Consider the following 130,356-nt stretch of genomic DNA (forward strand, 5'->3'; position numbering starts at 1 on the left):
AGTGTTGATGAAATCACATTCAGTGTCTGTAACTCTTAAAGTTTAAATCAAAGGAGAAGGATATGCTACCATATTTTTGCAGTTGAACTGAACCCAGGTTTTATGCTTAGTCTGTTTCCTAAATGTCTAAATCATTGCATTAAACCTGAATTTGTCATGTATTTATCCGTTATCAGTCATCACAGTTTGAACCTAAATTTGCCCGTTTTGTCCATGATCTTTAATCCAGAACAGTGGTTTCTTCTGTTGATTCCAGCATGTAGCTCCCAACAGTCAAAAGTGTTACTTCTTCCTATTTGCAAATGCACTTTTTCATTTCAGTGAGTCTTTCAAATATATGCTAGCCAGATTGAGGTCTTTACTTGTTTTTTTTTTCTGATGTACTCTGTCTCATATTTGGCAGCATTTCTACATAAATAGCAGAGCAGATTTCTGCATAGTATAGGTCTTGTGATACTCTACTGTAAATGCTTGACAAAAAGAAGTAGATTTGCTACCCTAGACTGCCAAAGACATTTCCCTGGGTCTTGCTTATGATCTGTATGATGTAGCTTTTATTGCAAGAAAGGATATTAATCTTCACTTGGGTTTTTTTCTGTGTTTGCATTTTTACTTTTTACTTTTCCACTATTCTAGCATAGGTAAACAGTAATCATCTCAAAATGCTCTTCAGATTCACGTGCAGATTTCCTGTATCTTTCTTTGCTGTATCTCTTAAGTATACTTAAGATGGAGTAAGCAACTTCATCACCTTCCTACAGACAGCGCAAATTGTCAATCTAATTTGCTCTTGTATTATTTTCAGTGGGGACTTCATTTGACTAAGAAGTCCTGTGGAACATCTTTTTGTCAGTCCTTTATTTTTGTTCCAGGAGTCACATTACTTCTCAACTTTTATTTTGTGTTACAACTTCTACTGAGTATTATAGATGCTACAGCCCTCAATGACTACACTTAGAATCACATTTCTTCCTATTGACTTCCATTGCATTTCATCTACCTTCTGCTTCTTCTGGAACAGTAAATAATTTTGTGTTTGCAAACATAGCTTGTTTTATACACTAAGTGAGGAGCAATAAGGAAAGAAAATTCCTGTTTGTACATCTAGCCAGTTTCATCATTCACAGATACTCAATTACCACCGTGTTTAAGCAAGCAGAATGTATTCAAGTGGGGCAGGAAAAAAAGAGCTGGTTATCATCAAATGAGGGAGAGAGAAAGCTGCTGCTGTTGTCTTGAGGGAGCTGTCCTGATAGTCTCTGCTTTGCAGGGTGGTAAGAAAATAATAGCTAAGGTCTGAAGTGGCAAGAGTTTTCCTTCTAAATGAAAACAGAGTAACCAAGATTAGCAGCAGTCAACTTTGTCAGCACAGGCTACTCTAGTAATGTATGCTTTAGCATTCAGTAAAATGTGAAATAAGGTTGTGAACTTCACCTGATATTTTAGAAAATTGCAAGTCAGGAAATAGGTGTTTCCTTCATCTTTCTTACATTTTGGTTATTTAGTCAGAGATATTAATGCAGCAAATGAATTTTAACTAAGGTTATTAGCGATTTTCTTTAAGAATTACGATTGCGGAACTTAAAACAGGCTCTTATTTTTGGCCATACAAACTTGTCCCTGAAACTTGAACTGAAACAAAGGAAAGGAGATGGACATTTAACAGTATTTGACTTATATTATTGAACATTGTGGCCTATTGTGGAGAGATCTGAGGCTGTGACTAGCAGTTTTTTATTACAGCAGTGTTTTATTTTAATAAGTGATAGTTGAATAATTTATTAAAACAAATATCTGTTTTAGACCCAAATCAGAAAATGCTTGGATATTTGCAAAATCAAATGCAGTACAAGCCATTGGGGTGATGTCATTTGGTAAGTCAGTTCCTTGTATTTTCAGTCTTCAGACTGACAGAATCAGTATTTTTGGAGTTGGGAATTGTATGTTACTTTTTCCACTTTGATGTTAAGCTGGTTAAGAACAAAAGTAAATGTTGACTTTAAGTCATCATTAGGTGAATCAACGTGTTACAGTTTAAGTCTTTATCCCCATCCATTCTCTATCCTGCTGTAGAGACTGTTGCGATTGTAGCAAAGCAGCTGTGAGTGCAGCTCAAATGTTCAGTTCATAATTCCTATCTTGAGATAACTACAGCAATATGTTTAGTATGATTTGTGTGTGAACTGGTGTGGCTGTGAGCATTCTTCTTTCTCTTAGATAACCTCTGACAGAAAAGCCTTACGCTGGAAGACACAGATTGACTAGAGAGCACGTATTATTTACCACAGTGAAGCTCTCGGATGAATCTCAACTCACACTATCCTCATTCTAAAATCCATTCTCACCTGGTTATCTGGTACACTACTTCATGGAAATGCTGTAGCGGTCTGAGGCCTCCCTCTATCTGCTGCTCCCTAGCAGGTCATAGGAAGTCCAGAGTTGCAAATAGTTCAAAAGCTCTGCAGGGCTCTTGTGCTGAAGAGGAGAATGGGAGAAGGTGCAAGTTGGAATGAACATGTGGATAGGGGAGGCTGGGATGAAATAATGTGGCATGTTAGGATAGCATAATTGGAATCACATCAGGCTGAACAGAAAAGATCAATCTTCACTGAATTAAACAAGTAAATACAAGTTCAAGCCGCTTACCTTTGCTACTACTGACCGCAAGATTAATGTCCTCATGTGGAAGGAAGCGAGCGGGTTCTGTTCTGTATTTCTCCTACCTTGGAATATGAACTCCGCTATTTTTCTTTTTCCATATACCTATGCATAAATTCATGGTTTTGCTTAATTATGATGTATGTTTCAGCATTCATTTGCCACCATAACAGCTTCTTAATCTATGGCTCTCTGGAAGAACCTACTTTAAAGAACTGGTCTCGAATCACACACGTGTCAGTCTCGCTCGCTGTTATTATCAGTGTAGCATTTGCTGCTTGTGGATATATGACTTTTGCAGAGTACACAGAAGGTAAACTGCTCAATGCACTTACTTTGATGTTCATTGCAATCCTTATGTTTTGCTATTCCTGATCTGAATTCTGTTGAGAATATGTTATTAGGTGCAGAAGTGCCAAAGCCATTACGCTTGGAAAGAAACAGCTAGGATAAACCTTCTTTGTAGGTATCTAACAAACAAACTTGTGCATTTTTTTCTGCATGGTAAGAAGTAACAAATTCCCAAGTGTAAGCCTCAGTGGTGAAATTCTGCCTTAGATCCTTCCATAATCCAAAGACTTGTGAGGATTAAACATCCATAATCTATCTGCATGATATTCTTAACAGAGCACGAAGAGCAAAAATTGACTACATTTTTCTATGAGGTGTCTGACGTTTATTTCTATATGTTTTCTTCTACAATTTCTTGCCTGTGTTAATGTAGCATTCCAGCTCTTAGAGATGTTTCCTGTCTTTACAATAGATTTTGGCTGCAATTAATGCCACTATCGCCTCTCTGTGTGTCTGTTTATTACTGTATTAATGCAATGTATATTAGCATAAAATACTAAAACACACTGTATGAGCATTATTTCTCAGATTCTCTTTTATTGATAGTGCTATTTCAAGCTGTAGGAGATGGTTTCTTAGCTTTTTTCCTCCTGGGATAAACTGTGGAATTTAACTGAGAAAAGAGGTGAGGGGTAGGGAACTAGTTCCCTCCTTTCCCCCTGTGCTGTTTATGAAGGAGAATGACTCTACCGTCATAGATGCAACTTTCCAGTCAACTTAAATGCAAACTAATTGAGACATTTCTAGTGTAGAAAGCTCTTGACTGCAGCTGGTTTTTGGCATAAGACTATACTGTGAATAGAGTCCATTTTATTTTTTAGCTGTCCTCTCAAAACTTTCTGATGATGTTTTTTTCTGGAGCACAGCTGATTGCTGTTTCACTACGATTGTGTTCTTGAAAGTAATAAATCATCAAGATAGTGTAATACAAATTAGAGGCAGAAAGATCTGCTAGGTCACTCTCTTAGTTTCTGTTGTCTCAGGAATCATCTTTCCAGGCTCTTCGGTGTAAATACTGACCAAAGTGATTTGATCTCGCTAGCCAGGCTTTTGTTACCTAGTGAATCTTTTTGCATCTGCTACACAGCTTATGTGTGATTAGCCACTCTAAAATGCAATTCTGCAGAGGTATCTTGTTGGTCTTTCTTGTGCAATTATTCTTGTCCTAAGAATAACTTTTTAAAAAGTGGATGTTTGTTTTACCTACAATTTTTTTTAATCTGTTACTGACTTAAATAACAAGCATAACAAATCACTGCAAAGGACTTCTGTGAGAAAGCTAACATGTGATAAACATCACCATGCGTTTATTAGAATATTTTTTAAGATAAATGCTAACTTAAATAAAAACATTGTTACTGTCTGGTCAAGTTGAGAGTTCCTACTGGATGTAATTTGTGACTAACTATAGTTTCTTGATAAGTGTAATGAAAGTAGGTAAGAAAGTCTTAAGTATCAGTAGAATGTTGCTCCAGTAACTTGCAATTAACAATTGTTATTGCAAGTAACAATTTGAAATTGTGGAGTGTCATGCAATTGAAAATAATTGATGTTCTGTTATGCTTCAGGAGATATATTTGAAAACTACTGTAGAGATGACAACCTTGCTACATTTGGAAGATTTTGTTATGGAGTTACTGTAATTCTGACCTTCCCCCTTGAATGCTTTGTGACCAGAGAGGTGAGCTTTTATCACCCCCCTCTAACAATGCTGATACTTGTTCACTGCACTATTAATAGGTAACAGCCGTATTGTGGCTACAGATGATGGGGGATGCGCAAGAAATGCCAGCCTGTCCTTTCCTATTGTATTTAATGGACATGAAGCATTAGACGCGCTTCTTGGATCCTAACATTTTAATACTGCATTATACTTATTATAATATTATTCAGTGTTATACTAATAATCATTTAATGATAAATATCAGGATAACTTCTACTGTGGTCAGTGTGTTTAGAACAGCTGAATTATAGGAGATATCTAGTAGATTTATAGTAGGTAATAGATGTGGTACTTATAGTAGATACTTACTATGCTTGCTAATTTTGCTCTATGGAAGGAAGTCCGTCCATCTAGGAAATGCTTCTTTTCAATAAAGAATGATATTGCAAGTAGTTTAGTTCTTTCACAGAGGAATGAGAAAGAAGTAACTATCCCCTGAAATTATGATTTTGGTAGGACTTTTGTTAATTATTTTTGAAAGAAGATGAAGAGGTTTTCTTGAAGCAAGGTAGGTGAAGTTGAGTCAGGATGTTCCCACCAATTCCTTTAGTTTTCTAAGGTTAGAAGATTTGCAACAAACTGTTAAAGAGCAAAAGTGAAATTTCAAACTTGGTTCTCTTTCAGGTGATTGCTAATGTGTTTTTCCATGGGAACCTGTCAACAATATTCCATATTTTTGTGACAATACTTATCGTTGCGGTGGCGACGGCTATCTCATTAGTATATGACTGCCTCGGAATAGTTTTAGAGCTGAATGTAAGTGAACCTGAATTATCTTATTCTTAATAAATCATTCTTTCCAATAAAGCATACTCTGAAAAATTCACAGCTCTGCTAAAAGTCTGTTTAATTCAGTATGATATTTGATTGGGATTGTCAGAGAAGAAAAGAATAATTTAGTGCTTTAGGTAATTAAAGGAGAAAGGAAATTCAGGAACACAAATTCAATTCACATGAAGAACTTTGATCACAATTTGGAGATAAGGTGAGTAGCTGAGACTATTAAATGTTTTAACACTGCAGTGACAGTCATTAGAATATCCATCCTACCTCATACTGCAGGGTTATATCCAGTGTTTCTTTTTCTAGACCCTTTCTCTGAAGCAGGCAGATTATTCAGTTTTGCTCCATCCCGTTTCCTGTCTCTGTGCTGTCACTACTTCTGGTTCTGTGGGCAGTTTTTGTTTGCTTGATTTTATTTTTACCTCTCCTTTGGCACAAAGAAGTCATTAGGATGTGCTCTAAGATTTGGTAATCTCAATCTATGTGTGTGATTTTAGGAGAGACCTGTTTCACATGCCAAACTTGCCCATGTCTGACAGTGCCTCACAGCAGAGATGAGTTTTACCAAGCAGGCCTCGAAGTGCCTCTTGTCTTAAAAAGCTATATAAAGGTGTTAAGCTTATTTTTGCTGATTGGAGCTGCAGTTTTTTCTACTGAAGTCCTAGACTGTTAGTTAAGAGAATGGACTTATCATATGGAGTCAATTTTTATGGGCAAAAAATGTACCTTGAATCAAAAGAAGTCTTTAAAATGGGTACAAATTTTCCAATCTACTTTTACGACAAAAGTTGTTTGTGTAGGTAGTTTACATTCAATTTCAGGCCAGCTGTTTTTGATAATATGAAGCATATGGGGATCTCATACTTCAGGGTATAAAAATTGGAAAATGGAGAAAACACTTTATTGGCAGCCTTTTTTTTTTCTTTTTAGTAGAAATGTTTTATAGTAAGAATAAATTACGTCTATTTAGGAAACTGCCAGTTAGTCTTTCTGGCATGATCAAATACATGCAGTTCCTATTGCATTGAACTCAAAGAGTTGTAAACAATCATGAAAAGTAAGCATCCCGTGAATGCAGTGCTTCTTCCCAGACAGGCTGAGACAGTACTCAGTAGTCAGTAGTTTGATTTCGATTAGGAGGAGAAATGTAGTAACAGGCATTTCGGGGGTAGCTCATGTGTTGTGGGCTTTTCTGGGGGCAGGGAGGCGTTTGACAATACAGCTGTGTACTTCTTGGGTATAACCCTTGCACTTAAAAGATTGTTCACAGAGTCTTGTTTGCCTCAGTGGAGGAAAAGAATGAGGAAGCAGGCTTTACAAGAGGGGAAAAAAAAGACGTATTTTCCAAACGGGCTCCAGGACCAACAAAATGGCTGTCTTTGGCTGCTCACCCACGATAGCACTATTGATGCCCCTCAGGCCTTGCTTACTTTTTCCTAGCTTTCTGGTGCTAAAACAAAGCACAAGTCACTGTGTGTGTTGTCTGGTAAATCACTAAGGAAACTGCTTGGGAGTGTGCAGAAGTGGAAGGTCTGCAGACCTACATGTACTATTCTTTTACTTGCATGCTGGTTTCCATTTCTTCACATGTTTGAGGCTCATTTTCTAAATGAAAAAGATAGTCGGTGTGTTCATTTATTTTTTTTATGTCTATGCTGATCATTGTTAATAGTTTCTACCATAAAAATATTTTTGAGATTAAAAAGATAGGCAGTAGGGCAGATTCCTACCTCACCAATTGAAACAAAGCAGGATGTTCAAAATTTCTACATCCAAATGCTCTTTTTTTTTGGTGGGGGGCGGGGGGCGCATATAAGCAGTTAAGAAACAGAAAGCAGATAAGCTTTGTGCTTATGTTTGTCAACATCTAAGAGAGTGCTTAAATAGGAGCTGAATTTTTGGTAAGAGAGCTTTCAAAGGCAGCTTTGAAGGCATAGGGAAGTTATCCTGAATTAGGCCATAAGTACAGAAGTATGGTTGATCACAATTCTTTGAACTGCTACATGATGAGTCTTTCCATTTTTATGAATAATAAAAGTAATGCATCTAAACCTCTACATAGAATCATCTTAAATATTTCACAGTTAGAGTATTCCAGAATTACTTCACTTGGACTTGACTTTTACCATTCTTTTGGAGCTCAAACTTCTATAATCCTCATGGCTACCTTAACTTAGAAGTACTTGCAACATAAAATATCATTCTATATTAGCAGTATCATATACTAATATGTAAATGTCCTGAATTATTTCAAATGCATTCATAGATATTTTTGCAAATTATAACTTGGAAAATTTTCTGTCTAGCAACACTGAAAAAGGCTCCTATTCTCCAGCTTTGCTTTTGCTTCAATCTAATTAATTATTTTAAAAAATATGTGGACCCTTGTGTTTTCAGATGGCCTTATACATTCTTACCAGGTTTTTATTATTTCCACAATGCAGGGAGTTCTCAGTGCCACTCCACTCGTCTTCATCATCCCAACAGCCTGTTACCTAAGGCTGTCCAAGGAGCCCTGGAACCATTTGGATAACATCTTATCCTGCCTGCTGCTTGCTGTCGGGGTGCTAGTGATGGCTGTTGGGCTTGTTTTGACTATCTGGCATCCCCAGGAATGTAGCCATGGAAAAGATATGTTCTACTGCATCTCTGGTAATGTTTCTTTTCACAATAGTACACTTCCACCTTAGGAAATGCACAGATCACCAGACTGGGTCAGGTACATCTCCCAACAAGCTGTTTGCTGGTTTAAATAAGACTGGAACAAAGACTGGAACAGAGACTAAAACAAATATGTGTCTGTAGAACTGTGTAACTGAACTTAAACACTTGGTTTTATGCTGCAGTCCTTTTTGAGGTAAGATACAAGTTTTAACTTTTGAAACTGAATTGCTCTAAAATGCATTTCAGTAGGTATTACTTGAATTACTTGAATGACTTGTACGCGTACCAAAAAAGCTGCATTTTTTTAAAAAGTTTTAATGAGTCAGCAACCCTACTTAAATGATATGTTTAGGAATGTAAACTTGTTGCATGACTAACATCATTTAGTTATTAGCTTTATAGTTTTTTGACGTATATATATTAGCATACTATTGTGTATTTTTAGGAGTCCTGAAACAGAGAGCCCCAGCCACAGTCTGTTGTTAAAGTTGTGCTTTGAAATTGAAGATCCTTATTAATTCTGTCTTTGATTTAGCAGTAACTGTCCATAAGTGCTGAAAGTATACCTTGTGTTGGGTCTTTGCTCAAGGGCAATTTTATATCTTTTCTAAACTGTAACTGATAAAATTCAACTGTATGAATTATGGTTTGAGGTCTTGTAACTGAAAGTTTTTGAATAAAACCACACAGGTGAATTTGCAAAGAATGTTTGCTTGATTTTTTTAAGTATTTTTTTAAACTTCTTGATTTGGAGGGGAACAGTTTGAGAGGCTAAAGTCTGTCAGTCTTGCGATTTCGCTATACAGTCATTTTGAATGCGCTGCTTCATGTGGTGGCGGAGGGATAACTTCCTGCTTCGTTTTTCCTCCTCATGATTTTGTTTGAGGTATTTTTATCTTATTTGAAAGTATTAGTTATAAGCACCCTTGCTTTTAAAGATCACAATCAACAGAATAATTCATAGGATGCTATCATAGCATATTTTTTTTTTCTATTTAAGGGTTCTGTTGAGGTTATACTAATATTAAATCAAATATACTTGTTTTATGAAAGACAAGTCTTTCTATGCCTTACTATTTACATTATAAATGCAGATGGATAGAAAACTATTTCATTATGCTTTTTAAATATGTAGAGTGTAAAGTCTTAGGTGGTAATGGTTCATTAAATGTTTGTATTGTTGATGAAGTTAGAACATCTTTTGCCAAAACTAATTCCATTAATTTCAACATACAATCATGGATGGCTCACAGATTTTGTTACACAAACTTGTTGAGTGAAAATGGGGCTCTCCCAATGAGAAGTATACTGAAAAAGCAAAGTCAGATGTCATGGATGGCAGAATTTAAAGTTAATTGCTGTTTGTCTTACGACAAGTCAATTCTTTCCAATATTACTTATTAATAACATAACTAGATAGAAACTGCAAATAATCTGTACCCTTCCTTGTGACACAGGAGGCCTGACTACAGAAACAAACACTTTCTTATTGTCATCATAAACTTGTCATTGCCATGGTGGATTTTGGAAAAAAAATAAGACTCCCCAAAAGTTACAGGTGTTGCTGTGACCCAAAGCAAACAAAGCATTTCAGGATATGAAAACAAAGCTCATGTAAATATGACTGTAGGTAAGTGTTGATGCAACAGAAAAGATGGATAACTTTAAAGGGAAAGAGCGCATCAACAGAAAGAATTACTAGAGAATTGTAATTCAAGTTTCAAGAAGAGTCTTTCTGTGACAAAAAAGGTAAAGCAGTTATGTAGAAGTTGCTAGTTCTAAGGGAAATCCCAGAAGGGGAATGAAAGGTGGTAGGATTGAAGTTAATAGCCCCACTGAAAGGCATGAGGAGAAGTGCACTGAAGAGCATGCTCTGTAGTTTTAGAACACAGGCCAGTTCATAAACTGAAGGGTTTTAGCGCTGCTTAACTACTGAATAAATCACAAGCTGGGACTGACTCATTATTTCAGTGGGGGAAAGCTTTCTTTCTCACCCCAGTGTCTCTTCAGATTTTTCTTGGCTTGTTAACAGTACACGCTGGGGTCTGTCCTAGTTTTGTCAGATGCATTGGGATGCTCCCTAGCTGCAGAACGTGCAGGATTCTTCCTCTACTGCAATACTTTAAGCATCCAGAGACTTGCTGTGCGCAAAGTGGGAGGAGTGCTGGAAGCAGCCAAGTCTTCAGCTGCGGTGCAGGGACCGTGCTGCCGTCCTGCAGAAGAGGAGCTCTTGCCCAACAGTGTACCAGAGGTATCTGCCGGCAGGGTTTTCACATCACAAGCTGGTCGTGCAAATCACTGTCTCTTCCAAATTCCTTTCCTCCATCTGAGAAGGCATTTCAGGACACCAGGTAAACACTTACCAGGAGTTATCAGGCAGTTTCTGACTTTTTATAGCGATGTAGAGCTTGCAAATCACCAACTCCTGCATGTTTGCAGAGCGTTTTCTCTTCAAAGCTTGGCAGATGTGCAAATCCTTTGTGCTATCAGGGACTCTACTGAGAGACACAGAATCTTCTTGCCTGTCCAAGTTTTGCTCCCTCCCAAGGAGGAAGCAAAATGGATCAGGTTTGCTAAATGGGCACCATCGTATGCTTTTTTTTTTTTTTTTTCTCTCTCACACAGCCAATTTCTTTTTCTCACATCATGCACAAACTGCTTGGATCTGATATTAGAAGAATTTAACTATTTAGTATTTGTGATATAAGAACAACAACAAAAAAAGCTTGAAAAAAATGGTAATAAAATATTAGTAAGTGGGTTTGTTTGAAGTTTCATGTGTGAACACTGAGTAGAAGTTAGGGAGCAAGTGACCAAAGTGGTAGCCGAAACAAGAATATTGTGAGTATGAAATACAAGACTGGGCAGGAATGATGGAAAAATCCCTCTTGTGGAGGGAAACAAGCATAATGCACAGAAGGTTTATATTTTTATACTCGCTCTACTTATAGTTGATATAACTATATGTATAAGTTGATATAACTATATGTATACGTATGTCTATGTATATGTACTTGGAAAAGCAATTTCTGAGTTTCTGCCTAGAAAATGTTGTGAGATTTGTTTTATGGTGATGGATGTGTTGTATGTAGTTTGTTTTGCTTTCTTTTTATGGGCCTAAATTCTACAAACTGAAGTAGCTGAGCTCAGGGTGCTGAAGGAAGTAAGTACATGCTTTTCCAGTTTGTGTCATTCAGTGCTTCATCATAATTATAACTTGTGCCAACTAATGACCTTAAAGACTGTGAAATGGCTTTTAGAACAAATCTAATTGAGCAATTCAATGGGAGAGATACCAGTTGGTCAGGCTGAAGAAGCTCATAGCACTTCTATTTCCTTCCTTACAGAGGACTCTCCAGTGTCTTCTGTGTGTGTGTGTGTGTATATTTTTATTTATAAAAATTATATAAGTAGATACATATATATAACTATAGTTTCTATATATTTATAATGGAAGAGTTTTTCAGGATCACAACATAAATCAAATTCTGCCTAGGCATTGGCCTAGGTGCACTATGGTGCAGAATAGTTGTTTCATCTTCTGGGTAATGCTGTTAATTATTTGGCATATCACAGCTCTCTCACATAACATGCAGAGGAACAAAATATTATTAATTTTACTAATAACATAATTAATCTGGATCAGGTAGGAACAAAGAATAACCAAATACTTTTGATCCAAAAGAGTCAGTAAACAACTCTGGGAAGATATAGGGTAAACCATTTTGAAGCTTGCCTGGAGAGGCGGGGCATGGGAAGTTATCCATTTAACCACTGGCCTCTTCAGTGGTCCAGAAATGAGATGTAATTTGCTCTAAGATCTTTAAATAGCAGGAAGGGCCTCACTGGAAAAGTGCAAGTGTGTAACTGCTGATCTATTAAACCTTTGCCTGGCTCTGTTGGACACGTTCCAGCAGTGGGTAGAGCATGAGTATGCAGCAGCCTTAAACCAGCCTGGTGGAGAGAGGTGGGGAGCTAGATCCTGAAAGGTGTGGAAGATGGGCAATTTGCTTAATGAAGGTTCAGCTACAAAAGCAGTGGGAATCAATGGCATAAACTGTCTTTCTTCTCCCAGGTTGTTCCCCTTGGCTCTCTCTACGTAGCCTGTTGCATTAAGTGGTTTACAAGGCACCGTAGTATGAAAAGGATATTTCAGCATAGGAGTGAGGAGGGTTGATGTTTTAATTTTGCAGGTGGGATGAGGAAAAACTTGTTCTAAAGCAGAGGCGAGAGCGTGAGAAGCTTTGGCAGCGGGAATGGCCCGGCAGCCGGGGAGCTCCTCGCAGGCCGTGCGGCTGCGCTGGACACCCCCGCCGTCCGGCTTCGGAAGGGGTCAGTGCAGCTGCTGCTGGGGGGCCTGGACCAGGTAACGCTTTGTCCTCTTGCACTCAAGCCTATACTGACCATATTATGCCAGTGCTTGCAGGTACAGAAGTGTGTTATTTTAAATTGAAAATGGTTACTTTATGTCCTTTCTGCAAACATCCGGTCTTTTGTTACCCAAGAATATCAACATTGAAGATACTAACAATTCTGCTTGATATGCAAAAATGCAAGTTTTTGAATTGATTTCACCTCTGTCCATTCCAGCATACACTGTAACTGTTGACTAAGAAGCCATGGAAATGCAGAAAGATACAAGGAAACTTGAAACTATTTATTGACTTTTCTGCATCTCCTAAATTATTAATCCTCAGTTGAAGCAGGAAATCAATATGGTATGAGCATTTAAAAGGCAAGTCATCTTTAATGAATATGTGTGCTGTTTCCTTTAATACAGACAAACTGCAACAGTGAAGAAGTGGGACTACATAGAGCAGAATTAGCTCTAAAAAAATGAGTTGTTGCATATTACTTGGGTATTGCTAATTGCTAAGTGCTCTGTTCCCAGCCTCTTCTGTGCAGATGCAGCCCTTTCTCCTAGGGACATTCTCTCAGCTTCCTCCAACCCCCTTGGAAAGCTGAAACTCGTAAGGGGCTTCCAGGGAGGACTTCTACCTTGGAACTAGTGCAGGATGCTACAAGAAAAACATCCTGGAACCGTGAACTGTGGTAGGACATCTGAAGAGGAGCCCCCTGGAATTTAGGAAGGCACTTTATTAAAAATCCACAAACAGTCCCAGCTGATGGTTTATGTCTCGGAAACTAGAGCTAAAAAGGCCAACATTGTGTTCGCTGTGCTATAGTTAGATATGTGCTGGGAACCCGCTTGGAGCTCTTCCTCATAACACCACTGTCTTAGCAATGTAAACTGCATTTCATTGGGCTGTATTTTTAAACTGCTGAGATAAGAATGTTTTGCCAATTGCTCATGATTAGATTTAGTAACTTGTGTAATAGCTGCTGGCTGTTTCCTTCAATAAGTGGGGCTTTTCATGATCGTGCCAACATAGAATTCTACCATGATAGGTCTTGTACATCAGGATATCAGCAGACGCAGTGTCATGGTACCGGTGCAAGTCTGTGAACAATACCAGCATGCTCTGGGAGAAAGAAAGAACAGTTTAGTCTGAAAAAAAGATAGACAACTGGTTACAACTGGATAGACAACTAGATAAATTGTAGTGTTAAAATGTTAATAACTTGAATAACTGCTCTACAAAACACTGATAAACACATTTACACATTTTCCTTGTATTCTGCTATGCTTACCTACCCATTTTAGGAAAAAACCTAGTAGTGCTTGGCATGCTCTTTTCCTTGCATGTAAATTTTTGTCAGTCTCTACAGGGCTCCAGCGTCTCGATCCAATGCATATATGGTTAACTTAAAATGCGGAAACATTTTATTTACTTAAGCAGAAACAAAATAAGCACATGCTTTGTTTTTCTTGGGAAAATGTAGACATAAAGATTTTCCTGTGACAACAGACTGTTGTGAAATATATATGCAAGTATGCAGAATAAAATCGAATGGACTAAAATATTCTGAGTGGTAGACAGAGAAACTTGGGAATATTAATAAATCAGTTGATAATTGGTAACAATAAATGAGTATTCAACAATTTAATATTAAAGTTAGTTGAATAGCTGGTTAACATATTAACAGACCATGATTTCTAACTAGGCCTTGAAGGTTGTTTCTTCAGCTTGATATTGAAACTTTTTAAAGAAAATAGATGGTTGTGTGTGTGTGTGTGGTTTTTAAGTATATATGTCATAAGGATATGAAGAAAGTAGGAAAGTCTAGTTGCTGTCTTCTAGAGTCATTACAAGGCAATTCAAACTGGATTTAGTAGAGATTTAGTAGCTTTACTAAAAAGAGCATTTTTTTTCTTTGGTAGATTATCTTGGAAATTGGAAAATTAATGCATGTATTTAGTGCCCTAGGGAGAAGGGGAAGAGAATCAGGCCACAGATTTGTTAGTACTTAGGAGTCTGGAATCTGGCAGAGTTACTGTTGGATCCTGTTATCTTGTCCTAGAGGAAGGGTAAAATCTTAAATTGAATTCTTTATTGAAGTAAGAAGAAAGAAGGGTATATGATGTTATATCCTTTCATTGGCAGGAGCAAGGAGACACTAATATGTGATTGTGATGACTTATTTGAACAGTATCTTGTCAGCAGTACCTGAGACTCTCCAAGAAATAAAAGATGTCAGTGATCCCTTTTTCTCTCCTTGCTGACAAGAATCATGGTAGGGATTATATATATTACATTAAGAAAAAAAATAGTGGCAATTTGCTTCCTATTTCAATATACCTGAGAAACCTTTCCAGCTTAAACACTCCACTACAGCAGTTTTTTTCATAACCTGTTTACCACAGAGAGGGCATTTAACCTTTCTAACGCATCTCTTCTATAAGCTTCCATTATTATATGAATTCAGTTATTTGTCTAGTATGACAATGCTGCATGACTCACCGGACATGTTAATAAATATGTGACAAAATATGTGATAGATGGGTGCAAACCACATACGTGTTTAGATGTTCCTGCCTTTTGGAAATGTGGTGGTGGTTGTAGAAAAAGACCAGCAGATGGTGTTCAAAATTAATTGCGGCATCCTGAGTCGTAGTGGTGCATATTTTCAGTTCAGGTTTTGTGCTTTTTTGGTTGTTTGTTTGTTTTATATACAGTATACTAATTATGAACCCCTCTGCAAATCATAGAATTTGGTGTTAATTGCAAAATCACAAATGAAGCATTCACCAGTGTCAGAATACAGAGGTATTGTAAACTTAACCTCCCCTGCCATCCTGTTTACTCTGAGTCTAAAACTGTGACAACCTGTTGACATGTCATATTCTGATTGCTGTGAATGAGCAGGTACTTTGAAAGCTGTCGGTTTTGCAGGCCATGCCAGCTTTGATATTTCACTCATAGGCACCTTGGCAAATATCCTCTTTATTTCATGCAGCAACGTGTGAAAATCCCCCACTCAAGCTGTATAGTCTCTTTTAACTGTGTGTAGTTGTAAGGTAGTGAAGTTATTTGAATAGCAAAACCTGAACAGCTGCAGTGTCTGCATTGAGGTAACTGTACTGGAAAGAAGAGAGAGAGATTTGAAGAGGAGTTAAAAGTGTATTAAACGGTGTAATAAACAGTATATTGACACTAGCATTTAGTGAAGGAAGGATTAGTTGGATTGCCCTTTGGTAGGACAGGGAATGTAGACAGTGCAAACTTGCATATCCACAGAGACAGCAAAGGAACTCGCAGTTAACGTAAATATGTGACAGGTAACAAATTCTGGGTTATATAAATTACAGAAAAATGTACACTTATATACTGCAGAGGTGTTTAGGAAGAAACAAGTTTGCTGACACTCTGGAAAGGCTAAAACACAATTCACAAGCAAAAAACTTGCAAAATAGATAATTTGCATAACATGTAAATAAGACAAGTACCTGTCTGTCTGTCTTGCTGCTAAGGACAATTGTCAGAGACTTAGTGTTAAGAATAAACTTTCCATTATTATTTCAGCAGACATAGGAGCGGGGAAAAATAGAGAATTGTTTATGTTAGGTTGCATATAAAAGGAGAGATATTAACATAGGACCTTTGAAAAAATTTTCCAGACTGTTACAGTGCATTTAATTGCTCTGTAATCCTCAGTGATTAGCACATATGCAGCATCTATGGAAAAGATCTCTCCAATTTACTTGTTCTGTTGTAAACTACCGAGGTTTTTTCATTTCTAGAAGAGGAAGTATGTCTCAATTACATTATGTTTCTATTCACAACTGCATAAACATACATAAAATCTGATTTCAAGGGACTTGGGATATGAATTAAGATCTTTGTTAGACTGAGAATTAGTCAGTCTGCCCTGTAAACGCAAAGATGTGGAAGTGGAGACTGCATGTCAGACGTTCAGTTGTGCTATAGGCATGGATGGAAAATGAAAGGTGTTTTGAAACTGCCGTTTTCACAATAACCCAGTTGGGGAATCATATGTATGCTGTGGCAGCACTTTGAAAAGTTGATCAAATGTTTTCTGTTCCTCAGTTCTGCCCTGCTGACAGGTAGGCTCCTGTTTGTAGAGCTGCTCTCTTTGCTTTGTCACATATAAGAACAAAGTTATTTGTTCATGTTTATAGAGAATAGGCTGTTATTGTAATAATATATGTTTATTTTGTGGACTCTATGCATTACCTGAAGTTCAGTGGCAGAGCTGGAGGAAAATACAAGCAAGTCATCTGTCTGTATGGGGTAGAGTCTTTGAGCACAGCTATTGCTCTGTGCTATGCAGTTAGGACTGCAGCTTATGTGCTACTCAAAATCAAGGCTATTTGTTAAAGTGAAATCTACATCCATGCAACATGTCCTGGGTATGTCTAAGCATATTATAATTTGCCCAGCAGCATAGAAACATTCAGGAGCTCCTTTGTAAAAAGAAGACTGAAAGTGACTATGAAGATTGAGCAGGGCTGCAGGGGTGTCTCTGCTATATCACCTCACTTGCTTGTTACTGACTTCTAGTACAATTGTTATTCTGTTGGTCTTATTGCATATGGCATTTATTGCCTTCTGCATAGTGTCTGTCAGTCCTCTTAATATGTTCAAAGGCCTTTTTTTTTTCCTGCTCTGAATAAATGATAGTTTCAAACAGCTTTATTTGCATTTATCTTTGCCTAAGGGATGAGATCATTCCTGTCTTGAACTGAGTGTATTTTTATTGTTGGTAACCTCATGCAGAGCAGTCTTGGCTGACTGGAAAGCCAGCACACGCGTGCTGAGATGGAGCCCATGGGCTGAGGGCTGCAGAGCTCAGGCGGGCGCGAGCTGCCGACTGCTGCTCCTGTGGGCAGAGTGAGAGGCCCCGTGAGAGCCTCTGGGGAGCGGGCGGCAGCAGCAGCAGCTTCACGGCCGCCTGACGAGCCCCATCGCTGCCGCAGCTTGTGCCGTGGGACGCTGCTTCGGGAGGCACTTGTTTTCAGCCGCGGTGCCTTTATTACTGGCGAAAAGTCTGTCAGATGATGACCTGTAGCAACAGCGTCGACAGCTGCAGCTGCACCGTTACAGTTTTCTCGGCGTCCATAACGGCTAATGCAGGCCAACACACACTTGCTTGTTTAATGCCTAGCCAGTGAGCTGGCAAACTGCAATCAGTCCCAGAGGGATAGACTTGTCTGGTTCTGCCTGTAGAGGGCACTCCTTCCTCTCAGATTGAGCGGGAATTAGAAGAGTTGTTTATGGTCACCTCAGCTGTCAATGAAGAAGCAGCTTTGTGATTTTTTTTTTCTTTCTTTTTTTTTTTAGTTTGCTGAACATCTGCCTTCTATGAAGACACTGAGAATCTGTAACTGGATACTTATGAAACAGCTGACAAAACGTTGAGGGAAAAGTTTAATAGGTGGTTAAAGAAAATTCCCAGACAAAAATACCATTTTACTTATTGAATTATTTTTAGTCAAAAATAAAGCTTTAGGAAAATAGTTGTTGTTAATATCTAACCCTCTTTATTCTAATACATTTTTGCAATAACTTAGTTTGCATGGCGCTAATAAACTCGCAAAATCCTTTTTACTAAGGAATATTCCAGGGAGCTTGCACTGAACTTGCAAGGGCAGCAGAGGTTGCTAACCGGAATGCTTTGGAAAATACACCATTAAATCAGGCTGCGGATGTGGCTAGAGTGTAGAAAGGTGGTGTTTTATTTCCTTGGAGCAGAGAAGCAGAAGAGGAAAGAGATTGTAATATCAGGGCTATTCATTAAAGCGTTTTGCAATATATTTGTTTTGATTTAAAATTAATAATTAAAATCTTTTTTTTTTCTTGTAGAGGGAGCATGCACCCTTTGACAGGCTGAGGAACGATCTTCATGAAGTATCTCCCCATCCTGGAAAGGAAGAGGGCAAGGAATGTAGACTAGCTGGAAGAACAGGTCTGATAAATGGTAACCCAGGCCCATGGTATCAGACAATGGCAACTGCTGAACAAATACTGGCACTGCCCTGTTAGCCTGAATAAGAAACAAGCTGAAACAGAGAACCCTTGGGAGCCCATTTCTGCTGTTCCTGAAGTGCCTCCGGAAGAGATCACTGTTACGAAGTAAGCAGTCCGTGATGTTTGAGAATAGAGCTTTGGGAAGCAGAAAGATCGGGAAAAGGAGGAGTTGCTACCTGTTTTTCCACCTTATCATAGGCCTGTATTCTGAGGAAGTCTCAATTCAGTGTATCAACGTGTCTGCGAAGTGGCACTGAGAACCCTGGGCCCTGAGGTGCAGAGAAGGTGCTCAGCAGGAAGGGCATCCGTGGCTACAGACACTCCTGTATTCTACAGCACAGTAGCACTTGGAGGCAGGTGAGGTTATAACATCTCTGAATAATTCTGCTCCTAAAAAAAATCAGTTCAGTTTGAAGACAATTCCTTCATTTAATAATCCAGCATATATTCATGAAACAGAGGGTGACTGAATGCTAAATTCCAACTTGCAAGTGTCTGACAGCTCTCTTCTTGGATGCATATATTTCTGTAGTCTCTTTATACTCTCACAAGCTGCTTGACACACAGCTTTCTCCTCTGAACTCCCATCAACTCTGTCACAAAGCTTACTGATTGTTCCTTAGTGGAATTTACATGATAAATATTTGAGTGCAGTCGCTGCAGATGGTAGGCTAAGGCTTGCTGCTTTCAATCATATATTACATCCAGAGGCCTTCTTGCTTATTCGCACTTCCAGTAAAATGGGTTATGAGCTGTAGCAGTTTGAAAAGTGGCTACAGTTACAATGATTGCCATGTGCAAGAAGCTTCAGGAAAGTTTTTCATTTTGGCTCCTGCAGAGATATCTTGTAGAACTGCACATCCTTATAATGCGCTCAATAATACACCAGTAAGTCAGTCGTGTCATGCCTAGTGCATGTATCTAGGAACACAGAGGTAGTCTTATGTCTGCCCGGTGAGATACTGGCACACAGACTAGCTTGCAATAGTTAGCTGATTTCTGTAGGTGGGATTATTTTTGTTTGTTTTGTTTTATTTTGCTGGGCCTTTTTGTAGACTTGCATGTAGTGAAAGGAAGGACAGGAAGAGTTTTTTGGAACTTGATGTTCACTTTAGGTTTGATAGGGAATTCTACCCATATTATTATCCTTCTTTTTTGTTTGATATAACGCAGAGTATCTACCAGTACCACTCAGGCAGGATCTGCTACTGAGTTAGATCCTGAAGGATCTAAGGAACAAGATTTCTAGCAGGAGTGGGAAAGGCCATTGTCGCCTCCTCCTTTTATTCTCATGTGGCAAACATGAAAATGTTGTCTCCTTAGATTGTAATTCCACCATTCCCATTAGGTACAACCTTTTGTCACTTTTGAGGCCTTAAGTAGAGAGGTTGAGCCGATTTCTACAAATCGGATCTTTACTGGGTCTTTTTCATCAGACAAGCTGAAACTGTCAATAATCTCTGGGAACTATATTTGGTCTTGATGAAACAATTTACATGGAAGAACTAAAACGTACACTGCAATGAGGCCTTAAGGCCTTAAATCCTGTGATTTCAGGCATGTTTTTTTCATACCTTGCTTTTACCAGTCCCCAATTTCCTCCTATAATAAATGGTATCCTTGCTGTTAATCTGTAACTGAAGTTGGCTGTTTGCAAATGAAATGTTGCAGTTCTAATCAGATTGCTGTGGCATTTTGTAATGTCTGATATTTGGGTATCTGGTACAATAAGGAGAGATCTCTGGAAAGGTTTGCTGTACAAACACAATGAGTAAGGTGTGCTGCACAGAAGGATTTAAGAAATACTTATTTCACTCTCTTCTTACCAACATCAGGTTAAAGTGGTAATGATTTCTGTGCATTAGAGATTCCTGCTGTTTCCTATTATATCATACTGAACGTGGATATTTTTGCTGTGTTGTCCTGATCTTTATCTGAATGATACTTAACTTGTACAGCATATCAGAGAAGGCCTTTTTTTTTTTTTTTTTAACAATACACTACTTAGATGTATATTTACAACAATTGGCAAGAAATAATTGTTACAGTTCTTTTCATCATGGCTGAGATACTGAATTCTGGAAGTAGCCCCACACTGTCCTCCATTTTCTGTTTTGTTGAAGTTTGCAAAGCTCTCCCTTTCTTATCATAGGCCCCAAATGTCTAGGATTCTTCCACAAAAGTAACTTCTGGATATAAACCATGTGAGTTCAGGCACAGACTGTGGAAACTCGAAAAATGGTTGTGTAAGGATACAACTTTGAGAATTTGTAGTACTGCTCTGAAATCTGTCTACTACCTGTTTTTTTTTTTTTTTCTTGCAGCACTGTGGTTCAAATCTTTCTCTAAGCTCAGTGAAAATTGTAGTATATGTTCAAAAATGAGACTGAAAGGATCGTTAGCTAGGAATGATCTTTGCAACGAGCAGCAATTGCTGCTGGTACCACCCCAGCCCTGTACTGAGCACAGATGGAAATCTTGCTAGAAATTCACTCAAAAGATAGCATAGGAGTTTCCAGGTGGCAGCCTTGTACAGATGAGCAGGCTTCTAATTAAAGTCTCTGTCATAAAATATGCATGTAAAACTGCTGTAAGTAACAACAGGAACTAGAAGTCTCCTTTAAAGTCTAAAAGATAGTATTATGTTATAAAGTAAGGCCCATGTCGTGCACAATAGTAACATTTATTGGGACAACAAAAAATTTAAAACACCCTCTACATGTATTTATAATAGTTTAAGATAATTCCCTCTTCCTATTATTCCCCATCTGAGGGATTGTTTTGTCATATCTATTACTTGCCTTTGTAAACTAATATAAAGATTAGTGACTAATTAATACACAAACTAATTTAAATATCTGTGACCTTTAAGAAGTAGACTTGACTGCAAAGAGGAAAGAAAACCTTAAAATACTTATGCATGAATTCTGAAAACATGAGGTAAATAGTACCCTTGAGGGTTACAAAGGATCTCGCCTTTGAAGACCGGAGCTTGGATTTCATCCCATCATGTCTGACTGCTCTATAGTGGGATAACTTCTTTGTAGAGCATATTTTACTGGAGAAAAATGCATGTTTATGTGACTCCTTGATAAGAGTCACCAGAATACACCAGGTCCACTATTACTTTTGCTTTGTTTACAACAGAAGATTTTGTTTAGTCTGATTTGCAATTCATCAGCATCATCTTAATTAAATAAAGTCAGGTTAACTAGGCTATTCAGGCTGTTTTTCTTTAGCTACACATTTATTCTAAACAGATATATTTTCATGATAAAGAAAAGAACTCAAAAACAGTTATTTTATCAAAAAAGTCAAAAATAATTTCATTTTATATTCTGTTATTCTGACCAAAAGTTGCACTGATGTAGACAAGCAGAAGTTTAGTGGGCATTGCCATTTAAGTTCAGAAGACTGAAATTTAGATTGGCATTCACTACCTTTCAAGCTTACATATGAAAGACAGCTAGACAGCTACTTGATGAAGCTGCATCGTTTTGCTTCAGTTCTTATGCAAAAAGCCAGTAACAAATCTGATCTCCTGATTAGACATCATGCTTAGACATCTGATCTGTCATGAGGGTGTATGCCCTAAAGAGTATTGGCATTTATGTTAAGATCTCTAAGCATCTACATTAAAATTTTTAGCTAAGGAAAAATAATTGGGAAATCTGCACTTGGCTTTTCCTTCCTTATTTTTAATTAGCAGCATGTGAAGTGGACAAAAGCTGGTGTGAAAAAATAAACAAACAAACAAACAACAAAAACGCTTTTTGCTGGAAAGACAGCAAATAGTTAAACAGTCTAGTTTAATCACTCTGATTTGGAGAGAACAGTGTTACTCTGGAGTTAAAGCTTCACTATGCAAAATGGCCATCTGTCCAGACTCCGAACATTATTTTTACTTGCATCATAGAACTGTATTTGTACATTGCAGAAACCATTAGCCATGTTCTTTGCCCTTGTTGGGCATTTTACCTCCTGGTTCTCCTCCTCTCATCTCAGTCTTCATAGTTCATACTGCAAGTTCATCATCTTTTCTTTTAATTCTGGTAATCACAGTGCATGTTTTAAAATAATTTCTTTCTGCCCTCACAGGAATCTCCTGAGCCACAGTGCAGCTTTAACTCCCTCTCCTTTTTCACTTACCTTAAATGTTCCAAAAATTTTATGCCCTTGGGCCAAGTTGTTCCTAAGGTGCATCTTGAATTATTTAAAACAGGTTATGCTCTAGGCTCTGGTCTGTGAAGTTGAGAGAGAGCAGTTAGTTCACTTGTAAAATACATGTGTAGCTTAAAACAAAAGGACACCACATATTTCTAAAATGCAGTTTCAGTTGTAAAATCAAAAAGAAAAGTGTAAACCATACAGGGTGACTCCTTATTTCTGCAGAGTTCCCTGTCTTTAGGCGGCTCAACCCTGTTCCTGTCTTTTTGTTCTTTAACTTCTATCTTTCCATCTTTTTTTCTTTTACTCTTTGGCCTAAATAGACTCTGGTGCATTTAATTAGTGCATAGATGTTTATCTCTGTGAATCTTAACCTGGAAATGAGGCCAAAAACTTGTATCTGACTATAATGTGCTGACTTTTTAAAGTGCAAGCAGATCACTAAGCATTTCATACACTGCTAAGGAGAGAGAAAACCTTTTCCCAGTGATGTCACTTCCATATCCATTGACCTGAAAGTGGTGAGTAAGGCCATTCATGATGGCCATTTTACACAAGGCTTCACAAGTCAGTGGAGAACAAGTAGCGGAGCTCTGCGTTACCTTCTGACGCCGCCACGCTGCCTTTGCCAGCTCGCTGAGTGCTTGGCGCCGGAAAAGGTGCGGTGCATTACAATGAGAAAAAAAGAAGACTGAAGGCAAAATCTTGAAATAATAAGTATAGTAGCTTCAAAAAAACCACAGACATCTGTACCATGCTTTTACTTTTATTAAAAAAGACTTTCTCTTTTAAAAGTCAGATCTCCGAATATTTCTAGAAGACCTCAGATGTCAGAGTGGCCATTCTATATCAGACCAAAGGTCTTATGTAGCCTGGCTGAAGGATACTAAGGAGAAACCTATAATGGTACTCGAACAAACATGTCCATCAGCCAAGAATCTGAAATTCAGGAAGGTTCAGAGCCAGAGATGACCGTTGATGGATTTTTCTTCCACTAATATCCAGTCTTCTTCAGGAGGAGATATGAGAGAGAAAAATGTTTCTCTTCCTTTTTTAACCTTTTTTCTTTCCTGAGGAAAGCATTGGCCCCATTTCACAGAACCAAAAATAGCTGTTGTGGTAGCATAGCAGCTGAGGGGCCTACGGGTCCCATACACAGTGACCGTGGCAATTTCAACATCCCCTGACAACTGTGTGTGATGCTGGAGCTACAGACTGGGCATGGAGTAGGCCTGGCTGATGCATTCAACACCTTTTTGCTGTATCTTGCTGTTTTCCTTTACAGATGAAAAAGTTAAAATAATGCTTCTTTTAGTGAGCTATTTAAAAGTTGTATCTTCAGATCTTTTAACTGTGTAGTTGTACAGCTAGATGTAAAACATCACACAGCCTTCTAAATCCCATCTAACTTCAAAGTAAAATTGGTAGAGCTAAAGATATTCCTGTTTGATAGTTCAATATGGAGCATTTACAGTTCTAGCCAACTTGTTTCTGTGTTTACATTTTACTTTATTTTTAATGAAAATATCTAGACAATTTAATGCAACTTTTCTGTGTGATTAGTACACACTGTTTAACTATGGTGTAACACAATAGACGTTAATAAAGAGTAAAAAGCAATGTAAACTGCTCATGTTGAAGTAAATATAGTAATTAGCATGTGAGAATTTTCTGCATCATTAGATTTGTTTTTATGTTACACCAAACAGAATAAAAACAGATTAATTTAGCCTTTTGCTTTCCCTTCACCATGTCAAGATACGAATGAAACTTTCCAAGCCATGCCATACTCAGTGGAGAGCAAGCAATGACTTTGGCATGGCAATTTGGAGGGAAGAAAGAACAGATTAACAGCTTTGATGTCAGGAAGAGTGCCTCCCATGGTGCATGGACACCATGAAATTTAAATTTAAAGAAATTAAAAATTAATTTTTAAATTAATTTTAAAAATGGGAAAACTAGAAAACGTTCCATATATTTCTTGAAGAATGCTAAACTAGAAATGTTTGAACATATTGTATACATGCACTGCAGTTTGATAAGTCAACAAGAAAGGTATGCATGCGAGCTGTATTTTTATACAATCTACCCAAAGGTTAGACTGCTCTCGCTCAACAGTCCGTGTTGCCCTTGGCTTATTGTTATGTGTGAGACTGCTGCTTAATTACCATTTGTTGTTTACAGGGCAGGGGTGGAGGTAAGCATCCTGTTGAGTACACACCACAAAACATATTTGAACTACCACTGAGTTACTCAGTCCAGTGTGCTGCTACAGCCAAATACAGGCAGAGAGAGAGAGAGAATTTAGCTTCAACGTGGTCCAAGAAGCCATTTGGAAAATGTGGTGTTAGCCAGTGCTGAGGTTTATGCAGCTGCTGGATTCAAACTGTCTTGGACATGTCTGCACAAGCGGCACTGACTAAATGTAGATGCTCACCAACAAAGTAATACTGTAAGATACTTGCAAACTGCACAAGAGAAACAAAAACAAAGCTAAGAAGGTTAAATGATTTAATATTATTTATGAAAACCCTCAAACTCATATCAGTAGAACCTTTTGACCAAAGAGCTCAAGGACTTTTTGCAAGCAGTGTTTTGTCTCACCCTTACGAGACGAACCTCAGCCATAAGCCAAAGTTGTCTATAAAATGCAGACAGCCCTGAGCTCCTATCCATGTTCATTCTTGCTTTTTATAATCATCCTAATAAGTGATGTATTTGTGTCTGAAAGGGTTATGAAAATGATTGCAGTTGATAAACTCTGCCAGTTAATCTAGCTGAATGTTTAGTGAGAAAAAAGAAAAAAAAAAAACTTATGGGCTAATATATCCTCTGCCATGACACAATACAAATAGAGCACATCTACTGAGAGTTTAGTTATTGCTACATACTTTTTTCTACATCTTCTTTGAAAAAAAAAATCCCAAATTTCTTTTGGATCTAAGCATATTTTTCTAATAGAAAACACAGAAGATATTTCTTATAGTGTTATTTTATGAGATACAGTATGACAGAAATTAATGCATTATTTAGCATTTGGACAATTATTATGAATACAGTGTTTATTTTTCCAAAAGAAATAAATAATCCAATATTCATAAATGTATTTTAATGCTTAAAACTTTGCAGACATCAATGGTGAGGATTTTTGCACAGTGTACTTTCCTAGTTATATATGAACTTCCATAACTTTTAAGTGCATGAAAGCAATGTAGTGAACTTGTAGTTTATTATAAACTCTAAATGAGTGTCATAATTTAAATACACATTTTATCTATCCTTTGTTGCATCTGTTGTGGTTAACATGACTTGAAAGCACTAGACAAAGCTGCTCTAAAAATAATTAACTTTGCAACAGGATACTTGAGGGCATATGTGATTTGGTATCTTTAAATCACTCTGAGCTCTGCATCATCTGAAACTTTCTAATATTATGCAAGCATAGTTATTGAACATTAATACTCCACTAATTGTTATTTGGTGCATACACAGAAATGCTGTTTAGCAATCAAAATCGCTTGCAGATCATGAGATGCAATGTGATAAAGTATTCACCCTGATAATCCGACCAGCAAAAATAACATTCTAATGGGGCAGCAATACAAATACATCATAAAATGCATCATGCTAATCTTTCATATGTCCCAGCACCACAATAGATCTCTAAGTCAATGCCTGAAATGTACACTTAAAGAACAAAATATATTTCAGACAACATCAATGAAAGATTTTTTTTTTCATTGGCCTCGGCAAACCCATGCTAATATATGTATCAGCAATACTACTAACAGTATTAGTGTGAGGTACCTTCTTGTACTGTGTTCTGATCTCACGAGTTCATGTACTAGGGCCCAAGTGTTGGACAGCTGCCTTGATTTCACTTTGGAATAAAGTGATCCTTCTCCTTAAGGTGGAATTGTTTTTCTGTAGAAGATCAGCACAGATATGACTTGAATATAAATTACTAAAATACAGTATTGAACACAAAGACTAAGTGATACTGCCTGTGTTAGCAGAGTCTATCATGCTTCTGTTATTTTAACTGGATTCTACCGGACAGCCGTGCACCAACACAAATCCAACTAAAGGACAATTTTAACATCACCTTTGCTCCCAGAGACATGACAGTCCTAACTTGAAGTATTTTCTATATTTTTTTCTTGTGTAGGAGGAAGATAAATCATTCTTTTTTTGTATCCCCTTGAACTTAAATCAGCAGTCCTTCCATAAACTGAATCTAAAACCATCAACATAGTGCACGGGTTGTCTTTATACTCAGATGTTAATCACATCCCGGTATCAGTGCCCTACTGGATAAATCAGTGATGCTGTACAAAGCTATGTCAAATTTTGGGCATACTCACTTCAAAGAAATAAGTTACTTATTTTATGATGTTTCATTTACTTTAAAATGCAGGATCCACTCAGACAGATGCCTTTTATTACTGTCCTATTTCCTGAAGCATCATCTGCAGGAGAGCAGGCAGAGAATACAACTAGTTGTGCTATAAAACTGTGCTATTCCCAGCTTCGCTGTTAACTAGCTTTGATTTTAGCAAATTCCTTAATCTCTGGGCACCTAAGTTACTTAATATGAGAAATAGAAACAATAATTTTAACTACTTTATAGTGGTGACATTTTACTATTTTGAAGTGCCTTCAAAGCTCCTTAGAGGAAAAGACGTTACCAAAATGCTTGCTATTCCCCTTGTATGTTCCTAGAGGAGAGCACAAACAGACTTTTTTTAGTTAAGTGCACACAGTTTAGATCCACGCACAATAACCCATGCCTGTGCCTACAGCAATGCGTTCAGCCTGCATGCGTGTGCATGCATCCCAAAACCTCACCCACATGCTGGAATGCAAACACATAAAAGGCAGCTGTTCAACAGGATGCGATGGAAGCTGATTGCCTGCTCTACAGAAAAATAAAAATACTGGTTTAGTTCCATTCAAACTAAAGCAAGAGTTGTATAATAATTCCTTATATTATCAAAATACAACAGTACAAAATACTGGAAAATATTTGTTTTTCATGCACATCTGCTATACAAGCAGAATTAAACAGCTCAGCTTTCTAACTGATTTAATGGTGCATCATACAATTGATTTAACAAGGTAAACATCCTTCAATTCCACATTCTACTCCACACCTATATTGCACAATATTATGCAATATAAGCACTGCATCATACTGTATGATTTCATACATGTAAAGCTACATTGTGAGTGCATTCAAGTCACACCCCTAAATCAGGTAATCACCCTAATAGGGTGATATACATATATATATACACACAGATATATATATATGAATAAATTCAAATGGCAGGACCTTGTAAACAGACTTTTAAAGTGGTAAAAAACATTGGAAGAGGCTTTTGTGTTCTGCTTACTGCTTTTAATAACTTTCACCAGAGGCAATGATGGCCATTGATGGCCTATTTGAAATTATACAGTCTATTAGCTTTTTACAGCATCCTTCGACGCATGTTGCATTTCTAGACTGCAGTAACCTCTTGAACAGAAGACAGCAACCACCAGCACCAGCCTTCTGGGTGGGTGGAGGCATGGAGATTTTCCCCAAAACCTCTAGGACAACTACTGACTGTTGTAAAAAATGCTATTACTGCCTTTTGAGAACAGGCAGGACTTTGTTTTTGGTAATTTAACTTGTGTGAAAGACCTATGCTTAGTAAGCTGCCTGGAACTCTTTTTTTTTTTTTTCTCCTACCTTAGAGGTGCTCTTTCAAATAGCAATTGGAAATAACCGTTCTTGCTACTTGAAGGTTATGCTAACAATAATCAGACCTGGTGTTAATCTGCAAACATTTATACTGAAGTATTCAAAGGTACCTAGCACAGTCGTTGAGTACAGTAGGTGGAGACTTGTCACAGGGGTTAATGCTTCTCACTAAATGATTGTTTTGCCTCAGACCATATGGAAAGGATGACATTATTGCAACTGTGCAGTTAATTACCTGCCACTTTGTTGATTAGGACAATGATATCTTCTGAGATCAGCTTGAAATAGCAAGGGCAGTATTCTTTAAATGGTTTCCTGTACAGCATTCAATTTGGGAGACATGAATAGTGTATTGATAGCCTCTTATTTGGTATTCCCTGTTGCAGCCTTCTGTTTATTGTATGTGAGAGTTACATTTGCTTTAGATGAGCAACATTTTGAGTTCAAGAGAAGGCTGTGAGCTTTACAAAACTAGGAAAAACAAAAAAGAGGAATTGTCTCTGTCAGCATTTTTAAAATATGAACACAGAACTCCTTTTCTGTTGTTAAAAAATGAAGTGTCATAGGCATCCAGCTTGTTCTTGCAAAAACTGAGATCCCTAAGTAAAATGCTATCTCAAAAAGCTCAGAAAACCAATTAAGTGTAGTCATCGTAAAGCTGTCACTGCAGAGCATGGCCTGCAAGCACTCAAGTTTAGAGCCAGCAGTTTTTCTACTGATAAACATTTCAGAAGTGCTTAATTGACAACCGAAAATTAAGTAGGTGAAGTGGTAGTGCAGGGAGAAAAGCCCAACCTCTGCCCTCATATGTGAGGCTGGTATCATTCAGCAAATGGCTTTTTTTTCACCAATTTCCCCATCTCTGTTGGAGAATGTTGCCACCATGGACAATCTTCATTAGGCTTAGTTGTTGTTTGAAGTCTTATGATGATGGTCCCTTTGCTCTCTGACATTGTTGAGTTTCTGTTATTCATGTGACATATCTGATACGTTACAGTCTGATTTAGTGTATTTACATGAAGTATTCAGCTACAGTGTACACTGGTTTTCAAAGGAGATTTTTAAGAGAAAGCTACATCAGTTTCGTATTGCTTAGTGGTCTAGCGAATTTTATTAAGGCAGGAGGACAACACAGCACTTCAACTTCTGTAACTGCTGCGTTTTGCTGCAGTGCAACTTGCTCCCGTGTTCCTCGTTTTCAGTTCAGTTGAAACAAAGTAGCTAGTTAGAAACACCAAGTTCTTTTGTGCCTGAACTGTGATCATACTCCAAGTGCAGAAAGTTACCCTGCAGGGACAAGCAATGTAGAAGGGAATCGTTTGACAGTGAAAAGGGGCTGAGAAGCTGTCGCTCTGGCCCAGAAAGTTGCTGAGCAATCTGAGGAGCACGAGGAAGGAAACGGCGGGTTGTCAGAGATGAGAAAGGCCCGAGACGTGCAAAACCCTTCACAGGGATCACTCCTGACAGTATTCTTATATATCAATTCGCTGAACACTATTTCTTTGAAAACTGGACCACAGAAAACCTATCTGACATGCATCAGTGGTTTGTTCTTTTTTTTTCCTTTGGGTTTAAGAAACTTTATCAGATTACTAGGGTGTGCCCAATGATGGCATGTGGTAAAGCCGGGTGTGAAAAAAAACAGGCAGCTTGAGGCCTATTTAATCTTTTCTGAAGAAAAAGAAAACGAAAAGCAGATAAATCCTTCTCGAAGAAGTCTGGTGCAAGTGGGAGTACAAACCCCACGGCCGCTGTGCTGAGGGAGCGGGGGCCCCGGCCCCGCTCTGCCACCTGCGCCCTGGCGGCTGGAATGGAGAAGGCCCGAGCCGGAGCGGCCGCCGGGAGGCGTCGCTGGCGGAGAGGAAAATTCCAGCCGGGAAGGGCGGCGCTGCCCCCGCGGGCGGCCGGGGCCGAGCGGAGTCCCCGCACCGACCGGGGCCGGAGCCGGAGCCGGGACCGCGGCCGGGCGGGTGGGAGGAGCTGGGAGGGAACAGGGCGCCTCTGTTCTGCGCGGGCGCCGGCGCGGGGCAGGTTCCGCGTTTCAAGTTTCTCGTCGCGAAGTTTCTTTTTTTTTTTTTTTTTCTCCTTCCCCGTGTTTGGGTGTATTTTTCCCTCCCCCGAGGTGTGGTTCGCCGAGCGGCCGCCCTGAGCCCAGCGGAGCCGTGTGCGTGGCCGCCGCCACCCGCGAGGGAAGGGGAGGGCACCCGCGGCCGGGGATGTCTCTGCTCGGGAGCGCGGGGGCGGCAGAGCGGCGGCCTCAGCCCTCGCCGCGCAGGTGAGACGGCCAAGCCCAGGCCGGGACCCTCGCGGCCACCCCTCCGCGCCAGGCAGCCGCGGGCATGGAGAGCCGAGCCGGGCCGGCAGCGGCCGCCGCGCCGCCCGCAGGGTAAGCGCAACTCGCGGCACGTGTGGGCGGCCGGGGCGCGCCCGCCTGGGGCTGCGTGAGGCGAAGCCCGCGCGAGGCGCGAGCAGGCGGCGAGGCCGGTGTCGGGGGCAGCACCTGCGGCGAAGGGGCGCGGGGCGGCCCCCGCGGCCGTTAACGGTCGCCGGCGCGGGCGGGGCGCTCTGCACTCTCCCTGCCTGGAAGCGGGTGCTGGGGGGACACGGAGCTCAGGGCTGAGCTGGGAGGGCGCTGGGCAGCCGGGCTTTCTCCCCGTGCCGCCCGGGCGAGCAGCCTCGGCGCTGGCGCCTCGCCGGGAGCGGTCCCAGGGGGACATGGACACGGCGCAACCTGCGCGCTGGCTTCGCCCGCACCCGCTCGGCGCCTCCGCTGGCACCGGGTGTTTCTCAAGCATGAAGCTTTCCGACCTTAGCAGGGTCAGGTAGGCAGGTATTGCCTTAAAATTCTGCCTCTAGAAAGGGTGGCGGCGGTGGGAGAGCAGGGCGCTCCCCAGCGCTCTTGTAACCGCCCAGACCGAAATGCAAAACATGGACAAGCAGCATCTGTTGGGAGAGGAAACCCGCTGGTTGGTTGGTTTTAAATATGAGTCTTGTCCGATGAGCGATGAGTTACTCAGAGCCAGTCAGGAAGGGCTATGGTTAGGGGAAACTTTGCAGACCGTGGCTGTGAATATGAGTAAAGCTGCCCCTGTGCCTGGCACGAGGACAGAGGTGGAACTGCCTGTGTCCAGGGGAGGAGGACCTTGCCTTGCCTTAAATAGATATAAATAAATATGGAAAAAAAAATGCACCTGATGACTTTACAGGCTAAAAATGCTGACAAGATTGCTAGAGTTGTCATTTGTAGATAGACAGGACAAAGTAAACGGGGAATGTATACTTTAACCCCAAGACTTTCTGGAGGCTTGTGGAAATTTAGGGTTTCTGACCAAGGTAAGCCAAGGTGAGCACCTGGAGCTGAGTGACTGCTTTTACCATTTGCCAGAGGTAATCAAGTGAGATGAGTTTGAAGTCGTGGTAGCAGCATATTCAGAAGGCTCCTGGGGAAGTGCTGCCAGTTCAACTGTGGCCTCGCTGCAGTTCCATGCTTGCGCTCATTAACAAGTGAGGTTTGGGTCACTAATGAGTTTAGAAGGTATAATTACAAAATAGATGATTACTACATTTCTAAGTCTTTAATTGTGTAAATCGGCCTGCTCAGTAGAAGGGATTGAGCGCAGTGATCATAGAATATACATAATTTTGGAAATTAATAAAGCATTATTATGTCTTCAAGGCCCTCACTTTCGCTTTGGGGGCAGGAATATAAAAACAAAACAAACAAAAAGGCATAACTCAGCTGTTTAGAAAGCTTCTCCAGGCCTGAAGCCTGCTGTAGTGCAGCTGGTTATACTGAATTTCAGCTGCTGCTTTCCAAACATCAGGAAGTGTGGTCTGCTTCCTTAATGTGACTTCAAGCATCTGTCAGTATTCCCATGTCAGTTTTGAAAAATGGGTATATAACAGCAGAACTTTACCCTGGCAGGTATGTTTTCAAGCATTTTATTGGTTGTTCCCATATTATTTGATACATAGAAAATGAACTTCTCATTCCTTTCCTGTTTCAACAAGAGTTCTTTATCAGAAAATGTTAATTGTTTCCTGAGGATGGTGTCTTGTTGGCTCATCCAAGCATGGAGCCTGAGACAACAATCTGGGTATACCAATAAAAAAGGGCAGATAAGTGTTTTGCACAGTAAGGAGTAGTACTGCAGCTTTTTTCACCAAATGAGATTGCAGGAAAAAATGTGCAGTCTGGGGCAAAAGAACGCACATGAGATGATTAAATGGATCATCAAATGGTATTATACTCCATTACAGCTCTCCCAAACCTGTCTAACCAGGTGGGGAATGTTGTTAATCTACAGCTGAAAATCGCTTGCAGTGAATGTGTTCTTAAGTCACCATTTGAAGTTATGGGGGATAATTACTGATAACTCTTTCAGCTTAAAAAAGGAATTGTGGTAAATGCCAGCAAGGGTAGTTGTATTAGAGGTGCCCTGTGAGTTTTCAAGTGTTAGTGTTTCTTTAGCCCGGGAGCTTCTGTGAGTTTTAGTTGTTGGTGACATATTTGCATGATTCTTCTCTATGGAATTTTGTCAACGGTTATACAGGGACAGCCCCTAGGAAAGTATTTTCTATTTTTTTCCTCAAAGGACAAATTTTTGCCTGCAGGATTGTGCTTTTCTAGTGAAAAATAAAATATTAAAAGCTGTTGTGGATAAAAATGTTCTTTTGAATATTGGTAGAGGGGAAATGCTGCTGTTTTCAAAGGGCAGTTGAGGTAAGTCGGTAAAGATTTAAAAAGCAGCTACTATTGGAATTTTTTGGAAGATGGTGAATAGGATTCATGCCCAGTCACTGGCAGGACATGCCACATAGTTTCTTCTGGTAGCAGAAGAAACTTGGCTGCATCTGCTTCTAAAGGCTTTTATAGCACATGTGCCTTTCTTGAGAGGCCGCACCGCAGAGCGAGCGGCTGCCAGGACAGCTCACGCTGTTACTGCTCATCACAGGGCTGAACTGGCTCTACAGGCGTGATGGGGTGACAGTGGGGGTGGCTTTTGAATTCCTTAACAGCAACAGTCAAAAAGTACCCATGACTGATATCCAGCTTCTTGGTCTCTCTTTTTGCTACGCTTTGCTGGACAGCGATCCATACTCCTGGAGTAAACAAATTTACATGACCAACTGAATTTCCTTAGTTGGCATTAATTTTTACCATGAAGAGCTGTATTGCAAATAAAACTGCTCAACTGTTGGAGCAATTTTGGGTTTTGCTTGATTTAACTTGAAGTACTAGAGTGCTCGCTGAGGTGTATCTTTGAATTAGTTCTAGTCAGTTTCTGACATGATTTCATCTGTTTTCTTAAATCATGTTTAAAAGTAGATGTTGACTTTCAAAATAACATATTCTGACCTGCCTTACCTAAGCAAAAAAACTTCTTTCTTTCACTATTATTTTCTTTTTGTTTGTCAAATGAAAACCTACTTTGGAGGTATGGCTGCTGCGGGAGGCTGAAGATGCCCCGGCAGTTGTTGTGGAGAGGCGAGAGGACGGAGGCTGACATGAGCTGTGCCCAGGTACTGCCAGAAGCGTCCACATGTGCCTTCGTGCTCCCACACCCTGGCTCTTAGGCCCAGCCAACACACTGGAACTGCTTTATAATGAAAAGGAGAGAGAAGGTTTTTCACGTGGCCTAGCTCTCCGAGAAGTGAGAGACACGAGTGCTTTCAGAGAGAACAAGGCGCATCGTGTAGCTTCTCCCCGGTGTGGCGGGCCTACCTCTTCTAACCGCTGAGGTCTTTTATGGAGTTGTTTCAATCAGATTACAGATCTCTGGAGACATTAGCTGGTGGTTCAGTGTTGCAAAGTGTCTGGTATCAGTACTGGCTGAAAATGCTGTTTTAAGCTCCCTTTGAGGTTGTGAGTTGAGCCAGTTCACAATATAGCCGGAGGGTTGTTCAGGTACAAATGAAGGTCCCCCTGGTGAGGGACGGGGCAGAGAGTGCAGCAATAACTTTAACTCTGTTGCCAGCCAAAGAGATAGACAAAGATAGACAAAGACAGACAGAGTTCGAAGTTTTTTCATTCTGGTGAGGTTGAGGTCAGGACTGGAAGGACTGCAATGCCATCTTACTATGAATTAGCCTATATGTAGTGCATTAGAGAGTTGCAGATATGAGATAGCGGTGAATTAGTTGTTGTTGGTTTTTTTTTTTTTTTTTTTTTTTTTTTTTACTGCAGAACCTTCGATGGAACTGGATTAGACATAAGGACATTCAATATTAGAGATTTATTGCAATTAAAGTTCATCAAGGTTCTTCAATAAAGTATTTTTGTAAGACTTCCTCTTTGCCTCCCCCCCCCCCCCCCAAATTTTACCCTTATCAATGCTCCAAAATCCAAAAGGGTGAGGTCATTTGTGATGCACTGTATTTCTGCCTTCTTTTCTGTGCAGTTCTGTTCATGAGATAAGGTCCTGCTTCCCCGCTTAGGGCGTGCTGCTAACGGGCTTACTAATTTTTTCAGTAGTATTGAAAATTCTGGGTGTCACAGATAGCAAAAGGAATCAGAACTTAGGCTCACATGGGTCTAAGGATGTTAGCTGTGCTTTATCTCTTGGATTGAGGAGTTCGCGTTAGATAGTTTGTTGTTATTGCCCTGGAGACCCTGATGGAGAACAGCTATTTGAGAAGTTAGAAAACGGAAAAAACTTTGAGAATTTGTTACAGTAGAGTTTGCTGCATTTTTGCAACAGAGTTAACTATTCTGTGGGTGGATCCTCTTGGAGGCCAGTGGACTGTTGAGGATTTCAGGGTGGAATTTACCACATGAATTCTGAACATGCACCTAATACTTTCTGAGGCGGTTATGTGTTCTTAGTGGTGCTTCTGCCTTTACTAAGGCTACTGCCTTAGTAAATAATTGCATCAAATAATTGCATGACATAATGGTGCTGAGGCTGGTTTCATTACTCGATTTGTCAGATCTGAAGTTATAACTCGGCGCTTATCAAGTACTTGATGGTAATGTTCAAAAGAGCGTGTTGCTATAGCAATGAGATCAAGGAAACATTCGAGGTCTGAGGAATGTGGATACTGAGGTGAAGAAATTGCGTGGGAGGATAATATGTAAATAGAGAAACTAGTAGAGTTCTTTTAAAAAGTTTTGCAAGTCTGATATCCTCTCAAGAGGAATGGTGAAAGCTAGTAGTGAGGTATCACAATATGAAAGGGAAGAAATGCTTCAGGTTAGAAGATGGATTTTACTGATGTCTTCCAGAAGAAGCTGAAGGTATTTACAGGATTTCTGTCATCTGTCAGATAAATTTATTCATCAGGAATATTTTGAAGTTACAATAAATGGTATAAGTCACTAAGTCTAGCAACATCTAAATAGACTTTCTTTTATCAAGCTCAGTACTCCTTCTGGCTCTCTTGACTATAACTTGGGAGAAAAATTTTGAATATCTGTTCTGGATAGATTAGTAGCTGTGTTTCTAGCTGCAACTGTTTTAATTTTATTACAGTTAATAAAAATCTCTGAGCACCTGATCCCAAATTATCCAGACAGACATTGGAGTTGTAACAGTGTCAGAATTATTGCATTAATGGAGGGGATAAAAGACAGGCTGGGCTGCTTTTAAGGCTGTTTGCAAGATAAAGCAGATTATACTTCTTTACCTGCCTCTCACTCTCTTCCCCAATGACTGACCTACTGCTCTGACTTAAGTTCACACTGCTGCCTGTTGCTTAAGAAAGAGTTATTCCTTCTTAAGTATGTACAGTACGTATTTCCTGTCACTATATACATTGCTCTGAAACTCAGAGTTGACGTCAAAGCATGAGAGGATGACAAAAAGGCAGTGTCCTGTAGAGTTCTGTGGCTGTGCCCAGCATTAGCACAATGAAGAGGAAGCTCCAGCTGTGCAGAGTGCAACAGAGAATTCAAGGGGAGAAAAAAACACCATCAAAAACCCCTACTGTTTTGAGCTATAATATCCAATGAATAATCATTTTCTGAGGTGAAGTCCCACAACTGCAACACTCTGTATGAAACTGAAGTTCCTCATTTACTGACTGGAGTTCTAGAGATGCTTTGTGACTTAAAATCTGCAATGGACTAATGGTTAGAAGTGCTTTTTTCATAGCTAGAAAACACTTTTTTTTTTTTTTTTTTCCTGCATGGGTAGTAGAATACCATGAAAATCATTACTGAGTTGAGATTTCCTGGTTTTGTTTTTTATTTCTTAGGAAATTATCCAGTTCAAAATGGGCACGTACATTTGTAAGTATCTTTTTGTGGTTGTAAACAGTCCAAGAGCTGTCTGTGATTGATGATGGTTCCCTAATCTATCTACGAAATGTCTCCCGTGGGAGCCAGCGTGTATGTTGACTGTTCTGCAAGACTGGGATTGTCAGGATTGCTATTTCCAGTTAAACAGATCACATGAATATTTTTAGCTAGACATAAGTTTTCTACTGTGAGAAAGCATTCATTTTACTGGAAACTTTAGTTTAGTAAATGTTATCGTTGAATAAATACCTTTCTCTTTTACAACTCTACTTAAAAGTCCTTTCTGTGCATTTCTTTGATTTTTTTTCTTTTCCTTTTTTTTTTTTTCCTTGTCCACTTTTGGAAATGTAATGATTTGGTTTCAAAACCATAGCTCAAGCTTTTTAATAAAGGAAAACAACAAGAAAAACCATGAAATCTACTTAGAAAAGTGTATACAACAATTACTCTGTGATAGGTAGGAAATAGTAAATGTTGTGGTCTTGAATTTTCTCAAATACTAATGATCATGTAGTTTGTATTCTCTACTCTGCATTTCTCCTATAAAATGATATAATCTTACCCCCGCCACCAAAAAAAAAAAAAAGTGTTTAAAGTAACATCATTAGAAACTTGAATGTTTTTCTCTAATATTCTCTTTCAAAATTTATGTTTCTGAGTGGGATTTCTTCATTTTGATTTTAAAAGTCATTTTCTTTTGTGGACCTTGATTTTATGTTAAGGATAAAATTTTTCCCCTTTGCATTGTACCTCGCCTTGGTATCAGTCCTTCAGATGTGTTTCCCCCCCCCCCCCCCCCCCCAAAGACTAAGGACTTGTATATTGCTTTATAGCAACTACCTCTAAACATTTTGCTATGGGGAGGCATAAATTACAATCAGCTTACAGGTAAAGTTCTTGAAAATAGGATGTGTGTAGCTGTGGCTGTTTTACTCTCCTGCTCTCTCACCCCTACACTTTGAACCAAAAATTGCATATGCAGTTTGACAAATTCCTTAAAAGTTGATATTCAGTACAAAACTCTTTATATGATCTGAACCACTTGTTTGCAAATTGTCCGCTCATGTGGTTAGTGAAGGAGGGGGCTGTGAAACAACTAAGGTCATGAAAGGAAAACATGGGGGCTCTGTTGTTCTGATCTGGAGTCATCGGTGGCCATTACAAGGTTGCCTTGGATTAAAATAATAAATAAATAAAAGTGAGGTGGCTGTTTTGTTTCTTTGTGTAAAACAAGCTGTCAGTTTTAATTTTTACGGATGCATCCACCTGCTCTTGCCAGGAGCTTAGCTGAGTGGAGGGAGTTAAATGAGAATAATGCAGGACATAGGACCATCAGTAGGGTAACAATGGCAAACTTGTGTTACTGCTGCACAGGCAGTCTTAAAAAACAAAACAAAAAAATCAGGTAAGTTTAATGACAACAAAAGGCTTGAATTTCATGATTTCATTCTGGAGGTCACACTATGCATAAATACTGAGATGATTAGAAGATTGAGAGAGAGGCCTACAGGGCAGCAGTTTTGTTCTTTCCTGTTGGTTTTGCTCTTTACCTTTTTAAAACCTAGTCAAGTCCTTGTTTACTGTCAGACTGGCCCAACAAAACAATTGGACCAAATAGTTCAGGTAGAAGGTGATCTGCGTGTGCTGACATGTCTGGGTTTAACTCTTCTTGTGATAAGAATGTTGAAAGCATTTTCTGCTTGGGAGGAGCAATTACTTCTGTCTCTGGATCTAGTAAGAAGTGGGGAAAAAAAGTCTGTTAATGAGTTTTAAACATTTCTTAACTTTACTCCTATTTTGGGAGGTAAACTCTTCAGGCAGAACTGACGGAAATCTCTGGTCCTTCAGTTTGGAAAAAAAGAAACAATAAGAAATTAGTAAATGACTACTGTGTAGCAGGCAGGTTTCCAGAAGTGGCATATTTTCTGCTGTTTATGTAAATCAGAAGTTCAGGCTACGACAGAAGTATGCACTTTGACAACTCTCTTAGTTCATAAACTTGATTCCTGATGAAAGGTCAAAAATCAAATGCAGCTGTGCTGAGTGTTGTGCCTTGGTTCCTGTTTTCCTGTTATTTAACGCTTGCTGCCTTCTCAGTCTACTCTGAAGTCTCCAGGCATAAACTTCCCTGCTGGTGTCTGACTCTGGTCTCTCACTTCCCTTCCTTAGCAATTTGGATGGATTCTCTCCTTCCACCCACACTAAGTAGCCTCACTAATTCCATCCTAGTGCCCTCTCTGAGCTATTTTTACCTCATTCATTTTTAACATGCTCACTACTTGGAGAAAGTCCTGGCATGCTAAATCTTAATGTGCTCCTTTTCTAAAAGCCTTTATTGTTCATCATGCTGAGGAGCTTCGAAGATGAGTAGCATCTCTTTCCTAAGGCAGCTTAGCAATTGTGGTTTTAAACATTAGGAAACCAAATGGCCACGGCCACCTGTTTTTCTTGGTGGCAGATGCCCTTCGGGACTTCTGCTTCTCCCAAGCCCCAGAGTGTGAGAGGAGGGACAATATTATTTTCCTGACTATTTTATGCTGTTTGCAATGACCCTATCCTTAGATGTTTTCATTGAGTCCTTCTGCATTTAAATTTTGATATGCATATGTGTGTGTATGCAAGGATGCATACCTACTAACAAGTATGCCTTACCAGGCTCTCCCATATGATGCTGAAAGATGGTTCATTGGCTATCTCGGAGTTGCTCTTTTCCATTCGCTCTCCTGCGACTGAGTGATGCCTCAGACAGAGCAGAATTTGGAGCTGAGATCCTAAAGTAGCAGTGATAGGGACAGCTTGAGGCATGAAGGAAGATTTAGTGTGTTTGTTTGTTTGTTTGTTTTCCATACTTGAGCAGCTCAGAGTTTACTAAGAACTTTTTCAGGCCAGTAGCAGTATCTTTTTCAATATGATATGGTATCCTTCCTCAGACATAAATATACCCCAGGTTTTCAGGATGTTTCCAGGACACTTGTTTTTGAAATGACTTCATGGAACTGCATCAGATGTTTCCTTATTCCTTCAACTCCTTTATGCTTCTTGCTATATATTTTCCCCCAAGTGATATATACAGGGGTTTTGAAATTTAAATAATTCAACAGATAATTGGAAAAAAAGAATACACTGTTTGCAGAGTGTGTTTTTCTTTTCTTTTTTCTTTTCTTTTTTTTTTTGGCTACACTATAGGTACCCTGTATTTTTTTCCTCTGCAGATATAGTCATAGTACATCCTGCAGCACACTTTGACTTCTAGATTCTTACCTAGGCTTTCTGTAGAAGATATGGAAAGCCACAGCATGTTATAAGCACCGCTTCAGAGCTGATTATCAATAGTGTGTGGGATAAAAGGGCCTCTGAAGCTGCTTATTTTGGAAAAGAAATAAGGGTCTGACATCACTGTCTGAACTGTTAGAATCCCTGTCTTGTTTTTAAGCATCTTTCTTTGACTGTTCTCCTATTTCCAATCCCCAAACATTCCTGCAAACTTTCCAGCCTTCTTCCCAAAATATACTGCTGTAATACTGCTTTATCCAGAAATTACAAATGAATACAAGGAGAGGAGGGTAATATAATGACTTAGATGTTAAATGAAACCTTCAAAATAAAAAATAATTTATTTTTAAAAAAGAATTTTGAGTGTTAAAGCTATCATGGTGCTGCAAAAATCAGAGCTGCCTGACTCTTTGTGATGTTGTTCTTCAAGGTACTGGTTAGAGGGATTTTTTTTTGTGTGTGTGTGTGTTTTTTTTTTTTCTTTCTCCTCCTTCTTTTACTCACCCAAAAAATATGTCCTGGATTCTGTAATGTAAAGCCTGCCAGCCATACAAGTTTACATGATTTGCCAAGAGTCAATCCAGCATAAATTTTTATGGTAGAATTGAGTATATTTGGAAATAATGACACATGATGTAAATGCTGAAAATTCATCCTATACCAACCAGTGTTTTTATATATGCATTGGCTGTAGATGGAGTTTAAAAATTTATTTGTCAGTCTGACTGAATAGTGTGATGGAAATATGCTTGTGGTGTTAGTCTTGAAGCTCTTTCCCTCTTTGGAAGAACTGGAACAGAGGTCCTACTGTTATTTTTTACCTTATTTTTTCTTTTTTTTTTTTTTTTTTTTTTTAATGGTCTCCAAGAGGTATCTCAGTATGCCTTGGTTTTAGCTGAGGTGGAAAGGGCTGGCTGGAACAGGGAGACATGTCAGAATCTGTGCTGAAATTGTAGTGATTCAGAGCTTGAGCTCAGTCCTCTTAAACACTCTTGGCTACTGACTGCAGAGTGAGACCTGTCGGATGATGTGAATTGCATCCTGAGTGTCCCATCCCTGTTAAGTCTTCAGTGTTTTCAACTATAGCTTTGATTAGCAAATATTTTCAGTTAATTATTTAAAGAGCACTGAGAAAGAAGTTGCACTTCTTTGTTGTTGTGATTTTATGAAAAAAACTGATTCAGGTCTGGCACTGAGTATGGAGGCTCACTGTTCTCCAGTTTTCCATGCTTTTTACTAACAGTTAGAAGGATCAATGATGATTTCCTACCTGATTGTGTCTCTCGTGGACAGCTGAAGTGCAAAGCCACGACCCTGACTGTTTCTGAAGTGAGTAGATTTGCTTTGGCATTTGTTGGAGTAAGTTTGTTGCAGCTTCTTCTCATCCTCTTCATCAGCTGTACGTGTGTGGGGAGCTGCTTTTGACCGTGAAAGGCTTTGGTTGAATTCTTTTCCCCTTTTTTAAGGTTAGGCCAAATTACTGTTGCTATATGACCTCTTCACTTGCCTGTCCTCACTCTAGGATGTTCCTTTAATTTTGGAAAGTGTTTGAAACATCAACTTTGTATTTTTGGCCCTGAAGACTTTCTTTACTAGCAGTGGTATGGTAGTGACATTAGATCCATTGAATAAATATTCCAAAAATTCTGAGCATTGTTGCTTCAGGTGTGTCAAAAGAGCAGTCAAAAGTGCCATTAGCCAGAAGTAGAATTGTTGGTCCAATATGAAATTGAGGGATTTTTCCACAGGCTCCTTAGGGCTATATTTTAAACCCAACATTTTATGGTTAGCAGAGAGAGGGAGAGAAGAGCTTGGCAGTTACCAGCAGCTGCTGTTTCTTAGGCTACTGGTGCTTAAAGTTTAACTGGGTACAGTGAAGGTGAATTTTCAATTTCATGGAGTTTTCAGTTGAATTTTATCTGTATCTTGTTTGTGTCTACATTTGTGTAGATAGCTGCCCGTGATCTTTTTTTTTTTTTTTTTTTTTTTTTTTTTTTTTTTTGTGTGTGTAAACTTGTTAATATCTCTGCTGCTTTTGGTGAGATTCTGTGAAGCGCTGATAACTGCAGTTGAGTTTGGGGCAATCTGGGGATGGATCTTGGTGATTTCAGCACGAGCCCACTGCAGCTTGGCCCTGACCTGCCTCCTGCGGCTAAGCGCGAGAGCAGGAGCTCTGTGGGTGATGGGCTGAGCTACCCTGTTGCTGCAACACTACCCCTGTCGCGGAGGCTGCCACGGCCACAGCTGCATTGCGTGGGAGTCCTGCCTACCCGTTCCTGCCATCCCCCGCAGGGGCTTGTTTTGGCCAGCACAGACAAATTCAGGGTTCTCTAGTGCTCTTTGAATCACAATCATTAGTTTCTAATAAAGAAGTTTGTCCTGTGTTGGTAATGTTTTAAATAGTTTTTGTGCTTTGACTGACATTTTGCTGACATACTAGTTGCCACTTGCTTCAAGGCAAAATCATTAAAAAATCTAGACATCTTGTAGATTTAATGTTTAGTAAAATATTCCTCCTTTTACTAGTTATTTTTTTCTTTCTCTCTTTTCTTTTTGTGTGTGTTAGTGGGTTCAACAAGTAAAAATTTCTTCTAAAAAGATTTTGAACAAGTGCAGTGTTTTACAATGCAGTTTAAGAAAGCAGCATGTTTTGGTACTTGTGTTTTCTAAAATGTGACAAGATGTGAATGGAATGTTCCTGTATCACTGTGTGGTTACAGGAACTCCATGTATAAATCATATAGGAGCTGTGATCTGCCCTGTTATTCCCGTGGGTCAGAATGTGGGCCTTGTGAATTTGACAGGCTTTAGATGGCTGTGGTAACCTAGAATACAGAGTTAATACTTATCTAAAATAATCCATGAGGTGTCTAACCACACTTTTTGTACTCTTTTAGGCATATTACTGAGATTCTCTGTCATATTCGATCTAAACTTCCGGAAATCTTGCAGAGGCTGTTCCAGACCTCAGAAATCTGCATCTGTGGACTGGACTAATGAGACTGTACAGCTTAGATGGGTCAGTTAGTATCTCATGCCATTCATTTGAAGCTGGAAAATCCCTTTTTTTTTTCCCCTCTAAATTTCTTCAGCTGTTTTAAGTTAATATTTATAAATTTATTTCACATTGTTTCAAGAATTTAATATACATCTAAATACCCATAGAAATACCACATTAAAATTTCAGGAGCAAAAAATTGGGAAGAAAAAATACTTTCTAAATTGGAGGATGCTGTTTCTTGTAATGAGAAGGGAGTTAGCTTTAGGCGCTCTGATAAATGGAGCCTGCAGACAAACTACACAGCTGTACTTAAGATGAAAACAGGATGTTGGTTGTACTGCTGCAGGACTACTGCAGAAATCAAAGGATGTGCTATTATTGCTGTGTAAGGAAACTGTTCCTACTCCCTTAGAGTAGCTTTGTATGTAAAAGAAAGCTAATTGCTGTGCTTATCAAGGACTGGCAGTTCTCCTGTGCCAGTTGTGACCCGGGGAATCTACCTCTAGTGTATGACTTAAAACAAAAAGTTGCAAGTTATTTAATGACCTATTCAAGAGGACAAATACAAAGTTACTATTTATATCTCATGGTGGTTCCTTGGACTATAGAAGTAGCTCTCCCCTCTTTCCTACATTTAATCTAAAAGTGGATTACTAAATGGGAACATAGAGTTGTTGTCCCAGCGCCTGCTAAACCCTGCTGCTTCCGAGCTGTGTACGCTCCATCTGGGAATGGCCAGGTGGCTTTTCCCTCTTGCCAGTGTTTGAACTTTCCATCTCTTTTGTTGGGGAGAAAAAAAAATCCCCTAAAGTTTTTCTTTGAAAGGCTAGGCTGTTTTTTGTTTATTCTTGTCAAATTTTTATTTTTTTAAATGCTTTTCTGCCACAGTCCACTGAATATCTGTGCTATGTTCTGCAACACTGACTAGAATGGTGTTGCCCTTCATTTTATTTTTGAAATTAATTTAATAGATTTTATGTTTCTATGCATTATATGCAAGTGCATGTTCTCTCTTTAGGAAGCAGTTGTGCCAAGTTATTCTTCTCTATTTTTTCCTTCTGCTGATTTATTTTGCTATTCACATGCACTGTAGAGTAGGTTAATTTTTTTTTTTTTTAAAGAAGCATAATTTATTTCTCTTGGGCAGAAATAGCTGAATGTAGAACAGCGATAGGTATATGGATAAGATTAATTTGTTATTCCTGTAACACTGTATGCATCCTTACATATTGCTGTTGCTGTTGCAAGTAATAAGCAACAGAACATATGGAAGAATTATTTTAGCATAGCAGCTTGCAGTGGTTAGCAGAGATTTGCTAGCCTTAGTAACTAGATTGTCTGCAGATGATGAGTATTTGGCTTGCTTAAATGCAGCATTGTTCTCCCTGCACTGAGTTTCGGGAGCAGGGCCGAGGCCGGAAGCGATGGGTGCTGCTGATGCCAGCCTGGGGCAGGGGGCAGAGCCTGGCTGGAAAATGGCAGGAAGGGACCTGTGGAACCAGACAGAGCTGCAAGGGAGGGCACAAAAAAGACACTCTTGAAAGCATCTTCACTCTCCAGTGCTTTGCTGCACAGACCGTGTTCTTTTAATAGTGATTTTATTTTACAATGAATTATAAGTTAATCATGTGAATTCATAGTTTTCATGATGTTTGCTGTTCAGAATAACCCTTCTCTTACCAAAGAATATCCGTGTTTTCCAGAAGTTCTGTATGAGAAGGATGATGTAGAAACTATGCTTATGTAGCAAGCCTTCATAATACCTAAGGAAAAATATATGCATAATATAAGGTTCTGAGAGATATGGTAGTCCCATCATTTGGAGAGTAGCACATTTGAAGTATTGGTTTCTTTAAAGAATTAAATGCTTTGTTCTGGGCTGTTACTCATCTAAAGCTTCATAGTCGAGATGACTGGTTGCACTGAGCTTGTTAATAGTTTCTCTTTACATATGCCAACTAAGAATTTTAACAGAAGTGTTGCAGTGTTACAGTAAAAAAGGGAAACCTTGTTCTATCAATTTAAGACAACTTGAATGCGGTCAACCAAGACTGCAATGTATTAGGTTAAACAAAGTTTCTGATTCTTGAATTATTTTCTAAATCACACTTGCTTTATCACAGTATTTGTACACACTATAAAATTGCTAAGTCAAAATTAGCAGAGGCGAGGCATGCTCAGGAAATGTATCTTGAAGTGCTTTCCATTATTTATGTTAAATATGTAGCATCTTACCAGGCTGGAGGCCTGGTTATCAAGTGTCGTGCTATGCAATTCTCCTGATGTCGCCTTTCAACTGCAGGTTTGGAGAACACTGAGGATTGCTTGACTTGGTTCAGTACTCAGGTCTCTTAATTACACTACCAGGATTATTTTTCATAAGATTTTCAGTAAATGGAAACGTATTCTGGAGTTGTTAGCTTAGTTATATGCTCTCTCAGATTTCACTCTCTGTGTTGGTTGTATTGTACATGAAATTGATCATTCTTACTATTTTTAATTAGTACTTTATTATTATTATTATTTAATTTTCAAGCATTATTTTTCAAGTATGAATTCATTAGCAGGGAACCAGTTTTGAAGAGTTATTTGTGCTTCGGTGAGAATCTTTCAAACAGATTGTTTTAGAGCGTGTGATTTTCTGCTCCTGTACTACATTATCTGCGCTGATTTATTCCTCTCCGCCAGGAAATGCACTTGCATTAAAGATCCGGTCTTCTGTTTGTTTAGTGCCTCCTGCCTGTTGCTTGCAGGAGCTCCTCTCTGACCTCATAATTAGCAGCCTAATAACTGATATCCTGGGAATTCTATCAAGCAGGAATTAACTGCTAGGAGCTGATGAATTCTTGCTAATTGGGCTTCTATTTTCACTTGCAAAGATCCTTAGTACTAGTAGTAAAGTTAAATAAAAGGTAAGTAAAAAGCAGTCGTAACAAACCTGTTTTTTCTAGGTTCTCTGGTGCTTTATGGAGGACTTTAAACTGCTCTGGTGAGTGGTACCCCTGGTTCCTGTTGTTGATTTGTTGGCCTTGACATCAGAAAAAAAAATTGATTTTGTGGAAGGTACTCTAGCCTGGGCTGAGCCTTTCTCATCCTGTGCCATAAGGACATAATCATGAGTTCCCCACCAGCCTCCGACCCTCGCCCGTTTGCGTTGTTTGTACAGAGCAGCTAGGCACCAAGCCTGTTCCAGCTGCCCTGGTTGCTCCAAAGCAGGTGTGTGCCTTGCTAACTGAAAAACCTTGGTAGGAATGTGCAAATAAAAGTGTTGAAGTCCGTGAGCTAAATTAATCTGGATTAGTCTTGCTCAGAATTCAAAAATTCAGCTGCTGTTCTATAGCTTTTCTCTTAACAGTGTCTCTGCCTTTTTTACTGGGATCTGAAGAGAACCAGCACTTCCTGGCACAAAATGCCAGTTCTTCTTATAGAATCATAGAATTCTCGAGATCAGTTCTTTTCTCCTTTAAGTATCGCAAAAACCTTAATGAGAGGGTGGCACATTTGGGGACTGCAGAGGCAGTGTTAGAGTCCGTTGGTATGGGCATGTGTGAGGGCAGGGTCATAGAATAACTAAAGGGTTTGCATGGGGGATACCTTGGGAGGTCACCTAGTGTAACCTGAGCTTCAGAGGAAGAGCTTCACAGAATAATGTAGTCATGACCTTATTCATTCAGGTTTTGAAAGCCTTCCAAAATAGGAAGTCCACAGGCTATGGGCAGCATTTCTTCAGTACTGAAGATTGGAAGGACTTGCGAAAGTTTCTCTGGAATATGCTAAACCTAGTGAAGGGTGTTTGAACGTCTTGGAGTCCACTTGTGATTATGAATCACGCTTGATCTTGCACTCATATATTGATGCTAAAGTGCATTTGTGGTGCCACATCCTGTTTTGTTTGGAAAAGATGTGGAAAAAATGTGTATTGTGAAGTGTCCAGCAAGAGGTCTTATTCACTGGTAGGTTAAAAGTGGTTTTGCATTTTAGTTCCTTGATGCCCAAGTCATTCTTCAGACTTCTAAATGAAACTGTAGTGGGAGCTTTCTTAATTTTGTCTGAATTGATGTTTCTCTCATTTCTGTCCTGACTGCATATTCATAACCTTATTTTATTTTGCTTGTACTTGCTAGTTTGACCATGGCAGCCAGTATCTTATTGTCAACATATTTTCCGAACAACATATTTTCTGAAAAGAATGCTTCAATCAATATTATTTAGATTCTAGCATTAAATGAGTCAGATTTTTTTGTTTTTTGTTTTTTTTTTTTTGATTGTTGGCTTTTGCGGACTGTCTAGTTTTAGAGAGTGCTTTGACTTTAATAGTCTGTGATTTTTGTAGTGCAAATTCTCACTGCAGAAACATGTGGTAGTAGAAATATAATGGATATCAGAGAGACATGAGAGGTGCACCTTACATATTTTAGATATTTTATTGTAATATTACATTGTAGAGGAGGTACAGCCAATAAATAACATCTTTGTCATATAGCAAATCTAGTAAAATAACATCAGCATGGCTATTTGTCTCTTTTTACTCTATTATTATAATTGTGTTGCAAATAAAGAAGACTGAAGTGCACTAAAACTGGCTCCTCAAAGAACTGAAAGAGTTATTTGTATTGTGCTTAATGTATTACTTAATGTCACTTTAAATATTTTGGCTTGGTAGTGTGCTCTGATATGAACAGGTGATTTACATCCCTTGAACTTCCAGAAAGAGAAGTCCGAGTTTGGAATTTGACTATAAAAATATTCAGATTTTTTTAGGAAGAACTACCTGCTGCAACAGGCTGGTTTAGCAGGGCCTGTGACTCGTGCAGCTTGTCCAGCTAAGCTTGTGTGTTCTTTTTTTTCCAGAAAGCAGGGGAAGGTCTGGTTTGTCTTGGCCACGGACAACCTCTTTTAGAGGTTCAACTCATGTGTTGGAAGAACATGGGGCTCTTTAGTTCTGCAGCTCCTGAGCTGGTTCTCCTGCTGTGGCCTCTGATGAATCTGAGAGTCTTCTGGTTACAGGAATGGACATAGCAGCAACCAACCTTAGCCTTGTTGTGTATTTGGAATTGTGGTTCATTATGCTGAGGAAAATAATCCATGTGTATGTGTTTATGGCATATAAGTAAGAAGTTTTGCAGATCAGAGGATTTCATTCTAAATACTAACTAAATTGGTGTTTACTTATTTGACTTGTTCTATTGATTATACACATATGGATACACATATGCATGCACTCACAGACAGTGCTTTGAGTTCAAGCATTTTCCTGTGTTTTCTAGGGCTTAATCCTAAAAGTTCTATATATTTTCAAATATATGTTGTCACTGCTGTCTGTTGCCAACAGTAGAAATAATCTGCAAGACATTAAATATGTAATTTTTAAAAAACATTTTTTTTTCTTTTTTTCCTGAAGAAAGTGAAGCATATTTAATTCCAAATACACAAACCAGTATGCTCAATATCCTTATTCTTCTTTAGGGATTTGTGATGAGAGCTGTTGCTATAGTGTGGAGCTTCTCTTAAGTGCAAGAAGAGCAGAATTTGTTTTGCACAGTTAGTTTGCATTCCTGTGCACTTCCTGCCCTGCACATGAGAAGGGTGGGACTTCTAATCCATGTTATACAACAGGTTGCTGGAGTTTTGCCCACTACAAGCATGTGGGGACAATTTCCTTTCTCCTTTTTGATACTTAGAAAGTAAAAAGAGTATGAACTGGAGAGGACAGCCTGGAGAGGAAGAGGAGGTTTCCCTCTCTAATTAGAAGGTGAAGACACTTTTTCCTTCAACAGCTACTTGGCCACATCAGTTAGCAGTCACTGGGCTGAAGACTGCTTGGTAATTTATTGGTCTTAATGAAGAATGGTAAAAAGAGAAATTACAGCTAGGCCTAGCTGTCAAATTTGCATCTTGCAATTTTATGAGGAGCAGAGACCATCTCGTGCTGTTGTTGAGATCCTGTGTCCTTGAAAGCCATTGGGCGTCCTCTTTAACCCTCTGTGACCTCAGAAAGCCAGAGGTACAGAATACTTTAAAGGCTCCTGGATCATTCTTAAAACTTACAGTCTAAAAGTGTTTGACATTGCGTGCAATGTTACTGTGACAGATATATCCTAGTTTTTCCCTATTCTTCTGTATCAGCAAACATGCAGAAAATAGAATTATGAGGTTAAAAATGATGGGGATCTTGAGAAACTCTGTGACTACAAACGCAGGGACAGTGCCTCTGTGTTAAGCATTCTATAAGCACCCCTTACTTAGCCTTGCCAGTTTGCATTTTGTCTTTAAAAATATGTTTTGGCCAGGCAGATGGTACATAGTGAGTAATGAGAAGGCACCATCCTGTAGTTGGTACCATGATTAGTAGTGGGCCTCGTGTGTTTGTAGAGCCAGTGACTGGTCATTAGAGCAGGCAGGGAAAGGTTGGTGAACTTCACACAGGAGGAGAATGGGGACGTGCAGAATAGCACAGTTGGTTTCCCCAGTTTTTACCAACCTTAATCCCTAATTTGATGGGTGAATTTGGTATTTATCGTCACTTTGTCCAAGTTTGTTTGGTCCTCTGTACGTATCTAAAGTGATAAAAGCTTTAGCCTGGATCAGAAATGATCCATATTTGTATGTGTGAGCCAATATCAGACCCATTTTGCCTAATGAAATTAATCAGCACTGTCCCACCATTTTCTGTACAATGCCACTTGGATATTATGGTATTTGCCATTATATGGTTGCATCTATTTTTCATGCATCTTCACTCCCCAGTTCTACTGAAATTGTTAAAGAAGTGTTCACATAAACTAGAGTTTAAAACAGACCAGAGTAGAAATCCAGAAATAGAAATATATTCTTTGTACATTATGCAGTCACAGAATCCTGGAATGATTGAGGTTGGAAGGGGTCTTTGGATCATTGAGTCCAACTCCCTTGCACAAGCAGGGTCACCTAGAGCGCATTCTATGTAGGTGTTGTTCATCTGCTTTTTCAGTAGATGGTAGAATAAGATCCTCCTCCTGTAAAAAAAGCAGTAATTTAGCTTAGCTTTTGGCCATATGTCAATAAGAGATAGGGACAAGCTTGTTATAACATGATGGGGGCTTCTGCAATACACTTCTTGAACTCATTCTTCTGAGGATGAGCTGATGATAATAATAGTTTAACAAAATTTATGTTTTAGTATAATTTCTACTTCAAGATACTCATTGCTGTTCAGTGAAATATTAGCTTTGCATGTGCTTTCAACATGCCACTTAGTCATGCAGATGTTTTTGTCTTGTCTGGATTTTTTGATCTTGCACAAATCATTGGTTCTTTTAAAGGAAATATTTCCGATCTTAAAACAAGTGGGACAGTTGCACAGCTGTAGCCAGATGACCCAGAGAAAACCCGTTCCCATGATCTGTGGGGACATGCAAGCGATAGGGACCGTAACTGGTGTGTTGTCCAATATTTCAGTTGTGCACAGCCACATGGGAACATGCTCCTCTGGTTGTTAACTCTGTGTGGGAATGTTGGAATGTGTCTCCAAATAGCAATACTGGTAAATGGGGTTTTGTTTTGCTTTTATAAAATTTGTTTTATTACAGCTCTATTCCTGTGGGTCGACACTTGTGCTTAATATTGACTGCGCATTTAAGAAAGACCCTAAAATTGTGTGCGATATTGCTGTCCTTTTTTAGGGGCTAAAACACTAAGAAGTGTTTTGCGTAGCAGCAACTGAAACAATGCAACCATTTAATTTCTGTTCTTTACATTATTGAACAAATACTTTTGTTTTAGAATATTTGAACGGGCAGGTCACTTAACATGTATTTATTTATGCAGATAAATGAAAAGTTCCCTAACATTAGGAACCTGAGATATAAAAACATAGAATTTGGTCCCTTGTTTCTGCAACAGGGATAGGAATAGCAGTATCCTGGTTTTGGTGTTTAATTTTGGGGGACTTAAAATGTTGGTATTTGATTTACTTATTTTTTCCACTCAAGGGGAGAGGAAGAGTTGGCTTTCTAGTGACTTCTTCCTTGGAACTGCAGGGTTCCTTTATGCCCCGTTGTGGATGAGGTGCCGTGGAGGCTTCTCATGGCTGGCCGTGGAAACCTCACACGTCGCCCAGGTCTGAAGCAGCTGAGCCCTTGGGAGCACGTAGGGCTCCTAGTAATATCCTGAGGCTTTATTCCAAACCCATGCGAAATTAACTATGAATGCTTGCCTTAAATACAAAAATATAAAAAGCAAAAGAAAACAGAACACAAACCATAGGTATTCTAGAAACTCTCTCCCTATGTTTTATTAAGAGAGCTTTCTCAGAAGAAATGCTTTAAAGAGTGAGAGCCTGTGCCTTGGTAAGCAAAATACCTATTTCTCAAAGTCACACAGTTTTTTTTTAGCCTACTCTCAGTAATTATATAGGTGGCAACAGAGGTGGACAGAAAGCCTATTTAAAGCATTGTAAATTGCATCTAGTATATGTATTTTTAATGGTTTATTTTATTAAAAACTAGTGGAGCTCATTTTCCTTATTTGCATCAGCATATTACATTACTGTGTCACTAATTCGTTAATCTGTTCATCAGGCACATGTCTTAACTGCTTATTAAAATATAGATGGCTTTATTATGAGAGTCAATAAGTAGGTAATATGCTTAAATCAAATCTAGCTATGTATACTTCTGGAAATCAATACTATTATGCAACAGTATTGATATGTATATTACATAATCACTGGCCTTATCCAGGTTTATTATGTTGGTTTTGGTTCTGCTGAGGTCCACAGGAGCCGTCCTCTGGCTGAGTCGCATATAATGTGCCTACGTGTTTCTTTGCTCATATATATGAATGTTGTGCTGCCTAACAGCCAAGTTGTCTCCGTGCTCAAGCAGTTTAAGAAATATGAGCAGCCATCTTAAAGCAGAAAGAATCTATTACAGTTACTTGGCAGCTGGAACAATTGCCAGTGCTCTCTTGATTTTCTGTCTGAGGGAATGAAATTGCTATTTTTTAGAAGCCTTGCCCTCTGGGATAAGAAAAATGGCAATTAGTAGGGGAATTGGTGACTTAGTCCATAAGATGATGGAACAGAGCTAAAATACAACTCATTGTTTAATGTCTGTTCATTGCTAGAAAAACTGGCAGGGAAAATTGAGCTGAGCATGTTTTCAAAAACTTAAGGTGATCTATGACTTTGGGTGTCTAAAATATTCATGCATGTTGGTATGTTATCAGTTAATATAGAATCCACTGAAATGTCAGGTTTATACCCTGAAGGAAACTTTTGTTTTGGTAAGTGGAAAATAACTGTTGCAATGCTGGATGCCTTTTAAATCTCTTGAAAATCAGTTTCTTCACTAAATTAACAAGATTAGCTTTCCTTGCAACTGTTTTGGCTCTTAACTTAAATGCCAGGGATTTGAAAGTGGGAGGCAAAAAAGCCACCTTGGCTGCAATCCCTTCTCCGTACAATGCGCTATAAATAGATCGCTAAGCAGAGCTCCAAAATATTGTTGGCCTACAATGGCCTTTGGTCAGATGAAATGAATATGCTGCTTTTATGTGTGAAAAGAGTTCTCAAATGGTGTGGTAACTTTAAGTGTAGGAATGAGACTACTTTTCCATAGCCTGAATGTTTACTTTCTTGGAAGCTCAAACTATCCTGCCTAATGTTTCAGCGAGAGCCATTTAGAAATGTTGCCATTTCAGTCTTGGTAAAAAGACCGGGTCCGAAGAAAACACTCTGCTCTGGCGCTTTGGAAGTGCCCTCACTTCATGAACATCTTGTTAAAATTAACTCGGACTGAGCTGGCCAAAATAAAGTACACGGCACTCGTTAGAGCACCTGTGTGAGAGCTTTGCCTCCGCTTTCAGCTCCCGGTGCCATCCAATGGCGCCCTGAGCTGCGCTGCTGCTTCTGCGGCCGAGCGCCTCTCTGGGATGTGCCTGGGGTTTCGGGCCGCTCGCTGCCGGGCAGAGCGGTGTGTGGAGAGGCACCCGGGAGCCGCTCTGCCGCTCTAGCCAGGGGATTAGATATGCTCTCATTTGCTTGGGGCGGAGGAAGAAACCAAGCAGTTCCTAACCATAGCCTGCCTCTAGTGCCACCCTATGGCTTCTTTTTTAATTGCTTCTCTTAAACGATCCCTTCCTGCCTCCCCGCTGCTGCCACATCTTTTCTCTCCCTTCTGTTCTGCCTTGCCATCTATAGGGAAGCTTATATGTAAGCACCTGAAATACCTGTATTCCTTGCTACAGGCCTGATTTAAGCAGGATAATATTGCACGTTACTTTGCCTAACTTCTGTAAAACAGTATTATTTCTACCTTCCAAAACATACTTAAAGGAAGAACCAGAAAGAGGATTCTTGAGTAATACTGGTTCATTAATCCACCTCGTCAAATCACCGAAATAATTATTGCCAGTTTCGTTGTTGCAGGAAACATCACACTGGAGCAGGAAAGCAAAAGTGTGCCAATTCACAGAAGTTAATGGAAAAATCCTGGTAACTGGCCTGATCTGTTCCAGCACTGTGTCAGTGAATGGGATCTATTTCCAGGTAGTCAGCTGTTTGGGGAATGTTTTATTTTCGTTAGACTGCTGGTGTGGATACTGGATTCCTTTGGTAGGTAGTTGGTGTCATTTTGCATTCAGGACTGATCTGTGTTTTTGTTGACTTTATTTGAAGGGTGTCGGACGACTTGACTTTGTTCTGAAAAGCAGCATTATGTTTTGAGAAGTATGTTATGCTCTACCTTGCAGTATTTTAAAGCATCACTCAAGTCTGTGTAGGTACCTACAGGTTTAAGAATATGGTAAAGAAAGAACTGCAAGATTGAGGATTTTTCACAATGTGCAAGCAAGAGGGGAACTTTCCAGCACTTTGTCTGAAGTGTCTTATAAAGCAGAACCTCTTTTCTTATAACCGTCTTGGTCTGACCAAAATCTCTGCTTGAGAAGCAGTGTTTTTCCCTATCTGTATTTTCATCCAACCCTTCTGCTCCGTGACAGGCTATTTTGTGTCTCTTCTCTAGGTGACAGTAATAACAGTGTCTTGGAATGAATCCGCTTCCACTGAAGATCTCAATTCTTAATATCACTTTCCCATCTCTCACCTCTATAATGAAAGCTGACAAGCAACTCTAGTCAAAGGAGAGTTGTTTTTCCAAATTTTGTATGTTTCAAATTTTGTGTTTGTTGTTGTCCTTAATATTATATGACTTATTATTGTAATACTTTTAATGTACTTTTAGTGTGTGTGTGTGTGTGTTTTTTAACTGCAGAAGTAGTTATTAATTTTAATTAAGCTATCACAATGTATATCTCTTAAATATCTCTTAAAGCTTTATTTTTCTTCCCTTTACTTCTTTGGAACTTTCCATGCTTCTATTGCCTCGTTGTTGGCCTGATCCCACTGCCCAGCTCTGCTCACTCGCTGTCTCCTGCAGAACTGCTCGTGCTGTGCGAAGAGCAGGATGTGGAGCTGACGAGTGACTAAGGGGTACAAATCGAGTCTGGGCTAGCAAAGCTCTCGTGCGTCATCCCAGCGCCTCCACGCTTTAGTGTCTTCATTTTGGGCTTTATTTTTTTTTTCTTTAATAGAAAAATGAATAGGGGAGTGTGGTAAGTTTCAAGCTGTCTATTTAATAGCTATATATTTTCTCTGATAAGTGTGTTCTTATGTTTGAATGCGAGCCCTAATTACAGCAGTTCTACTTAGCTTTTTCAAGAAAGCTAACTTCTCCTAAATTCTTCCTTCCTGCTTGTAAACTGTCAGGCAAGGAACTTGAAAGTGGGTCTGAGTTTTTGTATAACCTTAACGTTAGCTGTAGAAATCCCTTATGTGTGTGTTGTGTTGATTGGTATGTGAGACAGTATTAATAAGAACTAAAAAATCACTTTTCTTTTTCTAGTGTTGGCAGAAAGATTTCCATTTTTGATGGGAAGCTGTTGGGTTTCTGATCGTCTAATATAAATGCAGTGTATAGCTAGGAAAAATGACGACTTTCTTGTTACTTTCTGCTAATTCAACAGTACAAAAGGCTTATAAAGTAACAGCTAAAAGACTATAAATTATTTTCCAGATCTCTTTTTAGTATAATATTTGTATTTAAAACTACTTTCAGAAAGTCCGGATTTCTAACTTTAATAATCAAAGTTACAAGAAACGAGCATGAAGGAAAGTAACTGACAAGTTCTTCAGCTAGTCCCTTGCATTTGTTTGGGAAGCTTGGTTATTCTTTCCAGCACTTCTCAGGCTTCTGCAGTAATGGGAAAGTGTGATCTAGGGAATCTGTGATTTAAGCTCCCTGTTGTGAATGTCTTCAGGTTGTTACAGTGTGAGAAACAACTGCAGTGTAGTTTTAGATCTTTGTTTTATTCAATGGATGTTATTTGCATGACTCAAATGTACATAATTCTGATTTTTCTTAAAACATAAAATATAATGTTGAAATGTATATTCTTGTGTATCACAGGTATTAGCTTGAGTCCCCTGTAGAAGAGGTTTTGGCTAGACATCACTTAATCCATTAAATTAGAAAATAAATGAGTTTTATTTTCAGAAATAAGGGTCCTTTGAAACTTGTATAAAATGTGACTGAAGCTGTGGAATGACCTGAGCATTGTGAATAGAAGTCTAATAGTGTCAGTGGCACCCTTTATTAGCAAAGAAAATCTGTGCAAACTGTTGTGAAAGTGGCATTCATGACTGCCGTATGCCATTCGATATCTTTCTAACAGGTACACTTTTATTTATATCGTTCTTTTAAAATAAAATTTAAAGTCCTGTGAGCTCATCTGTAAAACTTCTTTAAGAGTCTTTGGGAGGAGATAATTTTTGATATGAGAAACTGGTGATGAGAGGGGAAAAATGTTAAAAAGGTAAAATATTTTTAGATAGTGACTTATTCTGTGTTGGACTGTTGGATGTTTGGCTCTAGCCACCTCCTTTAACTGTTTACTCTTCTGTGTGAGGTTTGAAGAGTTTACAAGGCTATAGTAAAACACCAAATCATAAAATCTCAATGTGTTATGTGTCCAGGATTATAGTTACATAAGAGCAGATAAACAGACCAAATATTTCATTGATGGTGTATTGGTCAATTATAATGTAATGGTTTCTGATAGCATATCAAGAGAGGACACCCAAGGACAAATTGTGAATTTACCGTAGTGCCCTCTTCTTGGCTGAGGAAACACGTCCTGGCTTCTTGTTTCTTTTCTGCTTTCTTTTGATCTAGCACAACTCGGCTTCATCAATCTGGACTGTGTTGGTATTTGTATTCCACACAGAAGTGTTTGAACACATATCACCTGTTCTTTTCTTTTTCTTTTCTTTTTTTTTAATTATGTCTGAGTAGGTAGAATATTGAGCTGATGTTTTGCTCTGAGAAGAGCTTTTAAAAATTTCATGAAGTCCCTGCTTCTTACCATTGCACAGACAAGACAGGCTGTGAAAGTGGTGTGGCTGTAGGATGAGCTCTACACCCCTGCATACGATGTGGTTTCTAGAATAGCTGGTTCATCTAGTAGCAGTTTCAAGAAGCCTATGAGCTGCTGTTGAAGTTGACCAAGGAAGGTTTCCACATTCAAGTGGGCGTTCCAGCAAAACATGGGAACCATGAAAGGCATGTAACATGGGGTAACTTTTGGTTTTGTATTTTGCATGCAAGTATGTGAGAACTTCCTAATACTATGACCTATGAAATACAGCTTGAACATGACTGAAGGACTTGCCCTTCTTTGAAGTATTTTTCTTCTTACTTCCTTGTTGCTGTCCTGGGGTGGCAGTGATGTCCCTGCCCAGATACTGCTTTTGGAGCCTCAGGGTGTTGCTCTCCAGTCAGCTTTTTATCCCTTTGGAATGGAAATGCTTCTGAAAATCACTGCAAGTCACTCTGATACAATCCCTTAGCTGAATCACTTGACATCAATGTTCAAAAGGGAAGGGCCTTCCATTATAAATTTTAGTATTGATTCCAGTTCATTTAACTGTATTTTTTGCATTATCTAGTATTTACTTCACTTTGAAGAGACTGAGAAGTGCAGAAACTGAACAGATGAGGAGAACACAAGAGGCACTCTGCTGAAGACGTTACTTTTTAAAGTGAGCTAGTGCTAGATGAAATAAATGAGAGCAGTTCTCGTTTCACAGAGTGTTTAGTATTGATACATTGCAGTTATTTTTAACCTTTCTTTTTTTTTTTTTTTTTTTTTTTTTTTTTTTTTGAGGGTGTGTTATTCAACTTGACCCAAGGTTTTTAAAACAGCATTATGCCACATGGGAACTTTCTGAACAAGAAACTTGTTAGATTTCTTAGATTTCTTATTAAAGCAGCATCTAAATTCCTTATAGAAACAGTGCCACAAAAGACTGGGCCAAGTACAGGATGTTCTGTCAAGAACTGGGTCTGACTTAGAAAGGCTTGTAGATCTGGATCTAAAAGTTTCTGAGTTAAAGCATGGGATTTTCTAAAAATAAAACCACTCTGGGAGCTTTAGTTTGCCTGTCATTTTTTGATTAATTTAGACACTCGAGTATCTCACAGTGGTTTAAGGAAAGTAATAATGTCTAAAGTCTTCTCAATGTCTAGAAGTTGTAGAGAAATGGAGGGGAAGGGGGGAAATGACACCTCCATCCCCTGAGAAAGTAGGTGGTCATGTGTTGAGCTTTATATATCAAAGTATTTTGTTAGAAAATGCAAGTTTGCTTTTCTTGCAGTCCCTGTTGTACATGAATTTGGAGGTTTAAAAAAATATTTTTTTGCATTTTGACTTTTAAATAGTCTGCTATCGCCTCTTTTCAACTGTGTAATTTGTAATGTAATGACAAATATTTTTTTTTATATGTTACGTTCCTTTCTAGCATGAGTATTACTTGGTAGTAGTAATTTTTTGAACCTATGCTAGTTTAACAGTATTTTTACAGAAGATAAACAGCCTGTTTATATTAACACTGTGTGTTCAGCTAAGCAGGATTTGCAGTCTTCAGGTTGTCTTTACCTTTGTTATGGATCTCAGTTTGCCTTAGATCTTCCAGCAAAGAATACGTACAATTAAACTTGGTTCCCTCAATTCCTTTGCTTTTTGGGTAGTAACTCAAAATGCTACTGTTTGCACAAGAGCCTGCTGTATTTTTTCAGCATAGGTTTTGGATGACTTTTTGCTTTAACACTCAGCAATACGTTGGGCCCTCGGCTTGCGCCAGAGCCCCGGCGCGGGCCGTGGGCCGTGCGCTGCGCGTGGGAGGAAGCCCCGGGGCTGGCTGCTCGCTTGGCTGGCATCTCGAGCGCAGGTAACGCAGCGCTGAAGGCAGCAAGGTGCGAGCTAGTCGTAAGTATGTGGAGCACGAAACCCCAGAGGGCTCCTAGCTCTTCATACCAACATCCTGAATTACTATTTCTAACCATAGTGTTTAAACTGTGGCGACTATTGTGCCTGTCTGTATTAAAGTGACAGCTTTATTTACAGAAATAAATCAAGTAAAAGATTTGTGATGTGTTTCTTTTTTAGTCTTTCATTTTTCCCTCTTCTTTCTCTTCCTAGATCCTAGATCTAATGAAGTATCTATATGCTACCAGGCCTAGGCCATATTCAGAATTTTTGTGGAGAATTATAAAGTGGGCTTAAAAGAAGTGAGGAATTATTTAAGTGTTAATTAGTGATCTTAGGGTAACACTATAACAACGGACCAATAGCCATTGAGCCAACCTAGCTATTCTGCAAAGTGAATTTTGAAGAGCTCTTTATGTGTAAACTGGTATCTCTAACACAAGTCCTGTTAGAGCTTCCCAGAGGCAGCTAAGTGAGGCCTGTTCATGACTTTCCTGCCTACACATTCTCCTAAATAAAAAATACAGATGTTTTGCAAACAGAGAGAGGGTTATAAAGGTAGCTGTGCTGTGACATTAAATCTGTCTTGAGAGCTTTCCCAGAAATCTGAATATAATAATTACAGGTTTAAACAATAAGTAAATTTGGGGGTTGTGCACTTCCCCCTGCTGTTAACCTAACCACTAATTAACCAACAGGAAATTCCAGACCTGAAAGTTTCATTATTGCTGTACTAAACTGTGAGAATATAAGTGTTTTAATGAGGATTTCGTTATAGCCATCTGTAGCTTGCTTTTAAATTGTGTCAAAGCAAGAAAAACATAATATACCATCTGTTGCCTAACCATATTATACTGCATAAGTTTGACTGAATTGAAAAATACTAGGAAAAATGATCTCCCAATTTGCAACCCTTGCTATCTATTATTCTTGTATTGTATTTCTAGCAGCCAGTAGCGTCATGGCAGTACTACTGTCTTAGCACTATGTCATTTGCCCCATAAAAGATTTTTACGTTACAATTTATATTATGTAACCTCAGTGTTTAGAGAGGAAGAATAATTGACGTTTGGAAATGGGTGACTTCTGGGCAACTGCCAGCCCAGGAGTGGCTATTCCTTTTACTTCAGTCCTTGTGTGCTCTTTTTATATCACTTCTTTCCTCACTTTTTTGCTGTATTCCTTTATAGAACTCAATCCTTACAAACTTTCACAAGTCCCTTGATTTGTTGTCCTCTTTGACCCAAGAGGAAGGTAGTTGTACTGTATTACCATGCAGCTACCAAGAAATACTGCAGAACCTAAATTTGTCAGGAGTTCCTAGGTATAAAGCACCTGAAGTGAGGTGGTGGTGGTGGTGGTCCTATGAAAAAAGTAAAGATTTAAAAAATTTTCTTTTAGCTTGACTAATAATTGAGAAAAGAGGGTGAACAGTGAGGTGGCAGTTTGGTGGCGACACTGAGTTGTCTATGGCAATTAGGGGAGGATTGATGGTGAAGTCTTGCATATATGATACAGGGGTTTTAAACAGTTGTGAGCAGTGTGAAGGAAGGGAAACAGCAACCCATGAGTCCTTTCCGCTAAAGAGATCAGCTAATCAATTGTAGCAAGCTCAGAATAAGTGGAAGTGTCTTTTCAACTAGTGCTGTGAAACAGTGTTAGGTGATGCACATGGTAAAAGTTTGAAGGTTCAAGGGAAGACAGGCCATATAATGGATTTTTTTTTTTTAAGCCCTAAAAAGCACCCTGGCCCCTTAGCAAATGCTGGATCCTGGAAAGTATCAAAAGTATCTCCTGATTCCTTCCCTAGGCATCCATTTTTAGGTGTTCTTGATAATTCTGGGTTACACTGACCTTTGGACTCTGCTCGTGTCTCCTTAAATGTGCCACAGGTCTGCAAGTCATTGCTTCTCCCTCTGCCAAGTGACTGAAAGGAGAACAGTAGCAGCCGTGTCTAATACATTGATGCTGTGTAAAATCCTTAAACCGAATGTTACATAATGGAAAAATAATTAAACCCCCCTTAATGTTGATGGTACAATTTACAATCAACTTTCCTTGTTGATGTGTGACTAAGAAAAACAAGTTATTGGTCTACTTCCAAGCCATTTGGAAGCCTCTGTCTAATCCCTCTTCTCTTTTTTTTTTTTTTGGATGGAACAAAAGTGTCTTTCCCTGGAGACTCGACTATGTTGATCCATCACAGACATTTCAATAGGTACAAAGCAACTTAAGAAATAAATTATTTAATAAAACAGGAATTTATTCTGGAAGAATGTCTATTCTTACCCTAGCAATCCAGATTTCCTGCTATTCTTCCTCCTTTCAGACTTCAGTTTCTCATGGATTATTATTTTTAAAAAATCATAACTATTTCAAGGTTAGAGGAAATACCTGATATTTTAAACAAACATTTTTCTCATTGTAACAATAGATTGTACAAACATTTTTCTAATTGTAACAAGCTTCAAAGAGCTTCCGAATGGGCACATGTACCCCTCTATTGGGGATGGGGGGAGGATGGAGAAGATAAAATAATTTTGATCAACCTTTCCATGTGCACATGACTAATCTAGAGCAATTGAGTTCTGGCAGCCTGTTAGGCACCTGAGGAAGATGGTTATTCACTTGTCTTTTCTCCCAGTACAGAAATACTTAATGTTCAACTTCTGTTCACCGTTTTTACTTATCATAGTGAAGTGAATCTGAAAATTAGAGTTATAAAAATGAATATTGGGAAGCTCTTGTTTATTATTCTCATTAGGATATGCAAGTCTTCATATCCTTTTGGTCTCGAAACAGTTCTGCAGGTTAAAAAGCATGAAACTTCTGTATTAGAAATGTGATTTATACAAATACGACCTCTTCAGAAAAATGTTGTGTTTAGCAAAGCTAAATTATTTCTTGTGTATATTTCTTTTAAAAGAAAGAAAATAAATTACATGTTTATGAATCTTTCAGATACATTTCCTTTGCTTCTGCTATTCAGTTGATGTTTCATTTTTAGGGAAATCCCGGTAATACAGAGGTGCCAAGAGGAGTAGTTTGAGAAGAACATCTTTTGGGAATGAGAAGCATTTCAAAATTCTAATTCTAAAAAATTCAAACAAAACTATTGTAATTCTTCCCTTTAGATTTTATTTTAATGTCCTGTATATGGTCTATTCTTTTTAATCTGGGTCTTTTGAAAGTCTTAATATTTTTGTCCTTTACAAGTGTTCCGGGAGCTTCTGAAAAAAATCTTAGTCGTATTTTCATATTTCAAACTAATGTTTGTCATCTCAGAAGTTTTGTGTAGCAAGCCTGTGCTGAGTGATACTGGTGGGAGAAAAAATAACCTCTTTAAGGTGTATTGGAATAGCCAAATGCATGCTTTCAGAAATGGAAGCCCTTTTTCTTTCTTTTCAGATTATCTGAAGTATCTGACACTTGTTTTTTTTTAAGATTGACTAGCACATGCACTGAGAAAACCCAAAGCACAACTGTATTAGCAGTATAAATGAGGATATAGGTATGCAGGCTTTCTATACCAAGTGTTCTGACTTAGCACTATAGATAAGAGATGCTGGTCTTCTACTGCCCTGGTCATTAGTCTTAAATTGTGTTGGCTACTCCTGAGTGAAAAAAACATGTTTTTCAATAGTGATAGTTTTCCTGCTTTATATGCAAAAGCTTTAAGGAAAGAAATGCTACTTACTGCCACAGGATGCCAGTTAGGACTAAAAAGAAAGTTGTACATTTTATTTTAATAGTAATTGAATATTCCTAGGTACAACTTTTAGACCAGGATGCTTCCAAGTGGAATTCATGACACGGGCCATAGGGAATATCGTGGCATGCTGAAGACTACACCGATATGCTCTTTGAGTTGACATTTGCATGACTGGTGGTGTCAGGCTGCAGGTCTGGCTGGATCTGCCTAGCAGCATCCCAAGCCTGTCAAGCAATAGATATTTCAAGGAGTTTTTGTTCAGGCTGAGCACTGTTAACTCTTGAGTTTGGGTGCAGGTTGTTCTTGGTTGGGAACAGAGCCAAACAGGGATCCAACGGACGCTGGGAAACAGTTTCAGCTAACCTTAAGTGTATTAGATGAAATGGACTTAATCTGTTTTGCCTGGCCTATGGTGATGGATGCCTGTGATGGGATTTTGCAGGCAGCAGGTTAGGTAAGGAGCTGTCAGCACTGCTGGGCACTCTGCGCACACACACTCGCCCAGGGTGTTATCCTCTGGCTTAGATGGGGCAGGAGCCACGTGGCCAATACGGATTGAGGGAGCAGCATCTCCGAACGATGGGGGCCTCCCAGAGGGCTGCGCTTGCTGGTCGTGCTTGTCCCAAAGCGCTTGCAAATTGCAGTTCCTGCCAGTGCCTGGGCAGACCTGCATGAAAGCGCTCCTCACATGGCTGTGTAAGTTAGGTTTAGCACTAGGGAAAGGTAACAGAGCTGAGAAGTGGTTTCCTTTTTTCATCCAGTCATTTGCAGCTCATGCTTGAGGAACTTTTTCTTGGCAATGGACTCAAGTTTCTATAAGCTACTCTACTTAAAACACTGTAAAGTTGTCTTTTTTTTTTTTTTTTTCCTCCAGATAGTGGAAATGCTTTTGTTTCTGAAAATGTTTAATTGAGATTTGAAGCATCAATAATTGTGTAGGTAGTACTGATGTTCAAATTGAATCGATGCAAGTGTGTATTTGCCTTTGCTGCCTTGAATCAGTGTCCAACTGATTGCTAAAATTTCTTTACTGGAACTGCTTAGTGGGATATTTTACAGACAAAGTAATGGGGGAGGCTGAAAAGCATGGAGGAAGGAAGAGTCCCAGTTCTAAAACATCTCATTAAAGTTGTTTTGCAAAATTAGAGAGGCAGGGGAAACAGGACTGTGTTCTTTTTATGGTGTAAAGCCACAGAAGACATAACAAAGCTCCTTAATAGTCTCTTTTGAATTAGGTAGGCTGAAGTAGATATGTCAGGATTAGTGACTATACAAATCTGTGGATGTACTGTGTAGGTTGTTTGGTCAGGTGGTGGGATTATAAATAGGCAGGCTTAATGTCGTCACCCGTGAAGGGAAGGAGCAGCAGTGAGCGTGCCATGCATACGCTTACTCCGTCCCCTCTACCTGTACATGCCATCAAAAGAAATTCACTTGATTTTAATGGAGAAGAGAAACCTGTCTTGTCTTGGAGGTAAGCTGAAAAATTGTTTAATCAATTTTAGCAGTTTCTATTCTCCCATTCCTTGTTTAGATGATCAACAGAATGGCTTCCAAGTAATGCATATGTTACAGTGGGAATATCATGCTAATAGTCAATTCATTTAGTATTTACTCACGTTCACCCACAAAACTGTTCTGACTGAGGTAAATGGGAATTCTGGAAACATTGGTTGATGTAAAATGACAAATATTTTGAAGGACTGAAGATAGATGTCTTGGTAATTACTCAGTGTTTCCTTGCTTATTTGGATTGAAATTCTCACAATTCCCATTGTGAGGAGCTATAGTGGCAGATTCTTCAGTTGCACTTAAATTTTTCTTCTTTTAGGGAAGGCAGAATTCAGTGGTGGGACAGTACCTAAGTTGCTAGAACTTAAACATAGGCCCATAAAAGGAAAGAGAACTAGTCTCTAGTCTTATTTTCAAAGAAAACAAATAATTCAGTCAAGCTCTTTGAGCCACAAAGCGTGTGATACCGACCTCTAAATTTGTCTGTAGAGGTGGACTGCTGTAATTTCAGTGTCGAGTTTCGTAGGTATAGAGGTTGGTCCACTGCTTGTTGTTGTTCAAGTTACAGATTGTAGCCTAGAAGCTCAGGTGAGATCAAAGTTTAAAGAAGCAAGTGTAATTCACGGGACCTGTAAGGCTTTTCTGACTGCTTGTCATTCATCTGTTGCCTGTCATTCTCCCAAGTGCCAGACAGGTTCAGTCTGGGTGCCACAGCCAGTGAGCGCCTGGGACTTGAGCAGGGCAGCAGGGAGGGAGGCTCTGCGGCCCCACGCCAGGGTGTGAGAGCCACCAGGCCGCCTCAGCCACGACTTGTGCGGCCACCAGTGCTCCTTTTCCCCACAGCAACCAGAGATCAGAGACAGGCTGGGCACCACTGGTGCTTCACGGGATGGCGAATGCTACCTTGTTCCCCAAGGTAGGAGGGTTTCCCACTTTGCTTCCTGAGGAGGATTCAGGGAAGAGGCTTGAGCATTAGGGCAAAAGCTGTGGAAGGTTGGAACTCAAAGTCTTCATTCTTTGTTTTGCAGAGGATGTTAGCCCCGGATGCTTGGTGGTTCTGCTTGTAAATACTGTGTTGGTCAGACTTGGGGAAAAACCTTCCAGGTTTGCGAATACTAGCTAAGGTGAAAAATGAAGCTGCTAAGATGCTAGAGTAGAAACTAGCCAGCATTGGTACAGTATGTTGCCCAAATTTAACTTTTTTCCTTCATTTTCTTTCTGATAATGAATTAGGCTTTCTTGTTTTCTGCATGGCTGTTTGTATAGCACTTGTCTGTTTTCTCCTCTGCTGTCAGTTCTTCTTATGTCACTTGACATGTATAATTTCTATGTAAATATTGTATTGTAATATTGTAAATATTTTTGCTCATAGTAAAAGTATTCCTTTGCTTCCCCGTCCCTTCCCATTCCTGTCACCATGTTTCCTCCTCAGTTTATCAACCCCGCTGTTTCCTGGTCATGCATATGTACAAAAAAGTTTTGAAGTTTAACCAGACTGTCTGTAGCTAAGAGCCGTAACAACTGGAAGCAGTACAGAGCAGGAGGATGGGGGCCGGCTCACAGAGTGTTGTGCAAGAGCCCTTTCTTTGCCAAACACTCTCCTAAAAAATAGGAACTAGATGATATTGCTGTACTTGGCTCTTTATCCTTCCAATATCTGACTCTTCAGCTGGGCAACTGGGGTGCTGCACCCCTCCTTCTAGAGAGAGTAAAACTGGTCTTTCACCTGTTGTTGCTGCAGAGCTCCCCGATTCCCGTGGCGGTTACATGTGGCGCCCACCTGCGCCTCCAGCCACACACCCTTGCTCAAGGCATAGGTGTGCGTGAGGGAAAGGGAGGGTCTCTGCTCTCCTTTCTCCTCTGGTTGCTGTGATACTGAGGAACTTGGCCTTTCTTTTCCATGCCTTTCCCAACCTCCAAATCCACCCAGAGCCTGCCTCCAGTGTTACTTCTAAAACAGGCTTTTAAACAGGAGAGAGAAGCGGCAGAAGAAGAGCTAAGATAAGCTGGTGCTTCTTAGCTGCCTTGATGTTCAGCGCGGTGGTGGCGAAAGCCACAAGTGGAGCTAGGTGTTTCATCTGCTGCTTTGAAAAGGCACTGGTGTTATAGCTGCTTTCATGACTGGCAAATAATAGTCAGAAGAGCAGAGTTAGGGTTTGCTTGTGTGAGAGCCCTGAATTGAATTTTCCTTGGTGGCCATGGGAGAAAAATATGGGTATGAGCATGCGCTTATAGAAGTTCTTGAGAAAAAGATTTGAGGGTTTGTTTCTAGAGGAGGTTTACTTGAGTTTTAAGCATTTGCTAATTTATTAGTGTATCAAAGGTTAAGCTCCCCCTTTCAGTTCAAGCTGCTCTTTGTTTTCTTTTCCTGTTTATTCAGCCAGTTACATATTACTCAATCACTGTTACAGATTTACTGTTTTTCCCTTCCCTACTCTCCCTCCTTTCTGTCAGGCTGCTGTCAAGACTAGATGCAAGAAAGACCGAGTGAGTCATACAAAGTTTTAATAGTTTTGAATTTCATTCACATTCTTTATAAGTTCTCTTGTTAGTAAATTTAGGTTATTTTCTGTCTTTAATTCCTTGTGGAAGGTTTGCTAACAGATGTAGGTATCTGTATTTCAAAGGTATTTTGCAGATGACATGCCATGTCTGTAGTTTTGTGCTAGGCCTTTTTACTTAGAAGTTGGAGTTTTTAGCCTTCTAGAAGTAAGATTGAGGGAACTAATTTTCCTCCACTCTTTTTTTTCTTTTAAGAAGAAGAAATGCATATTTTGGCACAACAGAATGTGGTAGAACGGAATGTTTATAGTAGAACATGTTTCTATAATCCTTTAATAACAGTAGTAATAAACTTTATGCTAATTCGTAGTATAAACGCTTTCTTTTTCACTCTGTGTGGCAGGCTGGGACTCTGAGCTCTTGGCTGACTCCCAGCAGCAAGGCAAGGCTTGTGCTTAGAGGGGAGCTGACTGTTTGCTGGTTGGTGTGAGGCACCGCTAAGTCAGCAGCTATTTGTGCTCAGGAGTTGGATAGTCATTGTTTAAAGTGAACTTGAAAAGGTCATTGCAACTTGTGAGGGTGATTTGGCTTTTAAGGGCAACGATTGATTTTCATTATTCTAGAAAAGGTTTAAATTTTTGTACTGGATTTATGCTAAATAGTTTAACATTGGACTTGCAACACTTTGAGAGATTGAAAACGTGACTGTACCATATAGATTTGCAGTTACAGTGTCTCTGTGTCTCCCCTTTTTCCTTTTAGTAGAAAAGAAACTTAGCCTTAATTTTGACTTAAGTATAGTCTCCTCTGTTTCCAGGACTGCCACTGCTTTGGGGACAGGCAATCCGACAGACAAGTGTCTGTTCCAAGGGGCTGGAGCAACTGCGGGGTTCATTTGTTGCTGTCTTGCTTTCAGTGTGAACCAGACGCCCAAGGATTCCACTAAGTTTTCACCTTACTGTCATGGTTACGGTCCCAGTTTTGTGATTTATTTCTCTCTAGGATGAATCTTTTGTTCTTCTTCTTTTCACAGGACTGTGAGACTAGTTTGGGAGGGATTTTGCACATTCAATCAATTAGAAAAAAAAAAGTCTGTAGCAAGAGTTTTGAAAACATGCCTTGATTCCAGGGTGCCTCCCTTTTTGGATCTTATTTATTTATAGGAGGAGGGTGGTAAATGGATAACTTTTTTGTTTTGTTTTGTTTTTTGTCAACTTGCATATAGGCATGGATGGGAGAACATCTGCAGTTTTTGCTGCATCCTCATTGAGTAAGCCTATAGAGATGATCTTCAAAGATCAGTTCATTAATCATATCACTTATAACATTATTTCTGATGTATGAACTGCCCAATGTGTTTCAGGAGAACTATTTACCTTGTTTCCCTTGTTTCTAGTACCATCTTATTATTACATATTGTATGTAAATAGTGGTGTTAATTTGCAGTATTGATCTCCTTCTAGCCTGGACATCTGTAGAGAAATACTCCAATACCTTGTTGCCACAGGGCACTTGTAGATTGTCCCTTAGTTTGGAAATTGGAATCAGAAGTATATTTCTGTACTGTTTTTTGGTAACTGCTGGGTCACTATATGTATACACTGTAATTGCAGAATCTTTCCTGAATAATTAAGCTGTAAGTGTTTAGTAACCTGAGTACTCATATTTATCTCTGGAGGAGATAGAGCAAATGTTTCCTCTGTTCTAAATCTGGCTTGAAGGGTTCACCTCCTGAAGACTGGCAGTACTTGGCTCTCCTGCTCCAGACCTTGATCTTAACATCCAGCCGGTGTTCTTACAGTAGAGATTATTAGATAGAGAATTTGTATCAAATGGTGATTTATTAATCTAGAAATAAAATGTCATTTCAACTGGCCAAACTTTCAAGCTCTAAAATTGCTAAATTCTGGTCTATGGCTTAAGGATTATAAATCAGGAGGCCTACTTGCCTCTAATGAACTAAATAGAAGCAGAGTAAGGATAAGTTAGAGAATATAGTGGTTCTTATGTGAATCATGTTTAGGCCCCTGTGTGTGTCTACTCTTACAAAGCATCTGCCACAGACATAGATAGGAAGCTCAGATATTGATATTGAGTTAAAATGCGGGGAAAAAAATCTGCTTTGCAACTGCTGATTGTTGATTATTTTAAAAATAAAACTGGAAGTCTTCTAATGCATGTACTCTAATGTCTTCTTACATGCAGAATGAATTTAGCTTTTGAAGTATTTTTTTTTTTTAAATCATGTACCAGAAATTGTCTGCCTTTAGGTTTGTGACTAAGAAAACTAAGAAAAATGCAGAGAAAGTATCATCTTGCTAGTGAGTCTCTTTAGCTGTTGTTTTTGGACAGTTCTAAAATGTATCCTTTAATCATGTAGATGATATAAACTATGCCCTCTTCTATTTTACTTTGTTTCGACTTTTCCAGAAACAGGTAACTTAACGGTTTCAAATAGGTGCATGGTATTCATATGGCAATGAATTATCAGGCTTGTATCAGGCATGAACTACCTTAATTCTTAACAACTTGTAGATTGGTGCCTGGCACTCTCAGGTCTGAGGTTTGGAAAGGGGCGGTCCATCCTTTCAGATCTCTTGCTTTGGAGAGGTGCTGATTTGAGAGAAGGCAGCATTGCAGCTGTTGGGGCAGTTCTCTTGCTGAGGTTCTTGACAAGCCATGCTGGAACTGAAAGCAAATGTTGAACAAGCCATTGAAGACTACTTTCTGTATTTAACTTTTAATTCCATTGCATAATAAAAATTCAGAGAGACTCTTGTCTGAGAAGGGATGAGCGAAGAAGTGCAATCGTAAATACATGTGCAGCTGCAGATCTTAAATACAGGTAAGATTTATGATGAGTCTAATGATGGAAGTTTGCAGATACGTGTTTCATGTTTTGTAGGCAAGGATGTTAAAACTGGGAGTGGGAGTGAGGTTTTCAGTGTCTGCAGTGCTGTGATAAGAGGTGAGATGTCTGGACTCTTCAGTTCGATCCTCTTTACAGCAGATGTACAATGATAAGGAAAAGGCTGTTTCTGTTTCTTCCTCTGTGTTTTCAGTGTCTTGGGGATTTTTTTTTTTTTTTTTTTTTTTTTAAGTCTGTGGTTGTTATGGTTTGTGTTCCCTGCTTATCTGATCCTGTTCCCACGTCCAGCTCTTGTCTTTATCACTCAATTCAAGATAGAGACACAGTTGGCTCTGCCAGTGGGTGCCAGCTTTTCCTGAAGGAAGGGCACGTGATTATACTGGAACTTCAGTCATTGCCCGTAGTTTAGGAAGCACAATTAGGTTGTAATCTTGCAGTGCTTCTAAATCTTTTTCCTTAGTGTTTGACCTTGACTGTGTGCTGTAGTGCAGCCTTGAAACCATAGCTTCAAGAGAAGGAACTGAAGAATCAGCAGAAAAATTGCTGCTTTTATAATCTCCGCACAGTTTGAGAAATTTTGTAGATTAGGATTGGGGTGAGAATTCTTATAGAGGAAAGTTATGGGGGAAATTAGTGGTTTAAGTATTTTTTATTATCTGTTGCCCAGAACTGATACAACGTTGTAAACAAAAGAGAGTGTACTTAAGTAGACCTGAACTCTTACTGAACTATACTTTGGTTGAGCAGATGATGTGTGTGAGATTTTGGCCCCCTGCTGCCACAAAGTGGAGGAACATTATTGTTATAATCAAAAAGCGTTATAATAATTGCTTGGGGTAAGAAGTCAAGAGCAGGAAAAGCTCTGGAGGGAGCTGCATTCCAGGGACCTTTTTCTTTGCTTAGGTGATATAAACTTGAGCTAGATGCTCTTCTGACTTTGAAAATAAAGAAGTGCTACTTTGACATAGTAGTTGAGGTTGATACAAAAGAAGAAACAAATTTATAGTTGCCCTTCATATAAATCTGTGCTTAGTGATGCTAGAAATTAAATTAGGAAATTTAAATCTCTGTAAGTAATCCTACTCTCCAGTAGGAAGTTTTTTGCTTAATAAACTTCTTCAAGATCTGGAGATGAGTGAGTTGAAGGTAAGAGTCCTTATCACCTCTCCTGTCTTCACCAGGTGATTCTTATGGAAAATTTGAGTGATGATTCTGATATTGGAAGTGAGATCCAAAATGATTCCTGGGCGAGTTGTCTTTGTATAGTGTTTCACGTAATTGTGTTCCAGCTTGGAATTTAAGTCCTGTAAAGGTGGAGATTTTCTTTGATACCAAGATCCTAAGAGGTGGTTTGCTTCTGCTATAGCCTTTGGTTGTGCACACATCTAGCAGAGAAGTTTTTATTTGCAATTAGATTTCCTCTTTCTGCAGTGTTTGAGGGAAAGTGATCCTTACAGAGAGGAAGTGCTGGTGATAACTGGAGTATCCAGGTCATTGTAAGTTCAAGTATCTCTCATTGTTTTAAAGTTCCCTTCTGCAGTTACTGATAGCTAAAAATCTATTTGAAGCTTTGTAATATGCACCTGCTAAAGTGCTGAAGCTTTTTTATTAATATTAATTAACATCAAATTGACTATAACATCAAATTGACTATATCTTATTTACTTTATCGTATAAAGAGCTTCAGTGCATTCAGACTTTTGATGTTTATTTTTGTAAGGAGGAAATATGCTGAGATACTGCAATGTTACTTTATTCTGCACAAGGGGAATGTGGAGCGTATAATATCTTGGATTTATGGGGGTACGAACTTCTCAGAGCTAGGAATTGGTTTTTTTTTCTGCCTTATGATGAGTATCAGAGAAAAGTAATATTTTCCACTTTGTCATAAGCAGTTGAGTAAACAGAATACGGCATTGAAGTTGCAGCAGTCTGATGGGTAACTGCAGTTGAGACCTGGTTCCCTGATGATAAACAGGGTTGTGTCACTGCAGGTGCGTTGAGATTGGTGTTTCAGTGCAGGGGGAAGAGAAGTCAGTCGTCTGAGTGGGCTGGGACCTATGGAAGCAGGAAAGGACTGAAGGCTCGTGTTGTACAGGCTATTTCAGCACAATTTGCGAAGGATTTTTTACTGCAAGTTGTGGCCTTATTTATTTTTAAAAAATACATTTCAGCTCCCTTTCTGTATGCCCTAGCTAAATAAGCCACACTTTGATTCTTCCCTCAACTGTTCCTTTAGTTCTGTAGTAGCCAAGGAGATGACATGTTTTTCAGGTGTTCCACCTCCTTCTAATGTTTGCCTCAAAAATTAGAGTAGATCTGCTTAGTTCCCAGAGCATCTGGAAGATGTCTGCAAAAAAACAGCATTGTGCATGAGATCATTTACTGGACACCTTTTTCTGAACTCTAAGTAATTTTATTCTGTGATTGGAATTTATTCTGTTGCATAGTTTTTTTTTTTTCTTTTTTTTTTCTTACTTAAAAATAATGTTTTTCTTCCTATTCAGGAAACTGTCTTGGCCATTCTCTCAATCCTTTAAAAACATCCATTAAAAAGCCGGTAGCTCAGCCAGTTTACTGAGTGTCTGGTAGGGGCTGAGGAGGTAAGAGAGTACTGGGTTTTAGCATCAGTTTTGTTGCTCTTTAAGAGCTTGAACTGATAACACGGACAGTGTCATCCAGTTACCTGGATAATGCTGTTTTTATTGGGATGGGCTGAGGAAAGGAGGAGGTACCAGAAGCTGCCAGAGGTGATGCTCCCCCAGAGGCCTCCTGCACGCAGCTTCTTGGAGACCTCATAGCGCTAACGGGAGAGACTGTAGCTTAAAACTCGTGGTGTGAGAGCATTTCCACCCTCCTCTCGCCTGCTGGTTTTCGTCCGCACCCCCTAGTGCCTGGCAGGTATCTCCGTGCGCGCGTGGGCCATTTGTGCCTCTGCGTGACTTCGCTTTTCTACCTGTTGCACGTGACTTGACAAGGGTGTTTTAGTAGACTCCCTACAGTGTAAGATGGACACTGTAAGTGAGGCTGCATTTTACTAATAGGAAGCCGGCTTTTATTGGTGTTAGTTTGGATTAACTACTACCTCTGGAGTTCCAGCAACAAAATTGCCATTGTCTGCTGGGAGGAAGCTGCCATCCCCTAGGACTTGCGAGCAAATCTTGCTGTGGTGTGTGACCTTCAAGGATTAAATTCTGAGTGCAGTTTTGAAACGCACTGTTTAACAGTCATCCGAGGAACATCTGCTGGACCAAAGGATGGGTGTAAAAGGGGAAAAGCAATGTTTGTTTAATTATTTTTGCTATTAGTAACATCTCATTCTTTTCTTTCCCTCCTTTTTTGAGTGAGGTTCTATATGAGCTAATGTTTTCTGTTTGGCAGTATAAAATTTGTACTGAAAAAAAGAAAAGTTGGACAGGAGTAAAAAGTAGCTTGATTCATTTTGCAGTACTCACAAAACTCCAAAATAACCCTGGCGCCCTGTGCTAGGGACCCAAATCAAGATTTGGAGCTAACAGCGCAGATCTTGAAGTGCGCGTGGAAGTCTTACACACCAAAAGCTAGTTTAAACCATCAGCAGAGAGGACATGTAATTTAATGATGAATCTTTACTGTGCATGTTTGGAAAGTTATGAGTAGCCCTGATTGCTTTTGAGAGGCTGGGAATGGTTAATTATTCAGCATGGAGTTCTGAAGTTCAAAACTCCTTAAGCACTTTCAGAAACAGATGGGTCATGTGAAATCACATTACACCATCGTCTCTTGCACTGCTGCTTTGGACCTTGTTTGTTCTCCACTGTAAGTGACTTTAAACTTTGTTTTAGAAAGGAAGATGTGTGTTTCTAATTCTCTGTATACTAGAGCTTTTGTTTTAATACTGTAGGGTAATTGGAGAAGTTAATTTCTTTGGTTGCACTGAAAATAAACAAACTTTTGTACAACCCCTGGATCTAAATTGCCAGCATATTTTTGAAGCTTTTGTGTATTACGGGTTTTTTTTTTAATATGTGTGGGTTTTTTTTTGGTGAGTGTAGTTCCATTCTCACTTTTTAAAAGATTACTTACAAGAAATTAAGCATGCGTGCTCATATGTATGTTTTTTTTAATGGTGAAATCAGTGATAGTCTTTTTTCTTCCTGAATATATCAGGTACCTCCATCTTGTTTGTTTTTTGTATTTGCGATTGTGAGAGCTCTTTCATGTTTTTTTTTCCTTAAGGACAAAAATGTAATGTAAAAATCGTTTTTAATTCTTTTAAGGATGCGTTGGCATTTGCCACTGAATACAGATATCATTTCTGATTTCCCGCCCTGCCCTCCCTACCCGCACCACTTTATGTCAAGATACTTCTTCAAGCACCCGGAGCACTATTTTTGGTTTATTCACCTCAGGGCCTATGTTTATGAATCTTTTCATAGTAATTTCTTGATAAGCCCTTTAAATAAAAGGGGATGCTGTATTATATGTTGTAGAGAATGCAAGTTCTTTTCTCAAAATTTACTCTATCATGAATTGATTACCAAGCAAGTTTTCATTTTATACAATTCAGGGTTGGTTGGTGTGTTCTTAATTTCATTTTTGCAAAGAAAAAAAAAGAGAAATAAGTAAAACTTACTTAATGTTCAGTGTTTCTATTCAAGAATACACCACATTGTAGCTGAGAAGGGAAAGAAGAGTGAGAAAATAAAAATAGCTAGGAAATCAGCAAGGGTGAGGGAAAAATGTGAAAGCTTATATTATGATTGAAATATCAAAAATACAGTACAGTAGTATTAGTTTAAGTGCTATTCTATTAATGTATAGAAAAAATACAGATGGTGGGATATTTAAAAGGATGAAAATTGTGACCCTTCCCATGTCTTTCTAAACTATAGATTTACCCATTTGTTACTGCAATTTCACTTTGTACATTGTTCACATGTTGTTGAAATGTTTGGGGAGCACTCAGGCTTTGCAGTATCGAATGAAAAATTAAAATTTATTTTAATATTTTTTTATATGTTAAAAAATCATGTTTTGTGTTTGGTGTTTATTGAACTTTTGAACTTTTTGCTCCACAAATTAAGCAATTTCTCTTTTCTTCAGTATTTTTGTATGTTTTACTTGTTTTCTGTGTTGTCACCACTGATCTTACGTTTAAAATATTATGTCCTTTACTTGCCTGTATAGGTACAGTGAAAAAGAATAGTGTGGTTCATTCCTCTTCTAAGTCTTGTTAGTTTGTAAAGTCTATGTTGAGAATTTGGGCAGTATCAAATCAAATACACAAATACTCAACTTTTAATTTTTGTTAATCTATTTCAGAAGAAAAGCTAAGGCACCTCCTCCTCCACCTGAGACCAAAAACGTTGATGTTTCTCCTTTTGATGACACAGAATCAGCCAACTTCACCATGGAGCAGAAAGAGAATGTAATTGATAAAGACATTGAACTATCAGTGGTCCTGCCAGGAGATGTGATCAAATATACTACTGTTAATGGCAGGTAAGTTGTGTAGAATAACACTTTTGTTGAGGCTTATTTTCTTGCTCTAGCATGCTTCAGCTTCCATTCGAGCTTAAATTAATTGGTAAAATACACGGGTTGTGTTAGTCTATATGTTTTTGGATAGATGTGGAACCAGATACTTACAGGGGTACCTGTCTTTTGGAAAGACACCTTGAGGTTCAGAACTTCTGGCATCTGGTATGGCATCTGCCGAGATGGGTAACCATACCTGCTGTTTTCTTCTAGTCACTCCAAATCTCTAGAAAAACACACTGATTTGTATGAGTTACTGATTTTTTTTCGTACGATTTAAATCTAAAGACTCAATACTTGCTCAGCACAAATACTTGTGAGTCTAATAATACTTTTATTGCTACAGACAAAAAGTAATGGTTCAGAGAAGCAGTTTCTAGCTACATGTTTGGGTAGTTTTTTTCTGAAACAAATATTTTTTACTTAAGCTAGTTTAAATTTGAAATGTGTACTGCCTTATAAGTGACAGTATGGCTTGTGCAAAATGACCTTCAGCTCAGAAATTGGAAAATTGACTTGTGAGTTGAAATCAGAAATCCTAGGACTTGTGGTACTATATTAATTAGCACAGGAGGTCTCCTACGAAGGCTCCTGTGCCAGTCCTACTAAGCTGAAATGAAGAAACCAGCCACACGTTGTACTTGTATTTGTACTTGTGTATTGCCCATGTCTCTGTTAGTGGAAGCAAGCAGAGCAAGCTCTCCATGTGTGTGGTTGCTTGTTGTTGCTTTGGGGGTTATTTATTTATTTATTTTCTCTGGGTAATATAATTGTGTGATTACATCAACCTCACTCCTTCATGAGGGAAAGCAGTAGCTCATGTCCCTCTCCATGCAATGTCAGTCACTAGAATTGATGAAGTCTTTGCTTAGACATCATCAGCAGCTTGTTCACCAGAGTTGTAGTGAATAAACTTTTGTAGCTCTTGGTTTTATTTCCGCCTACATCTTCTTTTCAGACAACTGAAATCTGAGTGTTTTTTTTTTTTTTTTTAACTTGCAACACATTTCCTGAAATAACCTGTGCCTGCTAAGATGCATTGCAGTGTTCTTGCTAGCATTTTGTCAGCAAGGAATGTTGCTCTCTGTAAATATGGTGCCTCAGTCTAGTTTAAAATTTCATAAATGAAGAGATCCCATATGTCCTGTGCCGGGCACTTCTAATCTCCTTTTCACTCCCTTCCCAACCCTCTGGAGTGCTGTGAGCCCAGTATCCTGCTGTGCTCAACACAGCAGCACTGACGAACCTGGTGTACACCTTCACTCCTCAAATTACATGGTATATAATTATCCAGTGTTCAGGAAGGGGTTTGCAGGCCTCAGATCACTTCTCCTAGCTGTGGTCTCTCTTGGTGGTGGTGTTTTGTGGATAAATAGTCAAGATCCCTCCAGAAATGATGAGAACAGAGAAGCTACTAACTAGTCTTTTTTGTTCACAGCCAAAGATGAAGGGTTTTAAAGTTTTCAAGGTAAAAATAGTATTTTACTTCTCATTATGATAGTAGGAACAAGGAACCTAAGGTTCTGTAGAAGTGTGTGCTCCGATGCTGCGCTGCACTCGAAGCTCCTGTACGGCTGGTGGGTGGACTCGGCTGTGCTTGCTCCCCGGCCCCGTGCTGGGGTAGCACTAGTTATGTCAAGCAAAGCAACGCAGAGCAGGGTAGTATTCTGGGGACTTCAGGACTTTCAGCTGCCTTTCAGAGGGAACTTAGATTTGCTGAATCTGTTCTCTTAGAGCCCTTTGTGAATTCCCATTTGATCCGTTGTTGAGCACTTTGGGTCCCTAGGATATGCTTAATAAACTATTGGTTTACTCTGTATAGCTTGCTAGTGAATAACAAGCTTTGTGGTGTTGCCCTACTTTTCAAAGTCTGTTGTACTTATATTTGTTATTAACAAATTCGGGAGTGTGTTTTGCTTTTTTGTTTTTTTGTTTGTTTTACATGAAAACAATATGTCTTTTTCTTTGTAGAGCAGAGTATTAATGAATACTTTTGTAAGGAAGGCCATGGAGCTACAGACTTATCTAAGCAGAGGTTTATGGGAAGCTAAGGTGTGTGAGGGTTTTGGCTTGTTTTCTTCCACCTCCTGTTAGGATACTTCCTGTGGCTACCAACAGAATTGTGTTCATCCAATGGTGCTTGCCATGAGTTGCATGACGATAATACCTTGTTCCTGATTTTTGGTCATGTAAAAATCTCTACTTTTTATTTATTTAAGTAGCAAGTTTCTAGTTCTCATGATTGGAGAGGAATTTGGAAACAAGATATATTTTTTCCTTAAATACTAGATTCAGAAAGCAAGTGAAATGAAACAAATATTTGTTACAGCTTTTACCACCCCGATAATTTTGGTGTACAAGGCAAGACAATTCGACTCATAATTTTGAGTGCAGTGTGCTTTTTAACAAAGCTCCCCACCAAAACCAACACATTTTAAAAGATTGTTGGACTTCAAAAATCTGTGACTCACTCTTGATAGAAGCAATGCTTTTGTGAATACAAAATACTGTACATTGTTTCTTATAAACAAAATCTGTCTGCAGATAATTTATACAGTTTTCTAATACTACCTGCTGTCATACAGAACAAAAGTTCTACAGCAGAAGCTACCTTGGGATTGAGTGCCTCTGTGACAAATGGCAAGTTAATAGTTTGGAGTAATCCTGAGATTGTAAAAGTGATTCGAGTTTTTTCAGTTGAGTTGGTGGGATTTTTCTGCAATATTTCATTCTAAGTAAGAGAAGAAGAGACTTGGAATAGCAGAGTCGTTTTGATGGATATACTAAGCTATTAGGAAAGAACAAAAGGAAATGTGACTTGCTCTGCAGAAATCTTTTTTGATAACCATCTATAAATCTTGCATATTATGCAACTTTTTCTTTACTTGAAGATGCATTTCCTGGAGAATTGGGGAAACTGTTGACAGATGGAAATATTTTTCAATTTTTCATATGATAAGTAAAAAGTCACAAACACTATTCAAAGATTTAACAACACTGAAGACAGTTTGGAGTAATTTCCTCAGCATTTTTTTCGTTTTGAAGGATTTTGGTCAGAAGTGACTAATTGTAAAATATGCTTAGGAATTTACTCATATTATTGTAAGATACTGCTGCATTGCTGTATTCAGTTTTATTTATCAGATGACTATAGTAAACATTTTGTGGTCAAGATTTGATTCATCAAAATGGCATTGTAAAAATGATAACAAAATGGCACTTGAAAAAACTCTGAGTATAGGAGTATTTTTTTTATGCTCCCTGGTCCTCCATTGTTGGTTTTAAATTTAACTTTCTCTCAGACCCAATCTGGCTTTGGGACCTCCTGCATGGAGCTCATCATCTAATTATGATCATGTTCTGTAACAAGAGGCACCTGTGAGCTGCTTCTTATTGCTATTTGGTCAGGTAGGAATAACCAGAAGAAAATAGATGAGGGGTGCAGCAGTGCCAAAGCAAATTTACAACCAGGGATTTCCAGAAAACTGGAAAGTATAATAAAGCTAAAGTTGTAGCAAATAAACATTTCATTGAAAGTAGATGAAGGAAGATGTACAATGTTATTCTGTGAGATCTGAAGGATCTAGAGTGTTTTTTGGTGGTGTGTATGTTTGTTTCGTTTGATTTCTTTCAAGTTCTTTGAAGTATTTCTTGTTCTTTCAAGTATTGTTGCTTGTAAGAGCATTTTTAAAATTTTCTGTTTAAAATCTTTGTGATCTGGCATGACCAGGTAGACAGGTCACTTTTTGGAAGTACCTACGGAAAGCAAATCAATACTGAATCAGTTCTGGCTTTTATGGCCTGATTTCTTGTGACCCCTGCAGCACAGTGGGGCAAGCCCTCACATTGCCATTGCTCGAGAACAGCTTTCTAGAGTCTCTCCTTGCACCCTTTCATCCTGGTAGTGGTCTGTTTCCTTGCTCTCCACCTATAACTGAATGCCAGGGGGATGGCAGCCTTTAAAGCTAGGCAGTGTACAAAAATACACCAGAAAAAGCTAATGGGTAACTTATTGGATAAGCTGATAACCAGCAAGGTCACTAAAACGGTTGCCTGCTGCCTCTCTGCCTCCCTCCTCTCCCCCCGCCTTGGCCTCAGAGGAACTCGGGGATGTGAAGAGCTGCCCTCACAGCTCCCTTCACATTCTTGCCGCAGTGAGGGGAGCGCAGATCCCCCGCCGTGGTCTGGGAGCACAGGAGGAAGAGCAGCTCCTTCTGCTCAGAGCAGGCTGTGATGTGTGTGAGAGGAGAACAGAAGTACATGCTCTGCTGCAACCGTGTATGGAGGCAGCAACGGTTATTTTCTTTGCAGTGCTCAATGCATTACTTGTGGTATTCCTCAGGCCAGTTGGTATCGCCTTGATGAACACCCTTGATGGGTGTTGCTTCCATTCTTGTATTTATACCTCTTCAGACTGGTAGCTGCATTTTCATACTTTCTGGAGCAACTGGAGCATCCTTCCAGTAGACTTTTGGCTTTATTGGTTCTCCTGCCATCTTCTCCTGCAAGTATTCTCTTCTGCCATTCACGCAGGTAGAAACATTCCTCTGGAAACACCTGCTGGTCTGTTTCCACGAGCAGAACTGTCAGTCTGCTGACAGCAAAACATGTCCGTCGTGCATGTTTTTACCTTATGGAAGTGCAGCATGTGCAGACAGATTCCAGCTCAGACTATAAAAACTAGAAGAAGGTTTGCTCAAGGGATTTGCAACCCGTGTTTCAGAGCAATTGAAAAAGGAATTATATTTTAGGATTAAAGCAAACAAACAAAACCCCAAACCAGTATTCACAGCAATTTCCAACATTTAGTCATTATTAACCTTTTGCCGAATTATATCATAGTTATGGGAACTGGTATTATCTAGGATTCTTTCAGCTTTTTGTGGAAACTATCTCCCACCATAGTAGCATCTGTGAAGAGATTACATCTAGAATTTAAGATAGCACCATACTATCTAAACCCAATATTAATTTCCTTTTACACACTTCAGTGTTCTCAACATAGTATTTGATTGCTTCACAAACTTTTAATTTAATTTCATAATATCCTTGTGAGACTGTGTGATAGCCTTCCCTATTTTTAACTGTAACTGAGAAGTGGTGAAGAATGCTAAAATGAAACGCTCCTTACCCACCTCTAAAAATAATTGAGGAATGAAGAGTTCCAGTGATATGGTAGTATGATAACCTTATTCATAATTCAGTTGCACTAACATGCAAAGCTTATGTATTTTCCTTCCGTTCAGTCCATTTAGCATTTTTGTGGCATTCTTATTGTTTAAAGTACAGCTTCATTGATTTCAGTACATTAGCAATAGGAAATGTTCAGCTGATCTTTAAGTTGTGTTTCTCATTGAGCACCTAGGAAAAAAAAGGCACGCAGTCAGTGACCGCATATAAAAAAAAAAAAAAATGGGTTGCCTTCTCTTTTTGTGAAAAGCATATCAATCCCATCACACAGAGCTTCTCAAGGATTGACGTTCAATCACTATATTGTGATTTCGCTGTTTCTTTTAATTTGTATTAAACATGGTTTTCATTTTAGAACGCCCTAAACAGTGTCTGAGTGGCTTCCACAAGCTTCTTTTCCTTTTCACTCAAAAAAGACCAATGCTTAGAATTTCTGAAAACAAAGTCCCTTCCTCACAATGATACCAAAATTTCCAGCCTTGGAAGGAGCTGTTCTTAATGAATAGAATGATCTTAATATCATCACTGCTGCAGATCCCATTAAACGTTGTTGAGTGACTATAAACGTTGTTGAGTGACTAATCCACATCTCCCTGCTGGCTTCGGGAAAAGCATCATTTCATGCAAGCAAAAATTTCCCGCTTTGCTCAAGCACTAAACATACTTTTGGGCAAGCTGAGTTCATTTTCTTTGTAAGGATTTTAGATGTTGATGTTAAAGTTTGTGCCTGACAGTAATTATTCAGTCATGCAAAGGAAAGAATGACTTGGGCAAACATTTAGCAATAAATTTTGGTTTACAGCTTGCTTAATTATCTTATGCTGTGACCACGTTGTTTGTCTTTTACAGGAAACCCATGATGGACTTGCTGATCTTTCTCTGTGCACAGTATCGTTTAAATCCCTCAAGTTATACTATTGAGTTAATGTCAGCAGAAAATAGCCAGATTAAATTCAAACCCAACACACCTATTGGAATGCTTGAAGTGGAAAAGGTGATTGTAAAGCCAAAGCAAATGGATAAAAAGAAACCTGCTCCAGTGATACCAGAGGTGAGAACTAAGGTTATAACCTATCAATAAATTAGAAAGAGTATTCTAATCAACAAGGTGAGCAGGTAGCCAAGTCTGTTTCAATTTATTCCTGCTCCCTCTCTTTCTCTCACCATGCGCCACTGTGAAAAGTTGGGCTCCATCTGCTCTGTAACCTCCTCTTAGGTAAAATAGATCCTGGTTCATTGCTTCCAGCATCTTTGCTGCTGCAAGAAAGAAATGTTCAAAGGTTGTTTAAGATCCCATGTCTTAGTATCCTTTTGGCAAATTTGGAAGATGAATTGAATACAACAAACTTTTCAGAAACTGAAAATCAAGAATTTGTAGCACATCTCTTGTGCTGTGATATGTGAGTCCTTCTGATTGCATGGTCATTTTTATTTAATGCTTATTTTTTGGTCGTCACTCTGCTTTTCTTATATACTGCTGCTTAAGAATACAAGAGCTTTCAGAATTAGGGAAGCAGCTGCCTCTGGGAGTTGTATAAATCTTTCCTCCTTCTCTTGTCATTCTGCCACGTAGAGGAATACCATTTTAGATTTTATCTGAAGCGCTAGTATATGGTCATGGGAGCTCTTGTGCTGCCATTTTACCTTCCTTCTCCCCCCGCACAGCTTATTGGCTGACACTGCTACCTGATTTAATCCAGGAGGTGCCACTGAATCCAGGCATATGCCCTTCTGGCCAGAGAAGTGACAGTTTATAAAGTTGACTGTTTGAGCCACCTCTTTGAACAGAAGGGAGTCATAAATTCCTAGTTTCCCTTCTAACAAAACTAATAGATTGTTTATAAAACATTGGTGAAGTTGACTCTAAGGCAAATTCATATGATTGCTGTAAATTTGTTATGAAAGTGCCAGCTGTTTTCAGAATTTATGTGCCGGGGGCTTATTGTAGTGCTTTTCTGTTCAGCAAACTGTAAGAGTAGTCATAAACTACAAGAAGACCCAGAAGACGGTAGTAAGAGTCAGTCCCCACGCACCGCTTCAGGAACTCATACCGATTATCTCCAGTAAATGTGAGTTTGATCCTTCGCACACTGTGTTGTTGAAGAACTACCAGTCCCAAGAAGCCCTGGATGTGACAAAATCTCTTAATGACTTTGGACTGAGAGAACTATATGCCATGGATATCAGTCGAGGTAAGACAGTTCTTGTAAATTTTTAATAGCAAAGATGATTACTTAGTATTTCCATATCTATACTGTCTGAGTTTTTGCTTCAGAAGAAATTCATTTACCAGCAATTTCAGGAATGTCACTAGTCTTCCACAAAACTGAAGCTGGGACAAGTTCATGTATTCTTATGGTTGAGAAGTCTGACATGAATTTATTTATTTTTTTATTTTGCCAAAATTTAGCAGTCCTCCCTGTGCTCCCTGCCCAAACCGCCAGCCTGCGTCATTTGAATCAAACTGCCAGAAATCCTTAAGAGAGAGCATAAGGAACTGTGCAGTTTGTACGAAGCTCTGTGTGTGTGTGTAGTTCTCATTTTATGAACTCATGAAAACATTTTATGCTTTTAAGTGGCATACAGCATTAAGTAGAGTTTAAAGGTGAGCATCAGCTTACTTTACTTCAGGAAGGTACCCAAATATTTTTCCTAATGTTGAAGACTCAGCTTGGTATTCTGTGTTTGTGTAACTTACAGCTGCATCCCTGATTCACACTGAAATTCTCTTTTTGTCTCTCTGTAGCCACATCACCAGCTGATTTAAATTTACCATCTTTACAAGGTATGCTTTAGTGAAACAGGTTGTGAAACTGTGGCACTTGAGTGACATTAACATCCAATCCCATTATATCATCACTTACCTGTAAAATTAAACAGGTTACCTCTGTGTTACCAAGGATGCATAAGCAAAAATTTAGTGCAGGAGTGGATATACCCAGATATGTGTAAAGTATTTCTGTGCCTTTTTACTTAGGTCAATTTTAAACAGTTATACAGCCTAAAACAGTTATATTTATATTAATGTTTGCACCGAGAGTCCCACAGTGGTCTTCCTGATGCCTCCTGTTGGTTCTTGCATTTGTGTTAAATGTTATTTCTTTACCAAATTCAAATCAAATCAAAATTAAAGAAGGACAACCTTTGAATTTACAAATCTTCTGCAGGAATAGGGCTATATAAAGAGGATAAGTTCTGCAAGATCCCAGTATGGACTTGATAATCTTGTCATGACTGTCACACAGTTACGTTTAGGTTAGTGCCTGCCAGCGTTTCAGTGATGTTCTTCCATAGCCTGTTACTGGCAGGCTTGTACTCGACCTGTCCCGCTTCACCCTTTGCCATGAGTTTAAGCTGCTAGAGATTGAGAACTGGAGAGGCTTCTGCTCCTTCCCCTTCTGGAGACTTTGTTAAATGAATCATAAATTATGACGAGTTGAGTGGTCTGGGTCGAGAGGTGAGGGTATAAAGCGTAGCTGAAGCTCATGTGCTTTGAGTTCTGAGAAGAGGGGAAGAACACTGATGTTAGGAAACCTGGTCAGTGTGTAGCTTTTGGCAAAGCTATTAGTATAGGTGATTTATGGTGTGCTTGGTGTATCCTTCCAGAAGGCTGATGACAGACAGTGAAATTATAAGAATGCAGGAAAAAAATCTATGCAATAAATAACATCTAGAACTACGTGGGGTTTTTTTGTTGTTGTTGTTGTGTTTTTTTTTTCATTTTAGACTCCTACCAAATGTCTGAAAACTTAGATGTTTTGAAGGAGAGAGAAAATAGAGGATTTTTCAGCTTTTTTCAACGAAGTAAGAAGAAACGAGAACAAGTAAGATATAACTTTACATGAGCCAGACTTGTGCAAACATATTCTTAAACCCCTCAATATGCTGATTGTTTTACAGAAAGTATAAAGGATATGGATTTTTTTTTTTCCTCCCTCCAAGGCTGCCAGTGCTCCAGCAACTCCACTGATGAGCAAGCCAAGGCCAACTTTTATCACCAGGTGTAACACTGTTAGCAAGCAGTATGATTCAAGTACCTTGCCATCTGAAATGCCAAAGAAGCGGAGAGCTCCTTTACCACCTATGACAACTTCCCAGAGTGCCCCTCAGGATCTTGCGCGTGCCCAGGTCAAAACAGCATCTGATATTGTCAAATCTAACAGTTTTGATAGGAACGAACAGGTTAGTTACATTTGCTTCATTTATCTCTAAACTTGATATAAGGGAATACCCCTGTTACGTGTCTGCTGTATTTTGAACTTAATACTTTGCTTTGAATCCAGAACCTAAAGGTGGTCTTTAATAAATGAGGCTATTGGCATGCTAGAAAAATAAAAAGTAAAGCGAAATGAAATACAAATCAGAGGGAGATTTTATGCTAGATCCATAAACAAGAAAATTGAAACCGTGACTCTTTCACTAATGCACGGAACCACAAGAGAGCACTGTTTAACAGAAGTTTTCAATTTGTGTATTGTGTCCTGCTGAAAAGCTTTATCATTAAAGACAAAAGATTTTTTTCTTTATTTTAATAAAAGAAGCATTGAAAAAAAACATAATCTTTTTTTTTTTTTTACCTCATCATGTTTGCTTTTTAATTTAATTTCAATTTAAAAAAAGTAATGTTAACATGATTTAAATGATTAATATTTCATTATGTCAAACTAGTATATGACTGCCAGGCTAGGGTCTGTTGTTTAACAAAATTACTTGGTTTTATTATTTTGTACTGACATTTATTTATCTGAAGCGCTTAGACTGAAGTTGACTAACTCCTGAGGAAGGGACAGAAATCCATATTGATTAAGTTACTTTTTTGTGTATGTATATTCTAGCTTGCACTACCTTGTCTGGCTCCCTTAGACCTTGTAGCCTTTGGCATGCTTTTTTAAGGAAGAGTCCTGTTTCTTCCTCATTTAATTGCACAGTGATTTGTAGGATACTACAGAGCTTGTCACTTAAACATAGGTGAATATTTGCTTTACACTCTGGATTTTATTAAGTAAAATAATTTTCTCGTAGTATCTGCTTTCCACCAGATGTCATCTGATGAGTAAATTTAGGATGCATTAGTACATATTGCTCAACTTGGTCAGGAAATTGACAAAGGGGATCCTACTGGATTCTTCACTAGAGAGCTGAGGAGCTCAGGAGTGCTGGGAGGTTTTCAGAAGCAGCTTTCGTGAAGCACAAGAGCAGCCCATCTCTTGGAAGTGGGAGGAGAGGCAGACATAAAAGGAAAAAGACTGGTTAAATGCTGTGCTCAAGAGCCAAAAAGGAGTAATATACCTCTTTTTGAGAGGGGAAGAGAGCAGTCTACTTCCCCAAAGAAACAGAGAAACATTTCTCAGACATGCTATAGGTGTCTCTATATTGCTAGAAAAGGAAAAGCAAGGCTGGAGTTCAAACTGCCAAGAGATGCCAAGGATTGTGAGAAAGGCTTCTGTTAGGATAGTAGCTAGTGTAAGTAGGCACGGAGATACAGATTTGCTACCCAGTGGGACTGGTAAATTAGTTGCAGAAAATCTGAGGCGTGTTCTTGGTGCCTCAGTATCCTCTCAGTGTCAATCTTCACGAATAAAGCTAAGAGTGCAGAAAGGCAAGCATCATGCCCATCTACCAAAGAAAAGGGCAAAAAGGAAGACTGCAGAAACTATGGAGCAGTCAGCCTTACTTCATTCCCTCGGAAAATTATGGACCAGATCCTCAAGGAAGCTGTTTCCAGGCAAATGGAGGACAAGGAAGTACGTAAGAGAAGCCAGTGTGAATTCAGGTAGAGCAAGTCATGCTTGACCAATCTGATTGCATTAGATGATGGAACAACTTGCCCAGGGGGTGAGGTCATCTGCCTTGATTGTAGTGAGGTGCTTGATGGAGTCTTCTGCAACATCTTTTTGACAAGCTAAGAAGATGTGGGCTAGATAGATGGACCACAAGATAGGAAGAAGGCTGGCTAAATTGCCCAGCTTAAACAGTGGTGGGTCAGCTCAGTCAGCTTGGCTGGTGAGTGGAGTTCCTGAGGAGTTGGAAATGAATTTGATACTATTCACTATCTGGATAAAGAGCGTAGACTGCGGAATTGAATGCACCTCCAAGTGTGCAGGTGACCCCAAACGGGGAAGAGCAATAGGTATGCCAGAAGAGTGACCATTCAGAGAGACTCTAAAATGAACAAAAAGGTGTAACTAGTGAGAGTTCTGGTCTCACTTAATTGTAAAATAGAGAATTCCTATAAAATCTCAAGCTGTTAGGTGAGAGAGAATGTAGAAAGAAAAAAAAAAGAGAATGTAGAGGATTTTCAATTTTCTATTTGGGTGCTGTAGACAGTAAGAATCGGCCTTTACCCTAAGAACTGAAATCTTAAGTGCAGCTTTTAAAATGAGGCATAAGTATCTAAGAATAAAGTTAGCTGTGGTGATAGCATAGCATTTCTGATGGTTGCACAGTGTTTCTTCATCGGTATTGCATGCATCACTGTTTCATCAACTCTAAGTGGCCAAAGTGTGTTCTTCTCTTCTGAGTCAGTTTTCAGTAGTACAGCAAGTCCCATAATCACCCTACACATGAGTTATTTCACAGAAGAATTTGGCTTCTTCTGTTCCCCACTGTTGAAAATGCGCCTCCTGTTTCTATGATTTAAATTTGGGTTTAGATTGCTCACTGGGCTGATCACTGTGTTTGCTGGGCTATTTTGCATGTCTGGTAGTTTCATTCTTATTGTCATGTCCCACATGTTTACTTAGAAAACTATGATATAAATATTTTCTTAAGATATACTTCCTATCTGCTTCTGTTTTACCAAAAACAGTTCCTTGCAAATCATGTTGCTTTAAAGAAGGCTGAAACTACTTGCCCTTCAGTTTGTTTGGCAAAGTGGCTGCATGCTGAATTTTTTTTTATGGAGCAGGGTGACCTTCTGCATGTGCCTTACTACAGACAAATCTTTTTTTGTAGCAGCCACAAGGAAGACAAAGTGAAATGTCACTTTACCCTGATAAACTGTTTTCCTGGTTTTGATAGCAATAGGCATTTGCCCATGCCAGTAACATCAGACAACAGTGAAATGAGCCAGCTTTCAGGGAACAGTGTCCTCAGTGTTTCTTTTCTTTAAATTCACAGTGTATTGTAGTCCAATTTCTCACAGTATGAAAATGCTTTTAATGTTTAGCTCCTACAGCATCCCCTCTTCCCTTAAAAAGGAAGCAGCTTTTTTTTGCATCTGAACAGTTGCATTCTTGTATGAGGATTGAATTATTTTCCCTGAATTTCAGAGAGATTATAGAATTAGTTTTTGAAGATGATGGGTTGTTATTTTTAGGTAAGAAATTGATGTAAGTGATGAAGGGCTAACTCTTTTATCGTGATTTGTCCGTCTTTTATGAGAAAGGATGACTGGCGCTGCTTAAATATTTAATTTAAGCACAGCAAATCTCTGTGTTAAATTAGTTTTGGGAATGAGTGTGTTAGTGTAATACTCAAATCCCTCCTTGCTTGTGTCAGTCTTGATTTTGAGAGAGATGCCTTGTGCCAGAAGTCTGTTTAGAAATGGCAAGTTTAAAAATGCTTGCAAATAGAGAGGGCTTTCGAGGGGCTATGAAAACTGCAGTTGTATAATACAGTGTGTACATCTTCACAGGCTTTGTAAAAGTAGATGCAATTTTCTAGTAATATTTCTAGTCTTCTAATATTTCTAGTAATATCATTAAATGAAAAGCATTTGATTATTCCCAGGATGCAGTTGCTTTTTTTCCTGATTTCTTAATAATAATTTTTATTTATAAAAATCTAGACTAAACCAGACTGTGATATCTTTATTTTTTTAATGAATGTCTGTTTCCTTGCACTGTTTTCAGTTACTGTAAAGGAGCACACACAAGCTATGCTTGGGTAGAAACAATTAAAAAGAGTTTTTTTAGCCAAAACATTTACTGTTTAAAATGATGGATAGGACTTCTCAACTGGTGCAATATCGTTCTCCTCTATTTACTCAAGCTTAACTCCTAAAGAAATTGAAGTCTCTAGGCTGTTCCTCAGAAGAGGGGGGGGGGGGGGGGGGAAAGAAGGAACAGATGAGACCTGGGGGAAGGGGTGGGAAGCCACTAAGCCATTAAGTGTCTGAAAATATTTATTAGTCCCTGGGGTGGCAGGGCTTCAGTGGGGACTGTGGCCCGGACAAAGTCCGCGCTTGAGAGGTGTGATCAGAAGCACAGTTGCATGAAGGACTCTGATGATTGGGTCTTTAAAGAGGCATTGGCAACATCACAGCAGGTCCTGTGATGGGAAGATCTTCAGCAGAACCAGGGTCACCTACAAGGAGACAGTGCTTGGAACTAAATGTTTTCTCTTGCTGAAGCTTGCATGAAGATGATTTGATGTGATTCAAAACAGGTTTGTGGACATAGCACGCATCCATTCTTGATATATACCAACTACATAGCTTTGCCCCCTCTTTTTGTATTTACTTGTGTACCTGTGCCAGTTTGTGGACAGAAATCACAGAAAAAAATACTAGTATCATGTGCGTTTGAACAGAAGATTGCCTGCAGAGCAGGCAATTCTCTGCCTGTATCCTGCATGTCCTCTTTTTCCAATAGGTGAAAGGCATATTGCATTCTCTCTACTAGTTTGAGTAAGAAGCTTAAGCCACATAATAGAAACGTAAGTCATTCAATTAGCATTGATCTTTTTTTTTTTTCTGTTACTCCTTGGGCATACATTTGTCTGCATATATTTTCCCTGTATGGTGTTAATGGGAAGGAAAAAAAGATAACCAGCAACATGGTTAGCAGTATGCTCTGTTATCCTATTCCCTTGCGTAGCTTCTGTTAAGCCAGGATGCAAGTGGATGAGGAGAGGTGCTCTTGGTATGAGGATGTGTGTGCAAGGGCCCTTGGTGTGAGGCATGCGTCCTGTGCAGGGAGATGCTCCACGAGGCACCTTCCAAACACTTGTGGTTTTCTCTTGTGTTCCAGCTGCAAAGTTACTGCGCCTTAATTAACTTTGTCTGCTTTTTGAGATGAGAAGGGGTCAGGGCTCCAGGTCTGCCCTTGCTTAGAGAGTTGGGAAGCGCTGGCCTCTGTTGGTGCCTGCTCAGGATCACAGCGGATGTGGTGCCCCATTTGTCCTTATGTGTTCGAGGCCAGAATGTCTCATGGTCGGCTCCTTGGGGCCTGTTGCAGGCCAAGGAAGGAGTGCGGCGCCAGGAATGTCACTGCTGCCCACGCCTGGGGCGTTCCCACAAGAGTCCGCGGGCAGTTCTGTGCAAGCAGCACTAACTCTCTCAGCGACTCCAGCACCAACGAGCAACTACACATAACAGGCTACTACATAGAACAGAACAGTTGAGGTTGGAAGGGACCTCTAGAGATCACCTAGTCCAACCCCCCTGCTCAAGCAGGGAATCCCCCACAAGGGACCATCTCCTTTCTGTGCTGTAATATGCAACGTTAGGAATTGACACTAACCGTACTGCTCCAAGTTGCTCAGAGCGCTGGTGTCACTGGCAGTTGGTGGGACACATGACCACCCAGATGTGGTCCCAAACTTTGTCGCATACATGTTAATGAGGTTTTGAATTTTTTTCGATCCGTTTAAAGTACTATTTTCTATTACAACCTTTGTTAGATTTGAAAGCTCTTAATATTCATATGCTGAATAATTCCTGAGAAATCTGTTCAACACTTGAACCTTAACTGGAACATTTAGTACTTGCTTGAAATTTCTCTTTGCAAATAATTTGTTTCTTTGGATGCAAAGGGCAGTAGAAAGGCTTATTAAAATCTTGTAGTAGCATTTGTGCACTGGTGCTGAAAACATCCCCCCACACAAATGTTTTATCTGTGCGTGCGGGAGCTTGGGGGACATCCGTGTAGCCGAGTGAGTTCCCGCAGGATTCAGGGCCACCCCGGAGCTCGGGAGAAGTGCAGACCTGCCCACGGAGCAGCAGTGTCTCAGTGCAAGATGGAGGGGCTGCAGACTGTACCAGAAAACCGAGAAATACAACTACCCATTACCAAGACGGAAAATGATTTAACAGTCTAAAAGAGTCTGATCTGGGGAAAATAATATCTTTGACACCCTATGCTTGGAAACTCAGATACTGACTACTATTTTTTTTTAATAGAACTACTTAGGAACTGTGAATAAGAAACTATAAAAAGTGTAAAGTAATTTTCTTGAGTGAAGTTCTGATCTGGAATCTGACTTAGTAAGAACTATTAGAACTTGCAACTATTTTTTAATTAGGAATGGGGTTCTAGGTTCATATCCTCAACTTCTCTTGAAAGAATATTTCATCTGGTCTTTCTCCCTGTTAGCCAGAGCCCTGCTTTTCTGTGCAAGGTTAAGCGGCTTGCCTGGGCATTGAAGAGCTTGGGTGCACCCAGTTGTGCAAAGGTGTTTGGACAAAACTGCTCCCTGTGGTGCAGGAAGGCACCAAAGGGCTCCCTGAGTCCGCGCTGGCGCTGTTTGGGGCACAGCAACACGGCGCCCGACCTTCCCAGGGCCTGGCGCGGGGGGGTTTCACTGCTGCAGTTCGTTCCTTCAGGTGCTCTACTGAGGTGCAAGAGGAGCCCTCAGACTGCTCCACAGACAACCTGTGCCAATACTTTCTCTCCTGTAATTCTCTTTATAATTTTGATTATGTAGAATGAAATACTCTAGCCTTTTTAAAAAAAATATCCCCATACTGTAAGATGTGTGTTTGTTATTGAGTGGTAGCTTGGCAAATTAAAAGCAGCTCTTCCATGCATATTGACAAGGTCAGTAATTCTGTCCATGGACAGTTTTTGAAAGAAAGAAAGACTTGTGTCTTTCTGCTGTCCTTGCTCCTCCATCTTTTGCTTTGTGAAGCAAGCTTGTTAACTAACGCATGAGGGGAAGATCTTTGAGGATGTTCCCCATCCTCCATTGAGGATGTTCCAGTTGCTGTGTGGATGCTTCTTGCAAGAAATGAATGTCACTCTGGATTTTATTATATTATTGAGTAGATGAGTAACAGGGATCAAAATTACTACAGGAACAGGCAGCTGTGACCAATGCTGAAACATATTTCACCAATGCTGGGATTGTGAAGGTAATAATTTAGTAGACATGAAAATAAGAAGTTTCTTCAGCAGATGGCAAACTGTGTTAGCATGGCAGGTGAATTTATAGCTGCTGTCATCTTTAGACACAGAGCATGTTCTTGAAATTCAAGCAATTCAAAATGGATTTCAACTGCTGTATCATATGAACTAAGAAGCTCTGATGAGAGATCCTGTAAGGAAGACTTTTTCCTCTTTTTAATGCTTTCTGTTATCTTTGCATCTCTTTTTCTGCTGTATCTTGTACTCTGTAAACATATTCAGTTATTGATGGCATAGCTCAGAGGGTGGTGATCAGCAGTGCAGAGTCTAGTTGGAGGCCTATAGCTAGCGGGGTCCCCCAGGGGTCAGTCCTTGGCCCAGTCCTGTTCAATTTATTCATCAATGACCTGGATGAAGGCACAGAGTGCTCCCTCAGCAAGTTTCCTGATGATACCAAACTGGGAGGAGTAGCCGATACCCCAGAGGGCTGTGCTGCCATCCAGAGGGACCTGGACAGACCGGACAACTGGGCGGTGAAAAACCTAATGCAATTCAACAAGGCCAAGTGCAAGGTCCTGCACCTGGGGAGGAATAACCCCAGATACCAGTACAAGCTGGAGACCGACCTTGTGGAGAGCAGCTCTGCAGAGAGGGACCTGGGTGTCATGGTGGATGACAAGTTGACCATGAGGCAGCACTGTGCTCTTGTGGCCAAGAAGGCCAATGGGATCCTGGGGTGCGTTAAGAAGAGCGTCTCCAGCAGGTCGAGGGAGGTGATCCTGCCCCTCTACTCAGCCCTGGTGAGGCCACACCTGGAGTATTGTGTCCAGTTCTGGGCTCCACAGAACAAGAGGGATGTGGAGCTGCTGGAGAGAGTCCAGCACAGGGCCACAAGGATGATCAGGGGCCTGGAGCATCTGCCCTGTGAGGAGAGGCTGAGGGAGCTGGGCCTATTCAGCCTGGAGAAGGGAAGGCTGAGAGGGGACCTGATCAGTGTCTATAAGTACCTCAAGAGAAGCAGTGAGGAGGATGGTGCTGGCCTGTTCACTGGTGGCCACCAACTAGAGGAAACGGCCGGAAACTGAAGCCCCAAAAGTTCCACAAGAACTTAAGGAAAAAATTTCTTAACGGTGAGGGTGACAGAGCACTGGAACAGGCTGCCCAGAGAGGTTGTGGAGTCTCCTTCTCTGGAGATCTTCAAAAACCACTTGGACGCAGTCCTGTGCCACGTGCTCTAGGTGACCCTGCGTGTGCAGGGGGGTTGGACTAGATGACCTCTAGAGGTCCCTTCCAACCTTAAGCATTCTATGATTCTATTCTAAAAAATCTTTGAGAAAACTGATAATTCAAGATCCAAAATGTAGTAATCCTGGTAATAGGCATAGATTTCCATTTTTCCAAATGTATACTTTTGGAGAGCAATTACTGGAGTTATTTTTTGTTTGTTTGTTTGGTTTTTTTTGTTTGTTTGTTTGTTTTTGATTATTAATAACCTTCTCCCTCCCCATCTGCTGCCTTAGGACGCTCCAGGACTAGGAGTAGTAAGGAAGGGCTCTCTGCCGCTCAGTGACACAGCTTCTGTGAACTCCTCTCTGCGAAGGATGAAACGCAAAGCGCCCTCACCACCCTCTAAAATGCCAGAAGATCAAAGTGAAAGCATTAATGAGCCTGGTAATCTTTTTATGCTGCTTAATTACAAGGCAACAGAAAGTATGGTAATTTGGCTAAACATTAAAGAAATACCATCCCATAAGAACTTAAAAAACATGAGTGTCAAGCATCTTCAGATTGTAAGAAGCAGTAATATTATTTTATTTGATAAGATGATGTATGTAGAGGCTATTTTAGGGTACATGTAGCAGAAAGAAACAAACTTGAAATTAGTTAGCTTACTTATAGCAACTGTGTCTATATTAATCAAATGGACAAGTTGTGGGTGGACAGAGGATAAGATGAGCTGTTCTGGAACATGGAGGGATTGATAGAAAATGGTTTTGAGAAGAATTTAAGGGAAAGAGATTTGTATTAATGCTATTATAATTCTTTTTGATCTAAAAATTCAGTTCTCTTAGTTTCAAAAATACCTAAGTGTTGAGATTAAACAATTTGGGATGTGTGACAATGTTTGATTACTTTAGAGAAGCTGTATTTCTTGAAAATCACAATTCAACACTTTGTCTAGAGTTTTTGTGGTGCAAAAATTAAGAGGCAATACTTTTATTAAAAAGTTTTATTTGATTTGTTACAGTAACACCTGCTAAGGATACTGTGGAAGAAAAAGCCACTGAAATACAGACAGAAACAGGTTAGTTTTTTTCCAAATGTGTTTGTCAAATCTATTTTACAGTAAGCTTTTATAATTCATAGCCATAAATTTCTGTACTGCAGATGTATCTTAGGTGCAGGATTATTACAAGGCCTCAGATCAGTTAATTCATGGTTTCAAGTGCAGAATATGGCTCTCTAAAAGACATTTTATCATACTATATTCAAGAAGTTGTACCTATATTGTCGATACTTCACATTTTAGAAAACTAAACATTTATCCCTGTTTTCCCCCTTCTAGTGCAAACTAGTCACAAATTTTAGTGCTTTTCGTATACCCAATAACAAGTCATTCAAAAGCTGAAGTCCAGTCTTGTTTCCAGAAACTCCTCTTGTGTGCCCTTGACCTTCTGAGTCTAGGAGCAAACCTGTGCCTGCCTTTTGGCTTCCATCTTGAACAGCCTTTGAAAACCTGAGTTGTAAACATAAAATGTACTCATAAGTCGTTGTACTTCCATATAAAAATAAATTGTGATATACAAAGGTATAGATATTTAGAGTAAAATACAGTTACTTATCTGCTGAATAACTTTTTGTTTTTTTAAGTTCAATATGGCTGTTTGTAAGCACCTTATGGTAGGATTCAGACTCAAGAATCAAGTCAGAGCTTCTAAGAGTCTTCTAAAATTTGCAAGTGCTTTTAGAATAGTAAGTGTCAATGCAGTCCGGAAAAACCACTTGCCGAAGCGTTTCAGCAAGGATGAAGCATATCAATAGTAAGCACACGGAGCGCCACAGGCACTGTGTGAGGCTAAACACTCAAGTTTCTCACCAGGTGACAGGAACTCTTGAGTATTTTCCAGCTAGTTTATTGGGGATGCCAGTCAAACTGGCTGGACTGGTAAAACACAACAAGAGTATCTGCCATCCTAACTTCCCTGGGCAAATGAGAAAAGAAATTGTTGGTAATCATTGAATTTGGGCTCAATTTGTGTACATTTTCAGAAAATATCTATGTTAAAATTTTAGCAGGAAAGTCTCTGTAAGAATAAAAATATCTAGCTTAATAAATTCAAAGTACAAATGCTATGCAGTTGAGGTTGACGATGTAGAGAGGTATGGTTGTAGACCTGTTATATATTTGTGTGCACTTCAATGTTGGAAGCAATAATATACACAGTGAAAATATTTTTAGAACCTTATAACACATATGCTAGACTGTGTGAACAAATAGTGCATCTGCAATTATCTGGCATTTTAATGTGCACTGAGTTTCACCAGAGATTTGAATTACCTTGCTAGAAAGTAGTGGCTGATGTTCAAATGTTCATCCTCTCTGTCTGCTTCCTGTTCGGGTTTGGAGCCTTTTGCAAAAGTGCAGTAAACACTGAGGGCTGTAACTTTTCCTTCTGTACTACAAGGCTTTCTGGCATTTGGAAAATATCCAAGTATGAAAATCTGAATTAGTCTTGAAGGCATGCTTAAAGCACCATATGAAAGAGATTGTAAAGAAATTGTAAGCTGTAGTTATAAAACATGAATGTAATTAATAAGTGATAATGAAGACTCAGCTTACCAAACTTAGAATTCCCTTTGAAAATAACAGATCTGTTTTGCAAATCCCCTGGCTGCTTTTCTGTTGTCATTCTAATGTTTATATTCTTTAATTTATAAATCATTGCAGCCAGCAAACCTTATTTCTGAAGTGTTCCTTTGATATTATCAAAGCTGCTGTTCCAGCGTGTGTCTATCATAGCTTTGATTTTGCCAGCCACAAACAAAATTCTCTCCAGCATCTGAATGATGAAAATATCTTCGCTTGTATCCTGATGCACCTGAAATAAGATCTAAATATTGGTTGTAGTATTCTTCTTTATAATGTTACGTAATCTTCATGTATGATGTTAGTTAAAAGTAAAACACATAACCTTTCCTTTAGCAGATGGAGGATAGTGATTTCTAATACTGTTAAGTAAATCATTCTGAAGAGTGTTTATTAGTATTTAATTTTCTGTGTTTAAAAGTTTATTTATCCTCAGGTGATAGGTCCCAGGTGAGCAAATTTATCATGCTGTGATAAAATGATCTCATCTTTACTGAGCTGTTGAGCCCTGGGATTTATTTTCTCAGTATTTATTTGCTTGTACTGCTTGTGATATCTTCATGCCATATCCTGTGCTGAAGATTCATTATAATGCTCTTTTTTTTTTTTTAAATGTAAAGACATAGTCCCACAGCACAGCTTCCTTGCCATTTTTTTTTCTCATGGGTTACTGCTGCTCTCTGGTGGCTGTTCTATGGCCTTTTGTGAAAGGTCGTTTCAGGGAAGCCCATTGTGCCATGAGAAGCGGTATTCACAGGCAGTAAGTCCAGTTGTGCTACTCTTCTCTTATCCCTACCCTAAAAATTATGCATCAAATTGAGAATGGGTTTAAATATACAAGATGTAATAGTTTAGTATCCCTTTAACTGCTAAATTGGACATAATTTTAAGTTTATTTAGTATTTCTTTCCACTTTAACACTGCTTTGAGTATCAGTCTTGTGGAAGCCTTGGTAGTTTTTGTTCAGTTGTGACTGGCATTCACAAAGTAGCTCTGCTTCGCACTGCTGCCTTATTAAATAATAAAATTAAGCTGCAGATATAGTATAACCTTCTGCCCTATAATGAGCCATTACAGATGATTGAGAAATTTATTTAGTGTCCAAGTAGTGCATTGCTAAGTGGAATTACTCTGTATAATTGCAGCAGTGTGTTTCTGTTTTAAAATGGTATTTTCAGATTTCCATAGTGGAAAGACAGACTGTACTGAGACAGAAGTGGCTTGAACATATGCATCTACTAGAAAAAACTTTTAAGAGAAATAATTTGAACATTTTGGATTGTAAGCAACATTTTTTTACTCTATTATGATTTTTGTTCCCCTTCCCTAAACTGTATTAACGCTTAGTCTTTTTTTTTTTTTTTTTTTCTGGGGGAGAGGGTGAAATGATTTAAAAAAAATAAAAAAGAATTACTGATTTTTAAATAGTCTTCTGTTAAATAAATCTCCTGCTATAATCTTCTTAGTTACAATATCTCTTAAGAACTTTTGAAGGCATCAAGAGCAAAGGCACTGAGAGATTTACATGATGTAGTCAGTCTTTCTGGTTTTGGTACTTACAAGCATAATGGCTGCAAAGCAGTATGAGCCTCTTATCTGCTGGGTAAAGAGTATTCTTATTGACTCAAGTGAGACTTTTGGGGGTATAGCAGGCATTTCTTCACAATTTTATCTCATAGGTTTTAACACTATTCCCTTAGGACTATTTAAAGCTTATTCCCTGAGAAGATCGGGCATTAAATTAAGTGCAGACAAAAGTGCAATTCATATGCTTTGTTATCTGAGACTATTCACTTGTGCCGAAATAAAACAGCTTCATATGCATGGTATATGTATGTACAGGTACAAACATAGAGCAAGGAATCAGTATGGATACAGTATCTAGCCGGGGTTGCGATAAATGCTTAGTGATATGTTGCATATAAAACTTCTAAATTGTGACTAGAGAAAAGACCCACAAAAAACTAGAACAGTTGCTCTGGCAAGTTAACTGAATGATATAAATGAGGGATGGTTGTTTTTTGTAGCTGTTGTTGTTTCGCTTTGTTTTGGACCAAATTCAGACTTTAACCTGCTGCAGCCATGGCAGGCCAGTAACAGATGAAAAGCCACCAATTGAAACCAACCTCAAGCAAGTCCGAAACACTCCCTGCAAATAGTGTGAGTTGCTTCTTGGTTGAAATTCTACATTTGCAGTTCAGATTAATCCAGTTCCTAGCACAGTGAAGGTGCTAGGACAGAGGCCTTTGTCTGGCAGCAGTGTTAGTGAGGTCTTATACTGACCCGGGCTGACTGCGTTTCCGTCCCATCCACGGAGATGTGACTCAGCCTTTGTAATACTTCTCCAGAGGAAAGCAGCAGAGATGACAGCAACGCCTGGGCACCAAGCCATAGCAGCTCCAGAATGTTTCCATTTGTCTTGTCAGAAATACTGGCAGTGTTTTGTTGTGTAATTCCAGTTTCCATAGTATATTGAGCTCTGGGATGGAGGTTCTGTGAGTCCGCTTTTCAGGCATACTAGTGCTTCTCACCTGTGCCAGAGATGGTGTTTTGGAAGTGGGTGATTGTGGAACAATCTCAGCAGATCTGATGTTTATCTGAGTTTTGCACACTTTTGTTTTTGCCTTGTGACATCTATACTTCTGTACGTATAAAGCCATAGTGCTACCACTGAAATTGTTTCCCAAAACACTAGGCTGCATGCATGCATTTTCCATAGGTGGAGATGAAAGAGCTGGGAAGGAAAAGCAAAAAAAAAAAAAAAAAAAACAGAGAAGTTGCTGTCTGTAAGGGGCCTAGGGAGGCCGTCTGAGGCGAGTGCGGCACATGTGTGTACGGGTGTGCTTAGGTCTTGGGGCAGAGAGTAAGTGGCAGCACGTTGCAGTCTGGCCCCACCTGCCCTGGGGATCTAAATCACCTCTGCGTTCGCACCTGCGGCAGATGTTGACCATGTTGCTTACAGAGCAGCCCCAAAGCAGTATGACAGGGCAGCACGACAGAAAAACGATGTGGAACTAATGACTCTGGCTTTCCTGACTGCTATGTGCCTGTGCATTGCTGTTGCTGAAGGCTTAGCTGATGAGCTTGTTAGAGCAAAGTTCTTCTGAACAGAGATTTCCTGCAAGTCATTCCATTTAGTCTCTGTAACACTTTGTACTTCTCTGGAAGTTCTGGATGCTCCACAGGGCACCTGTGTGTAGAGGTGTGTTTATAGGTTTTTCTTCAAAGAAGCTTATACTCTTCAATCTGCTACTTCCTAGCACTGTGTACTTCAGTATTTTATTATCATTCTTTGCCTTTATTTAGGGTAGGTTTACACCTAGAAATTTTCTGATACAACTTTTCCACAAGAGTCTGAAACTGAACTGCTTGAAAGCCTGAGAGCAAGTGCCCAGGGTTGCTTGCTCGGCTCGGGCAGCATGCACTGCTTGTATGGCTGTGCTGCTCTCAGTGGCTCTACCAGTTGCCATATTGCACCATATAGATGAAATTAGAGTTATTTGGTTTGTGTTACAGAACGCAAGTTGCAAAGCCAAGAGGTTAATTGTACATCCTACTTATTAGTATTTGAAAAATATGAATCAACATCTTGTTGTAGGAAGAATCCTGGCAGGAAAGTAAAGCTGGGGAAAATGAGTCCCTTTGGAAATCAAATAAGAGGATGGATTAGTCTAACTTTAGGTATACTGACTTGTGTATATCCTAAACCAGTAACTAAATCTTTTAGCTTAACTATAATTTAGCTGAAAAGTTTATTATTGTCACAGATTAATGCTGCTCCATGCTTTTTTTGAGCACTTCTGTGGTAACACAGGGCAGCACACAAGACACTTCTAACCGTGTTTTAGTAGAGTCAAGATAATTAAGGCAAAATTTTGACAGTGATGAGCATACTTATTTAAAACGCCAGCAAAGATGAGATCTGATTTGTTTTTTAGTTCTTTAACATTAGTACTGATCTAAACAAATCATATATTTTAAACCTGATTGGAGATTTAAAGAAAGTAGCAAGCAATCTGGATATAATGAATATGCTCTATATTTATATTTGGGTGAACAAAGGAAAAGTGTATCCAGTAGTTACAGATACAGAAACATATGGACAGTAGCATGGGAGTGAGCATGTGCTCTTGTGTAAAAAGAAATAAATGGAAAGGAGTAGAAAATAAAGTGTTGTAAAAAGAGTTAAAACTCAGAACGAGTATTTTTTTTTTCCCCCTGAATTACGAATAGAACTCTTCTCAATTTTCCTTCTTTAAACTATTTAGGCTGACTTTGCAGTCTCTTTGTATCTGCACTCTGAATTGCTGTTTGTGTTTGTTTGGTGTTTGCACTTTTTCTGGCCCTCCGTCCACATAGCTGGAGGGAGCACAGAGTGCGGTCTGGAGGGCATTGATGAAAACGAAGAGATGAGCGTGCACCACGGAGCGGGGACGGAGAGCGCAGAGCCCTCTCTGAGGACAGCAGAGGCTCCTGCGGCCCTGAGCTCTGCTGAGCTACCTTTGGAAACTGAGAAAAATGATCCTGCTTCCTCAGCTCCAGTTCCTGGCAGTGTTTCTGTAGACAACACACAAAGCCGCAAGGAAGAAAAACAAGAAAATATTAGCACAGATGGCAAGTAAGTACGCCTTGTGACAAAGAAAGGAGCACTGGGGAGGGAACGGGGGAGGCAAATAAAGCGCAGAGTGCTGCTTCATTGTGGAGCACAGAATAGAGGATTGTGAGAGAGGAATGAGCTTAATAAGCAGAGGTTTCAATTGCAGCACTCTTCTGGACGCACTGATTCAGCCAACTTTTCAACAAAAATGACAAAGAAGTGTTCTGCAGGCTGAATCTGGCTCTAAAATACCCAGCATGTTTACTAGGGCAATGTGCTGTGAAAAATGGTGGATTGACTTTTAAATGAGAATTCTAAATTTCACTCTTAATTTTTTTTTTTTGGGAGGGGGGTGGGTAGGACGTGGAGAGTGGGGATCAGGTAGCTGGACTATCTCAGTTCTGAGCACAGCCATCTACTGCTTGCATATCTAATTTTGTCTTTTTTTGCCTAGATTTTAGTTATCTTGACCTTTTTGGTCCATAGGCTGTCAAGGTTAATTCTTCCTTTTGAAAGGATAAACACACAGCTTTCCTTAACTACTCCTTTTCCTTCTGGGTGGTGCTGCGGCCTGGCCCTTCAGTGCGTGGTTAGAGCTGCTGACCCAGCGGGAGGCAGGGCCTTCTTGAAATGAACCCTGAGTGTCCAGAGAAGCCCCCTTGGGTTCACCTAGTTCACTAGCTCTGTGTTCCCTGGGACAAGTAAACTGGCAGCTTTTCCTGATTTAAATGGAAAGACTGACCCCAGTTAGAATATGTCACCATACTGAGCCAAACTGGGACTGGCCAGGGACTTCCAAGGTAGTAGGGAGTTAGGACTTGCATTTCAAGGGTCTTTTTAGTCAGTTTGGATCACATGGTGCTTTGCAAAAAAAAAAAAAAAAAAAAATCTGGACTTTATTTCTTTATTTCAAAAACATTTTGGCCTGTGAATATCTCAGGCCATCTCAAATGTATGAAGTGCAGGAACTTTAGCTTTCTTTTCAGTAAGTGCTGTGAGAGTTGCTGGTTGTGTTTAATGGTTTATTGGACGCTTTAGACTGTGTAAGCAGATGAAGAGGAATGTTGTTGAAGAATTTATCATTTAAAACTGTTTCAAGCAGATATTTCAGCTTACCTGCTTCCTGCTAACTAATTAATTTGAAGTAGAAAATAAATTATCATCTTCACATAATGCTGATACTTGTAACTAGTGAAAATAAAAGCATCTTAAATGGAGACCTAAGTCTGAAGCTCAACTGCTTTAAAATATACTAGAATATTTTATTAGAATATTATATTATCTTTTTTATTTACATTTTAAAGTCAAATACTTACTTCTCCCTCTTTTTCTCTACCCGCCCACCAAAAAAAAAAAAAGGGAGCACTTGAACAATTCTCTTGCTGCTTATGATTTGAGGGCAAAAGTTATTTGCATTTGCAAAATCTTTAGCATGCCATAACATTTTTTTTTGCATATTTCTTGTTGTTTTAACGATTTCTCTTGAAACGATCAGAAATTTTTTTATACAACTACTTGGGAAAGTCTACATTGCACATTTTCATATGCAATGAGTGGCTAGGATAACTTGCTGTGTTTTGTATATGTGGCAAAATCGAGGACATATTCTTTCTGCTGGAGGTATCAGAAGTCTTGACACCAAGAACACTTAGATAAATGATAAACAATCACTATAGGGGCTTTGCTGGAGCTGAGCTGTTACTGGCAAGGAGGTTGTTCAAAGTGCAGGAATAAACAAAAGGAGGGAAGAAGGGAAAGGAAAACTGAATGTTGTCTTGTTCAGAAGAGTGAAGCTGCATGTCATTTTGGCATATAAAATATCATAACAGCATTTCCTGTCACTTAAAAAAAAATAATCGTTTGAGTATTCCAGTGTTTGGCAGAATGGTTTTATTTTGTCCATCTGTGTTTGGAGGATATTGCCAGTTCTCTTGCATCTTTTCTTGTGTTTACTGAAATGAGTGATACCAGCATATTTAATGTACTGTTGTGCTTTGTAGAGGACTCCAGACTAAAATAAGTACTGAGCAAGTTGCCTTTGAAAAAGACAGGAAGCTCAGAATTTTGGATGAAAACAAAAATGATGGTGAGTAGTTACCATTCATTTTTAATACTTTCAAACAAGTTTGAAGAAAACATTTCCTTTGAAAACAATGGCAATTTAATTTAGTGAGCTTGAATCACTATAAGCAGATTATTTTTATTTTCTTGAACTCTGATGTACCCTGTGGGATAGGGGAAGCAGAATTTACTTTTTCTTCTTCCCCTGTCCCCTTGTCTCCTATCAGTAGTGAGAGCTGCGCTGCAGTGTCCTGTGGCAGCGTGGGGATGGGTCTGGGTGGAGCTGTGATGAGGACAGGGAAGGTGGTTGGGTGCAGAGGTTCTCCTGCTGGGACTGTGCTGAGCGGGAGAGGCCTCTTGATGTTCAAGTGAAATTGCTGTGGGCTTGCAGTGTGAAAAATGTGATATTTAAACACAAGTAGTGACGTATTTACTTGGAAGGAAACAGCAGCATCCTAGAGGTACAAATGGTTCGTACATTTTTCAGTGAATCTAGTGACCTTACTAATTGATTTTTCTCCTTTTTGTAACATTGATCTTTCAGATTCACATTCAGTTTTCCATAGTCACTACCTTGATAGTCAGAATATCTCTGTCTGTAAATCATATGAACATACTGCATGAGTCTTGCTTACATTTAAAATAAGCTTTTGCTGCCATTTTTATAATATAATTAAAATAGGGAGAGACATTTTTTTGTAAAATGCCACTTCAGATGTTTATTTTTGAAGCATTCATTTTTTTGCAATATTGTAATTTGAACAATTTGAGACCCAAATATTTCTGTGTTTTGGAGAAACCACGTGGACCACATGCATTTAGTCCATGAGGCAGCAAACAGGCCTGCTGAATGCTTGGAAAACCCTAGCTGGATGTATTGCTTGTGCCCATGTGTTCTCCAGTTGTTCCATTACGCATATAAACTAATTACAGTCCACAAAATATTTTATATTAAAGCTGTAAACAAGAGCCACAGTGATGTGAAACTAGATAAAATAGACCGCTCAGCATTGATTAGTCCTATGCCAATGTAATAAACTGAAATTCATTAATACTTTTAAAATGATTCTGGAACAGGTTTTTCTTTTAATTAGGTGCATGACACCAGAAGCCTGTTAATTAATGCAGATTACCTGAGTAAGAATACTCTGTTTTGGCAATATTATTCAAAGTATGTCTTTAAATGGATTTTAAAGTAGGTGTGGAGGAAAAGCAAACAAACAAACAACACCAAAAAAAAATAGTGAGGAACCAGACCATGTAGATTAATATGCTAGATTTCAAGTTTTGTGACTTGAGTCGGAAGGTTAAATATTTTCAGTATTCATACTAATTTCAGAATCTCTCTTTAACTTGAAGATGACCATGGTACAAAACTCCTTGCAACAACAGAAGAGGAAAAAGAACTTCAGGCAACAGAAATTACTGCAGTAGATTTTAGAGAAAACAAGCTTGAAGTTGACAGACTATCAAGCTGCCAGGCATGTAAAAAATGACATCTCTGTAAGTCATAGGAATTATCCTCAAGTGATTCCAGAAATACAGGAGCAGAAGTCAAATCGAAACAGTCTGGACACAGTAAAAACTCAGGATGTTGCAATTCAGACAGGTCCATCAGAGGGCAATTTAGAAAGAACTACAGTAAAGGAAATTACTGTTCCTCAAGAGCGTGAGTCATTCAGGGGACTAGCCCGTCAACACAATACAGATACAAACAACCCCCGTCTCCAGCTGAAGCATGGAGTGCAAGAGGATGAAGAAATTTCAGCAGAATTAAACCTTCAGAGGGAAGGAGAAGGAAATCCCATAAAAGATCAAAGTCACAGCTCTGTAAATGGTGATAATGTTGCTTCCCCAGAAGCAACAGCAAAAATTCCAGATGGCTCTCCTTTGAAAAGTTACCCTCTTTATAGACAGGATACCAAGCCTAAACCTAAACCCTCTAATGAAATTACAAGAGATTACATACCAAAAATTGGAATGACTACTTACAAAATAGTGCCTCCAAAATCCTTGGAAGTAATGAAAAGCTTAGAATCAGAAATTCCATCAGATTATAAGGATCAACAGGTGTCTGCTCTGGAAAACTCTCTGAAGCATGAAGACTCCAAAGAATTAATGCAAACTGAAATTCCTCAGCTTCAAGAAAGTGTGGATCATTTGCAGGTTGGTTCGCAAAATGAACATACAGCAGCAAATGGTTCACTGCACAGAGTGAACAGTGTTTCTGAGCACGCTGGGACTTCTCAACTTGAGATTGCTCCCAAGAGCAATCCAGTAGAAACGGAGTTCTCCAAACAACGTGTCCCCCTGGCGCTAAGCTTGGATAATGCAAACACTTCTTCCGAGACTCAAGACAAGTCAAATGCATTAAGTCCTGCAATGAAACCTAGTTCTTTTTTTCTGCAAATGCAGCGAAGAGCTTCAGCTCATTATGTGACATCTGCAGTTGCCAAAAGCACTGTTTCTGTTCCCAATACTATTCAAAATGAAGCTAAGAGTACAGACATAGAAAAAAGAAAATTGTCACCAGATCAAACTACTTTTCTTTTACATAAAGCAAGTAGTTTCTCTCCTTCAGCAGATGAGCAAAAAGATGATGATGAAAACAAAATTGAGTCATCCAACTCTCCTGTTAAAAGCAAACCTTTGAGTTTCCCCTCCTGTCAACCAGCATCATTGAGCTTAAAAACTCTAAGAACTTTTGCAGCCCCAAAGCCATATTCCAGTTCAAGACCATCCCCTTTTGCTCTTGCTGTCTCATCGGCAGTTAGGAGGTCCCAGTCCTTCAATAAGACACATGCGACCGTTGGCCAGGCAGCGCGAGAGGAGCTTCCTGCTGAACCATCCTCTGCAAATTCTGCAGCCGAAATCTCCTCGGCTACCTCCGTCCCTGCAGTGAAAAACCCTTCCTTGCCGAGCGTAACAGGAGGGTCACAAACCAGCCACACGGATAAGGTAACCCCTATTTCTAATATGCCGGAGACACTGATCCACTGCGATCTCCTTTACAGCAGAGGAGAGATTTGCCCTGGCTAGTCTTTGAACTGCTTGCTTCTCAGAAGATGCTGTATTGATACCATAAAAATTTGGTGGTATTGAGCCATTGTGCAACATGTTAATGAAATTAAAGAAAAAAGGAAATATTACAATGAAAACAGCCTTGTTCGGAATATTAGAAATAATTATTTCTTGCCATAATTAAAATCTTGTAGTTGGAAGAGAAAAAAAAATGGAGTCATTTACATGGCGTATACCTTTTTTTTTATGCCCAGAAGGCTCAGGATTTGTTCTTTATGGTTCTGTCTACTTACTGATCTCAGATCTAATTCTGTGAGCAATGCGAAGAGTTTGGCTTCAAAGTGATCATGGCATAAGGAAGCTGAAGCTAGGTGTATTAAATTTTCACTAGCATAATAAGATAGAAGCTTCAAAAATAGTAATAATCAGCTATCGTATCAATCTGCAAATGTGCAGATGCAGATATACCAAAAAAGATACTTAGTGTTCTTACTCAGAGAGCTGTTCTAAGGTGCTCTGGCAGAATTGCTTTCTGACTGGTATGAACTGAGTGTTCACAATGAAATAATGACATATTCACAAATTCTGTGAAGGTAAAAGATGAGCCTAAGTCTGCTGGTCGCCTTTTCTGTTCTGTACATATCAGCGATATTCTGATTCTGAGCTCAGAGGGCAAGAGGCAGCACTGTCCCAAAGCGTGGATGTTTTATAATCCGCACTTCCTGCAGGCACGGGAGCCGCGAGCTCGTCTCTGCTCAGTCGCTGTGTCTCTGTGTGCCCCTGCAGCGCTCGGCTCCTGCCGCTCACGGGCGCTCCTGAATTCTCCGGGTGGCTCTTCCTGGGGAAGGCTTGGAGGTCAGATTTAGATGCTTAGGGGAAAGCATAGTGAAAGAAAGGTAGAGAAAACAAATTCTAGCTCATGTGGAGGCTATCAGTAGTTTTCCTTGATTCTGTGGCTACTTCAAAGAAGAAAGTACTCAAAGAGTATGTAAAGATGCCGTAGTGTTGTGTCTAATGTGCTTATATTTATTTATCTGTTTATCTTAAGTGCTGTAGGCAATATAGAGTTTCCAGAGCGATAGTAGAAATGTGGCTGATCTCTGATATCCTGAATGAAGCAAACCCTAGAATGGTGGCACAGTCTGGCATGCAACTTCTTGCCAGGTTGAGTTCGTTTTCCATTTGTGACTAATTCAGATTAAAGTTTTCTTCTTTCTTTGTTCTTCCCTCCCTCCGTCCCTCGGTAGCCGAGCAGCCGTGCGGCTGCCGAGCAGCCGGGGCAGGGGCAGGCAGGGGCTGCCCCCGACCCCCCACCCGCTGTCGCCAAGAGCCGCCCCGCAGCGAAGCTGCAGCGCCCCGACCCCGAGCAGATCCACCAGAGCCTCCTGGCTGCCATTCGCTCCGGAGAAGCTGCTGCCAGGTTGAAAAGGGTGAGTTTCCAGCCATGCACCACAGCAGGGAATGCGCAGCCCTCCCGCCAAGCCTGCCAGCTCGGTGCTTGGCGCTCGAAGGCGGCAGCCTTTGCCTGGAGCACTGTAAGGAAGCGTCTTGGCAATGGAAAGGGAGGTGCATTTAATTTTGCAAAGAAACCCGGGAAATGGAAGAAAAAAATGAAAAGAAAAAAAAAGATGTCCATGTTTTCAAACAATGACAAACAAATACCATCAATTAAGTATCTATTGCATCCTTACATGATTGAAGAGCTGTGGTTTTAGCTTCATGCTGAACAGCTTCATCCTAGTAAGGCCTGAAGTAGCTGCAGCCTTTGGCTGACAGGTAACGTATGTTTTGTAGGTAGTGTTTTTTTTTTTTTTTTCCTAGTTACTAGCCTGTATCAATCCTTAATTCTTTTAAACATAGCTGAAGTCTCCTGCTGCTGTTTGCTATCTTCAGTACATTTTCAGTGTTTTGTCAACATCCATGGTTAGGTGGTTGTGTATACTTTCTTCCCCTAAAGGCTAAAAAAGTATTATTTGATTTTTTTTCTTTTTCTTGTTTTAATCTTTTCTCCTAAACTTCCATCTGTACTTCTTTCATTGCACACTTTAAAAAGTTTTTATAACTTTAAATTTATAAACAGGCAGTAGAATGATAGTCTCACACAAAACTTTTTTGACCCCAGCATTATCACTTTACATTCTGTAATGAAGAAAATTCCTATTGTAGAAAGTTAAAGAAGTCTAGTGCTTTTTGTTTCTCTTCCCTTTCCCATCTGCATCTTGAAAAAACAAATGCTGTATGATCTGCTGGGTGGGTGATTTTTTTTTTCTTTTTATATAGAAACCCTTGATTCTTCAGGGTCAAAATCTCTCTCAGTGGCCATTTGGATCTCAGTACATTTTGGCGCTAGTCAGCCAGTGCCAAATATATAAGGTTTTGTGTCAGTGCAGCAGTGCAACAACCTCTCTGAGACTTCTAGACCTGCCTTCCTATCCTGAGAGGGAAGATGCCACCCTCCCCACCTCACCATCCACAAAAAAAAAGGTTATGAGCATGTTCGAGTAGTAGTTGACCTGTAGTCAGAGAGAGTGACACATAATACAGTACAATATTGCTTCAAACCATCTGTCACTACCCAAAAGTCACTTAAAAAAAACAGATAAGATTAAGCAAATGTTGTATTGTTCAGAGTCATTTGGAGGTCAGATCTGTCTGTTCTACCAGAAATAGTGGTTGAGCTTTTGTTTGCATATGTTTTTATTATAGCTTTTATCCCAAGGCATAACTGCCCTGCAAAAAATATTGAACTTTTTTTTTTAATGATTCTATAGGAAGTATGTGTGAGCATGGCTCTAGTCATGGTAGCTTATAACTCTATTTAAAAAACTAAAATTTATGAAGTGTTCCTCAGAATTAAGAAAGCCTGTTAGACAATGAAGAGAAAAGCTTCACTGTGTGGTTATTTGTCACTTTCCAATAGTGATGTTCTTGGGGCAGGTTTATTTGACCTATACAGTCTTTTTTTCAGTCTAGGCACAAGTATTTACTGGGCAGAAGAGGGAATTACTGAAATTTGTTCCCCTCTCCCTCCCTTCTTCATGGGTAGATGTTCTTTCCCAGTATAATATTTGCAGAGACTTTGGAGGGAGGTCTATAATTTTAGGGAGAACTGATTACAATGAAGCTGCCAAAAGCATAAGGATAGTGCAGCACTGAAACGTGAAACAAGAGGCAAAACTCCCCCCCACACACACACAAAATGAAAACCAAAACAACAACAGCAACAACAACAACAAAAGCCAAATGCAAGGAAGATACTACGGAAATTTTGCCAAATGTAAAATTCTAGGCTCTGCAGTTTTCACTCTGACCCTAAGCACACATGCACACATGCAGCAGCACACATGTTCGTGACCAGGGAAAAGGTGTTTTGGCCTCTGGCAGGATTTAAAAGTCTTTCTGTTTAGCACGGAGAACTCGCAGTGAGAGGACGAGCAGTGACTGCCAGTACGAGCAGAGCGTGGACGCGGCGCTGGCCGCCTGGCTGTCGTTTGTGCTGTGTAAGGGCCGTCAGCTGCTCGCTCGTCTCTCCTCTTGCACCTCTCCCTGTATCCTCCATCCTTTCACTTCTGAGGGAAGCGCTCAGAACAAGAGACACACGTGCTAGCATCACTAGCCAAATCCTGTAATTTTTTCCTTGTTTTACTTAATAAGTGGTCAGTATACACTGCCAAGATCTGTGGTCTTTTGTGTTGCCAATCTTTTTTTGTTGAATGGGGCCTTCAATAATTACTAACCTAAAATGGGTCAAGTGAGGTTTCCTTCTGACCGTTTTTCTCTTCAGAATATTGTCACTGTACTCAGCAAGCTGTACCATGGCGTGTGCTTCTCATGGCTATGGAGCATGTGCAGCTTCCACTGACGCTGCTCGGATTTGTTGGTTTACGCAGCCCTTTTGAAAAATAAGTTCTTATATCTACCCTAAAAGGTAGTTATCTGCTGGTAAAAGAGGCTGTTTCCATGTCATAACCGAATGTTAAAAGATTTTATGTTAGAAATCAGTTCTATTCAGTATTTAATAAAAAATACTTTACTTGCTTGGAGTGATAATATTTCACTCACTTGTAGTTGAGTCCTTCACACCTGCTTGAAAAAATATGCATTTTTTGAATAGGTATGCGTTGAATTTTTAGTTAGGATAAATGCGTTTTAAATAACTTTGTTTCACTGTACGTACTTTGGAAATCATCTGAGTTCTTTGAGATGAGAAGAGCATGCTCACTGAACTAACAGTATTACTAATTTTCATGAGCAGTTTTCTCTCTGCAGTATGTGCAGTATTCTTCTACAGACAGAAGAATCTTTAAAGCTATGCTAACATTATTTATTGTTTTTTTCTTCTTTTTCCTTTGCCTCTAGGTTGGTCCTCCACCAAATGCTATGTCTGTCAATGGAAGAGCCAGGCTTACTCCTTTGTATTCTACAGAAGCAAAAACTAATCACTAGATATTATTCCAAATATTTCACACTTTACTACTGCTTCATAGGCCAACTCAATACTAGCTACAAATTATTGAAAGTGTAAATGCAAGTAGATGTTAATATATTTTTGTCGATTGGTATAGGAATTTTGTGTTGGGTCCTTTGCCCAGGAAAGATTATTAGACTATATAAATTATGGTAATACTTTGCCTTTTTCTCCTTGTAAAGTTGACAATGCTGCTAAAAAGGTTTAAGAGAAGGTGCAGATGAGCTTCACTTGTGTTGGAATGAGAATCAAAAATTGTTAATTTCAGCCTTCAAGACTGAACAATTATGTAGCAGTATGCTGAAAATACAGGTTTCTCTAAATGTAAGAATTTTAGATGAGTAATTTTGTAATTGTGTAATACTTTAACAGATTGTATGAATTTAAATCTACCAAATGTTGCCTCCATATTATTTTGTTAAATTAAATTTGTAATTAGTAGAGAATCTTAATTATATTCAATACTTTTGTTTCTCTTAAAAATGGATATTTGTTTTTGTTCCTTCAGCTGCAGTAGTTGGGATAAGTATTTTTAATCTTCTTTCTTTTTTTTCTGGTAGCACAAAAAAAATCAGGACATAAATTATGGGAAATTTTTGTACTACTTAAAAACTTTTCTTAGCAGTAGCACTACATGACTTTTCTCCTCTGCTCTTTGAATACCTGTAGATACTATTAACATAGTATTCATATAAACAATATCTTTTGAGAACTAAATCTATTTTAAAATATTCATCAGCATATAGTCACTTACTGATAAAACACAAATTTTGGTTTTGAATAAAAAAAGAAAAAGTTTTCACTGAAAGTCTGACTAAAGAATGAACTGCTTTGGACTTTTCACGTAAAGTATTTTAATCTTTAAACAGCACAATAAGAGAATTAGAATGCATACTTGTGTCCAAGAGCCTCTATTTATAAATGAAGCATTAGATATGAAAATGGGAGCATACATTAAGAAAAATGCTTTGTGTTATATTTTATCTATTTTGTATTTTTGTCAAGATAATAGATTTTTGGGGACAAGGGTGGAAATGTAATCACAGTCATGATGAAGTAGCTAGATTGTGGATACATGCAGCAAGGGCGGGAGTTTTTGCCAATTCAAAGTATTTTCTTGCTGGACTTGATTTAAATAAAAGTAATTGTATTAGTTTTTATTCCTTAACACTATATTTATTTTGTACAATAGAGACATTCTGTAACTCAGTTTCAGAAACTGATTTATAATAGTGCATTTTGAAGAGTTATTAATGGTTTGCTGCCAATTTTTCGTGCAATAATCTGAAAAAGCCTATATTACTTTTATAGTGGATTATTGATTACAAGTAAAACAGTGTTAACTTAATGATGAATCTCTTCCAGGAATGTCCTAGTAAATAAAAAGAATCATAAATACAGCTGATGAACATTTGTTCACACATTGCTGTTCTCTCATGTTTTGTCTTCTGTAGCCTAGTCCCTTACAAATGTATTACTGTTTCCTGCTCCTTGTCCTATTCTTTCCTCCAGCCAAGAGCTAACTCCAGAAACCTGCGTGGTAGTTTGTAGTTCAGAAGGTCAGATGGCAAACGGATGCTTCATCCATCACCTGCAAAATGGTGAGCTGGAAGATGTAGATAACCTCCTCCCCGCCACCACTGGGGCTTAGTTTTTCTACTTTCACTGTGTCTTGAGGGACAAATTAAAAAATTTTAACTCTCTCCCAGGAGTTTAATAAACAAAAAAGACAGTGATCATTGTGATAATGAAATTATCTGAAAATACTAAAATGTTTCAAACATTACTGTACCATACTGATGACTGTCCCAGAGAGCTTGCACTGCTGAAGGAACCTCCTTGTCGGTACTTGGGGTGAGAGGGGATTACATGCTTGTTCTCAGAGCTTTGTATTTTCTGCCAAAGACAACTAAAGTTAGTTCACATGACCGTAATTTAATCTGCATGAATGGTGATAGAAGATTATATGATATTTTCTATTTCAGTTGGACTGTAGAATCAGATTACTCTGGGTTGGGGAAAAGATCAAATAACCTTGCTTAGTTGTTGTTTTCTTTGGCTTTGACTACAAAGTTTAACAACTGTATATTCCTTAGTCCCATATGCTAAAAGCACATTGCCCTTTTATGTGAACTCCCGAGGGCAAAATACCATGTTATGTAATAGAGATTAAAACTACAAACACTTAGCTTTAATTTTAGAGTCTCTGTAAATGAACTTGCTTGGCACTTAACTGAAATGTCTGCACACAGCAATACTGTGAAATTAACTGTGATTTTTTTGCTACTAGCTGACAATATTGTTTAGCAAAACTTTTTGCCACCTTTCTTCCAGCGCTTGTGTGTAAGACATTTTATAATCTTGCTATTATATATCTAATGACATAGGTATCAAACCATCACTGATTTAATCTTATGATTTTTCTGCATCAGGTTATGCAAACCGTAAATCTGTAAGTCTTGTAAATCACAATTTAGTGTAGGAAATATGTGTGTTAAATATTCCTTCAGACTTCAAAAAACAAAAGTTTTGAATTAAACTTAGAAATTAAAAAAAAAAGCAGTTGTCAGTGCCAGGTTCTGCTGCTACCTCTGCCATGACCAAAGAATGTCAGAGCAATAGGGCACTGCACCTTTTTCTGCATGGATTTTGTGTGTATATATATATATATATATATATATATATATATGTATATATATATATGTATGTATCTGAATTTCAGAATGGACTTAAATGTTGAACAAATGTGTGATAGTTAACATGTTTTAACATACGAAAGATCCCCAAACATTTAACACACATAATTAGGTGGACCTAATCACTTCATTAATGAAATACTGTCACTTACGGTCTACAGTGGCTTTGATTAGACACATTCCCCTGCCAAGACACCTGAAGATGACTAATGTATCAATGATTCTTGGAATACTAAGCTGCTTCTGTTTCAGTAGTGTTACAGCACCTTCAGAATTGTCTCTGGTCATTTCTCAGATTTAAGTTTAAGCTTGCTGTGAGTTATGAATGAGAATATTGTGTGTTGTAGCCACTAATGGGAGAGTCACTGCTACTCTAACCTGCATGCAGAAGTCAACACTACTAATATGAAACAGAGGATAATTTAACACTAAAGCAATTCCCCATAAAGACATAGCATTAGTTATTATTTAAATTCTGTATGTGAAATGAGACTTCATCACAAATTACAGACTTGGCACAGAGCTGACTGTGTTATTTTATATTATTACCCTCACATAGAGCAGGATGGTCATAGTATTGTTTTATTTTAATGTGAACATTAGATACTTTTTTTTCTAATCTTTCTTGTTGAAATGTAGGTATGTTCCATATATCAGAAAGCCTGTTAATTCTGAAGTAAGCTGATACAGAAGCTGCAGGCCAGAGAACACAGAACTTAGTGATATACCATAAATAGTGAATTTAAAGTAAAAAGATCAGGTTATCACGTCAAGTTACACGAGTACTTTGAAGGAGTCTACTGGCTGACAGAATTTTTTGTTCAAATAAGGGTTCAAATCACTTGAAGTACTAAAACTGAAGTGTTTTGTGGATAATTGCCTGGCACATTTCACTCAGATACATAAAAATGGTAGAATAGCCTTTTGCAAATGCCAAAGGGAAGCTGGGAGTGGAGAATGTAATCATTTACAACAGAGTGTGGCTGGAGAGCTGATACTTTATCCTCTACAGAAATAATTTTACGTGTCTAGTGACTGAACAGAACTCTTATTCTTCCTTTTTTTGTCTGGGGCTCACCCAGCTCTGTCCTGTTGGAACTTGCGAGAGCCGGAGAAGGGGAGGTTTGGGAAAGTTGGCTTCAGGGCTGTGTCTGAGGATGGTGGGTCTATTTGTTTATTTACTTATAGTTGTCTGCTACTCATTTCTTTTAAAAATGAAAATTTGTCAGGATGAAAGGATAAAGAGAATTCAAGGTCTACTAGACCATCTCTTCAGAGAAAGGAAGTAGGTAAGTCCTTTTTCTTGTATGACTACTACATCATTCAAAAACATAATCTGGTGGTGATATGAAATATAAGTTGCCTGATCATCCCTGGGCAACAATAATATAGCAGAAACCTGGCTAGAATCTAGCAGGAAAAACTTTCAGAAAGTTGAGGGGGGGAAAAAAGTTAAAAGGAGCAGCTATTTCTTGGATTATATTATGACTCTTTAGACTGTGTGGAAAAGGAGGAAAGCAATTGGGGTGAGAGAGAGATGAAAACTAAAAGGCCTTTAAAGACATATCAGGAAAGACTAAAAGAGCAGGATTCATTTAGTATCAAAACCAACAGACTGACTGGGACAACCTAACCATCTTTCATCAATAAAGGTCACCACACCAGGGAAAGTGAAGCAACAGTCCATATGTTTGTTCCGGATTTAGAACATAATGGAATAATGGCTGTACTGGGTCAAACTAAAAGTCCATCTAGCCTGTTACCTGCCTTCCGACAGTGATCAAAAGTTGATGCTAGGGGAAACGTGAGCATGATCAATATCCAGCAAATTTTAGCTCAAATTTCTTAGCCAAGATCTCTATGTATTTTATACTCCTAAATGTTTCTGTCTTTCAAGAACTTGTCTAATGATTCTTTCAACGTCTGTAAATGCTGAAATGTAAGGGTGCTGCGGGGCAAGGAGTTCCTTGGCTTAATGATGCACAGTGTAAAGAACTGCATTTTTGTTTATTATGATTCTACTTGCTAGCTTGATTTTATCCTCTCCAATTCTTTTAACGAAAGAGACATTAACTTGTTAATTCCCATTCATGCTCTTTGTGCCACTCATGCCTTTACCTAAACGAGAGGCTGTACCACTGGCATTTGAGATGTGTGTGCTTTTGCCATTATGTCTGTTAGATGCCGTCAGGGTTCACAAATACAAAGATATAGGTCTGAGCATGTCTTATACTATGTCCCTCTCCACATCTTGGGAAAAGGGAATTTTCTTTTAGCTAGATTTATCCAAATTTGTTGCATTTGTTCATTTGCTTGTTTCTTTCCAAGTTGTTTCTGTTTTTGGCATACTCTCTAAGTTTTATGCTTTGGCATGGGTGTCAGCCCACGCAGCACAGCCTTCACATGAGGCTTCTCTTTGTCTGATGAGGGCTGATAACCAGTTTTTCAGGGCAAATAATGAAAGAAGGCTTTTTGTGATGGTGAGCCACCTGCAGGAGAGGATCCACCTGTATTCTGTTTGTGTGTAATAGTACTATATATCCAGCTAGATAAAACCTTGCTGATTTGCGTTTATTCACAGATCGTCATGGGATGATTTACTTATCAGATGATCACATCTGATTCACAGGTTCACAGCTGATCTTTTGAACTGGCTAATGCACAAAGAATCTGAAAACTTGAAACTATGATACATAGGCTGCTCAATTTATTCTGATAGTTGTTTGTTAATTTAAATTTATAAGAAGATTATTTTGGCAGGTAAGATGCACAAGCTTTATTCTACGCATGAAATGTCAATCTACTTCTCTGATGGGAATTTCTATTGACCTTATTTCATTCATTGACAGCAATTACCTTTTGAAATACACTACCACCATACTGTGTTTGATTAGAATAGCTCATCCAATCTAAATCACCATTAGCTATTTTTCCAGGAAATCATCAAAGCATAAACACGGTGAGAGAGGAGGAATGAAGCAGCTTAGCTGGCTGGCTGCTGCCTTGGGGAGGGTGAGGCAGGTCCCAGCGTGGGCCCTGTCCCACACTCATGGAATGAGCGGAGCATGGCTGGCCTGGAGACAGCCGCCACGTTGAGCTGGGAATCTGGGTTACCATAGGGATGAGGCAGGGTCAGGATTGAGCTGGGGAAGGTGTCTGAGGCTCTGGGTTTGGACCAGCAGGGTCCATGGCCAGGCACAAGTTGGGCTGCAACTCGGTGTGAGGACCAAGCGCTGGAGCCTCAGCTGAGCACAGTGGCCCGGGAAGCGGGGGCTCGGCCCGGGAGGCAGGGCTGTCTGGTGCCGGTTGGCCCAGGGCCATCGCTGCCAACGCTGCAATACCCTCGGCCCCAAGTGCAGGCACCCAGAGCACAGAGTGGAAGTGCTCAGGGCCCTCACACGTGGCTCTTATGGAAAGCACATCCGTAGGTGGGAGATGCCCGGCCAGAGCAATGTGGTTACTGAGACAGACGAGCCAGAGTTCATGGCTGGACAGCTCTGTTGCTCACCAGCGCACATGAGGCCTAGCTGAGAAAAAAAATGTGAAAAATAGGGAGCTGTGGGCAGGTTATTAATACATGTCTCATCCCCCTTCAATGAAAAGGGTGCATTAGGCAATGTGACTGTAATAAAATTTTCACTGTACTGAATCACTATACTGAAGATTACCGTAAGGTATCAGTTTGATGAAAACTGTGTATTTGCAGGCTGAGCACTTTTACCTATGAGTACAACTATCCATGAATCCAGAGCAGGCAGGATTCATCTGCCTTTTGTTCAAATACTCATTGTACTCTGACTTGCAGTTAAGCAGTGTTTTCTCCTTAACTATTTCTGCTGATTATTAACTTACTTTGTATTTTAATGTTAAAGTGAAACATGTTTAACTCTCTTTAAATGAACTACCTTTCTGGTGGTATTTTTAGATGGATCTTTTGATGCCTTTTTAATGGTACATTAAAACTTAATGAACGCTGAGTAAGAGTAGAATCCTTATGGAAGCACATATGGTATCCACATTAATACTGAATGAATGCATAATGATCAGTAAAATTTCTGTGATTTCCACATGAATCAACAGTGATGAGCCACTTAGTGTTACACTCAATTACATCATGTTTAATTTATGTAGCATTGTTTGGACATTATGTTTAAATGTCTTTAGTAAATCATTGAGACTCTAATTGAGCTTTCATTTCTGTGACAAATTGTACGGTAAACATTAAATTCATTTTTTTACACAACAATTAATTTATGTTGAAGCCTGTTTGCAAAGGGTCAACAATTTGATATATTTTCACTATTACTCTTGAATAATGGAATTCTAGTACAAAAACAAATTACAGTACCTGTTAAATTATTTCTGTTGCCTTAGTTATGCAGCAGCTGGACATTGGTAAAGCATTAACTCCCTGAACTCTGGAAACACAGCAATGCCTCCACTGCTCTGTATGGTGGCTGCCACGCAGTGTTCTAGACAGAGCTCCTTGGCTCCAAACACCGCGTCCATGGACCTGCAGCGGGCTCGGAAGGATCCTGCAGCCTGCCTGCCTTGCCATGGTGCTGCACCACCTCTTTGGGAAATGATTTTAGCCCCTCTTTTTAGCAAAATGGACCAAGAGCTCTAAAACTGCAACCATAGCCTGACATGGGTAGCTGAAAGGGTGACAAGGGAGGAATATACCCTTTTCATTTGGTCTTTGAACTCTCCTCCCAACACCTCTCTGAGCTTGTATCTAATATCCTACATAGGACAGGGAAGCCAACAGCTTCCTACTTTGGGTGATCACCTGGCAGCCTGTGCAGATGAAGATAATCCTGCCTTGCTTCCAAAGACCTACAAAAGAGTGAGGACCCACTATATTTCTTCCTCTCTTTTCTTGTAATGCACTGAAAATGGGCAGTTGGCTGCCTGCACCCTGAGATGAAGGCTGTGTGAAGGGTGAATAGAGGCCAGAGGAGTATCTCTAACTGAAACCTTCTGCTGAAGCCTCCCATAGTAATTGCTGCAGCAGCAGAATTTCAAATGATACAGGACATAGACTTACTAAAGGAGGCTGCATCTTTCCAGGCTGACTCAACATCACAACAGGGGACATACAAGTATCTGATTCTAATAAAAATACTACAAGTAAATCCACGTTGTATGAGAAAACTGGAAATAAAATAATTCAAATCCCCCTAGCAACAGCACATGTGTGGCTTTTGCGTTTCTTGTCAGTACTGCCAGCAATAAGCTCCTGACGCGCCAATTCAGCAGGCCCGTGTCTGCGCTGGCTTTCACCGTGTTCTGCTGTATCTTTCTGCAAAGAGTCACTTGCAGAAAAAGACCAAGGTTGCCTGTTTTATTCAGCCAGCTCATTTACTTGAAGAGCTATCTGGACTGGCCTGATTTTAGGCTGTGAAGATATCCTCTGTCCTAGCACTTTAGAGGAGAACGTGCGCTCTACCGACACTCGGGCTGGTGCTTGTCACTGGCATGTCAAGGCTAGTAAGGTCTTGCCAAGAGTCTGTCTGGCTTTTTCTCCTCCAAATAGCTGCTCAGATTATAATGAGCTTGAGAGGTCTTGGCTTAGGCAAGTTTTTCACTAAGAGGTTGTCTAGTCCAGGTGTCTCAACAAGCTGGGGAGAAAACAGTTTGGATCAAAAGTCATAGCAGCTATTAAAAAAACAGGTTGGTGGCTGCTGTATTTTTAGCTTCTGCACGTTTTCTGCACTAACTGCTCATAAAGAATGAACCAGGCACTGCAACCGCTTAATTTTACAGAACAAATGTTTATCCTCTGTGATTTTACAAAGATAACGTATGTATTTGCTGCTCTTTTTGATCTTCTATATTTTGATTGTCTGCTAACTTTAAAGATATCTAGTAAACAGCTGACCAACAACTTCGATACAGCTATAGACAAGAACTTTCAAATGACATTGATCATAACAAAAACAGCTCTCATTTCTCTGGGTTGCTGAAAAATGCAAATTCAGACCTTTAACAATTGCAGCTCAGGCTTTCATTTCTGACAGCAAAGTGAGAGGGGAAAAAAAAACCTCTTTCCATCCTAAGACAGTCTAAAAGAGGCTATCAAGATTTTTTTTTTTAAATTATGATTCGCTTCATTCTTGTTAGAAGAATTAATAAATGAAATAAAAGAGAGAAAGTATACTGATGGAGAAATCATTCATTTTGTAGTAAAAGTCATTTTCTTGGTTTAAATTGATAATTTTAATGATTCTATTCTCCTGATTTAGGAATTTTATACTATGTTAAATTAATTCAGTTTAAATTTGAATTAAGTATTGGCTAACTTACTGGCTATGATGAAAATATATGTATGCTACCAAAACAGAATGTTTGCTATATATGTATTATATACATATAACTCTGAAATACGCTTCCATATATGCACATTTTAATGGTGTAATTACTTCTAATTTGTTATATAGCTATATATTTTTAACCCTGTCATGTAATAATTTATTTTAAATTAGATATAATGAGGTTATAATACCACTCTAGTATTTGCATTAACACTAATATAAGACATAGTATAAGGAAATAATCGAATGTATGCCTTGAGCTACACGGTGACTGTACAAACAGACTTCGCAGCAAATTAGATTTCTTTGACTGGTGTTGTGGTTACAGAGCTATAATTCATGTTTCATAACTCCGAAGAAATAACAAAGATATTGTAACCGAATTGTGTCGATTTGAATAAATGTATTATGAATTGCTTTGATTTTAAAAGCTCCCAATATGTTATAATAGAAGCCTATGTCCTTGCTTGAGAGCTAGTCAGCCTATCTTGTAGAAAATCAAATGGGATTTTAAAGTTAACAAATAACTTAATGCTGGGTTTTCCTTTCAAATAAAAAAAGGAAGAATGTTCTGAAGGGACTGGGCTAGTCAAAGAGCTTGTAATATACCTTTCTTTTAAATGCACTTTGAAAATGTAAAGTTTGTATACCTTTTAGGTAGATAGATACAGAAACTCATGATACTGTGGAAATGACATGCATTTTTGCCTAAATTTAAGTTGTAATGAAGCAGAATGTACTCTGTGCCAAAATTCAGCTTTCTTCACCTGTTGCTGAACTGCAATTGCATTTGGACTGAATGCAACAAGCAGGGGGCTGCTTCCAGCTACAGTACAAAATAATTTCTCCAACGAAAACCGTACAGCCTGGCAGAATGTAAATTGAAATTTAGGTAGGGTGTGGTACTTAGACAAAGTACCAGAGAGATTTTAGCAATTAGGAAGTTTCGTGTATCACCTTTAGTGACACAGCCTGGCTTCAGTGACATCCCTTCCTTCCTTAGCAGCTTGGTGTTGGCTCTGAGGCTCCAGCAGGACAACACCTTGGAGCTGCACTGGGGACACTTGGCCCCAGTTGTCCCAGCCCCAGGATGCAGAACTCAGAAATTTACTATATTAGCTCAAATTTCTTAAGGAACTGTTTGATGAGCTGCATTTTTACCAGCAGACTTTTTGACAGATGAGCTAGTCTGTCCTCCCACATCTTTATCGTATTCTGTGGCTAATTTGACAGAAGTGTGACAGAAGTGCTTGCCTCTTTATGTGGAATGGGTAATCACCTTGAGTGATCTAGTGACAGAACTCTAGTAATGCGAAAGAATGCCAACTTCGGAGTCTAAAATGGTTCTGTAAATACCTGGACTTTCTTTTTATAAAGAGAATATGTAAGTTCAATGGTTCTTGGATAATAGAAAAAAAGTTCAAGTAGGTTAGAAACCTGAAAAATACATTGCTATTGTTTTAAAAGAAAGGTCAAAGAAGGTAAAAAAAAAAAAAAAAAAAAAAAAGCATGAGTTGATTTCTCATCTCTGAATTCTCAAGGAAGTAAAATGGATTGAGCTAAATTCACAAAATGGAAGGACATGAAAGGTTAAATTTAAAAAGGTTGAATGGCTATAATAATCTCCCTAATTTTAGAGGTGATCTTTGTACTCCTGCTTCCCATATGCTTCAGATATATTGGATGTTAAATTTCTTTGAGGTCAGGTTGAAATTATTTATGAACCTGTTCAGGAACCAGCATTTTCCTCAATTTTTCATCCCAGAGGAAAATTTTTGCAAGATTTCTTAGTAAAGTTTAGAGCGAGAAAGATGATTGTCTGGAACGATATTGTATGTGATTATTCATGTCTCCTTCATAAATATATAAAAGTAGACTAGAAAGGTTCAGCCTTAGATTTGAATGTTCACTTTTATGAAATTGTTCTATTTCTCATGGTAAAGTTGGGAGCATTAGAAAAAAATATTTCGAAATGCAGTGTCTACTAAATAATTCCACAGCATAACTTTAATAAACATAAAACCAAAATAAAAGGTGATTTTTTTTTTTTCTTCTTCTTTTTTTTTTTTTTTCTCCTCCAGGTCATAGGAGAATATATCACAGTTTGGGCCAGATTTGAAGCTGACTCATTGTCAGGAGCACTTCAATGTTAACACCTTTTATCTGTGTTATTTTTAGAAGCAAGGAACCTTCATTATAGTTGCAAAGAAGGACAGCCTGGTTGCTAGAGTGCTAATTTTGGACTCAGAGTTTACATTCCTTCCTCAGCCACCAATTCCATTAGATCTGGAGAAAATCACTTAGCAATTTAATTACATTGTCTAAATTTTGTCATCTGACTAAGATACTAAGTCAGAAGGCAGTTCTACCTAGGTTCCCAATGCAGTCAGAGGAAATAAATACGAGATCTTAGGGACAGTTCCCAGCACTAAAAGGTTGAGGTGTTTTTAGCTGAGTCTTCCATCTCTCTCCATAGAAATGAAGGGCTTTTATATTAAATCGCTAATCCAGCTTGGTCTAATGTCTATAGCCAAGTATTCTGAATAACCATGTAGGGTTAATTTTTAAAGACATTCAGGCACATAAAGATGCAAACATTTACCCATCCGTATGAGGGAAATAAATACATTAAAATGTTAAGTGCACTGATGTTGTGGTAATTAGGTTCATAATAAATGCTGAGATTGTCACTGTTTGTTAGAAAGGGTTCCTGAATTACACATATTTGCATTAATAACTTTTTAATATAATAACTTCCAAGTAGTCAGCACTATGCTTTTAAAATATGAACAATGGGTTGCTTTTTCAAAGGTTTATTGAAGACTGCATTCCCTGGATATAGATTTCCTGGAAAAATTCTGAAGAAAAACAAATGTCCTTTCTCTGTGTAAACTCTGCAGGATTAATTCATTCCAAAGAGTACTGAATGTCCTAAAAGGTGATGTATTAAAGTGGTTGCAGATATGTTGCCTCACGGTGACATACCGTAGGAATTCCACATGGCCAGATAAGCATGTGCTGCTTGTACTTTTCTGTCACCAATGTTCATGAGCACTTTCCATTTCAGAGCCTGTTTCTCAAGGCATTCCACTTCACACGCACAAGTAGATGGTTTGGGAATTGCTTTGTTCCATCAGGGCCAATCCAGAAAACACGGGCTGTTTTCTAGTGATTCCAGAAGAGAAAAACTCACCTTCACCTTGTGCATCCGGACATGTATACAACCAGATTTTCTTTTTATTGTAAGTTTTCCCAAAATTAGAGAAAAAAAAATATATGGGAGAGGATTATTTCCTGTCTCCTTTGATTTTGAAATAATGAAAGCTGCAAAGCCCAAATTTGCAATGCAATGTATGTGAAATTATGAGACTTTTGATTTTGTTAGGTAAAGTCATGGAAAGTCTATTGTGAGCTTCATGTTAGAGAAGCTAAGAGAAAATAACAGGAATGAAATTCTGGCACCTAAGTACAGTGTCATTTGAATGCCCTAGGATGTTAGTTATTTCAGAGTAACTGATAAAGCATTAATTATCACAAACATTTACAAGGGAGTACGTTGGATTCATGGAACTTGTGTTTGAACCACTTAAAATGCTGGGATGAGCTAAGCATGACCAATGTTCCATCTAATGATGCTTGTGCACAAGTAATCTGGAGTACACAATATTACTTTCTTTTTTAATGACTTTATGAAAGCTTTATCAAGACTGAGTGCAAGTGACTTGAGCTGAAAGCAGACAGAGTGTAATAAGAGAGGGAAATGCATTAATTTCCCCCCATTACAATTTCATCATGACAAATATTTGACACTGCTAAGTCAGTTCAGATTCCCTATGACTTCCACAAATAACCACAGCAACATTCAGTTCATCCATCAGAAGACTGCTTCTAGTCTAGCAGCTTTAAGGCCATTACGGGAAGGCCTAGACACTCATTAATCTACCCATATGTCCATAATCCATCCATGAACATTTACTCTGGACTACAGTAGTTCCTTTCACTAGGATTTAATTTTATGCCCTAAGGAAGTCCAAAGTTGGCCAATGCAAAACACATCACCCAACATACAGTTCATTTAAGACATGGCCAAACGATTGAGTCAATGCAGCCTTGGAGTGGGTGAAGCAACAGCAGTCAGTTGCTCAGAAACAGAAAAGAAAAAAAAAAGGCAATTATTTTCTTAATTCTGTTATTACATTCAAGTGAAATTATAATGGCATCATTTTTTGTTGATTTTTCCTACAAATGATTCCTTTTTTGCTGTCATGACTCATTAGAATCCTAGCAAAGATATGTTGAAACATGCAGGTGCTTATTTTATTTGCTAATATTCCTGCTAAATGTGCTTTTTTTTTTTTACTTGCTTGCCACTTAAAAACAATTACATGACTAAGCTAAAGAAACAAAAATGCTACCCCTGTGTCAGGTTGCAGCTCTGTAACAACTTGCACGGATTAGGTGGAAAGTTATTTTCATGGCTAACTTTTTAATGCTGACTCATGTCAGCGCACAGGTGCCACCTGAAGGTTCTTGTCTGTTCCTCACCCTAGTTTCCTACTGAGGACGCAAACGCTGTTTTCCCTTCCTTCCCTTCTTCTGAAGAAAGTTTAAAGAGACAGATTTATGCCAGTGACTCAATTAGGCAAAAATCAGTGCTCTGGCCTCTGCAAATGTGTAAAAAGAGAGCGGTTAGCAAGCAGCGAATAATCTGATCAATCACCCGGCACTATAAAATTCCAAATATGCTTGCCAGTCTCTGTACGAATTCTTAATCATCTCGCGCTCTTCAGTTGACAGTGTAACAGAGAATGAACTGCCCAGAGGACAAAGAATCTTTAGTTTTCATTGAAAATAAATGTCCTGCAAAATCATCTGTAACTTGGCCAAAATTAAAACTGTGAGTTTTGCTTCTACTGGAAACAACAACAAAAACTCCATAATTGAGATTTTGGCTTCTGCAGGAGGCTTCTTCAGTTGGTTCAAGAACGAACCACGTCTATCCTAAACATTCTGCGTTCCCAACAGGCTCAAATGCCCAGCACGATCTCAGAGTGAGCCGGGTCCTACCAAGAGGGTTTACCTATGTTGCTCTTGCCAGGGGTTGGGCTTGGTTTAACTCATCACCTGTGCTGCCTTCAGGGACTCGGTTCTTCCACCTCTCTGCTCGGAGCCGCTTAACTGTTCCTGGCACCATGCGCAGGTGTTTGTACCCCAACGGGGAGCAGTACGAACAGCCGCACGGGCCCTGCACACCGGCCACGTGCCGTGGGAGGCCGCAGCACAAGCGGCCTTTGTGCCCCCACTCTGGCGGCAGCCGGGCAGTTCCACCCCCACGTGTTTGGCACCAGCGTGGAGTTTTTTCCCGTTTTCTTCTCCCACTATTTACACCTCCCTCCCCGCCCCCCCCCCCCATGCCAGTTTTCTTCATTTTCAGTTTCTCCAGGGCATCCCCATAAACCCCGGGCCTCACAGAGGCCCTGGGCAGCACAGGAAACGACTGGCGAGGCGTTCGGAGCTGCTCGGCAGGGAAACGGACACACGGCCCGGGGAAACGCTGCCTTTCCCCGGAGGCGCCGTCTCGGCACCGCGCAGGGACGACCGTTGTGGCCGTTGCAACCGCTGGGGCAGGCGCCCCTCCGGCACCCCGGCCGTGGCGGCGGGAAGCGGCAGCGCCGCCCCGCGCGGCCCCCCGCTCACGGCCCGGCCGCGAACCGGCCTCGGCAGCCGCCCGGCCGCGGCGCGGCCCGCGCACGTGCGCCGCGAAGGCACTCGGTGCCGCTCGCCGCCCGGGCGGCGCTTGCGCCCTCCCCGCCGCCTCCTCCGCGGCGGCGCGGAGCAGCCTCCGCCCGGCGGCGCCTCCCGCGCGGCCGCCCGCGCAGCCCGCACTGCGATGGCCGCGCCGCTGCCCGGGGCGCTGCGGGGCGCGGAGGCGGCGCCCTCGTCCTTGTCCTCGCCCTGCCCGGCGCCGACCGCCGCCCCCCGGCCGCCCGGGGGGGCCTCCTCGCCGCCGCCCGACAGGTAAGGCCGGGGCGGGCGCCCTGCGCTGCCGTCGAGCTGCTGCCGGCGCCGCGGGCTCGGGGCGGGCGCCGCGCGGTGCCCGGGGGCGGCCGCGCCGGGGCTCCCGTCGCTGAAAAGTTGCTGGCGTCGCGGCGAGCGGCGCGTCCAGGCTCCTGAGGCGGCGCGGGGAGCAAAGTTGTGCGAGGCAGGAGGGCTGGCGGCCCCCGGGCCCTTGCGTGGAAAAGTTGCTACGTTAAAAAGGTTCCGGTGAAGGGGAGATTATGCAGAACATCTTCTGCTGCGGATGTGTCTTTTTTTTTTTTTTTTTTTTTCCTCGTCTCTCTTTTTCCCCTCCATCTCTGCCCGGTTTGTTAGCCTCTCCCAGCTGGGGGCGAGGAGAGGCGGCGGCGCCGCTCGCACCTGCCCGGCGCTCCCGGGGCTCTGCCCGGCTCCTGTGCTTCCTGCCGAGCGCCCGCTCGGATTTGGGAGCCTGAAGTTTAGGAAAGGTTAAAATGGGGTGCACAGAGTTTCTCACTCCTCCTTAGTATTAGATTTCCCTTGAGATGGGGACTCTGTGAGGAGTGCCAGGAAAGAAAGCAGCCTGCTTCTCATCAGCTCCTTATTCCGAGCTTTTCAGCACTTCTACTGTACCAGTTACGAAGCATAAAACGTCAGTTTTAACGAAGTTAAATATTAACCTTGGAGGCATCAGCTCACTCGTGGAGAAAGAAATAAAAGTATTTTGGCCAACTCAGATACTTGAGGTGTTTTGGGTGCTGCTGCCTAGGTGCAAGCCCGCAGACAAAGTGCTGGTTTGTGTTGCACATGCGAGGACATAGCGCGCCGCAATGCGCCCAGCAGCCGAACTGGCCGCGTTATTAAAGTGCTGGTGTAAAGCTGCGCCTGCTGAGCTCGCTGGCAAATATGTCGTGGTTATCTTCACAACTCGTGCAAATGCTCCCTATATACTTAAATCTACACATAGCTTTAAGTAGCTGCGGACATCATATGCAGAGAGCTTTATTTAAAAGACGAGCTGCGGAGGGTCAAGTGCAAAAGCAATTAAAGAGTGTATCGTGTAACGAGCGTGTCGCGTTGTGCTGTTTTGGCTCGTCCATCACTTTGGTGCCTGATCCAGAGGGAGGAGAGAGCATTTGCTTTAACATACAGCTGTGAGTTAAGTTATATGCACCCACTGCTGTAACGTGTGTACAGAGAACTGGTTTGAACAGAGGGGCTACAAAATATTTACCAATGTCTTTGGGAGCCAATATAAATATATCCATGCTCTCAAAGGCTTGCACGTATTCAAACAACTTTATATGCAGAGCTGAATATTTGGCTTCTTTTCAAGTAGTATTAAGGACTGTGTGTTAAGAGATTCAGGCTGGCGATTAAAAAAATAACTGCACAAGAAAGCTAATTGCTGCAACCTACATGTGTTGTGGATTAGTGCATTACAGTTGGTTTTTGCAATTTTAACAGCAATAGTAATTATCACTTGATATTTTATGTATTTTGTTGAAACAGAAGAAAAAAGAAAGATGCCGGTATTTTGGAGATCCCATCAATTCCAAATCCTTTTCCTGAGCTTTGTTGCTCTCCGTTTGCATCGGTTTTGTCAGCTAGCCTGTTGCCCAAGGCGACTTCAAGAAAAAAACAGGTAAGATTTATAAGTTATTGTTAGAAAAACACTAATTTAGTTTCACAAATGCTTGAAGAAAGCCTCAGTTACCTATGAAAATATGTTTCTAATAAAGATGCACCTTGTTTTCATTACTGGATGAAATTTTCTCTGTAGATCATCAGTGACGACGGAAAATGAGGTTTCAGAATCTGTGACTGAGGATGTGACTGTTCGTTCAGAGAGTCGACGTGATTGTGTAGCTTTTTCTGTTGAAGTGGAGCCGCAGGCAGGCAGCACGTTGCATCCTTAGATGAAAAATTAATTTATCTTTCTTCCCTTCCTCCCCACCTCCCATTCTTGTCATCAGTGCTGTTGCACGGAAGGCTTTAACGGTCAGCCAGCAGCTGCTTTTATGTGAAGATCTCATTTTGCTAGTACAATTGAAGAAAAAAGAAATTAATGGGTAAGGAACAGATGCACATGGCTGTATTTTGTGTGCCTATGCAAATAGGTCTATGGCTGATGTTACTATATTTATGGAAATATAAATGATAAATATATTCACCTATAAGCCAAGGGAAACTCTGAATGGAAAGACAGATGTAGCAGGATTCTGCCTTAGCTCTGTTCGCATGCAGGGTGTTTCTTGTCCTGAGCGGGATAGAGGTTAAAGAGGACAAGTTCTCAATTAATGGAGATTACTGGTCTATTTTACTTTTTAAAGTTGACCTGTCTCATTTCTCCTTTCTCTTTTGAGACTATAAATAATTTTGACAAGGAACACGTGGGATTAAGGAAACTACCTCCTTCACATTCTCCTTCCCAGTGGTCTGTGAGATCTCTGTTTAAACACTTGTTTTGGGTGTGATCCTGGAGGTGTAAGAACTTACAGTGCTGCTGCTTATTCAGTGTTTAGATTTGCCTCAAGAACTTGTGTGGAAGCTGAAGTTTCTTGCAGTTGTATTAACTTTTCTGAAGCTGGTGACCTGTGGCTGTTCTTGTGCACCTGCTATAAAGGAATAGATGCCAGAGGCTTTCTTAGCAAATTTCTGGGTTGGTACATTAGTGAGGATTTTTTCCCCTTTTGTGGAAAAACAGATACCTGTTTGGAAATTCCACTAATTTAACCTTCTACTTTGCTACATTTTGCATATTATTTAAAAACAGCTATGGTGTCTTTCAGGGCTTTTAGTTCTTTCCTGGAACAGAAAAACTAATTTGTGGTAATTCTGGTCAGTTTGCATCTAACTGGTGGTAATGCAGTACAGTAAAATTCTTCTAAGCTCATGCTTAAGGAAGGTAGAAGCATTGATTGTCTTTCTTTGGGGGCGACAAAAACACTGAATTGGTAATGTTATCTTTGCAAACATGAGAACTAGAAGTCACATTGAAAAAAAGTTTTAATTATTTTGCTTGTTTAAATTGCACTTACTGTTAAAACAGTAAAGTAATCTTTGTGCTTGCAAGTGGAGAGGAAATTTCCTAAGTATGATTTAAAAGCATTTCATTACTTCTGTGGTCCATTGTGTTTAAATTCATTGCTTTACTCATTTCACTTCTGTTTCTTTTTAAAGGCTCTTGTTTTACTTGCTGTGACAACGTCTGCTCCCAATTCTTCCATTTCTTGAGTTTTTCTTTTAAAGATTTTAGTGCACTTCAGTAGGTCTTAAAACTAACTGATCTTGCTGTTACTGAAGTGAGCTGATATAATGATAGTATCTATAGAGGGCCTGATCCAGTTTACAGAGGTCAGAAAAATTGCAAGAGGTCTTTATTTTATTTTAATGAGACATATTAACAAGACCAGGGGCTTTATTTGAAAGTCTTTCCTAGTTGTTTATGGTCATTCCTGGAGGCATGGTACTGGGCTAGGTAGACCTTTTTCAGACTGTGTGTGGCTGTTCTTTTGTTCTTAATTTAAAATTAAGGATTAACACAAGGAGTTTCCATAGCACATTTTTCTTTTGCCCACTTCATATAAGGTCTATCTGCAACTATCTAATCCATGCACAAACCCTTCTTTGAATGTAACTTTGAAGGCAATGGATGTTACCACTGCAGTTGGATAATTTCTTAACTCTTAAGGGAAACAGGCTGTGCTTAAGCACACGCGCGCTGTCTCTCTCTCTCTCTTCTTCTTTTTTTTTTTTTTTTTTTAATTATTGCAGAGTGTTGATAGCCAGATTTTTTTCTGCTGCCTTTTTGATAATCTCTGTGTGTTTTCAGTGGCTCTTCTTCTACAGTGTTTTTTTTTTTTTTTCCTCCCCTTTTTCTTTTGTGCTTTTAGCTTTGGACATAATAAAAAAAAATACAGAATGACTTCTACTTGTGTCCAATAGATAACTGTTACCAAGATACATATTTTTAAAAGGAAGAAAAGAAGTTTTGCCTTTTCTGTTTTATTTTTATCTTTGGAAAACTTTCCTGCTTCCAGGAGAAATGTCAGAAACACATACTTGCTATCTGTGACGATGATGCTCACATTCATGGCATTTGTGATGTCTGAAAGGCTGAAGTTCTTACTTCAATACCATGTTTTTTATTATTTTTTTCCTCCCCTTGTAAAATATTACTGGTGTTTTGAGCTCTGGGTTTTCTGAGCTGAATTTCTTGCTGCCTTCTGATGGTGTTTTATCCTAAGCCCCTAGAAACACTGCGCGTGCTGTTTGAAGAGGACGTCTGTCTATGGGTAACTGGCTGGAGCGGAGCTTCTAGAAGCCGCTAGTTGGAGCATGCGGCAGAACAGTCGGTTACCCCTGTGCCTGGAGAGCAGGATGGCAGCTCCTGCGCTGTTTGAATTTCCAAAAAGAATAAGTAGCACTTCTGTCTCTAATTACTAACAAAATGGATATTAGTGGAATAAAATGCTATTTGTCAGAGAACAGCTCCTAATTTTATGTTCTTTAGTATAGTTTCTATTTTCTATAGTCAAATACAGGTTACTCTAGTTTTGAAAGCTTATTTTTAACAGTTTTCATGAAACAAAGCAAGAAGCGTTTTCACTGCAGTCGCAATCTTTCCGTTCTCAAGGATAAGCCAAAAAGTGTTTCATTGCAAACGTAGTTCAAGGCAATTAGTGCCTTGTTTCTTTAAATTAGAAGTGGAAAAATAAATCTCAAGTGAATCTCAAGGTGAAGAATGCTCAACTCTTTGGCATATTATCTTTGCTTTTTTGTTTTTCATGATGTTCTAAACAAGTAGATATTTTTATCATTTAAAATCTAAATATACTCCCACAATGTTCTTTCCAGGAATTCAGCTGTATTTGGAAACTTTAAATACATATTTGATTGTAGAGGAGGTTCTCTTCTTGCCTTAAAAAAAAATTAATGTAAAGCTCTTTGGCATAGTGCAGACGTTTCTGTAAATATTTATCCTTCAAAATTTATGGTTAATACTGAGCACTGACTGTTATGGTAGGAATGCCATTTATGTTTGCTTCAGCTGTAGTTCAAGGTCTTCTACATCCACTTCAAATTTCATTCTTCATAACTGTACAAATAATCTTACTAGCAGGCATAAATTGCTAAGTATCTGATACTTATGACAGATAAAAATGACATTTTTTAACTGAAATATGTTTTCTTTTGACCTTTAAACAATGCAAAACTGAAAGGACTTTTATTGAAATGTAAAAATTTACGGATTTCCAATCAAGTACTTGCTGATATGTTACTCTGGAGTTTATGATTTATAATATTGACTAACCTTGATCACTTAATGCTTTTGGAACTTATTTTAGGAGTCATGATAAACTTTTATTTTCTGTTGTGCTAAGTTAAGCTTTATTGTGGACAAACAAATGACAGTTTAATAACATAATTACATTGGCTTGTACAAATGTGTTTGGACAAGGTCTAATACGTGGACGTGTATCCTCTATGTAGCCATTTCCTACTTCCATTTTCATCTTTTGAAGGACAGAAGCTCTTTCCCAAATCCCTTTTCTCTAACCATAGTGGAGCTGTCAAGCAAACGGTAACTGAAGAGGGGCTTGTTCTTGCAGTGAAGTGGGGCACAGCCTCTCATTTGTTTAGAGCAGTGGATGGAAAAAAATCCATCCTCATAGTAAGGGGAGGCAAAACGGCAAGACCTCTCCATCTCCCTTCAGTGTATTGTCCCAACCTTGCTGTACACAAACTATGTTTAATTGATTAGTTTGGAAGGTTGTGCTTAGATATTCATCATTAATATATTTGTTTTCAAGTGTTTTGATATGATGAGGTCTGGAAAATTTTGTTTAAATAGTGTGACTCAGGGAAATGTGTTGTTTTTTTTGACTGCCTCAGGGTTGAAACATCTTTCCCAATCAAAAGACGTGTTAGTTAAATTTAGTTATCATTCCTGTCTGCCTCTTTCTTCCTGTATTTCTTTCCAGACTTTAGAGGATTGCACACCTCCCCTTTTATCAGACCTCAATTCTTTTCCATCCAGCTCCTGCACAAGTATCTGTTTCTCCCAGGTCTTTTGGCTTTAAATTGTACCCCTCCCACCCCAAAAAAAGACTTTGGGCTTGGGAGAAATAAAAGGATTTTTTTTTTCCTAACAGTCTTTTCAACCAGTTATACAGAAAATACATCTGCACAGAAGCAACTGAAAGAGCCCAAGATTTTTACTCGCAGACTCTAATATTAGAGTTCAATTAGACTGCTTTTTTTAGTGGCTTAGATTGTTTTTTTTTGTTTGTTTGTTTGTTTTCCCTCTACAAGTAGTTTCATTCATTCAGATGGGAATGGGTTTTCCCTCACACCAAGGAAAGATTTATTGCTGTAATATCGGATTAAAATTAGTTAGGGTCCTAATAGCACTTGCTCTTTTAACACATGTGCCTATGTGCTTTGATTAGTCATGATAAAACTATGAATAAAAGTCACAGATTTACGTAGGCAAAAAATAGGAGGCAGATTTCAGCAATTTCTAATTCTAGCAAGAAAAACTGTTACCTGGTCATGGGGCCTAGCAAAAACTGTCCGAGACATCAAATCAGGGAACTGGGGAAACTTCTGAATAATCGTGTTTAGATTTCCACTCCCCCCT

At 39.4% G+C, this 130,356-nt stretch overlaps 2 protein-coding genes across 2 annotated transcripts in view; both read left to right on the forward strand.

Annotated features, from left to right (window-relative positions):
* Positions 1 to 8,208, forward strand: part of SLC38A11 (solute carrier family 38 member 11) — a 19,196-nt gene extending 10,988 nt beyond the window's left edge. Inside the window, exons 8-12 of the mRNA XM_010221165.2 lie at positions 1,804 to 1,874; positions 2,810 to 2,971; positions 4,578 to 4,690; positions 5,357 to 5,488; positions 7,960 to 8,208. Of these exons, the coding sequence (XP_010219467.2) occupies positions 1,804 to 1,874; positions 2,810 to 2,971; positions 4,578 to 4,690; positions 5,357 to 5,488; positions 7,960 to 8,205 (724 nt within the window). The 3' untranslated portion in view covers positions 8,206 to 8,208. The remainder of the gene's footprint in view (positions 1 to 1,803; positions 1,875 to 2,809; positions 2,972 to 4,577; positions 4,691 to 5,356; positions 5,489 to 7,959) is intronic.
* A 4,227-nt stretch (positions 8,209 to 12,435) lies between these two features.
* COBLL1 (cordon-bleu WH2 repeat protein like 1) lies at positions 12,436 to 109,098 on the forward strand. The gene is given in 20 exon segments (XM_088540359.1): positions 12,436 to 12,545; positions 30,161 to 30,514; positions 30,606 to 30,758; positions 58,146 to 58,261; positions 64,208 to 64,439; positions 65,978 to 66,010; positions 74,202 to 74,378; positions 80,454 to 80,655; positions 81,568 to 81,796; positions 82,351 to 82,389; positions 83,331 to 83,428; positions 83,547 to 83,786; positions 92,191 to 92,380; positions 92,919 to 92,975; positions 98,898 to 99,156; positions 101,136 to 101,221; positions 102,556 to 102,683; positions 102,685 to 104,154; positions 105,465 to 105,647; positions 108,577 to 109,098. Coding segments are annotated over 20 exon segments (4,443 nt in total). The 3' UTR covers positions 108,664 to 109,098.
* Positions 109,099 to 130,356: the final 21,258 nt, after the last annotated feature.

Source organism: Tinamus guttatus, unplaced genomic scaffold, assembly GCF_059628265.1.
Source record: "Tinamus guttatus ecotype Peru unplaced genomic scaffold, ASM5962826v1 Tinamus_guttatus_pri_ptg000060l, whole genome shotgun sequence".
Lineage (NCBI taxonomy): Eukaryota > Metazoa > Chordata > Aves > Tinamiformes > Tinamidae > Tinamus > Tinamus guttatus.